General features: G+C 34.0%; 11 protein-coding genes, 1 long non-coding RNA gene and 2 pseudogenes across 19 annotated transcripts in view; 9 read left to right on the top strand and 5 right to left on the bottom strand.

Moving 5' to 3' along the window:
- Positions 1–1,191, top strand: part of LOC146909906 (rho GTPase-activating gacO-like protein) — a 2,207-nt gene extending 1,016 nt beyond the window's left edge. The window contains exon 2 of the mRNA XM_085723058.1: positions 414–1,191. Within this exon, the coding sequence (XP_085579184.1) occupies positions 464–874 (411 nt within the window). The 5' untranslated portion in view covers positions 414–463 and the 3' untranslated portion in view covers positions 875–1,191. The remainder of the gene's footprint in view (positions 1–413) is intronic.
- A 15,145-nt stretch (positions 1,192–16,336) lies between these two features.
- On the top strand, positions 16,337–20,176 carry SPL9 (squamosa promoter binding protein-like 9). The gene is made up of 3 exons (XM_085723056.1): positions 16,337–16,916; positions 19,116–19,255; positions 19,388–20,176. The coding sequence occupies exons 1-3, from the start codon at positions 16,579–16,581 to the stop codon at positions 19,927–19,929; spliced, it is 1,020 nt and encodes a 339-aa protein (XP_085579182.1). The 5' UTR covers positions 16,337–16,578; the 3' UTR covers positions 19,930–20,176.
- Positions 20,177–41,073: 20,897 nt separating this feature from the next.
- Positions 41,074–47,018, top strand: LOC146909904 (protein STRUBBELIG-RECEPTOR FAMILY 2-like). Its single transcript, XM_085723055.1, has 16 exons — positions 41,074–41,271; positions 41,358–41,502; positions 41,645–41,771; positions 42,271–42,339; positions 42,450–42,515; positions 43,155–43,226; positions 43,737–43,808; positions 43,943–44,008; positions 44,085–44,150; positions 44,245–44,585; positions 44,834–45,105; positions 45,196–45,461; positions 45,563–45,713; positions 46,163–46,284; positions 46,373–46,529; positions 46,609–47,018. The coding sequence occupies exons 2-16, from the start codon at positions 41,409–41,411 to the stop codon at positions 46,789–46,791; spliced, it is 2,124 nt and encodes a 707-aa protein (XP_085579181.1). The 5' UTR covers positions 41,074–41,271; positions 41,358–41,408; the 3' UTR covers positions 46,792–47,018.
- A 1,914-nt stretch (positions 47,019–48,932) lies between these two features.
- Positions 48,933–53,097, top strand: OEP16-3 (Mitochondrial import inner membrane translocase subunit Tim17/Tim22/Tim23 family protein). The gene is made up of 3 exons (XM_085723054.1): positions 48,933–49,037; positions 49,657–49,995; positions 52,584–53,097. The coding sequence occupies exons 2-3, from the start codon at positions 49,665–49,667 to the stop codon at positions 52,730–52,732; spliced, it is 480 nt and encodes a 159-aa protein (XP_085579180.1). The 5' UTR covers positions 48,933–49,037; positions 49,657–49,664; the 3' UTR covers positions 52,733–53,097.
- A 3,681-nt stretch (positions 53,098–56,778) lies between these two features.
- On the bottom strand, positions 56,779–59,081 carry LOC146909902 (uncharacterized). 2 transcript variants are annotated; one of them, XR_015019950.1, is made up of 3 exons: positions 58,019–58,578; positions 57,735–57,873; positions 56,779–57,347 (listed from the first exon to the last, which is right to left on the bottom strand). It is a non-coding gene; the product is annotated as an uncharacterized LOC146909902 (long non-coding RNA). The 2 variants fall into 2 exon arrangements; XR_015019949.1 differs by lacking the exon at positions 58,019–58,578 and adding an exon at positions 59,006–59,081 and having other exon boundaries at positions 56,780–57,347.
- Positions 59,082–59,094: 13 nt separating this feature from the next.
- On the top strand, positions 59,095–60,366 carry LOC146909901 (uncharacterized). The gene has a single exon (XM_085727936.1). It carries the CDS (start codon positions 59,472–59,474, stop codon positions 59,976–59,978), a length of 507 nt encoding a protein of 168 aa, XP_085584062.1. The 5' UTR covers positions 59,095–59,471; the 3' UTR covers positions 59,979–60,366.
- A 2,381-nt stretch (positions 60,367–62,747) lies between these two features.
- Positions 62,748–68,423, bottom strand: LOC146909900 (uncharacterized). Its single transcript, XM_085723053.1, has 9 exons — positions 67,746–68,423; positions 66,756–66,971; positions 66,345–66,527; positions 65,919–66,140; positions 65,595–65,711; positions 65,337–65,495; positions 64,551–64,652; positions 64,159–64,227; positions 62,748–63,350 (listed from the first exon to the last, which is right to left on the bottom strand). The coding sequence occupies exons 1-9, from the start codon at positions 68,034–68,036 to the stop codon at positions 63,117–63,119; spliced, it is 1,593 nt and encodes a 530-aa protein (XP_085579179.1). The 5' UTR covers positions 68,037–68,423; the 3' UTR covers positions 62,748–63,116.
- Positions 68,424–78,480: 10,057 nt separating this feature from the next.
- LOC146909899 (Rhodanese/Cell cycle control phosphatase superfamily protein) lies at positions 78,481–81,583 on the top strand. Its single transcript, XM_085723052.1, has 6 exons — positions 78,481–78,535; positions 78,684–78,946; positions 79,307–79,457; positions 80,866–80,951; positions 81,041–81,145; positions 81,222–81,583. Exons 1-6 carry the CDS (start codon positions 78,507–78,509, stop codon positions 81,290–81,292), a joined length of 705 nt encoding a protein of 234 aa, XP_085579178.1. The 5' UTR covers positions 78,481–78,506; the 3' UTR covers positions 81,293–81,583.
- An 837-nt stretch (positions 81,584–82,420) lies between these two features.
- On the bottom strand, positions 82,421–90,840 carry LOC146909898 (uncharacterized). Its single transcript, XM_085723049.1, has 9 exons — positions 90,343–90,840; positions 89,450–89,590; positions 88,344–88,724; positions 86,678–86,782; positions 84,915–85,055; positions 84,066–84,269; positions 83,851–83,943; positions 83,641–83,752; positions 82,421–82,828 (listed from the first exon to the last, which is right to left on the bottom strand). Exons 1-9 carry the CDS (start codon positions 90,796–90,798, stop codon positions 82,785–82,787), a joined length of 1,677 nt encoding a protein of 558 aa, XP_085579175.1. The 5' UTR covers positions 90,799–90,840; the 3' UTR covers positions 82,421–82,784.
- Positions 90,841–92,972: 2,132 nt separating this feature from the next.
- On the bottom strand, positions 92,973–94,941 carry LOC146909897 (Pectin lyase-like superfamily protein). Its single transcript, XM_085723051.1, has 5 exons — positions 94,531–94,941; positions 94,105–94,276; positions 93,769–93,975; positions 93,353–93,612; positions 92,973–93,257 (listed from the first exon to the last, which is right to left on the bottom strand). Exons 1-5 carry the CDS (start codon positions 94,908–94,910, stop codon positions 93,110–93,112), a joined length of 1,167 nt encoding a protein of 388 aa, XP_085579177.1. The 5' UTR covers positions 94,911–94,941; the 3' UTR covers positions 92,973–93,109.
- A 1,957-nt stretch (positions 94,942–96,898) lies between these two features.
- LOC146909896 (FT-interacting protein 3 pseudogene) lies at positions 96,899–100,535 on the top strand (annotated as a pseudogene). 3 transcript variants are annotated; one of them, XR_015017657.1, is made up of 4 exons: positions 96,899–97,097; positions 97,325–97,472; positions 97,577–97,610; positions 97,837–100,535. The product of XR_015017657.1 is annotated as an FT-interacting protein 3 pseudogene, transcript variant X2 (transcript). The 3 variants fall into 3 exon arrangements; XR_015017658.1 differs by lacking the exon at positions 97,325–97,472; XR_015017656.1 differs by lacking the exons at positions 97,325–97,472; positions 97,577–97,610.
- Positions 100,536–113,831: 13,296 nt separating this feature from the next.
- On the top strand, positions 113,832–120,556 carry LOC146909895 (bZIP transcription factor TGA10-like). 4 transcript variants are annotated; one of them, XM_085723048.1, is made up of 11 exons: positions 113,832–114,447; positions 114,577–114,677; positions 115,231–115,319; positions 115,420–115,491; positions 115,729–115,800; positions 115,974–116,033; positions 116,155–116,232; positions 116,317–116,389; positions 116,467–116,738; positions 117,587–117,826; positions 120,209–120,556. In XM_085723048.1, exons 1-11 carry the CDS (start codon positions 114,251–114,253, stop codon positions 120,356–120,358), a joined length of 1,404 nt encoding a protein of 467 aa, XP_085579174.1. In that variant the 5' UTR covers positions 113,832–114,250; the 3' UTR covers positions 120,359–120,556. The 4 variants fall into 4 exon arrangements, with proteins under 4 accessions (XP_085579174.1, XP_085579172.1, XP_085579173.1 ...); XM_085723046.1 differs by having other exon boundaries at positions 115,726–115,800; XM_085723047.1 differs by having other exon boundaries at positions 114,574–114,677.
- Positions 120,557–126,176: 5,620 nt separating this feature from the next.
- Positions 126,177–127,316, top strand: LOC146909894 (polygalacturonase inhibitor-like). The gene has a single exon (XM_085724342.1). It carries the CDS (start codon positions 126,229–126,231, stop codon positions 127,252–127,254), a length of 1,026 nt encoding a protein of 341 aa, XP_085580468.1. The 5' UTR covers positions 126,177–126,228; the 3' UTR covers positions 127,255–127,316.
- Positions 127,317–127,510: 194 nt separating this feature from the next.
- Positions 127,511–128,424, bottom strand: LOC146909893 (uncharacterized; annotated as a pseudogene).
- Positions 128,425–144,179: the final 15,755 nt, after the last annotated feature.

Below are 144,179 nucleotides of genomic sequence, written 5' to 3'. Positions count from 1 at the left end.
AAATCATGGTGGATCATGTGATTCTGCCAAACTCACCGTCAATCCAACATGCACTCTTTTTAAGTTGTGCATTTGAAAGCTTGAGCGTGTGTAACAATATCTAGAAGTTCTTGTTGTTGGCCCTAATCAGAATTTTAACTCATGTACTCTATTTGATTCTAACATAAGTAAAAAACTGAAGAGGAATTATCATGGTATACTTGATACTATCTGTTAATAATTGATTCAAGTAATAGTTAATGGATCTGAGAGAAAGTGTGGAAAAGTGGTTGGCATGTAGCATCTCACAAAAATCGATGTGCAGTTTTAACAACCATCTTTTAAACCTCATGGTTTAAGTTTGACATTTTACATTGTGATCAAGTTTTATATCTTTGTTTGGACTTTCAAGTATTGTTGTTTTCTCTGTGCAGATTTCTTGTAGGTATATTTAGTACCTTTCTGTCAACTAGGTTCTTTGACTATGGGTAGAGGTCGAGGAAAGGGGAAGAAGCAATCTGCAATTGTTGAGGATTTTGTAAGCGATGAAGATGATAAAGTACCAGCTCACAGAAAAAGAGGGAGACCATTAAAGCCGGTCACGGATGAAAACGAAGAAATTGAAGTGACTGAAAAGATCGAGAAAGATGAGGAGAACGTAAATGGTAATGTTTCTAATGGTGATCTGAAAACTCAGGTAATCACTGTGAATAAAAGGAAAAGGAAGAGGTCTTCACAGGTTAAAGAAAAGATAGAACCAATGAAAGAGGAAAATGGTGTCCGAGCTAAGTCTAGCCCTGGTGATTCAGTGAAGTCTACGGGATTCCGACAAAATGGCAGCAGGCGTAAAAGCAAGCCTCACCGTGCTGCTGAAGCTGGTGTAGATTGCAAGTGAACAAGGTTTTTTGGTAATAGTTTCATGACCTTGGAATTGCTGGAACTCTGCTATCACAAGTCAGGGTTTGTTTGATTATATGAGGCTTGTTATGGTTGCTTCTTATTATTATTGTAACTTTCATATGCTTGTTCCAAAAAAAAAGGGCTTATTTTAGCTTTTGAGGATTCATGGTAAGACTATGCTTCTATAGTCTTCTATAGAGAGATATTATCTTAAAAGGAACTATTGAAATTTTGTAGATATTCTTTTATCATGGGTTTGTATAAACTGATTTCCTCTTGCTTTCACAAAGTGTCTGATGGCACATTTGTTTACTTGACGTGTATGTATGTGATGCCAAATACTCTATAATTCATGCAAGACAAAGATTGTGCAAAATGAATGGTTCAATTTCAATTGAGGTTCATACTAATTGCATGTTGCTAAAACTAAGCCTTCACTTGAGGGGTTCATTTTCTTAGAGTTAAATTAGTTTTTTTTTTTTTTCTTCATATACAACTTAAATGATAGAAACCATGCATGAGATGCTTGAATGTCCATTCAGTTGGTCAAATTGGTCTGCACATTATCTGGCTAAAATATGAACTAACAAAGGCATGCTACGTTTGAAGCACATGTAAAGAGACAGCTTTTCAACTCCTCTCATAATTGCTACGACATCACTCCTTCTCATACTGTTGTCAATGAAAACATTCAAAGCAGAGGTCTCAAACTCACATTCAAGATTTCCAACATATAGAGCCTCAACCATTCATCTAGCTGTCACTCTAGAACTTCCAACTTAGTAATGGGTCTTGTGCCAGTTCGACCTTTAAAATTTTGATATGGGTATAGTGTTACTTTTATCATTCAGGTTATGTTTAGCGGTGGGATTTAGCTTGGGAAAGGCTACTTTTTTCCCACCATGGGAAAGTTGTTTTTAACCATTTGATTAAACGAAGAACACAATTTTATCATGCTCTTATAACACTGGATTTTTTCTCACTTTCTTCCCAAACCATTCTCTCTCCCACATGTCTCTTTTACCCGCTATTTTCATCTTCCCCTTTCCAGTTCTTCGTGTTTTGTCTCTGCAATATTTCCATATCAATTATGATTTATGACAATAAAATTGTACAAATTACATTTATTAAATGATACAAAATAGTTTGCTTTTGTTATCCAATTTGTGCATTCCATCATACTAATATCTTGCTGTCAAAATATAAATTGATGTTATCTTCAACTCTTGGTCTAAACATGTTAGCACTTAACACCCAAGTCATTAACAAGAGTTATGTAATGGCTTGCAAGAAACACAAAGGAAAGATAGTGTTTCAATTTTTGTAGGTTTTGTTTTGTCCCAAAACTAGAAAAAGGGTTTTCTTTTTTCTTATTTGATGGATGTAGTAACTCTGTTGAAATCAAGATAAAAAATTAGATCTGAAAAGAGGTTGATATACATCTTGAGCCTTGCCATTATTAACAAGACAATCATTATTAATGAGGCGTTTGAAAATTGTTGGGTTGATAAAATGTGCAGAACTGAAACGTGGGAGAGAGAATGGTTAGGGAAGAAAGTGAGAAAAAATCCAGTGTTATAAGAGCATGATAAGATTGTGTTCTTCATTTAATCAAATGGTTAAAAACAACTTTCCCATGGTGGGAAAAAAGTAGCCTTTCCCAGGCTAAATCCCACCATGTTTAGCAGCATGCATTCATATTAGAGACTATAGAGTAGACAGGGGAAGATGACAATGAAAGGGGAAAAAAAAGAAGGGCGTAGATGAATGTGTTCTAATTTGAGAATCAGATTAAGTAATTGACTAGAAGCATAATTTAAAACAAAACCTAACAAAATTGAGATCATTTTGATAAAGGGTGATGATGGGCAGCTATAAGCTAACAGTTTGATGACAAAAAGAAAGAAAGAAAGAAAAAAGAGACCCTTTTATGTCATAAGCTACTAGTTTTTTGCCGTTCGATCTTGCCCTTTATCTGGCTCTCAATTTCCTTTTGTTGATCCTTCTTATATTATAGTGAACAAATGTGTAAAATTGTCCCCTAAGCTTTGTTTGGAGGGGAGAGGAATGAAAGACTTTGGAGGGTTGGAAATATAGGAGAAAATGGTAAAATGTTTCACATTTTTTAAAGGGTCTTGTTAACGAGTGCCACCGGGGCGCTCTTTAAGCATACTAAAAGAAGAAATTATTCCATACGAAAGTCAAATATTCCAATTTCCAATGCATTAATTACATAAGTTTTCAAAAAAAGTTACCTTTTAAAGGTCTTAAAAGAGTGCCCCGGGGGCACTCGTTAACATTTCCCTTTTTTAAAATACTAATTTTTTAGAGAATGATAAATTAATGCTTATGATTACTATATTTTTAATTTTAAGAATATTATAACTACATTGATTAGATTTGAAAAATTCATGTAAACCCTTTAAAACCTCCAAAACTCTCCTCCAATACAATTTTAAAGTTCCCAAAATGAAAAGGATTTTGAATTATGAAGAAAAATGAGCCCCCAAAGTCTCCCCCTCTCAATATCATCTATATTCAAATGGGATTTTGAATATACGTTTTGTATTCCTGAAATTTGCAATTGCAGTTCATTTTATGCACAAAATGTCATGTGCTGCAGCGAGGTGCAAAACTTGTGTAGTGACTTGCTTCTATCAGGAAGAGTAGGTGACATTTAGCATTGGAGACATAAAGAGTTTCCCATCATGAAAAAATTAATCTTGACCGATTAATTGAGTAAAGAACACATTTTTATTATAGTCTCTCACATCATATCCAACAACACACATAGGGGGACCCACTCTAGGGCGTTGTGTGGCTAAAAGCCTAAAACCACGCATTCATTCCTTTTTTTATTTACGGTAAAACACGCACAACATCTCTTCTTCATTCCTCTCTCGTGTCTTAACTCTCGCCCGTGCTGTTCAATCTCTCTTGCTATTTGATTGCTAATCGACTCAACTCTCTCGGTTCTCACTTACTCTAAGGTAAGCCAATTGAGTCTTCAATTTCTTTTTCCTTCTTTGCTTTAAGGTTTTAGAATTGGGAATTGTTAATTGGAACATTGGATGTGTAATTCATAGGTATAATGAATTGTTTTTGTTTCTTTTGGCGTGACATATTGATGTTGTTGTTAGCACTAAAGAACCATCCGAGCTTAAGGAAAATGTTTAGCCATGTTATGGAATTGAATATTTTATGCGAGATATAATTATACTGATAATAAAACATGATAAAATTACCATTCTGTAAGACTTGTGATGTTTTATGGAATTGATTGTGAACACTAAAGAACCAAGAATAAAATAAGCTCATTACTATAGAGAATAAATCACAAGTTTGGAAAATTAAGGAATTGATTATGATATGGTTTATAAAGAACCAACACATTTGTTATAGTTTAAAAGCTTTTGAAACTGGCTTTGCTCTTGCAAAACGTAACTTATATAGAAGGAGATGTTCTTTTGACAATTAACAATAATGTTAATTTAGCTCACTTTCAACAATCAAATAGTTGATGATTTTCATTGTAATTGTATTGCATAATGTTATTTCGTATTTTAAGTATAAAAAATGCTATTTACACATGTATTGTTTTCATTGCATGATTGATAGTTGACCTCCATGTTTTCAGCCCACCACCCATGTATTCCGCTAAAACCTAAATTTTGATTGGCCAATTTTTTTATCGTGATGATTTATGGAAGAAAGTGTTCGCTGTAAAATAGCAACACTCTTTTAGTATAGTTTTCATCATTGTTGCTTTGAAATTTTAGCCACACGTGTATCAAATGTCTAGATCTGTCTTTAACAACACACCCGTTGCTACAGTTTAGATGCTGACTTGTAGTGTATTATGCCGTCAGGTTAAGAAAGGGGTGGATGATCAGCCAATACTAGAATTTGTGCATCTTCTATACCATGATTTTGGCGTGCAAGACCTCACGGTCCAGATTGATCATGCATGATGAGTTTGTCTCAACAGTTTCATCCTAATGATTATTACCAAATATACATGCTAATGTCATTTTTACTTCTGAAAGGATAGTGGCATAACTTCTTATTCAAGAAATGGTTTCATACAACATAGTATAATTTTTTTTTATGATAAATAGACCACATTTCAAATAATCTTTCAAAATCTAATCGGTTATCTTGACCTTGCTCCAAATGAATAATTCTGAGAAGCTTATGACCAGCTTCCTCAGAATCTAAACAAGACATAATGGCCAAAATCATTTTTCAGCCTTACAAAATGATAAATATACAAATTTAAACAACACTTTCAGCCTATTATCACAAGTTTAACATAATCAAATTTACATAATTTATTTTTTATTGTAAACAAGTTGAAGAGACTACAAATAGATATGTTCAAAATCATGGAATTCTAAAATACTACCTACTTGTAAGAGGAAATTAAGGAAATCTCACGTAACTTGAAGTAAATATTGGATCAAAACATGCATGGAGTGGTTAATAGAAGATGCATCCCACGTGTGGAAAATTAAAACGAGTGTAGTACAAATATCTCAAATTGAATAACAAAAAATATCGTATTAAATACAAAAACATATTATATTACCAAAATATATTTTTGATCATATGTAATAAATATATTTGACTGCATACCAAAATATTTCAAATTGTGTTCCAGAATATTTTAATATGACTTTGGGGCTAAGAAAACATTTTTTTAATAATGATTAAATTAACTACTTACTTTAACATTTCCAAATAATAAAATATATAAATATATCCGCTCACATATTATATACGGATAATGTTTCATGGACATCATTTTTTCCATACACACATTGTATCACCCCATGTGAGAGTGCGTGAGAGAAAATAAATGTGAGTTTTTTTATGTGTGTGGGGACCACATGTACACATGTCACAATTGTGTGTGGGTGTACAAGTGGTACATGCCACCTGGGTGGTCTATGTAGGATAATACTTGGGTGACATTTGTGGTTGGTGACATTGGCCAACCACAATATAATGTCATGCATATAATGTTTGCATAATTTGTTTTTTATTGTAACAAGTTAATGGGGAAAATAGACACATACAAAATCATTGAATTCTAAAATACTACGGATTGTGTAACTGAATACCGCGGATTGACTGTACGCTAGTTGTTAATAACTTATTGGATTTTCAGTTTTTAAATAAATCAACTTAATAAAAAAAATAAAAGATCTTCGTAAAAAATAAATATAAGATCACGATGCAATACTTCCCAAAAAAAGATAATATTGTTTTTTATTCTGAAGTTTTAACTCTGTAAATACGTATAAACCAACAAACAAAGTAAAACTCTCCAAAGCTAAACCTAATTTGTTTGTTTTTTCATATAGTAACTCTCTCCAAAGGGAAAAGAATAACCGATCACTCATCATGGATTGTGATGTTTCGTTCACAATAAGTCCAATCGAAGAACCAACCTTTACAATCCTAAAAGATGATCCTTTTATCAACTACTTTTACATTAATTTCCATTACATCCAAGTTAATTTTCCCTTGCATCTCAATGCCTCAAACTCATATTTTGCTTGCAGGACCACCATGAATCGAATTTTTTTTATTCCTTGTGACATCTTATGTAATTGTGATGATGCCAACACGTTCTTATATTACACTTTTTCCTCCATGCCTATTTCTTCTGACATATTAAAACAAATCCTGCCCGAGATTGGAAAATATGCTAAGGAGATGGTCGCAAATAACGATAATAGGTGGGAGATAAATACGAAGCTTTCTGTCTATACATGGTATATTGAAGATGAGGATGCTGTGAAAGCCGTACTTCTTTTGGATGATTTGAAAAAGGTTGGAATGGATAACTCATCTTGTTACTCTACAGATCGATGTTCAATTTGTTTGGAAGAGCTCTTCCATGGATCAAAGTCTGAATGTGTTATGACCAAATGTTTGCATGTTTTCCATAAAGAGTGTATGTTCCAATGGTTCAAAAGTTGCTTCAGGAATGAATCATCCCTCACGTGTCCATTGTGTCGCAGCGATGAGATATTTTAAAAAAAAATCAACCAACTCAAGGGTGCACCTATGCACGGAGTAGTATTTTTCTTATGTTTCTGTGACTGGATTGTGTATTTTCTTTTCCTCCGTTATATATAGTATTATGAGGTGGTTTTTAATGTTCTTAGTATAATGGTTGGCTTCAAAATTTATTAGAACAATCGCTTTAGTTTGCCTTATAAGGCCATTATATTTCAGATTTGTCACAAAATAAAAAGGCCATTATATTTCAGTATATGTTCTTGTTTTCTTTTTCTTTTACTAAATGAGTATACGATCTTCTATTATTTCCATTGCCTTGTTTGTTTTAATATATGATGTTTTATCGTTTGAAATTTTGTAGATATTCTTTTATCATGGGTTTGTATAAACTGATTTTATCTTGCTTTCACAAAGTGTCTGATGGCACATTTGTTTACTTGACGTGTATGTATGTGATGCCAAATACTCTATAACTCATGCAAGACAAAGATTGTGCAAAATGAATGGTTCAATTTCAATTGAGGTTCATACTAATTGCATGTTGCTAAAACTAAGCCTTCACTTGAGGGATTCATTTTCTTAGGAGTAAATAGTTAAATTAGTTTATGTTTTTCAAATACAACTTAAATTACAGAAACCATGCATGAGATGAGATGCTTGAATGTCCATTCAGTTGGTCAAATCGGTCTGTACATTATCTGGCTAAAATATGAACTAATTAATGAAGGCATGCTACCTTTGAAGCAGGGCCGGACCTTGGTGTAACGCCCGTTTCGATTATTTAATTATTTTAAATGAGTTTTAGAATATATTTATATTATTAGTGTGATTTATAAGATTTATGTGATTTATATGATTTTAGAGAAATTTATGAGACATTGTGATTTATTTTATTGTTTAATAAAATAAGATTCGAAAATAAAATAAATATTAAGTTGTGGGGTTATTTTGTGTAGAAATATATTTGTTATTTGATGTAGAGATATATTTGTTATTTTGTGTAGAAATATATTTGTTATTTGATGTAGAGATATATTTGTTATTTTGTGTAGAAATATATATGTTATTTGGTGTAGAAATATATTTGTTATTTTGTGTAGAAATATATATTTTAAGTTGTGGGGTTATTTTGTGTAGAAATATATTTGTTATTTGATGTAGAGATATATTTGTTATTTTGTGTAGAAATATATTTGTTATTTGATGTAGAGATATATTTGTTATTTTGTGTAGAAATATATATGTTATTTGGTGTAGAAATATATTTGTTATTTTGTGTAGAAATATATATTTTATTTAGTGTAGAAATATATTTTTTATTTTGTGTGGAAATATATATGTTATCTGGTGTAGAAATATATTTGTTATTCTGTGAAGATGTATATTTGTTATTTGGTGTATTAATATTATTAAGTGGGAGAGAGATATATTTAATTTAGAAATAAATAAGATTATGAGGAAAAGAGTAATTTTGAGGTGTAAGAGAAATTAGATGAGGGGTTATAAATAAGAGAAGTTAAGTTTAGAAAGACATAGAACGTACGATCAGTTTTTGGAGAAAACAAGGTTTAGAGAGAAGAGAAGAGAAGAGAAGAGAAGACAAAGAGAAGAGAGAAAGGCTGCCAATCGATAATTCTAAGGTAAGGATGAGACTAACTTTCAGTAATATTAAGTCTGTAATTCTGATAATTAGATTTAACATGTTGTAGGTTGAGTTTATGAGAATTTGATAATTAGGGTTTTGAGAGAGATTTGATGATTAGATGATGAAAACTTGTTGAATTGATGTAGAAATTGTGTACAGACCTTAGATAATCCATAAGATGATTATTGGAAGTAGGTTTTGAGGTTAGAACCATGAGATTAGGTGAAACTTGGAGAAAATCTGCATTCTGCCCGAATTTTGATATTAAAACTGGTATTGATCGGTGTCGAATTGATCTTAGGTGTAAACACGAAAGTCGTAGGTATGGATGTTAGATTTCTAATGTCGTTGGTCTCACGTCAAAACGATTTATAGAACTTGAGTTATGGTCAAATTACTGCACGTAGGTCACAGTGAATTTTTATGGACTTTCAGCTAGGGGTGAGCAGATATACCGGACCCGACCGTAACCCGATGAAACCATTACAAAATAAAAGGATCGGACGGGTACGGATCGGTCTACGGGTCAACAAAACTGAAAAGTTCAGTTTGGTGTGGTTTGGACGGTCGAGTGCGGGTTGTAAAACACAACTCTTGAAAGACCGAGCCCGACCGACTTATAATTGTTGCCAGTAGCTTATATGAAAAATTCATGACAGATATCAGTGATTTACGTGTTTGTATCTATCTAATGCCTAATGTATTTTTCACTTACTCCTCCTATCAAGTCACATCATCTATATGTTCATTGTTCAAAGCAGCAAAAAGATAGTGCATAACCTGGGCCTACGTATTTCTTACACCTAGACATGGCTTTTAATAATAATACTAGTAATAATTTTGAAACTTAAATAGTAGATACTAGATAATTACAAATATTCTTTTAGAAAAAATAAAATAAATAGCTATTAGTTTCTTTTTCAGTTTCACAATTTGTACTCTCATCTCTTCCCGTCTAAAGCCTTGCGCCTTTCTTCCTCACTAGCTAGCCTTCCTTCTCTGTTATGACTTTGCACTTCTACATCAATGAAAAACTTCATCCTCCATCAAAAGCAAAGAAAATAGTCTCAAACAGTGCAACTTCTCTTAAAAATTTCACCTTCATGTGAAAATGTTTTCTCTCACCCTTCATAATGTTTTCGTGAGCAACTTGCCATAGTTTTTCTGAGAAAATCCTCATATTCAACTCGTTAATGGAGATGATGCAAACCGAATTAACCGAACCGTCCAACCCGCAACCGATTCCAACTGCAAACCGACCAAACCGTTGCTTCGAATGTACGGAAGTGGGTCTGTTTCTTCTCTCTTCGGTTTCACTTGAGATAGGGTTTTGCGGACCAAACCTGTCCGAACCCGACCGATGCTCACCCCTACTTTCAGCACAACTTTTCCGAATTTAAAATGAAAACTGGTATTGATCGGTACAGAATTGGTCTTAGGCGCAAACATGAATGTTTTAGATAATTTTGTTAGCTTTCCAGTGGCTTTGGTTTGACGTGAATATGATTTTTAGTTTTTGAGTTATGATGAAAATACTCCAAGGAGGTCTTAGCGAAATTGAACGGTGACAGCAGTCTCTGTTTCATGTTTTTGCGTTTTGTTCATATGTTTCTGTTTTAAATTGATCTTTGTTGTAAACATGAAAGTTGTTGATAATTGTGATATCTTTCCAGTAGCCTTGGTTTGACATGAAAATATGTTGTGCATGATTATTTATGTTCTTACAAAGATGCATCATGAATTGTTGATACTTGAATACGATGATATATGATGAATTAATTGTGTGCTGTCATGTTGCTGTTAATATTATCAATGTGATATTGTTATATGAGTATTAATGTGAATTATATATGATGTTTTAAGATGCTAAGATGCTAAGATGTTAAGACGTTAAGACGTTAAGATGATATGAAGTTGTTAAGTCGTCGAGTCGTTATGAAGTCGTCAAGTTGTTAAGATGTCATAGATGTTCATGAAGTTTCTAAGACGTAAGATGTTGAGTCCATGCATACTCATTTAAATATGAGGGCTCATGCCCTGGAGCTTTTGCTCAACCACGACGATGGAGCTTTTGCTCAACCACGACGATGAGGGCTTATGCCCTAGGAGTATATTTATGCTCAACCACGACGATGAGGGCTTATGCCCTAGAATGGTACCACATGCATTCGCATTTGTCAAGATGGTTTGAGAAGTTGAATTTGCATAGTCGAGTCGAAGTTGTTAAGATGTTAAGATGTCAAGTTATCGAGTTGTTAAGATGTTAAGATGTCAAGTTGATGAGCTAATAATGAAGTGCTTTATGAATGATTATGATGCTTAAGATGATGAATGATTATGATGTTTATGATGATTGATTATGAAGTTGCTTATGAAGATTGATTATGAAGTTGTTTATGATAAGATGCTATGTGATTTATGATATGATGCTATGTAATTTATGATAAGATGCTACATGTTTACTAATGATGATATGTGATGATGTTTGTGATATTTATGATGATATATATGATGTTATGATTAAGGTGATATATGATGTTATGATTAAGATGATATATGATGTTTATGATTATTTATTATGATAATATAAGATGAAGTTTATGACTAATGTAGGAAGATTAATGATACTAGTTGATGAAGTTTAAGTTGTTAAATGTGATTGATGAATTATATGCTTAATATTGTTGTTGGTGAAATCTCACCCTTTTGCTTGAAAATGTTGCTCTTCGTATGAGTAACTTGCAGGTAACCAAGATTAGTTGCGGTCGTGAGTGGACTCCTCACAAGTGTGTCTTAGGTGATCTGATACGTAACGGGATGAGATTATGTCTTTACTTTCTGTTCCTTACGTATTACTTTATGAATCTTTCAAGAATTGATGTTGAACTAAGTTTTATGAGATTTTATATTGAGGCCCTTGTGCCAAAGATTATTTAAGTTGTTGAAATTATTCTGATGCGAAGTTTTAAATATTATGTTGTTGAACGTTTTGAAGGATAAATTATTATTTATTCCATTTATGATTTTTAAGAAATGTGACATTCCGTTTTATGATGAAAAACTCTGATTTTATTTATGAAATTTTTACGTTGGGAAAACGGGGTGTTACACTTGGGGTGCAAAGAGCTCAATTGAGCTGGGCCTCCCCAAGGCATGGGCCTCAAAGATAAATTATAGTCCAGTAGTACTACTAAGTACTACCCTACTAAAAAAAAAATCCGTATGAGAACTATGATGATACATACCACCTGTGTTTCTATCGTTATTCTCTTTCTCTCTTCTGATACTCATACGACGTGTTACATCACCACCACTCCTCCATCGCACTTCCCTTTTCTTCTTCCCCAATTCGATTTCCGATCAGGCTACCATAGATTCTCAACACAGATTCAATAGATAACACAGATTCTCTGGCTCTCTTCAATAGATAATACAGATTCTCTGGCTCTCCTCATGTATACCGTAGTGATTTTTACATTTGGGTGTACCGCATATATACGACATCTTGTGTTTATCTTTTAAAAATTTTTAATAGAACATTGTTCTTAAAAAGATTTCGTTTTTATTTTATTATGGGAAATGAAAACAAAAACTACTTTCTCTGCCCTATCCAATTACGCCAATTTAAATTATGACGTCTCGTAGCACAAAATTTATCTTTTTTAGTTTGTACAGGTCGTTGGTCTTGCTCCTCCTCTTTCTCGTGCTCTTCCTCTTCCACCTCCTCATCATGAATTTCAGCATCATTGGTTTCCATAGTCACCTCATTTTGCACTTGTGGAACAAAGTTCGTCCAAATTTCATTAACGAAATCATCTTCGTTAAACCATGCAGCCATACTTTCTATGATATAACTATAATCCAGGAGGCAAATCAGCGTGCATTAGATTGGGTGGACAATATACCGAAGGAAAAATGGACTCAAACATATGACGAGGGTCGAAGATGGGGTCAAATGACAAGCAACATTGTTGAGTTGTGGAACTCTGTGTTTAAGGGAACACGCAACCTACCTGTTACACATATAGTCCAATCAACATACTATAGGTTGTCGTGTCTTTTTTGCCGAAATGGCTCAAGGTGCGTTTGCAAGGGTAGGTTCTGGAGACGTGTTCAATGAATATTGTGTGAATGCACTTAAGGATAACATTGTTAATTCCAACACCTTTCATGTTGAACAGTTTGCCCGAAAGAGGTATACTTTCTCTGTCCATGAGACCTCAACTACAGGAAGGGAAGGTCAAATGGTCATATCCATTGATCAAATTTAACAGTGGTCAATCTTAAAAGAGGAGAAGGAGAGGAAATAGAATCGAAAGCAGAAGCAAGCATGATGCAAACGAAGTAGAAATGTATGAAAAAATGATTGTAAATTTGGATGAATGGTATGGTATATTTATAGTGTCAAAAAGTGAAAAAGGAAAAAATAAAAATTCAATATCGTTGCTTCAATTGGCGGTAATGAATAAAAAATAAAAATAAAAACAATCAAGCCTGCTACAGTTTGTCCGGCCCTGCCAAGTGTCAAAGTGGCAGTCATTACCGCCATTTCAATTGGCGGTAATGAGAAAAACAACAAACAAAAAAATTGAAAGGGGTTCATTTCACTATATAAATATGAAAGGGGTTCAGAAGTGAATTTTTTTTGGCAATAGGGTCAGAAAAAAATCGACTCAGGCTTACAATTTTGTTCGTAGGCCAGACTCAAACTTATGAAAGTCTGGCCTGACCTAGTCTAGCTTATTCCCACCTTACTAACGGATGGCTTAAAGGTATTCAATACTCTCTCCGTCTCATATTAGATGACATATTTGACAATGTGCACTATTGACCTAACAAACTTTTATGATATTTTTCTACTAATATGCAAAGATAAATAATATCATATAAAATGTTGTTGGATTTGACTTGATAAATATTTTCAAATATTAAATCTTCATATTTTTTTCTTCTTCTAATAGATAATTAAAAATAGGCTAAAGTGCACTTTTCCCCCTTAACTTTTAAAAACTTGCAATTTTGACCCCCTAAGTACAAAAACTACAATTTTGGCCCCCTAAGATTTAGCCCCTTTGCAACTTTGGTCATTTTTGCCAATTTTGACCGGTCAATGCCTACGTGGCATGCCACGTGTGTAATTAATGAATTAAAAAATAAAAAAATCATATAATTATTTTTTAAAATAAATAAATGAAAATGAAATTAAAAAAATTAAAAAAATCAGGAAAAAAAATTAAAAAACAAATTCAAATCCCTCAATTTTTTATTTCTTCTTTTTCTTCATCTCTTCCTCTCAAAACACCGACCGTCACACTTCGACCACCACCGCCGGTGACACCTCCTCCTTCTTATTCAACAATGCCTCCACCGCAGACGTCATCCTCCGTGTCTTCACCGACACCATCACCCCGCCGGAATCTCCCTCCTCCATCTCTGTTGACTCCGCGCCAATCTCTGATCTCCATGTCTACCTCCACTCTGACATGAAATTAACGTTCCTGTAATTAGACAAGTTATAAGGGTGATATTGTTAGAACCCAAACATGTCCAAACTGTAGACAGTAAACTCCTGCCACTGCAATAATCTGCCCATGGATCTTGAATTGTCGAGGCGTTATCATGATTTATTTTTATTAACAAGCACAGATTCTTTTCAACCATGGGCGGATTTATTTTTTAGAACAGCAACAACATGAACTCACATGAACTTAAACACCATTTTTTCTCACACCAATCAATTTCGAAAATCATCATATACAAAACTAAATCAGCTTTTTTCGAATTCATTCAAGGACAACCACAACACACAAATTAAGCCGGTTAAATCCAAACCACAAGCTGACGACGGATTCATAGAAGAAATCCGAACCAGCAGCAATCAAAGAAGAAAAACGAAGGTGTAGAATCAATCGTGAAAGAGTGGAACAAGCAGAATCTGTTTCGATCTAGAGAGAAGAAGATGTATAAAGAAAACAACCACTAGAAATGAGGGTCCAGTTTTTTTTTGTGCCTGAATTCATTCCACCAGACTTGGAATGTGACTGATCTCAACAACTCCGGCGAGGAAAGAAGCCCAAGAATTTTTAATGTATTTTTCCTGATTTTTTTAAATTTTTTAATTTCATTTTTCATTTATTTAATTAAAAAAATGATTATATTGTTTTTTAATTCATTAATTACACACGTGGTATGCCAGGTAGGCATTGACCGGTCAAAATTGGCAAAAAGGACCAAAGTTGCAAAGGGGCTAAATCTTAGGGGGCTAAAATTGTAGTTTTTGTACTTAAGGGGTCAAAATTGCAAGTTTTTGAAAGTTAAGGGGGGAAAAGTGCACTTTAGCCTTAAAAATATTAAAGATAAAAAAAATATGCATTAGTACATGTGACAGAGTTAATTGTGTCATTTAATATATGAGGTGTTAATTGTTTCTTCTAATAAACAATACACGTGATCAAACATAGACAATCTCAGACTGAGGTGTCTTAAATTTCTAGACCATCTCCAATGAGAGGGTCTTAACCATTTAAGACCCCGTACCTATGAGGTACCTCCATTGGGAAGAATTTTTTCAGGGTCTTATAAGACCTAAAGTCTTATTTAAGACCTCCACTTTTAAGCGGGACCCTTATTCTTTTAATATTAAAAAATTAAAATATAATAATATAAAGTTGTTGATAGTTGATTAGTGAGTCTTATTTAAGAAATTTTTGCGAGATGCTCGTTTGGAGGGATTGAGTTCTTATTCAGGACTACTATTAAAAATTTATACATAAGTGATGTGTACACGTGAGATCTATTTAAGTACAAAAAAATGAATGTCTCCATTGTGATGCATGGAGACACTAAAAAATTGAAATGTAATGATAGCAAATTATCTATAGTTGATTAATGGATGTTAGTTAAGATTTTTTTTTAAGATACCAAGTTGAAAGGATCGAATGTTTATTATGTACAGTTATTAAAAAAGGGTTATGTTACAAGCCACCCTTTGGTGGTGTCTTTTATCAAGTCACACCTTAAGGTGTGATTTTCACTTTTTAGTTATAACTTTGCTAAAAGACACCTTCATAAAAGTAAGTTGGTGTCTTTTCGCAAATGCTCATAGAGTAACTTGATAAAAGACACCTTCACAAAAGGTGTCTTTTATCATAACCCATTAAAAAATTACAAATAAATAGTCTACGGAGGAAATTCATTTAATACCAAAAAAAAAGTCTTGGTTGTGCACAAACCCAAATAAAAATATTTGGACACACACACTAAAGCAAGAAAAAATTAAAGGAAAAAAAATTATAATATATCAATTGATGTGACTAAATACTTTTTATTTAATTTTGTTAATTTTATGTGAATACGTGCCCGAAATTGAGATTTTAGGGATGTGTCCAACCAAGACTTTCTAAAAAAAATTATGCATCCGTTAACTGCGAAAGAGGAAACTATGACTTTGGGTTTTGTGATTGCACACTTTACACTTACACTGCACACAACACTAGACCGTAATTGACTGCAGTCGGCAATTTTCCGCATTCACGCGTCATGCATTCTCGGCTGTCCGATCGGATGGTCTTGGTTTGAGAACAGAACTATAAATGAAAATTGAATACTTTTTTCCTGAACTGTTTGATCAAGATCAAACGGTTATTAATGTAATAAATGCGTGACATATGTGAAAAAGTTAACTGCAGTGATCATAATTAACAACACTAGTCTCTCTGAGTGTACCATACGCTGCACTGCATCACTGCACTGAACTGGGTTCCTGCCAACAATACATATGGCCCAGCAGTGTCAACTCACTTCTTCCTTCCACCTCTTCCTCTTTTGTCTTCCACTTCACTTTTCCACTATCATTCACTCTCTTCTTTTTTTAATGTTTTCACTTTAACCAACAATAACAACCACCACTCCCCAGACCCCCCTCACCTATACTATTCTCTCACTCTTACACTCACACTTCACTTCACTTCACTTATCTCTCACCAATGAACACAATCTAGCAACCACCACCAAACCTCACACCAATGGATTCAGGAGGCAACTCTTCTTCGGAAGAGTCCTCTCTTAATGGCTTAAAATTTGGCCAACGAATCTATTTTGAAGATACAGCTCTTGCTACTGCTGCTGCTGCTACTTCTACCACCATTGCTGCTAGTTCTTCTTCTTCTTCTGGTTCAAAGAAAGGAAGAGGTGGGTCAGTTCAACATTCTCAACCACCTCGGTGTCAAGTTGAAGGATGTAAACTAGATCTGACTGATGCTAAAGCTTACTATTCTAGACACAAAGTTTGTAGCATGCACTCTAAGTGCCCAACTGTTACTGTTTCTGGTCTACAACAAAGGTTTTGTCAACAATGTAGCAGGTCTTTCCCTTTTTAACCCCTATTTCCTCTTTTTCTTCTTCAACTTTTTATTTCTGATAAAATGTGTATGGTAAGGACATTAGGGTCTTTTTCATTTTTTTTTGTATTATTTATTTATTTATTTATTATTTTGTCCTTTTTTTTTTTTGAGAGCAATATTATTTTATTCTGTTATTCTCCGGGTTTTATTGTATTATAGGTGTAGTATTGTAGGAGTGAATATATGTTCATACTATGTTATCCTGTTTGGTCGGTTCAATTATATCTTTTATTTAATTTTATTAATTTTTAACAGTAGTACTTAATAATATTCTTTTCTTGTTTTAGAATTTTTAGTCGTGCTTTTGCTTTTGATAAGTTTGATTTGGGTTGATTGTGTTCCGGTTGTACTTTGTTTTTTTCCTGTCTTAGCTTTAAAATGCTTATCTGAATAGTGAAAAGTGTTTTCCTTTTCAGAGAATTTGATTCTTTTTTTTATTTGGAATTGTGAATTGATTCTTGTACTTCAGTTGTGTTAGGTATATATTTAACTAATATTAGTTTTTTTAAGCTTATTGACTATGTCCAGAATATACAATGCGTCACTGAGCATATACTTTGGTGTTTTGAGTCTGGTCCCCGTTTAGGTATGTAGGAGTCTAGAAAAGGCATATATATATAATTTGATTTATCTGGTCTGCCATGGAGTTATAAAAAAAAGTTCTGGTTTAGGATGGTGATCAGAGACTACGCCCTTTATGAAAATGATATGTGTGTGAGATTTTGTTCCTTTTGGTCCTCTTTAGTGTTCCTGGTATCATGTGGCACTTGTAAAGGAAGTTCTTGAGCTAATGGGGAAATGAAAAAGGTATAGAAATGAAATTGAATTAAAGTATGGACTTAGAAATTAGGCACGTCAAACTGTAGAATAATTGCACAGATGTATGATAAAACCAAGTATTTGGTTTAGTTTTATAAATCTAGTTCCTTTATTGATCTAAATGAACCTAGGGTTCTTAAGGTCTGCATTATTATTACAATGATAAGTATCTGCTAATGAGAGTTTGAGAGTGGCTGCATCATGCTATCGTGTGGTCATTGGTAAAACATATCTTTTTTGATACTAATTAATAAGATAACTAATGGAAATATACTTTTTTGTGACATGCTCATACACAAGTTATGTAATACCAACCCATGTTAGTGTGCGTACCATATAACTGACTTGTTAACACCTTAGTGAGAATTAGTACTATTGGTGTAGCTGGATAGTGCAACCCAATCCAGGTCTTTTGCTTTCATTTTGTGATTATTCAATGGTAAAATATTACAGTTCTAGCTTCATCTTGCGTACTTACCTTTTCTTGACTCGGTAGGATAGTGTTCAATGGTAAAATATTATTACAAACAAGCATGTATTTTAGAGGTGGACGACTACGACTATCATAATTGGAAAGTTTTTGACCACAAGATTCGGAGAACATGGTCTATCGTTCTGTTTAGTGTATATGTGGTTTCTATATGTACTTTTTTGTGTAGCTGCAATAGCTTTCCGGTGCTTGTTCCAAGTGTAGTTTATGTCGTTTTAGGCTTATGGCTCATCCAAGGTTGAAAATTGTATCCTAAGTAAAATAGTACACCTCTGATATGTAGTAAGTTAAGGTGCATGTTATGTTCCATAATGTGAATAATTTGAAAATGGACTTGAAAAAGAATAAATATTACTCTTCTGAATGTGTCACTTTAAAGTAGTACATCTGATAGTCTCCGAAGATGTTTTAAGAATCTAATTCTCAGCGTTTATGGAAGATGTCAGACTTATTATATTATATTAATGTTAGGCTGCAGTTATGTTATTAGGCAACAAGCCAACAACCAACATTCTTATGTTTTAGGCAGCCCTTATGTTATTTTTTAGGCAGGCGGTTAAGTTATTAGATAGATTTTGAATAAATAAGAAAACTAAAGGAAAGATCAGTAGGCATTTTATTTTGAGACTAGACTGATTGGGACAGACCAAGCTCACAGATTCTTGGAAAGGCGAGACCGTGAATCTCAAATTTCTTCGATAGGATGTGTCTATCTTAATTTATCATGGGCATCCAACTCTTAGTTAAGATTATATGTGATGCTAGTAAACAATAGACTTGCCATGTTACCATTGCTCAAGAATTGTTCGTCTCTGGCAAAACTAATATCATTTTCCACAACCTTGCCCAGATTTCATCAGCTTGCTGAGTTTGATCAAGGAAAAAGAAGTTGCCGGAGACGACTAGCTGGTCATAACGAGCGTCGCAGAAAGCCCCCACCCAGCTCTCTCTTAACCTCACGTTTTGCCAGGCTTTCTTCATCTGTTTTTGGTTAGAAACTATCAGTAAAATTTAATTTCAAATCCCTCTACTTTCAGTTTTTGTTCAATTGGTTATTTTTCAACTTGTACTAAATTTCTGGCACATTAAACAATTTCAAATACTTGGCACTTTTATCGACAGGTAACAGTGACAGAGGTGGCAGCTTCTTGATGGAATTTGCTTCAAACCCAAAACTTAGTCTGAGAAATTCACTTCCACCACCCGGAAATCAGACCACAACAATCGGTTGGCCTTGGCCGGGGAACACGGAGTCGCCATCTGACAACCTTTTCTTGCAAGGTTCGGTAGGTGGGACAAGCTTCCCTGGTGCCAGACATCCTCCCGAGGAAACTTACACTGGAGTCACAGATTCAAACTGTGCTCTCTCTCTTCTGTCAAATCAAACATGGGGTTCTCGAAACGCAGAACCAAGTCCTGGATTGAATAACATGCTGAATTTCAATGGGACATCCATGACACAACTTCCTACATCTTCTCATGGTGTGGCCATGCATCAAGTTTCAAACAATTACGAGGTTTCCCCCGATCTTGGCCGGGGTCACATTTCACAGCCTCTCGGTAGCCAACTCTCTGGCGAGCTTGATCTGTCGCAGCAGGGAAGGAGGCATTATATGGATGTAGAACATTCCAGGGCCTATGAATCTTCTCAATGGTCACTGTAATGCACTTGTTTGCTTTCAGGTTTGTAATAACATGTTTCACAAATATTTGAACTCAGGAAAATGAGAAGTGAACTAGGGCATACTTGATGCTATTTCTTGTATTTGTTTGTTTAAACTGTTTGGCAAGGTGGGCCTTGCTTCATTTGTGGAACTTTCAGTAACTTTTTTAATGATCGCTAAGTGAGAGGGCATCCACTTCGTGGTTTGTTATCTCTTCCCAGTTATTTGAGATTATCATAGTTTCAAATTGCAGGAATTTGTTTGATATAGATTTGGTTGCACGCGTGTAGCATCGCGATTGTGAAAATTGCAAATGAATATTGCGGCTTGAATCTATTTTATGTTGGGGAATTAGTCACTTTAGTCCCTGAATCGGAAGGGATTCGTCACTTTAGTCCCTGAATGCAGATAAATTGCAAAATAGTCCTGAATGTAGACTTTGTTAGTCAATTTAGTCCCTGAATGCAAACTTCGTTAGTCAATTTAGTCCCTGACTGCAGACTCCGTTAGTCACTTTAGTCCCTGAAATTGACCATACAGGGATTGTTTTGCAATTTCTCTTCATTCAGGGACTAAAGTGACGAATCCTCTCCCATTCAGGGACTAAAGTGACTAATTCCCCATTTTATGTTTGCATTGAATGATTTTTTTTTTTTTAAGAATCTATTTTATGTTTGCATTGAATGATTTTTTATTTTTTTAAACTCGTAGTTTGCATTGAATGATTTTTTATTTTTTTTAAACTCGTAAATTGAGGGAATGATTTTTTATTTTTTTAAACTCGTAAATTGAGGTGTATCGGTACTCTTGTTTTTTGGTGGTGGCCGCGGTTTGAACCTTTGACCTTGCATATATTATACATTGTCCATACCAACTGAGCTATGCTCACAAGGACGTACCGGTACTCTTGTTTCTTAAATCTATAAAGTAACGATCAATTTTATGAAATAAATAGTTATTTATCGGCATTTATATTTTAGAAAATACAATTTCATAAGAAAAACGCATCATTCATTGTATATAAGAATCATAGTAAATTTTTTACATATTATCGTATAAAATAATCAAAGTTCTCTATTATGAGCGATAAAAATTCAAAAAAAAAATCAATTTTATTTTGTTGACGCTTTTGGTGAATAAGATTTAATCATTATAATTATAAATGATAAAAAATAATATTTTTCTTAAAAAAACAACTCATTTAACTATAAATTTAAGGGTTTGGTGTACCAGTACACTCAAATATGTTGGCTATACGGTAGAATTTGCCTTAAATATTAACTCTCAATGAGACAAGACTTTTTCAAGGACACGAGTTAAACATATGAGGTATGGGTACTTGTAAATTGGTGAAGTACTTGGATATGTATGATAGTTGTTTGGTACTCCGAATATATGGTGGACTATTACTTTTTCCATCCTATGATATTCTCGCGTGCCTTATTTTTTTTTCTTGCCAAAATACCCTTTGTTTGGATTATATAATCTGAGCTACGTTTGGATCATGTAATCCGAATTTTTACAAAACTTTTGTAACATAAAGCACCCTGAAGATACTTGAAGTTGAAATGCATAAGATAGGTTCGAACTATATATTCCGAATAGTTTTAAGCCAATTTGGATTATAAAATCCAAAACGTGTCAAACACCCCATGAAAAGTCAATAATTGGAGAGAAAATACGGTGTTTCGGATTATATAATCAAAAATGTCGTGGGAGGGAAAGGTTGGTGGTCATGGTAAAGGTTGGTGGTTGAAGGCAACTAGCAAGGAAACATCGTGGGAGGGAAAGGTTACGAGTGAACAATGAGCAATCGCACTAAAATCGCCTAAGCACATGTTGATTTTTTCCATCAAAACAACATTACGACCGACTACAAATTACAACTTAAAATACAATCTATGGGCTACAACTCAAGCAAAAAAAATAGGCGCAAAATCTTGACCAAACAAATATAGAACAACGATAGGGCACAACAATAAAATTACCTTCACACGACAATCAACAACAATAACATTCTCAAACAAACAAAAAGACGCAAAACAGATGCATACAACAACATAAATATAAATATAAATATAAGTAATATTGATAATAAATAAAGTGCCAAAAATAATAGAAACATCACGTATCCCGCGCGTATCAATTTTTTACTGCATACCCTCATGTATCCCCGATGTATTTGAAAAGTATCAGACAATTGTTTTTTTTTTTATAAATAAAATTTAATCTTCGGATACTCTTCCAATATGTATCAGGCTGGTATCAGTGTAGGACACATATCGAATACAGATACATAATTTATTTTGAAGTATTTGGACTTCGAAGCATATATATCATCGTGTGAATGCAATGCAAAAGTGTTTACCTATAAGTGAAAAGAGGTCCGTGATAAAATAAAAACGTATTTTTTTAAAAGAATAATGTTCTATTTATATTTTTTAAATGATGAATACAATGTGTCGTATATATGCGGTACATCCAAAGGTGAAAATCACTACCGTATACATGAGGAACCTCAAACCACCCTCCCAAAAGGGATAGTACTTAGCAGTAGTACTAGACCATAATTTTTTTTTTAGGCCCATACCTTGGAGAGGTCCGGTTCCATTGAGCGGTTTGCACATCCCAAGGTCCCGCCCTGGATCCACCCACCCTAAAAAACAAACTTATTACAAATACAAAACAAATTAATTTTCAAAAAGATGCATATCATACATTTAATTTTATAAATAACCGTTCTATATGAAATTTGTATTTCGTATGTTAAAGTAATAAGTCAAATTTAATATGAATTAATTTAATAAATATAATGTGAAATTCTAGCGCACTTGTTTTAATATGTTCTGTCAGATGTTTTAACGTTTGCAATGTTCCGTTTAATGTTCCAACATCGCGTAATAAACAGAAATAAAAACATGAAAATAAATGACAGGAAAGTAAAGAACACAATGAGTTTGTTGACCCAGTTCGGTGACAAACACACCTACTCTGGAGGATACCAAGCCAGGAAGGAAATCCACTAGTGTATTCCTTATTCAAAAGCTCTCAGCAAACTCCTCGTTTACACTTTATGACTTAGGACCTACCCGTATAGACTTCAACCTAGGAACTCCTAGATCTGAGATCCCATCTCTCTATCCTAATGGTCAGTCACAACCCCTGTGACCTATCAGACCTGAACACAAAACACAAAGTTGAAGTTACCTTCAAAAACAAACAACTAACACCTTGTTTCACAATTTCGGTGTAGTACACAAGAGTATCAAACTCACACAATCAGTCCTAAACAAGTATCACAGACGATACAAGAAAGGCACACAATAAAGATTCTAAACTTGCATCAACATGATACAAGAGCATAATACATGTAGACTCAAAACCCTAAAAATCTAAACTTTTTAGTATGACGGCTTGAATCATCAATTAGGTCTTGAAGTCTTGGTTTATATACTGAAGCAGTTTGGGCTAAATACTTAGTTGGGCTTCAGAACAAAGCAGATCGGTTCAGCTAATCTGTAAAACAGAAATCAGAAACAAATATGGAAAGTCCTAAAATGTCGGAACATTTCTAGGATCGTTCCAACCAATAACAAATATTTCCTAAAATATAAAATCTACTTTAGAAATATTCCACAACTGATTCTGTATAGAGATGTGTGTTGCTTGGACAATAAGTTAAGGAAATATTGTTTCCTTAAACAATAAAGGGCGCGCGTACAAATAGGCATGAACCCAAGCACACTGAACCGTGCCAGGATGTTGGAACATTGTATCCAACATCTTACATAGATGCCTAAACACATGTTGGAACATTGGTTCCAACTTACATATTCAAGGATATTTGTTTTAACAATAATGCAGCCAACACAAATACCCAACATAATGAATAGTACACTAGAAATAATTATATATTTTTTGAAATAAAAATAATTATATATTTTTTTTTTAAGAGGGTAAAATGAATTTATATTACCACATCAAAATGGCCTTCCTTGCACAAGTTGTGCTAAAGAAGAAACACCAAAATCCACACAGTGTCTGTACTATACTATAATTACAAGGCAAAGTCAAACCGCACAAGCGAAAAAGACAAAAGAAAGAACATAACAATTAACCAATGCCTAGAATGGTGAACGGACTAAGCCACCAACCATGGTAATTGAACGGAAGATTGACGTATTTCCCTTTCAACCACATGAAAGTTGTCGACTTAATCATGTCAACCACCTGTTGAATTGAACATTTTTTGTCATTGAAGACCCTGTTATTTCTCTCTTTCCAAATTTCCCACACTGTTGCAAACCAAATAGCCTGTAAAATATATTGTTTTGCCTTTGCTGCACTACCAATGAAGCTGAACTTATTAAAATGGCTAGATACATCACAAGACATAACAGAATAAATACCTAGCCACCTGAGAATAAAATTCCAAATAGAACCAAAAAAATCACAATGTAAAAACAGATGAGAAGATGTTTCCATCTCCCCACGATCTCCATCGCAAGGCTGAGCATCAATGTCAATGACATGTGATGAAGTAGTTTTGCATCAAAAACAAGATAAGTATTTGTATCGTCTCCACAGGGATTAGTGCGACATCACGGATATTTCAACATCAAATATCATTCTAAGTAAAAAGGGGGTGATTGTTTGTTTAATTTACAACTATGGTAACTAAATTGCAAAAGTAAAAAGATGAGATTAATAAGGATTGAAACTTGTTAGGAGTAGCGTTCCTTAACCAAGCGTCACATGTAACCTAATGATCCATACGAATTCTAGCTTTATAAACAACATTATCACAATCAATTCTAAACTATCCTTCGTGTCCAAAGTGATATAATTAACTCTAAGGTATCATTTAAACATTCGTGTCCAAATCCCTTAAACGATAACAAAGTCGATCGAATAACCTAATCGACTGTGTCCAGCCTGATTAAATATCCGAAAGCATTTAACTCTTGATTATGGTGATTATCACAAGATTAACAAAGATGTCAAGTAAGTTAACCTAAGATATATTGCTACTCTAGCTCTAGATTCAAGAGTTTGTGTCCAAAGCATCTTGAATCTCATTGAAAGCATTAACACAAGAATAACAACAATATTGAATATAAATTGCTAGAACCATATTTTGCAAAATCAAAAGGATTACATGTTTAGCAAGATCAAGTACCTCTCATCCCAACAAAGAGTATTTAGCTACACATCATCATGGAAGCCTTGCAAGGATGGCTTGAAAAGGAAGGATTCATTCTCCTAGTGATGTCTCAACAAAGGAATAAAATCCAACTTCCAAAATCACTCTCACTCTATATGCTCTTGCTCTATTTCTCTCTATGATATTATCTATGAAAGCTTAGAGAAAACTAAGAGAAAACTATGAAAAACTCACTAAGTTACTAAGACTAATATGAACTATATATCTCTCTAATGAAATTCTAATAATATATAATATATCAAGCCCAAAATATCTAAATAATATCTAACATAATATCTAAATAATATCTAACATAATATCTAACATAATATCTTCCAAGAATAGCAAGTGGGCCACTTGAATTGAGCAAATCGCCTAACTTACGCTAATAGCGCCAAAATCGCTAATAGCGAAATTTCTTTAAGCTCCAGATACGCCAATAGCGTATCTCTCTGGACTTTGACACTTCTTTGAACACGCTAATAGCGTAGAACACGCTATTAGCGCCATTTCTTCAAGCTTGCTGGACAGCTTTTACCATTTTGCACTTTTTCATGATGAATTGGACTTTGATCAGTGTCTTGAGGCTAATTACTGCACAAAAGGATAGAGTAATGATAAGTAAAGCGTAATAAGGCATTTAACGCTTATTTCTCGGCTTTTCCTTCAATAACTTGCAAAGCAAGCAACAAAAAGTGCTTAAAATATAACATGAATTTAACACTTTTATGACACTTATCACTCTCCCCAACTTAACTCTTTGTTTGTCCTCAAACAAAGGATTGAAAATCAAACAAGTTAATGACAAGACACAAGTACAAAAGGCTTTGAAAACTTTCTCAGATGAATGATTCAAAATGAATGCGCGTGCAAGGCTAAGTTTCCAACTAATTTAGAATTCTACTACTAATATGAGATGAGTCCTATGTACAAAGCTCATGCCAAATAGTTCAAAACAATAATACATATATTCACGAACCACACCTAACACACTTCTTTGAAAGTAGATAAACAATTGACAACAAATAAGTGAGGGTTATGAACACACATCCGGAAATCAAGTTAACATTCCAATTAAGTTATGTGTCCATCCAAATATCATTTCAAAAGGCATAAAAACATGGATCAAAAGGTCTTTGAGGGTTATAACTTGGCTTGGCTACAAAAGAAATGTCATATGTGGGGCAATTGAAATCAAAAAGCCTAACAACTAGGAACATTCCTTGTATCAACCATTAAAGTCCACAATCTTCCCTACCAATTATTACAAACCCTTGGTGTTCACATGAGATACACTTTGATCTTGACAACTTATTCTCTTTTTGGATTTTTCTTTCTTTTTCTCTATTTCTATTTTTTCTTTTCATGTACACATTGTTTTCTTTTCTTTTGTATTTACAACACCATGTTGTCTTGATCAAAGATAAAATTACACCATTGTACTTGACATAAGATTTACATCTACCTTCTCTCCCCAACTTGAATCAAAATACACCCTATTTGAATGTTCCTTTACTCTAAGGCAAAAGGGACAAATAACAATGAAAGTTTAGGGTTCAACAATTAAAAACAACTCAGAGTCCTAAAGTGCGTCAAAAATGAACTGGATATTGAAAAGTTTTAAAGGCAAATTCATCAAGCATTGTGCTTATGAATTGACAGTTCATAATTGAGGACTCTGATTCATTTGGCTCAAGTGGGTTAGCAAATACTCGCTCTTCTCACAAGGTAGGCTATTTGTGGTCAAGTACGTTTCTCTCATTAACAAAAATATGCCTTGATCACTTCCATGCCTTCACACAATTTTAAAACAAATATCGGATTTAAAATAACACAATTGAGTTAAACAATGAATCCGGTCTCCTTGCATATGTACAAACATTTGAGGTTTCCTCACTTTTAGGCTAGTACTACGTGGTTCACAAACAAATAAATTATTGTAAAGTACTAAATGAAATGAAATTTGCACAAAGTACTCGTTCCATATTCGAGTAAAAACCTAAAAAAACTGGAAACTTGTACCTTGGCTTTGTGCTTTAATCACAACTATGAATCATTATCAATCATCTGCGATTTGAAATTAAGCAAGAGTGATACAAATGAAGCTTCCATGATTCTCAAAACAAAATGAAGTACTTAATCAACAAAAAATGCTAACACATTATTCAACATAAAAACATAGTACTAATAAAACAAAATACGAGTTCATGTGCCAAAATGAAACAAACAACAGAAGCAAACTAGTGTTTAAAGGTATCAAGAAAGAAAACAAAAAAACCAAACTATGCTTGCTCGCAATTGCGAGCTGTTTTTACTCGCCATTGCGAGTTGTGTCAGTTCAGGATTCTGCTCTCTGTTTAACTTCTGTTTTTGCTGTTTTGATGCATGTACATGACTCCTAGACTTATTATGCATTAAAATAGTAAATGAATTGGGTTGCCTCCCAACAAGCGCTTGTTTAACGTCGTTAGCTCGACGCCTTTTTCGTTAGGGTGGCCAAAATGAGACGGACAACACATCATCCTTTGTGTTCCTTCTCTGTGGGAGGAATTCCATGAACTTTAAGTACAGATGATGTGGAGTCCATGTCCTCCTTAACTTTGATTTGAACAAGGCGAAAATTTCATCAATGACCCGGTCAATTTCAGCCTTGCTCATTTTCTTCCCCTTTTGTTCAAATGTTTCTTCCTTGCTAAGTAACTGTTCCTTTCTCTCTACCACCTCTATCACTTCTCCGCTATCAACAGTTTTGTCCTCTTCAGTAAATGACCTTTCTTGAGGAAGTTCGATTTCATGTGGTGGACCACATTCCTCTACTATTGCATCTTCCTCAAGTTCAACAACACCTTCTCCAACAATCTCTCCGTCATGAGTGGATTGAATGTTGACTTGATTATCCATGATTTTAGCTTGAATCATCTCCAACTGAATTGATAAATTCCTCAATCTTTGGTTGGTATTTTGCATGTTTATCATGGATTGTTGCATGAAGATATTCAAAGTATTTTCCACATTGGTCATTCGTTCATCTTCAAAAGGATATTGCTGATGCTGTTGATATGGTTCATACTCGGGTGGAGTGTAGAAGTTGTTATAACCATGATCAGCCATGATTTTGTCTAGGTGATGATCTGAAATGGAAACAACTAACAAGAAACTTTTCTTTGTTTATCAAAGAGGGGTTAGCGGTAACAACTATTAAGTAAAGAAAAATATTTACGGAATATGTACGAATACTTAAAACAATAAATCAATCGTTCTATCAATGATATCTAAACACCAATCCCCGGCAACGGCGCCATTTTGATGAAGTAGTTTTGCATCAAAAACAAGATAAGTATTTGTATCGTCTCCACAGGGATTAGTGCGACATCACGGATATTTCAACATCAAATATCATTCTAAGTAAAAAAGGGGTGATTGTTTGTTTAATTTACAACTATGGTAACTAAATTGCAAAAGTAAAAAGATGAGATTAATAAGGATTGAAACTTGTTAGGAGTAGCGTTCCTTAACCAAGCGTCACACGTAACCTAATGATCCATACGAATTCTAGCTTTATAAACAACATTATCACAATCAATTCTAAACTATCCTTCGTGTCCAAAGTGATATAATTAACTCTAAGGTATCGTTTAAACATTCGTGTCCAAATCCCTTAAACGATAACAAAGTCGATCGAATAACCTAATCGACCGTGTCCAGCCTGATTAAATATCCGAAAGCATTTAACTCTTGATTATGGTGATTATCACAAGATTAACAAAGATGTCAAGTAAGTTAACCTAAGATATATTGCTACTCTATCTCTAGATTCAAGAGTTTGTGTCCAAAGCATCTTGAATCTCATTGAAAGCATTAACACAAGAATAACAACAATATTGAATATAAATTGCTAGAACCATATTTTGCAAAATCAAAAGGATTACATGTTTAGCAAGATCAAGTACCTCTCATCCCAACAAAGAGTATTTAGCTACACATCATCATGGAAGCCTTGCAAGGATGGCTTGAAAAGGAAGGATTCATTCTCCTAGTGATGTCTCAACAAAGGAATAAAATCCAACTTCCAAAATCACTCTCACTCTATATGCTCTTGCCCTATTTCTCTCTATGATATTATCTATGAAAGCTTAGAGAAAGCTAAGAGAAAACTATGAAAAACTCACTAAGTTACTAAGACTAATATGAACTATATATCTCTCTAATGAAATTCTAATAATATATAATATATCAAGCCCAAAATATCTAAATAATATCTAACATAATATCTAAATAATATCTAACATAATATCTTCCAAGAATAGCAAGTGGGCCACTTGAATTGAGCAAACCGCCTAACTTACGCTAATAGCGCCAAAATCGCTAATAGCGAAATTTCTTTAAGCTCCAGATACGCCAATAGCGTATCTCTCTGGACTTTGACACTTCTTTGAACACACTAATAGCGTAGAACACGCTATTAGCGCCATTTCTTCAAGCTTGCTGGACAGCTTTTACCATTTTGCACTTTTTCATGATGAATTGGACTTTGATCAGTGTCTTGAGGCTAATTACTGCACAAAAGGATAGAGTAATGATAAGTAAAGCGTAATAAGGCATTTAACGCTTATTTCTCGGCTTTTCCTTCAATAACTTGCAAAGCAAGCAACAAAAAGTGCTTAAAATATAACATGAATTTAACACTTTTATGACACTTATCAACATGTCGACGTAAGAGGTTATCCTTGGTAGGTAGCCTATCATGAAACAGACGCCAAGCAAAAATCACCACCTTTAAAGGAACGTTCGTGTGCCACAAAGAAGGCACGGGCACCGCTTGATCAACAACAACATTAGCATTCAAAAATTTATAAGCACTTCGAACTGTATAAACGGAAGATGTTTCCAACCTCCACAGTCTCCTATCAACTCTATCAACCTGCAAAGTGACCTTTTGAAGTAACATCCTAAGTTCCCCCACTAACTCCTCCTCCCACGCAAATAACCTCCGCCTCCACCTCCAAGCCCCTCCTAATGCCAGTGAGTCATACACTACTTTTAGAGTCAATTTTAATTAAATTTTTAGCCTATTATTATTATTATTATTATTATTATTATTATTATTATTATTATTATTATTATTTTAGCATTTAATTTATAGCTATTTTGAATAAAGTGTCACTTTTGTTTTATTGTGTCAAGTAGAGAAAGCATTGAAAACAGGGGTTAATTATTACAAATTAGTAAAGAATTTGGAGGGCTGAATAGCATAGAATAATGAGAAAAGAATTTGGTTCAGCGTTGGCCCAATAGGAAAAGGTCTTTGGAGCATTTGATTTTGATAGAAGAAAAAAGAAGAAAACTTAGTCACGAGGAATGCAACATATATAAAAGGCCAGGGCATTGAGAAAAAAAAGGGGGATTTACGGAGAAAATCTTGTGTGGACCAGGACCAAGAATTTTGGTTTGGTCACACACACAAGAATTTGCCTTCTCTCTCTTCTCTTCTCTCTTCTCTCTTCTCCATTTTCTCTCTCTTCTCTCTTCTCTCTCTTCTCTCTTTGTGTGTGACCAAACCAAAATTTTTGGTCCTGGTCCACACAAGTGTTTCTTGGGATTTACGTGACGACAAAGAATATTCACGTTTTGGGAACAGAGGAGCACGAGAGAGAAGAGCTACGGCGTGCAAACAACAACAATGATTTGAAAGAAAATTGAGAAGGCAACATTAACTCTCGGTTTATTTTCTTTTCTTATGTTGTTTATTTTTATGAAAATGAGTAGCTAAATTTCTTTGTGGTTGAGACTTATACGAATATGATGTAATTTTATGAAACCCTAATTTGTTGAACTCCTTTGAATATCAATGAAAGTTTAGTTTTAATTCATATTACTTTATGTTTAATGCTTTTTGTATGTTTATCATCGACTACTAACCCAAGCTTTATGAATATGCAAATTGATCTTAGAGATTGAACGACCACTAACCCTGACTTTTGACTCTGATCTAGGTAGTAAGTTTAACTAAGTAATCAAGCTAGAGATAGATCATTATTAGGTTATGACATAGGGATTAACGTTCTGTTAAAACCTCCAACGGATTCGAATTCACTTAAGAGATTAAGGGGTTGTCACTTGCGGGGAGAATTCTAGGTCAAGAGATTGGGTAGAATTACTTTGTTAATCTACCGTTAAACTAGATAAACATTGCTTGAATTAGGAGTGCAGATTACCATAGGAGAATTTCGGAGGATTCGAAGGTCTTAACCACACTTCTCTCTAATTTTCTAAAACCAGTCTTTTATTGTTTTTAATTCGTTTATGTTACAAACATCAACTCAACTGCCTAGAGCACCATTGATTTTAATACATCCTTTATTTTAACGCTTTTGCCGAGTAGAAATTGAAACAGTCCATGTGGATACGAACTTATAAATTTTATTACTTCGATATATTTTTAGTACACTTGTTAAAAGTCTATCACCTCCCTCACTCCCCCACCCTAGCGAATGCATACCAAAGATTGACTCCTCCTTCAGTAATGACAACTCAAATAATCTATTAAATCTAACTCTTAATGTCATTCCTCCTACCCACACATCTGACCAAAAGAGAGTATTTTTACCATCTCCCACAAACATATTGACATTACCATGAAACCATTCCTCCTCCCGCAAAGTTGCGATATCTCTCCACCAACCAAAGGCCTCACAGCCACCATCTAACAATTGGCCCCCCTCCACACCGTAACGGGCCGACAACATCCTAAACCATAAACTATCCATCTCCATCAATAGCCTCCAACACCACTTCCCTAATAAAGCTGTATTAAAATCCCTAATTCTCCTTGCCCCCAAATCGCCAACCTCCTGACTTCGACAAATAGATTGCCAATCAATCCAAGATATTTTCTTGTGGTCTAAACTCCCCCCCACCCCACAAATTTTTTTTTAATTAAAAATAGATTCAATAGAGGAAACGATACTTGACAGGGCCTTGAAAAAGGAAAGAGCATAAACAGGCAGCGACAACAGGACAGATTTCAGCAAAACCAGACGACCAACGAAGGACAAGAATTTCGAACTCCACCATGACAGTCTATCATTTACGCGTTTTAAAGAAGGGTCTCAAAAAGCCAACCGCCGCGCGTTTCCACAAATAGGCAAACCAAGGTACATAAACGGTATAGTTCCAACCTTACAATTCAAAACCATAGCTGCTTCAGCTAACTAAGATCCAGAGACGTTCACCCCAACTAGAAGACTTTTTGCAAAATTCACCTTTAAGCCAGACAACTCTTGAAAAATAATAAGCACGGCTCGCATAGCTCGAATGTTAGCCCCATGATTTTTCCCCCAAAATTAAAGTAGGGTTAATACCCCTTTTAGTCCCTGTAATATGAGCGAATTCCGGTTTTAGTCCCTGTAAAAAAAAAGTTTAGATTCTGTCCCTGTCATTTCAGATTCTTCTACTTTTGGTCCTTTATTTAACCACGTCAGCAGAATCTGCACACGTGGCACGCTGACTGTGTAATTTTTTTCTTTTATATAATTAATTGGTTTCCATGTGGCTTTTAATTCTTTTTTATTTTATTTTATTGGGGCCTGCCTTTTTTTATTAATTAATAATTATTTTAAAAAATAAAAAATAAATTAAACTCAATTAGAAAACTCTGATTTCTCTCTTCTCACTCTCGATTCCCTTTCTTCTCTTCCTCCTTCTTCTCTTCTTTTCCTCCTTCTCTTCTCTTCTTTTTGATTTCTCTATTTCCTTCTCTTCCCCTCTCTTGTGCTCTCTCTAGTGACCATAATCCAAAAATCTGTTTATCTATTTTCTTAATTTGACCATTTTCTGATTTTTTTCCCCCCTTTCTCTCATCAATCTTCCTCCATCTCATTTTCTGTTTGATAGGTTGTTGTTGCTTTGTTGTTGTTGTTGTTGTTGTTGTTGTTGTTGCTGCTGTTGTTGTTAGTGTGTTGTTGTTGTTGTTGTTGTTGTGTTTCCCTTTTCCCTTTTCTTCGATTCCTTCTTCTTCTTCCTTCAATTTCTCCCAAATTTAACGAAATGTTGGTTGTGTGTGGTGTGTGTGTATTGTTGTTTCCCTTTTTCAGATCTGAATTTTTTTTTTGCTGGTTTTGGCTGTGTGGTGTGTTTTCTAGCTATGCAATCAATTCTTTGTGTGGTTGGGTTGGTTCAATTAATCTAAACAATATAATCGAGACCGAAAATCGAATTTGATTAAGTAAATGAAATCAAATCAAAGAAGTAGAAGAAGAATCAAAGAAGTAGAAGAAGAATCAAATTTAAATTAAATTCGGGTGGAAGAATTTTTGTTTAAGATAATGAAATGACAAAGGAGAAGATGAAGAAATACAATTTCTGGATTTTTAGGGATTATTTATGAAGATTTGGGGTTTTCTGGATTTCTAATTTAATGATGTTTTTTTTTTTACAAGTATAAATTAAAGAGAAGCCACATGGAAATAAATTTAATCATAAAAGAAAAAAATTACACAGTCAGCGTGCCACGTGTGCAGATTCTGCTGACGTGGTTAAATGAAGGACCAAAAGTGGAAGAATCTGAAATGACAGGGACAGAATCTAAACTTTTTTTTACAGGGAATAAAACCGGAATTCTCTCGTATTACAGGGACTAAAAGGGGTATTAACCCATTAAAGTATCATCCGCAAACTGAAGATGAGACACCACCACCGGATCGTTCCTCCCAACCGTGTAACCTTTATATAAATTGTTGTGAGACAAAGAATCCATTAAAACATGAAATCCCTCTGCTGCCAGAAGAAATAAGAAAGGCGACAAGGGGCCACCTTGCCTTAATCCCCTTCCCAAAGAGAACTCATCTATTGGAGAACCATTTACCAATACCGAGGTTGTCGTTGTCCCAATACACTCTTTAATCCATTTACGCCAAAGTGTCAGGAACCCCATTTTCACCATCACCTCATCCAAATATTTCCAATCAATGGAGTCGTACGCTTTCTCAAAATCAACCTTAAACATGATCAGCTCTTTATTGCATTTTCTAGCTTCATCTACTACCTCATTAGCCACCAAAATTCCATCAAGAATCTGTCTACCTTTAATAGAAGCAGACTGAGAATCAGAAATTACCGAACCAATCACCAAGCGGAGCCTATTCGCAAGAATCTTTGCTAATATTTTATACATGCCACCCACCAAGGAAATGGGACGAAAATCATTCAATCGCTGCGGATTATCAACCTTGGGAATAAGCGCTAAGAATGTGCTATTTATTCCTTTGGTCAATTTTCCGTTCCTATGGGATTCCACCAAAAAACGCATCACATCTTCCTTCAACATATCCCAAAAATTCTTAATAAAACCGAAAGTAATACCGTCAGCTCCCGAACATTTAAAATTAGCACAATCCCACACAGCATCCTTCACCTCGTCCATCGAAAAAGGCTTAACCAAACCAGCCCCTTGTCGACAAGATAGAGTCCGAAAATTAACAGCATCCATAATAGGTCTAACAACATAGCTAGGTTGAAAGTGAGCAGCAAAGTGAGATAACACAGTCGAACGAACATTGTCAACCCCCTCCACCAACCCACCATCCACCATATTAAACTGAATAGCGTTCCTGCGTCTTCTACTATACATGATACTGTGAAAAAAAATTGAGTTCGCATCCCCTTAACATAACCATTGCATCCGCGACTGTTGCCAACATATGCTATAATTTATCCGAGATAACGAAAACAACTCTTCAGAGTACCCATGAAGCTCCTCAACCTCCTCATCCTCCAGCACCTCTGTCTCACCCTTCAAATCGATGATAGAAATACAGTCCTTCAAAGCTGAGATCCTAGATGGTAAATTTTTTGAATGATGTTGGTGCCACTCTTTTAAGGCTAATTTAATTAACTTGAGTTTTTCTTTCAGCACATAGCCACCCCACCCTTCCAACTGATAACTACTCCACTTCTCACGGACAAACTCGTTATAACCAGCGAAATTCTCCCAACATTTTAACATACGCACTGGTCTAGGACCCCAATTCTCCTCAACAATACAAAGCTGAATAGGACAATGATCTGATAAACCTCGCGACGAAGCCAACTGAAAGCTATTTGGCCACGTCAAGCACCACCTTTCTGATAACAGGAAACGATCGAGACAACTCATAGACTTCCCATCTCCCCGAAACCAAGTAAATTATGACCCTGGAGAGGTAAGTCAACCAGTACATTATCACCAATAAAATGGTTGAAATATGCGCTACCTGCATGTGGAATGGCCCCTCCCACACTTTTGCGTTCCTCCATACTCCTAACAGTGTTAAAATCCCCACAAACACAGACAATATGATCAGGTAAAGTATTCAGCCGCATAGCAATATTATGCCAAAGAGCCTGTTGACGAGAACTATCACACGGAGCATAAACATTGAACAAAGTGAACTCTTCACCAGTCTTCACAAAACATCCTTGAATTCATAAAACATCCTCAAACCGCATTGATGTCCACACCTCAACCTCTGTACGATCCCAAAGCGTCACTAAACCTCCCGAAGCACCCGTCGAAGGTTGATAAGAAAAATCAACATTTGGATCACTTCAAAAAGACTTACACACCATCCCATCAAAAACTGACAACTTCGTCTCTTGAATGCAAAGAATGAACGGATTTTTATCCCTCACCAACTGACCCACCTCCCTTCTTTTTTCAAACCCACCTAACCCCCTGACATTCCAAGAAATAATCTTCATCACAACTACACACACCAACCCCCCCCCCCCCCCCCCCCCCCCCCACCACCTCACACCAGCCTCACGGCCTATCCCTCATTCCCATCTCCCTCCTTTTTTTTTTCCTGCCCTTGACAACACATCAAACTTATTATTTTTATCACCTTTAAAATTCACTCCCACCGTATTTCCCATCCCCCTAACATCATCTGACAACGTCTTATCATTTCCATGGAGAACAAACCAATTCGTCCAGTCATTATTCACTGACACCTGCGAACCACTATGCAAAGAACATTCATTACCATTAACCTTCTCTTTGGATACCCGAGAGTCCCCTTTACGTCGCCTATGAGTTTTCTGTAATGCACGAAGAACCTCTCTGCGGTCATTTTCAGAAAGTCTTGCAATTCGTTTCAAATTTTGTGCACAATGGCGAATTTAACCACTTCCTTTCTTCTTAAAGACTCTGGGCACACTAGATTGAGATACGTTATTGCTCTTAGATTGTATATGTCGAACTTCACCAATGGTATCTTGCTTGTGTCTAACAAGCCAATCCAAGCTCCAAGGGCCAGCCGAACCAGAATGAACTTTACCTGGGGGACAAGAGGTAGTTCACTTTGCTGGTTTCCTATCACCAAAAGAAGAAGTGCGTGCCTTCCTTACCTCACCCTCAGATTCAGTTGGAATAAAAACATGAGCAGTAGCATGTTGTGCACTTTCTAAATCAATCACTTGCTTTCCGCCTGGACCCTCACAATGTTTCTCAATGTTAACGGATGTAGAAATCTGCTCCACCAATGATGACGCATCATTGGGTGAGTCGCCAAAGTTGTTGCAGCCTTAGCTAAATCTTGCGCCATTTCATGAACATGTAAACCAACAGGAGGCCGATTGGTATTAGCTGAGTCCTCCTTCTGCCATTCCTCTGAAAGATGATTTAAAAGAACATCAACGTCCCCACTAGCCGTCATGTCATTATGGACATCATGTTCAAACTCATCATTAGTTTGAGACACTTCCTCCTCACCTAAACAAGCATCCTCCCCTAAAGCAAAAACCCACTCCTCAATAATGGAAAAATCAAGTAACTCACCATCCACCAACACCTTGGCATCTCTTTTAATAATATCCAAAGATGACGTAGAAATTAATACTCGTGCATAGTCAAAACGCTTTTTATTCAAAGTAAAATCATCCAATCTCAGCAGTCGACCGCAATCATAAACACATAATTTGAAAAAGTCTACATTCCACGCATGCATCAGTACCCCATAAATTCTCACCCAATCACCTCTTTCTCGAACAACCAAGTCCTTGTTCCAATTTACCAAATTAGAGAAAAAGTTATTAAAAAATTCAGCAGCATCTGAAAGAATACTATGAACATCTCTGTCATCTTCCATTCGCAAAAGTACCTTATCAGCTCCCATGGGAATTATATCTAATTTTTCACAACCGGCATCAAAAATCCGATGTTGTAACACATGTATTGCCTCACCATTTAAAACAGTAGCCACCACGCCTTTACCTGCCCATAAAACATCTTGTTCCGATGAAGTATACTTAGGAACATACATCTTTCCTTCTTTCACGACCTCCTTCACCGCCACCTTTCCGCTCTTAACCCTACTCCTCACCTTTTCACCACATATCTCCTCCCCACGTACAACCTGCGCATACCCTACATCATTTCTTTTTTCTCCCTCGTAACCATTCTTTCTTTTTTCTCCCTCGAAACCATTCTGACCTACGACCTTTCTTTTTTCTCCCTCAATATTTTTTCCTCCCTCTCCCTTCTCCTTTCCTACACCACGCTTATTACCAAACCTATCAAAACTAGCCACCTTAGCAACCACCCTCCAATCACCAAACCACACATTATTCACCGCCTTTAAGAGTTTATCAACATTTTTCACATTCCTATAACGGACAAAGCCAAAAACCCCACCATTTACATTGTGTTTCCGTGCCAAATAGACGTCTTCCATAACACCACAAACCTCAAAACCTTGTCTCAGAGAAATATATGATATATCATGCGGCACATTTGTAAAATAAAAGGAAACAAAATTCGTGTTCACCGTATCTGGCTGATCGCGTTGTGCATCTTTCCTGTTGCGCGAAGTAGACCTGCTTTGCTTATGTTTTTGTTGTACGTGACCAACAACAGCACTTCTGTTTACTTGCGCCTGCTGTCCGCGACCATCAGCCTCACGTTGAGCCACTTCCTTGTTGCGAGAAACTGATCGGCGTGACTTCTAATGTTGTTGAACGTGATCAACAACAGCTCTTCTGACTTGCACCTGTTTTACGTGACCATTAGACTCACAACTGATCACATCCTTCTCCTGGTATTTCTCTAATGATTGACGCGGCTGAAAAACATGAGCATCATCATATGTCAAGCCATCGCGATCTCTAACCCTACTAGGTCGAACGTACTGGATCACAACCTTCCCATCCTGCGTCAATTCCTGATTACCGAATTCAAATTCATCCTCTGAACCATACCGAGTTGCCGAGTCAAAACGAGCCCTAACCCTAGACTGTCCTTGTCGACGATCCCTTGACCCTCCATGTCGCTGCTCCTCCTGAAACCTGTCATGTTGCCTGTCCACCTGTTCCTGCGCTTTCCCCTTCGCGGTCGCACATCGGTCCATCTCCCCTATCCCCCCATATGGTGGCACCCCGCTTGGCCCCCGTCCCCCTATAGTACCTTACTTCCGGTGAAAGTGAATACCGACGCGGTTGTCCCCGATGGTGACGAGGATAACCGCCACGCTCTCTCTCCAGACCACACACTCTCTCTAGACATTTTATCCCTTGGGTTGTTATTAATAATTTTATATATATATATATATATATATATATATATATATATGTGTGTGTGTGTGTGTGTGTGTGTGTGTGTGTGTGTGTGTGTAAATCAACTTTCAATGATTTAACTCTTTCTTTCTTTAAGAAAATGATTTAAAAGTTGATAGGCCTACTTACAAATAACAAATTAGTTTAGGTAACTTATTAGATCTTGTGTCAACTTTGACTAACTGTTGTTTAACGGAAAAACTTAATTAAAGAAAATAAAATAGTTTAAGGACATAATTACAATTTTTTTATAGTTTCGGGACTTATTTAAAAATTTCCAAATAGTTTAGGGACCTAAGGAATAATTAAAACTAGAGTAAATTACACTCCCCTCCCCTCAAAGATGCTTGAATTACACTCTTCTCCCCTCTTATGTTAATATATATACTCCCCTCCCCTCTCATTCAAAATATATTAGAAAATATTTCATTCCCTTCCCCTAAGAGAAGCTTGAATTACATTCCACTCCCTTCTTATGTTAAAATCTACACTTTAATCCCTCAATATTTTTTTTATTTCTAATATTCTAACAAAAAAATAATAATCTAACATACTTTGGAAAAAAAGAGAGCATTGTGGGTCTATTTTAATATAATCAATATATTTTTTGCTATTTTTTATTGACAATTTCATTAACACATAGTTTTAAAACCTAATATAAAATATGAAACAGCACAAAATAAAATTAAAATATGTGAAAAATTACTAACGATAATAAATTATGGTTATTTAAAATTTAATTTTATACTCTAAAATATAAAATTAATAGCAACATATTTAAATTTAATTATCATTGACATTTAAATTATAAAGACATGAATTTATTTTTCTTAAATGGTGGTTCAAAATTAGTATATATCATAAACATATTTATTTAAGTTTAAATAGATTAAAGTGTAGTGCATATTTAATTATTAGTAAAGGGGGTTGTAATTCAAGCATTTTATAGGGGAATATAAATTTTTCTTTTCAAAGAGGGGAGTGGTGTAATTTAATCTTAAAACTAACTATTAGTTCCCTAATTATATTCAACTAACATTAAATTGCAATTGAAACAAACTAATTTTGTGACCGTTAAAAATTTATTTATAAATACTACTACTTTTCATTACTCTCTCTCCAAAATACACCCTCTCTCTCTCCAAAACTCTCTCTCTCTAAAGAAACTCTCTCTCTCTCTCTAAAGAAACTCTCTCTCTCTCTCTCTCAAACAATGGAGTACTCCAAGAAAGTGTTGGATGATGTTGCTTCACTTGCCAACTTGAAGAAGTTGAAAGTATAGTAAAAATCACATTTCTTTGTTAGTATGAATTGAATGTTTTTTTTTTTGTTACAGAATTGAATGCTTTTAACGTAACACTGCATGCCTTTAATTTTACACAGGACCGACAAGAATTGATAAAACCTACAGATTTAGTATCTATGATGAAGCGTAAGCGTGATGAAGAGGAGAACATGCTTGCTAAAGAAGATGAAAAAATAGCGAAAGAAGTTTTCTCCAAGGTAGCTATTTCTTGATGAATTATATATTTCTTTTGTTGTTAGAATTAATTAATTTCTTTTTCTTTTTAAATGAATAATTTTTGTTTTTGCGTTATTTTAAAAAGAAAAGGAAAGAAGTCCATAGGATAAGTGATAAAGAGGTGGAACATTCACGCAATCATAAGGTATTCTTGTTCTTGTTCTAGTTTTTTTTTTTTTTTTGAAGAGGATTCTTGTTTGTTTTGAATGTCACATTCTGACTAATAATGTTTCGCAGATGGAGAAGATGTATCTTGGGGTAAAAGAGCCAAAGCGTAATCCAAACATCAAAGTGATAAAGAAGCAGAACAATGCCCTAACAAACTTGCGTGAAACATACAAGGAGGAGGAATAGAGTTGTTAAATAATGATCAATATTGTCTTTCTTTTGGGATGTGTTTTCCTTATTTGAGATTATTCAAGTTTCATGTTTGATGTGGATTTCGTTGGAGAAATGATTGTGAAACGTACGCGTGTAACACTGATTGTGAAAACCACAGATGAATTTTTTATTTTTTTTTTATGATTTTTTAATATCTCATCTCTTGCTTTAGTTTATTATCATTATGTTAAACTATATCGTCGTTTAATTTATGTATGCCGGTAGTGTAATTATGTACATGCATGGTGACCTATAATTTTTCACTTTCACTTTATTTTATCACATTTCAAGGATTTATCAAACATTTTTCTAATCAATGCAATAGCTTTTAACGTAATAATTGGATAATTGTCTTAAAAAATCAATAATTAGGAGAATTATTTTTTGGAAAAGCCCAATAAAACTCTGATAACAGTAATAAATCCCACAATTTTATTTCGCGCCAAAAACCAACCAAAACTGTTGAATCGTCTTTCTCCCGCATAACAAACTCCGTTACCATTTTCACCGGAAACTAACTCTCGCCGCCGCAAAACACCATTTTCACCGTCACAGTTTCATTCCTCCGATTCTTGATTCCATTTTCTTCCTCTTTTCTTCAAAATCTTCAACTCCATTCAATTCCTCTCTTCGCAAGAAACTACACATGGTAATTCTACATTTGCTTCTCAACTTCGAAAACCAATGAAAACGCAATGAAAATTCACTTATGCTATTTCTCTGTGTATTTTTCAGGAAAAGAAGAACTAAGAGCATTGTTAATAGTTTCTTCCAATTCTCAGAAAAATGATTCGTAACTTCCTTTACCTGCTTCTCAATCTCGTTCTCTTCTCCTCAATTTTGATTTCTCAGAGCTTGGCGTTAACTCATTCACCCGAAGGTAACTTTGATAATTGTTCCAGAATCTGGATTTTCTAATTTTGTTGTTATCCTGAAATTATGATCCATTTAATTTGATTGTGGATATTTTGGATCTTTTAGTGAACCCTAATTTTCTTGTGATTTTTTTTTTTGATGAACAGTGTGGGCACTACAGGATCTACACAGGGCGTTGAATTACTCGGAGGCGCTTCGAGGATGGAACGGTAGTGATCCTTGTGAGGAGTCTTGGACGGGTGTTGCTTGTTCTGAGTCGTCGGTTATAAGCATGTAATGTACCAACCTCAATCATCATATTTCTTACTTAGACATTGTTTTGATAAACAGCTTAATTAAGGACTTATAGCATAAGTGGTTATCATATATAAGTGTTAATGTTTAAGTTATTTATATATAAAAGATAAAACAAAGTGAAACTGTTTTTATATGTTATCCTCAAGAGCTTATGGAAATAAGCTGAAAACAGCTTATGAACATGTCATGAGATGGTTTCATAAGCTCTCTCAAACAATTTTCTAAGTGCTTATTATGCCAGTAATTAAGCTTAAGTAAGTCAAATCAGTTAGACCCTAAGATCATTGTTTAAGGAACCCACAAAAAGAAACTATGTCTTGAAAATACAAGTCCAACACATGTTAAATTCATAACCGTACAATTTCCAATGCAAAAGTTGCTACTTTTAGATGCTTAAACAATGCCCTTAGGGCACTTGTTAGCATTTTCCTAATGATATTGATAATTGTTATCCGTGTTCTATGTCAAAATGCAGAAACATTCAAGGGTTAGACCTCACTGGGAGTCTATGCAGGCTTTATAATCTCCGGAATTTGCAACAGCTGTGAGTGTTTTTGATTTTGCAAGGCATTAGTATTAGATTCTTATATTAGGATATGTGAATTTCAAGTTATGCTATTAATTAACTTGTTTCCATATTTTTGGTTTTTGTAGGGATGTCAGTTCTAATAACATAGTGGGAGAAATACCGTTTGGTTTACCCCCCAATGTCACAAATATGTAAGACAACTGTTCTTCTCATTTTGTTCACTGCATAACTGAATTTTGTGCTTGGTGATAGGCATACTTCTCTCTTTAGCACTATGTTTTTCTTGTGATTATTTTAATGCAGACAGAATGCTTGTTTTCTTGTAACTATTTGAGCAAAATTATGCCGCACAATTTTTTTCTTTGGAGATGTGATGTAACATAGCTTGAAGTTCACTCCTTGATTTAAATTAGATACATGATTAGGTTTATAAATTATTTAAACTCATTCCATGTTATGCCGAACCAGAGATAGTTAAAGGAGTGAAATGAAATCATATTGAATATTTAAGGACTGAGTTATATACAACTTGCAAGTGTATTTCTAAGGATCAGAATACCAGTTGAATAGTTATGTTCATATTGATTTTAGACCAAGTTTAATAGAGATGATGATAATACAGGGAAACATTATAATACCAGCAACAGCTAAAGCCTTTTTTTCACTAGTAGGGTTGACTACTGTATCTCATGATGCCATAATGTCTTTATCAGTTGAAAATAAAATGTTTATATTTTTTCCTCTCTTTTGAGCATGTGATATATTATAATGATTGGCCGCTTTACTAGTAGCTGTGCAAGTACAATCATCTTTTTTATCTTGTGTTGCAGGAATTTAAGCCACAATTTCTTAATTGGACCCATTGGTGACGTATTTACTGGCTTAGATAATCTCAAAGAAATGTATGGCTTCTTCTTTTGGATTTTTTGATATCACAGTACGATTTAAATAAAATGAATAAGTGACTAAACCAGTACAAAACTTTTAGGTACTTGAATCCTTGAAATTTTTTGGATCTGTGAAAGCAAACCATGAATGCAATCTGAACTTTTCCAAATAAGGATCAAATAATATGTGTAACATTAAAACTATATAAAATTTAATATATTAAAGTAAATCATTCAAATAAAAAATAAATAAAACCAAAACATAGATAGGTACTCCTCTTTATTGCTATATTTTATTGAAGACACAAAAAAGTTGAAAAGCACCTGAGAAAGGCATCGATTATAAAAATATAATATTTTGTATGTTTCCCTGATTTAAAGGGATGTGATAAGATAAGACTGTGTAATGAAAATTTGAACTGACTAGGTTTTGAGAAAATGACATTAACAAAATGCAGATGCTTTGACTGTTTTGTTCAAATTTCATTAAATGGAACCTCACAAAGGGTGATTTCCTTTCTTCAGGGACCTTTCATACAATAACTTCTCAGGAGATCTACCAAGATCATTTGGTTCCTTGACAAATCTTGCTGGACTGTAAATTTCTTCCTTTCTACGCCTTATTTTTCGCTAAACTTGATTTACGTATCATCGTATACTCAATTTTGAAAGGAAGATCTTTTCTGTATAGGGGTCTGTTGGTTTGACCTGAAATTGGTGCTTATTTGCAGGTTCTTGCATAGCAACAAATTTACTGGATCAGTTGCCTACCTTGCCGAACTCCCACTTACAGATTTGTAGGATTATCTCTAACATTTTCCCAATATATGTTTACAGTTCTACTACTATTTGCTTATTTGTCTGTGTTGCCAGGAACATTCAAGATAATCTGTTTAGTGGCCTTCTTCCACGTCATTTTCAGCACATAAAAAATTTATGGTTAGTGAACAACTATTGAGTTTGATCACCATATTTTATTTCATCAAACAAAAGTGAACACATGAAAGTAATCATCCCCTCCACTCTAAAATAGGATTGCTGGGAATAAATTCCATGCAGCGGACAACTCTCCTCCATGGCCTGCTCCGTCGGAGACATTATCCGTTGAACATAATACTAGTCATCCACCCACAACTAATGCAAATGCCATCAAGAACTATGCTCCTCCAGTAGTAAGTGAGCACAAGCCTAAGAAGAAAAAATTAGGTCCTGGAGGAATTGTTCTTATGGTTGGTGGAGGAACATTAGTGGCTGCAGGTGTGGCACTCCTTGTTGCAATCCGTTTGAACAAACTGCATCCTCAAAGCCAGAACTTGAATCACTCAGAAAGCAAGGATATCTCTTTGCATTCTCATCCAACCAGTGCAAGCATAGGTAATTTATACAGAAAAGCATATGCATAGTGAGGCAGTCTATAATCTGTTTAGTCATTTTTGCTGAGAAGACCTTGATAAAATCTTGAAAAATAATATGAATTTGAGATTGTATTGGAAATTCACTTTTTGTGTGTAATAATCAACTAGCTACCTCACTGAGTTAGGATGCCATTAATATTTCTGTGAATTCATTTCTAATGCTAATCACGCTCTTTTTTTTTTTTTTTCTTTTCCATTTGGTGATAGAGGTCTCTTCTGCTGAACTAGACGACATGCCACTACTCCCACCTGTTAACGTTGCATCTCTTTTGGGTCCAATGAGATTTCCTTTCGTGCGCCATAGCAATGTGGAGGAAACATCAAGAAGAAGTTTTTCCAAAAGAGGCAGATCCACTGGAAGGACGAAAATTTATACCATAGCGGAGCTTCAGCTGGCTACTAACTTCTTTAATGAAGGCAACCTTCTGGGAGAGGGATCTCTTGGTCCTGTTTACAAAGCTGTATTTCCTGATGGCAAAGTATAATCTTAATCTATTTTTCAAACACTGATTCTTTGTATCTTGTTTTGGTTTCAAATTAATGCGACATTTTTTTTTGTTTTGTTGAAGAATTTCGCGGTGAAGATCATAAACATGGTGGGTCTGTCTTACAGAGAAGAGGAAAAGTTCTTGGATGTCGTTTGCACGGCTTCCAAACTGAAGCACCCCAATATCATAGCACTCAATGGTTACTGTTTTGAGCATGGAGAGCATCTTCTTGTTTACGATTACTTTGGACATTTAACTCTAAATGATGCCCTTCACAGTGGAGCATGTGAACCACTATCGTGGATTCAACGTCTTCGGATTGCTTTAGGTGTTGCTCAGGCTCTGGAGTAAGTTCCATGCTGCCACTAAAATTCTAGACTTGTTCATATGAAAGTAGAATTGTAGGTAATGCTGTTTTAATTCTAAAAAGTCATGGAAATGTTTTCAGCTATTTGCACTCGGCATGCTGCCCTCCTGTCGCCCATGGTAACTTGAAGGCTGACAATGTTCTACTGGATGAAAATTTGACGCCTCGTGTTGGTGACTGTAGTTTGGCTATTTTGAGACCACTCATGAAGAGCAATCAAGTTAAAGTTCCAGTAAGTCACTGCAAAGATTCTAGTGGCTTAAATTGTAACTGGCATTGAGCAATAGTTTAATTACCAGAAGTTCTATTATCTTTTGGGTGGTTTTAACTTTAAGTTCTGATTCTTTTCATAACTTACACCGATTGAAATGTTCTGGCATGAAGCCTGAAGGGGGTTGCACTTTATTAGGTACAATAGCTAAGGATGTAATCTGAGGGTATAAGTAAAAGGAAAGTGAGGTGATTTAAAAAATTATAGATCAGTATCAAATAAAAAATTATTAGAAATTAAAATGGTAGGTGGTAAAAATTATTTAAGACAACACAGTTAAACCTCAATGTAGCATAAACCAGCTGTTGTCGCAGACTGAATCAGAAGCTTGACAACAATCTTCTTAAATATGCCCGTTTAATAATTATTGGAGACAGACTACTGATCAATTTGGTGGCTGTTGGAAACAGGCTACTGAGACTACAACTGCAGACAGAGGCTATGTTCAACCTGACCTCAGCAGAAAGAGAGATGTATTTGCCTTTGGGGTATTGCTTCTGGAATTGTTAACAGGAAGGAAACCTTTCGATAGGTATGCTTCTCAGTGTCTCTTCTCTTACAAAGGATACAAGTGTAGTTTCATTTCAATGATGATATTGTTTTCTTTCAATTCATTACAGTGCCAGGCCAAGGGAAGAGCAAAATCTGGCGAAATGGGTTTCCCACAGGCTTCGTGATAATGTGGGCTTGGAAATGATAGTGGATCCCAGTATCAAAACAACTTTGTCATCCAAGGCTCTTTCTGGTTATACTGATATCGTCTCCTTCTGTATGCAGGTATTAGCACCTAATGTTATAATTCAAACTCAATAAGAAATTGAAAAACTTAATGATTGTTTGAGTCTTTTGTGTACAGCCTTCAAAACAACTCCGTCCCCCAATGTCTGAAGTTGTGAACTCTCTTATATCTTTTGCCCAAGAGTTCAACTTTGCAAAGAGTGGTGTAGCAGATGGTGCTGATCTATTTGAGAAGTCTTCTTTCTGTTCAGCCAACACAGGCTTTGTAAATTCGCCAACATCCAGCCACCTATCAGCCTGATGGACAACATCTGTGTGTAACGTAGAAGCCAACTGGGCAACATTAACTAGCTAGAAATTTGGAGCTAGAATTTTTTTTCCCTGTAAATAGCCATCTGTGCAGTCCTGCTACATGAGTTTTCTTTTTTGGTAGAAATACATGATATTTTTTTTAAATAGTCCTACTACACGAAATGGCTTGTGTCGCCTGTGGAAGGATAAGAAATACGAATATGAGCATTTTGCAAAGGTTTTTTTTTTTTTTTTTGTTGAATATGGAAGATATGATTTTATTTCCACTTAAAATAAATAAATAGGGATATGGCTTCCCAGAGTGAAACACGATAAGAAATGACCGATGGATGTGGTCATATTCATATACATCATTTGTTCAATAGATCTAAAAATTGAAAAATTGCTTATAATTAAGGCTAAACTATATGAAGTAATTTAGAAGTTTAAAATATCTAAACACTATATAATTTAATTTAAAGATTTGATTCAAGTGTTTTATGAATTTCGGTTAAAGAGAATTTAAATTTGAATAATATTTGAACTATCCTTAATTAGATTTTACTATCTTTGTATAATAGGAATATAGGATCACTTTCTCTAGTAAACAAAAGGTTGAGACAAAAAATAATCTATTCAAAAAATTAAGTGAGCTTTTTATGAAAATTGAGTGAGCCTAATCCTCCTTCAAAACAAAAGGTGATAGATTGTTTGAATTTTTATGTATGTCTTGGTGGAAAAAGAAACTATTCAATAATGATAGATTGGTTGAATCTATATAATATTCGTAAGTTGTTTTCAAATTGTTTTTATGAACTACTACTATTTATGATAGCCTATAAAAACAAAAAATAATTTGACTTTGAGTTTTTTTTTTAAATTTTTTTAATTTTTTATAGAATACTGTGTTATCTTTGTCTTAGAAATTGTTTACATCTATGATATTAGTGCTTAATTAAATTTTTAAATTAGAGATCTTTCATTCATTTTAAATAATATTTTGGTTAACACATTCAGTGTTATATTATATTTTATGTTAATTTATTTTAAAATAACTTTAAAGGCAAACAATTATTGGATTCCGATAGTGATACCAATCCAAACTGATGTACTTAAGAATTTACATAACATTTTTTAAAAACATTTTGATGAAATGACAAAATTATCACTCGGTATTATTTAATATATAAGAGATCAAATTATTATGGTTACATTACATCATGAGTCTTTTAAGCTTGAGGTTTGTAACAAATTGATCCTTTTTAAGTTATTTAGGTCACACATAAGTCTTTTAAGTTTGAGATTTGTAACATATTGGTCATTAAGTTATTTTGTTCACAAATAGTCCTTTAAGGTTATAAACGTTTTCGATCTAGTCCTTCTATTAACCAAAGGATGATGTGGTAGAAGGATTAAATCGAAAACGTTTACAAACTTAAAAGACTTATTTGTAATTAAAATAACTTAAATAACCAATCTGTTACAAAACTCAAATTTAAAGGATTTATGTGTGATCAAAATAACTTAACCAATATATTACAAACCTCAAACTTAAAGACCATGATTTAATTTAACCAATTATTAATTTATTTAGGTAAAGTTTATCCACCTTAATTCATCTCATTAAAAATGCTATTACAAAACAATTTGAAAGGAAAAAAAAAAGATTTAGATCATAAAATTTGGGAGTAAAAAACAAATACTCCCTCCGTCTCTAAATAATACTTCCTCCGGTATCAAATGTAAGAAACTTTTTACTTTTTAGATTCATTCAATAAATGATGTATGTGATTTTTTTTTTGGTACAGATGTATGTGGTCTTTATTATAGACCACATACAACATTTATTGAATGAACCAAAAAAATGAAAAATTTCTTACATTTGAGACCGGAGGAAGTAGTCGTTTAAGGTTTATGCACGATTATTAAGGAAATGATTAGTTGCGTTGATTTTGATGATAAAATTAGTATCATTTACTAAAACACTCTTATTAATCGTGGTTAGTGGAGTAGTTAAGTTGGATGAAATTCAATAAATAATGGTATAATAATGAAAAAAATAATAAATGCTGCATTAGTATTCTAAAGTGACAATTATTTTAAGAAAATGAAAAATGGGTAAAAAGAGTGTTATTGTGAGAAGGAGGGAGTATTGTTTTTGCAAGTAAGAGTAGTATCGGCAAAGCAGAAGAATTCTGCGAAGTGTGGAGGCCGCTCAGAGTTTGGAGTTGTAGCTTTTCGATTTCTCTCTTTAAGGTATCTTTCTCTTTCTTTTCCTCTTCATCGTCATAACATTGTTTCTCTATTCACCTTTTTAGGGTTTTCATTTTATTCCCCCTTTTAATTATACCACATTTTTCAACAATCTTCTTCGATCTGAATTTTTCTATCATTATTTCTATGCTCCGTTTTACAATTCGGCTTATGTTATTTTCTGGATCCACTATCAATTTCATTGTTCAATTCTTTCCAATACCACAGTTTTTCCACCTTTAAGATTTTTGGATTTCAATTTCGAATATTTTCATATCAAAATCTTCATATTTGGGATAAACACCTTAATTTGTTGCACCTTATTGCATAAGCACTTATGTATAAGCTATTTCTATAAGAAATGATAAAATAAATTTGAATTATTTTCTTATAAGCTATATGTTATTTTCATAAGCTAGCTTATGAACATCTATTTTCATAAGTTATCCTAAACAGACACAATAGTGCTTATGTTAATAGACAAGATCAAATAAGTCAATCCAAACATGTCCATTGTTTTGTAACATTATCGTTTGACATGAGGAATTAGTAAAAGTGGTTTGATTATTGACCGAGTGTTTAAGCCTTCTATTCCTTTTGGGAATTTTTCGTTGGTTTGCAGAGATTATAATGGACTCAGCAGAACGTAGGTACTTCGAGGATGAGGATTCATCACTCACAAAAACTTTTAAGGGTGCAACAACTGGTTTAGTTGCTGGCACTATCTGGGGTACTGTAGTTGCCACCTGGTATGATGTTCCTCGTGTTGAGAGAAGTGTTGCTCTTCCGGGGCTCATTAGAACTTTGAAGATGATGGGTGGCTATGGAGCGACCTTTGCCGCCATAGGAGGAGTCTACATAGGGGTGGAACAGGTGGTGCAGAACTACAGGATGAAGAGGGATCTTGTAAATGGTGCTGTTGGTGGATTTGTTGCTGGTGCAACTATTCTTGGTTACAGAGGTATCCCTTTCCTCATATAATTATCAGAGAATTTGCATGTTTTAATTATAGATTTTGAAAAATGCTACTGTTGTTGAGCAGAATGATATTTTTCGTAGATAACGATGAAAAAAAATTCAATCAGTGTTTTATATATTTTTTCCATAATATAATTCAGAAGTGGTAGTAGATAAGCATCATATGGGGAAGGAGTTGATCCATTGTTTTTTCTTCCTTTTGACATGATTAACTCATTGTGCTAAATTGCTACCGGTGCTATCAATGTTTATTAAAGTAACACTTGTATGACGGTTGCTGGAGTATGTCACCTGTTATTAGGTAGTTAACTAGTTAGATAATTAGGATTCCCAGCCAAAGTTGTCAAGATCCTACTTAGGACCGTGAGGAGGGTAGTATGATCGTAAAGCGTGCGTCCGTAGCAAATACTATGAAATTATAAATGACAACATTAAAGCAAACATAAACCTGACATTTCATAATCACAAGTTTCCCAACTCACAATTACTCAATTAGCACTGGCCCTATCACCCGTGACTAGGGCTGGAAATGAGTCGAGTCGAGTCGAGCCGATCTGAGCTCGACTCGACTCAATATGAATTGGTTCAGCTCGAAACTCGGCTCGAGTTAGATACAAACCTTTTTTTTTAACTCGAGTTCGACTCGTTTAATGTTCACGAACAACTCGGTTCGGCTCGTTAGGTTCAACTCATTTGCTTGAGTTACATAATTCAAAACTTTTTTTTTTTGTCCAAAATGAATATCTTGACAATTTGATTTATTTAATAAAACACAAAAATTAAATTAAAAAAAAAATTTATTTACCTTGTCGGTCTTAAGACCACTAAGGAAAAATAGTGGTAGCACTTAATCATTAGTACTACTGTTGCATAGTTAGTATACCACTTCTCTTTTATAACTACTGCTCCTCTCTAATAATGTTAAACTCCCCGATGTGGGACTAAACTTAGAACAAATAACTTTGGTTCAAAGCCCGTACAGTATGGTTCAAAGCATAGTTAGGATAGCCAATATACACTTTTCTTTTCGTTCTCTCTTTTATTATAATTGTTGTTAATTAAATTAGTATTGTTTCCTCTACAAACAAGTTGATAAATATTAGAGGAAGTTTGTACTCTATTAATATTTATTGAACTAATATATATATCGAGCTAGTTCATGAATCAACCGAGTCGAACTATATGCAACTCAAGTTCAGCTCATTTATTTAATGGACTTAATCTTCAGCTCAAGTTCAGCTCATTTGGTTCATGAACCAAGTTCAACGAGTTAATTGTCGAATCGAGTTCCGAACTATTGTCGAGTTGGTTCGGTTCATTGCCAGCCCTACCCATGACCCACTACACAAGCACAGCCCCGCTACCAGAAGCTTTGAGAATGCACAAGTAGAGAGGAACTTGGGAGGGATGAGGTTGAGAGGAAGAGAAGTAATTGCTGAGGGGGAGAGCAGCTCATTGATATCAAGAAAATTAGTGTCTTGCATGAGAATGAGTAATTCCTAAGGTAAAAAATGGGTTAAAAGACTGGTTTCAGAATCTGATTTTGCTTGCGAGTTAGTTTACCCAGTGGTCGTAAGATCATAAAATTGTCTGATCCTACATAGGAACTCAGTTAGTGGATAGTTGTGTTAGAGGGTTATTGATGCAGACTCTGGGATCATGCGCTGAAACATGATTATTAAGGGTAGATGATGTGTGGGGAGCCGCGGGGGGGGGGGGGGGGGGGGGGTGTCCATTGGGTGGAGGAGACTTTGCTTGTATGATATAGTATGTAGAGCAGATTTGTTTTCTATGCATATTTCTTATTTCTCTAGTTATTAGCCTATATTTCATTGCTGCAGTGTTCTGTAATTGGGAACTTGCTTCCGGAGTTATTTCCATAATGCTTTTGTGAAACACCGGATTCTATCATATACACTGCATTCAGTTAATGCAACACCAATGAACTTCTAACAGATTCTCTGAATAATTTCCTTCATTTCTTTCTCTTTATTGCAAACTGCTTAGTTCTATTGATATATTCCCGGGAAACCATTCTATAATTACCTTAGTAGTGCATCTTTGGCTAGCAAGAAATTATCACCTTGTGGTTGTGTCTGTGTTTCTATGTATTGGGAGGAGGTGATAAATTCTGCCATCCGTATTCATTTTGTGAAGTCTTATGTCGTTTAAGGAAGTCATAGAACCTCAACCTAGAAGGCTTGTAGATTTTATGGCAACCTGACTTTTTTATTTTGACAATTTGTGCTCTTTTATTATCAGTTAAGGATCCTTGTATTTGGAGGTATTTTGTCCCAGTGGAGAAGCTATGAGTTATGTGATTTCAGTGGTTAATTTCCTTTCTTGCTAGTTGCTACAAATAAGCACCATTGTACTTTAGTCCATCTATTCAAGGATGCCTAACCCCTAAATGTTTCTTGTGTGTTAATCTTTGTTTTTTTGTCTGTATACCCTCATGCTGCGAGTTTCTTCAGTTATTTGTTTAAGGAGCTCTATATGGTGCAAAGAGTTTATTGCATTAGATCTGACTTTTTTTTTAACAAGCTTTGCATAATGTCGGTTATACTGTAGGAAGGAGCATCTCAACTGCAATTTCTGCCGGATCAGCATTGGCTTTCACATCTGCAGTCATTGATTTTGCGGCCACGCCTTTTAAACATGATGAAGGGAAGGAGTATGCTGCATTAACTACAAAGAAAAGACCCAGTAACAATGCATAATTTTTAATCAATGCACCTTTATGACCAAAGACATTTCAAGTTGATTGGAGAGAGTGAATCCCTCTTTGTTGAGCCAGTTGTTTGTTGAGTTGGAATTACATGGCATTCCATATTTTCTTTTGTAAGTTGTTGTTGCTGAACTACTTGAATTCCAATAAATGTACGATGATGTGTTAATTTGGTTCTAATCTTCCATAACCTTACATAATAGTCCACATTCTTCCTTGGGATGAATTGATGAATACTATACATGAAGCTGGCGTAGTAGAGAACTAGGGCTTGTTTATAGCTTTTACGTTCTCAACACAGTTTCGAGTCATGTACGATATCTGAAGTCTTAATAAAGAAGGGATATTTATAATGCACTCCGTTTGCTGTCGCATAATTTTTCTCTTCTACCATACATGATGTGAAGAATGCAAGATTCACTTATAAAGAAGAAAGACGGTACATGTGACTGGAATTAAGATACACAAGTTGAACGATAATAATTTAGTTGAATGATCTTAATGTGTGTACAATCGAAGTTTATTATAAAGCAACGATAACATTTTAGTTGTAAAAAAAGTAAATTTTAACTAATCAATCACTAGACACCATTTATATAACCAAATGTAAAAATTAGATTGAATTGGCTGGTTCAAATGATTAAAATGATCAGTTCCTTGATTGATTAATCGTCTTTTTAGCATTTTTTTTCTGTTTAAAAATAATTGTCACTTTAGAATATCAATGTAACATTTTTTTTTATCGGGCGGATAAAAAAGACTTACACTTGGTTTTCATTGATTTGGAGAAGGCGTATGATAGAGTGCCTAGAGAGATTTTGTGGAAAGCCCCGGAGAAGAAAGGGGTTAGGATTGCCTATATTAGAGTCATCAAGGATATGTATGAGGGAGCTTCTACTAGTGTGAGGACGCAGGATGGGGATACCGCAGATTTTCCCATAACAATAGGATTGCACCAAGGGTCAACCTTAAGTCCTTATAATAAACTTCGATTGTACACACATTAAGATCATTCAACTAAATTATTATCGTTCAACTTGTGTATCTTAATTCCAGTCACATGTACCGTCTTTCTTCTTTATAAGTGAATCTTACATTTATAATGCACTCCGTTTGCTGTCGCATAATTTTTCTCTTCTACCATACATGATGTGAAGAATGCAAGATTCACTTATAAAGAAGAAAGACGGTACATGTGACTGGAATTAAGATACACAAGTTGAACGATAATAATTTAGTTGAATGATCTTAATGTGTGTACAATCGAAGTTTATTATAAAGCAACGATAACATTTTAGTTGTAAAAAAAGTAAATTTTAACTAATCAATCACTAGACACCATTTATATAACCAAATGTAAAAATTAGATTGAATTGGCTGGTTCAAATGATTAAAATGATCAGTTCCTTCATTGATTAATCGTCTTTTTAGCATTTTTTTTCTGTTTAAAAATAATTGTCACACTTTAGAATATCAATGTAACATTTTTTTTTATCGGGCGGATAAAAAAGACTTACACTTGGTTTTCATTGATTTGGAGAAGGCGTATGATAGAGTGCCTAGAGAGATTTTGTGGAAAGCCCCGGAGAAGAAAGGGGTTAGGATTGCCTATATTAGAGTCATCAAGGATATGTATGAGGGAGCTTCTACTAGTGTGAGGACGCAGGATGGGGATACCGCAGATTTTCCCATAACAATAGGATTGCACCAAGGGTCAACCTTAAGTCCTTATCTTTTTACTTTAGTTTTGGAGGGTTTATAGGTCTTTACCCCCCCCCCCCCCCCCCCCCCCCCCGCAATATAGGGCACTTTAGGTTTTCCCCCCTGTAAATTTTTTTTTTGGATTTGGTCCTTGTAAAAAAATTTTGTTTTAGAATACGCCCCTAGGCCAGCTGACTGTGCATTTTCGTTAATGCGGCACGCTGAGTCACCTTTTTCTGATGACGTGGCGCGCTGACTGTATAATTATTTTTATTTTTTATAGGGTACACATGGCATTTGTATTTTTTTAATTAAATTTTTTTTTTAACAAATAAAAAAATGAAAAAAATTCTGAAAAAATAAAAAAAATACCAAAAATTTTTTAAAAAATCTGGAAAATTTTAAAAATAAAATCGGGAAAAATTAAAAAAAATGAAAACATTCTGGAAAAAATTCATATATTTCGAAAAATTCATATTTCCAGATTTTTTCAATACCGGAGAAATGAAAAAAATTCATTTTTTTTTTCGGAAGTACGAAGTTTTATTTCATAAAAATATGAAAACTTCAGGAGCTTAAAATATTTCAAAATTTTTTAAAATAATAAGAAAATATATTTCGAATTTTTTTAAAAAAGTTCCGATTTTTCTTTCAAATTCTATTAAAAAATAACACTTCTTATAAAAATTATATTAAAAAATTCCACTTCTTTTAAAAATTTCAGGAACTTAAACTATTTCCAAATTTTTAAAATAATAAGAACATATATTTCAAAAATTTTAAAAAAAAGTTCAAATTTTTTTCAGGAACTTGATCTTTTTTAGAATTTTTCAGAAAGTTAATTAAGATTTTTTTTATAATTTTTTTGAAAATTTCGATACATATTAATTTTTCCAGATTTTTTTTCATTTTACCAGATTTTTTTATTTTTTCCGATTTTTTTTCATTATTTTTCATTTTTATAGATTTTTCTAGATTTTTTTTCGTTTTTTTATTTTTTAAGAATTTTTTTATTTCTTTAAAAAAAATCACAAATGCAACGTGTGCACACTAAAAAAAATAAAAATAATTATACAGTCAGCACGTCATCAGAAAAAAGTGACTCAGCGTGCCACATCAGCGAAAATACACAGTCAGCTAGCCTAGGGGGTATTCTAAAACAAAAAAAATTTACAAGGACCAAATCCAAAAAAAAAAAAATTTAGAGGGGGGAAAACCAAAAGTGACCTATATTGCAGGGGGTAAAGGCCTATTAACCCTAGTTTTGGATGTACTGACAGAACACATCCAAGAGTTAGCACCGAGATGTATGCTTTTTGCAGATGATGTAGTCTTGCGTGGTGAGTCGAGGGAGGAATTGAACGGGAGGCTAGAGACCTGGAGGCAAGCCATAGAAGCGTATGGTTTCCGCTTGAGTAGAAGCAAGACGGAGTATATGGAATGTAACTTCAGGAAAAGGAGAAGTAGGTCTACCCTGGAGGTGAAAGTTGGAGAGCATATCATACCCCAAATTACGCGGTTTAAATATCTTGGATCCATGGTACAAAATGACGGAGAAATAGAAGCAGATGTAAGCCATCGTATTCAAGTTGGGTGGTTTAAATGGAGAAGAGCCTCAGGGGTTTTGTGCGATAAGAAAGTACCACTTAAGTTGAAAGGAAAATTCTATCGGACAGCAGTCAGGCCGGCGATGTTGTATGGTACGAAATGTTGGGCGGTTAAGAGTCAACACGAGAATCAAGTAAGTGTAGCAGAGATGAGGATGCTGCGTTGGATGAGTGGTAAGACTAGACATGATAGGATTAGGAATGACACCATTAGAGAGAGAGAGTGGGGGTAGCACCTATAGTAGAAAAGTTGGTAGAAAATAGACTTAGATGGTTTGGGCATGTAGAGAGAAGACCCGTAGATGTCGTCGTAAGAAGAGTAGATCAAATAGAGGAGTATCAAGTTAGAAGAGGTAGAGGAAGACCTAGGAAAACTATTAAAGAAACCATTAGAAAGGATTTAGAGGTCAATGAGTTGGATCCAAATTTGGTTTATGATAGAACACTATGGCGTCATTTGATTCATGTAGCCGACCCCACTTAGTGGGATAAGGCTTGGTTGTTGTTGTTGTATTATACCCTTATTTATTAAATTTTTCATTTTACTCTAAACTTAAGTGATTCTTTATCAAGCACAAGCATTGTGACGATGTGCCATCACGTCCATAAAACCTTTCCACCTTCTAACCTTACCACCATCTCTTAATCTATCTCTTTAAAGTAATAAATAAATATATCAAATTTAATAGTTACAACTCACTAACAATTTTAATACAATTTTGACTTAATTACACTTTTGGCCCCTCTGTCACTCAAAATAGGTAAAAAGACTATTATTGCGAGACGGATGAACTATTATTTTGTACACAATACCATGTGCTCCTCTGCCAATAATATATTGATCATTTAGGTTCTCTGTAGCCTCCAACACTCGATCATGAAGGTCAGATAGCTTCCTTTCCGTATGGGACTGTTGCTTAGGATCAGATCCCTTTTTCAATTCATTTCTACGGAGGTATGTTAGAATTATTATCACCACCACACCAGAAACAAATATTGAGGGTCCAAGTTCTATCATCACAATTTGAACATTATCGATACCTTTGTGATCAGTTGGTTTGTAGATACATGGATTTATAAAACTAGTTTTAAAGCAAGAACTCCACCATTGCTATTTTGACATGATTGTAGCGTCAAGAACTCCACCATTGCTATTTTGACATGATTGTAGCGTCATTGCCATTGAAAATAGCAGAGTGACTAATAAAAGTCCAAGAGCAGCAAATCCAGCAATGAAGATTGTTGCAGAAAATGATGTGATGTAGAAACCTGATTCAAGCACAAAACTGCTCCCCATCTCTGAACAAGAAAAAAACAGGACCAAAAATACTAATCAAAATTAGACTTTAATAACAATTAGTTGAATATAAATCCAATGAACTTCTGTTTGCTCGAATAGTGTGATTAAGAACGAGTAAATCATTAATTTAGTCCTTAAAACTATAGGGCAGGTCTCCAAAATGACTTTTGAATATGAAAATTCTCGACCACGCTAGTCTTTTTTCTAGATCAGTTAGTCGGCTATATTGACTGATCCAAAATGACTAGTATGATCGAAAATTTTCAATTTCATTGATTTAGGCGACAGAGTTCCTCGTCCCCTACAATTTCAAGAACTAAAGCGATGAATTGTTAATGAGCAGAATCTACCATATAGGTGATAATAATTGTTGATCATATTCATACCAGAACCAGCTGAGAGACTCCTTGTAGAATACATATGCTCATGGCCATAAGCAGACATAATAACACTCCAAGCTTAATTTATTAGGATCCAATTCAAATAACAAGCTTAAAACTTACTTCAAGAAATCCAAGGTGTGTCCTGAAATTTTAGAGAAACTTGGTCATTATTCATAACCTCCAGTTTCATTGAAAAAGTATGAACAAAACTCATAAAAGTTTCTAGTCCTAAACAACATTAATTGCTCTAAACAAATTAAGGTGGAAGAAAAAGAGTGGACACTGACCCAAATAATGTTGTTTGTTACTCCCTCCGGTCACATTTATAAGCAAAAAAACACTTTTTAGATTCATTCAATACTTGATGTATTTGGTCGATATATAGACCAAATACATTATGTATTCAATGAACCTAAAAAGTATATCAAATGGGAGTATATTACACCATTAAGATTCTAACACAACATGAGCAAAACAACCATGTTGTGAACATGTGTGCAAGTTAAGCCTGTGATTTGGGAAGGTAGGGAAAGAAAAGAGCACCTAGGACAGACATTATTATTACTCCCTCCGTCCCATATTACTTGACCTAATTGACTCTGTCACGTATGTCAATGCACAATTTTAAACTTAAATTTCTTTAATAATCTAGTAGAAAAAATTACGAAAATTTGATATTTTGAAAATATTAATCGAGACGAATCTAACAACATCTTATATGCTATATTTTGTTTTTATATATTAGTAGAAAAATAGAGTCAAAGCATGTTACATGAATAGTGCAAATATTCTAAATAGGTCAAGTAATATGGGACGGAGGGAGTAATATGATATGATGTGGACAAAGTGAATTATGGATGAAAGATGATGTTCTAATTAGAATAATGTACAGCTAAGACTTTGAATTTAACGTGCCTTTCCATGATTGGTTAGTGACATATTTTTTATTCTAGCATACATAGGAAAAAAATTGGCCATCTTATCTACACCACCATAATTAAATTTTAAAATGTCTTTAAATTAAATTCTAAAATCATCTGTATTCTATAACCATTTCTCAATGGATTTGGAATCTTTATAACGGAAAAAACACACATTTACGCGCATATTTTGATATCGACGATTAATCTACTATAGGATAGTTCAGATTACACAGTTATAACAAAATCAATATAAAACAATCTTGACTGCTCATTTGCGATAAGACGGTTGAGATAAAAAAATCATGTGATATAATTACTTCATTAAACCCATGGTCCCTACTATGTCTTTACCTGAATTGTCAAAACTCCAAAAAAAAAATCCACTTCGATGGTATTTCTCTAAACAAAATTTTACTATTATCTTCCTAGATTATAGTAAGTAGTATTAATTTCTCTTGTGACGGTATAGTAATTATTAACTTTATACTCCCTCCGTCTCATAAAAATTGACGTTTAAAAAAAAAAAAAACTAGCATAATTATTGTCGCTTTGTAATTTCAATGTGGAATTAAGCAAGTTTTTCCAGTTTTGCCCCAGTTGCCTTTTACGCCTCCTGTGTCAGTAACTGCATGCACGCTTCTTTTTGAAAAAAGCCATCTTGAGCCATGTGTGAAATTAACTGCATGCTATCTTTAATGCTAAGCACCAAGTGAGTCTTTCAAGTATCTTTCCATATACTCCCTATAACTACATCATATAGAGAGAGTAAAAGGACACATTATGCATGGAGTAAAAAACCACTCTTACGATAAGAAGTATGAATAAAGATAGCAAGGTGCATGAATTTGAAAGAGTAGAAGATTCAATGGATTTTGAGAGAATTGCAGAGGAAGGAGATGAAGAACATGAATTGGAAAGAGTAGAAGATTCTGTAGAGTTTGTAGAAGATTCTCATGATGAAGGGATAGCTGAAGAGTTACAACCTGGTTTTGATGCAGTTGAAGATCATGAAGAAATTGGAGAAAATGAGTTGGAACCAAATTTTGAGGGAGTAGCAGAGGAAGAAGAAGACCTAAATTATGACTTGGAAAGAGTAGAAGATTCTCTTGATTTTGAGATAGTTGATGATGAAGAAGATGAAGACCATGCTTTGGAAGTAGTGGAACCAAATTTTGAGGCAGCTGAAGAAGTTGGAGCAAATGAGTTACATCCAGATTTTGTTGAAGTTGCAGAGGAAGAGGTTGGAGAAAATGAGTTGGAACCAAATGTTGAAGGAGTAGTAGAGGAAGAAGAAGAAGTAATTTGGAGTGTTAAAGGAGCTTGATTTTGATTATTGAGTTGGTGTATTGGTGTTGTAAAGTCCTTTGTTTTAGGCCTTGCTTGTACTATTTTTCCTCCTATTGCGGGTTTTGCGCGTCTTGTGCTTGCCTAGCTTAATAATATTATGTTGTTTCAAAAAAAAAAAAAACTGTAACTCTAATTGCCATAAAAAAATACCGTGTCGCTTGTAAAATAATTAAGGATACAATAAACTAAAAATAAACATAAAACAACAAAAAAAATTATACCCGTGTCACTTGTACCATCTTCCATGACCAACTCATCATTTAAGTCAAAAAGAAAAGAGCTTGATGAAGAAGAAATTGGAGGTAATGAAGCACCGGAACTTACAATGACATCACCATCTATATATGTATATAAATAAATAAATAAATAAATAAATAAACCAAAAATTAAATTAAAAATAGTCCACTGCTTCCCTAAAAAAAGAGAATAACGTAACATACCATACCAATTGTACCAAATTAAAAATAAAAGTAAAACACATACCAGTATTTAAATTTGGTTCCGGAAAAAATTCTCCCATTTATGTATCATTCTCCAATAATATATCATCATTTAAATCAAAAGGAAAATTATTTGATGAAGAATTTTGAAGTAATGGAAGGGAAGAATTTTGATTGATGTCAATCTCAAATTCGGTAGGAATAACATTTAGATCTATTTCTCTTAAAGCCATTATCTGTTTTTTCCTTGTAGAAATTGTAGACATCGTATTCTAATTTTTATAAGCCTAAATTCGGTAGGAATAACATTTAGATCTATTTCTCTTAAAGCCATTATCTGTTTTTTCCTTGTAGAAATTGTAGACATCGTATTCTAATTTTTATAAGCCTAAATTGGTGGGAAATTTAAAAAAAATGGCGCTTTTTTTAATTTGATGAAAAGTTGGCGGCTAATTTTTTGATTATGTAAACAAATATGGCAGATGAAATAATTGCCTCTTGGTAGATGAAAGAATTGGCGCCGGTAAGTATGAAAAGTTGGCGGCTAACGTGACTTTTGATCTTTCCAAGTAACTTACTTGTAAATGTGATTTTACAATAAAAAAAATAGTGAGGTTAGTTTTGTAAAAGTAGTATGTTTGTTGACTAATTTATTGCATTTTTTAATTTATGTGCAAAAATCTTAAACGATTAATATTGTGAGACAGAAGGAGTAATAAAAGAATGAATCCTATGTAATTTAGCTAGAATAGTCCATACTCCACAATCCACTTGGTGCAATCAAGCCAAATGCAATCACCATCATCATAAATCAGTTAATAAGGACAGAACAGCTGCAAAAATTCTGATTAGGATGTTTGCCAAATCCACATTTTCACTTGGACATTTTTGTGAATTTCTTGCATTCACCAATTATCTTTGTTTTTATTTTGGATTTGATTTATTAAAATAAGAAATATGGATAGTTCAAGTTCCAGTTTGTTGAAGGATTTAAATTGTGTGCTCTTCAATCCCCCATTGTGGGGATCTCAATTCATGTAATCAAAATAACATGCAGTTACATGTATTAATTGATCTTGATCATTAATTTAAGATTCGTTGAGATGAATAACTATGTTGCTCGGTTATTGCGTCAAATCTAAATTCAAAGCTTATGGTTAGAGAAATTATTCACTATATAGGGAAATGCTAAAGAGTGTCCTTGGGGCATTGGATAAAGGAACAAAAATAGAAATTTTGTATTGGAAAGTGATAAAAGGTGATCAAGTCAACTTGTAAAAAGTTTACAAATTGTTGTTTCCAATGTAAAGCTACTAACTTCGGTTACCTTAACCATTGCCCTGAGGGCATTGGTTAGCAAGACCCATAAACTTAAGAGACCTTGTCAAACAGATTTCAATAGTTAAGTGAAAACTGAAATTTGGTCAGAAAAACAAACTAATGGTTTCCTCCTAATCCATGTGAAATGTTGGGTACATATTTTGTGTTATTGGGAAAAATTACAACCTGCGGCTGCAAAATTGAAATAGAACTGTGCAAGTTACCTAAAATAAATAAAATAATAAAAATGGTGCTTATAAGATATATTTCTCTTTACTCAAAAAAAAAATATATATATATTTCTCTAAAAAAAAGAGATATTTACAAGATGCTCATATTTTGAAATCAAATAGATTTTTAAATTTGTTCTACATACTACAAGAGAAGAAAAAAAATTCAAATCCCTTTTACCCAAAGAAAAAAACTCAATTGTTAATTATGATAGAGTTCACTGGTCTGCATTAAACATTCTCACAAAGTGTCAGAACAACATAAATGAATCTAAACAAATTGATAATGATTCTTGTACTAGAGAAATTGCTGTCACAAAAAATGCTTGGAGGACAGTCATGGTGTTTCAAAATATGAACCACCAAGATTCCCAGTGCTGCAATTACAACCAGAGAATAACAATAAAAAGGTTCATTCATATCTTGATATCATAATATGCTTTAAGAATATTTGTCCTTTTATCTTTATTTCATCTCAAAACGCGGTGCCACTGCCAATCTAATGTAGTGCTCAATAATTGATTAAATTTTAAAAAAAAAGTTTTATTTAATTACCTTTGACAAAATTGATTCAACAGAAACTCAACTATTTGTTTTATAAAAATAACCCTTAGGCTATGTTTGATTAATCGTGTAAAAATACATTGAACCACAGAAACATGTAAAAATATAAGGAATTACAGTTCATTTCACATACAATTGAAATTGAAATCCCAAACACATTCATATGAAAAGAGAAATGAAATTTTCCCAATATTGGAAAATAGATTTCAGAAATTCTGTTATTTTGGAGTCAATCCATAGCTGGATTGTTTGAATTATCAGACCTATGCTCTTATTAAGGTCCAACACTTCCGAATTGCAACAAACTCGACAACAATACAATTTACCTATCAGTCAAAACTTAAATCCTGAATATCATTCTACATCACTATGGTTTTTCATAATCACCGAATCATGCCCTTTTTCATAAATGAAACAACTTATCTGAAGGTTCGTTTACCGACTGATGATCATCGATGGTGAGTATCAGGTCACAAAATTGTATTGTCATTTGTCAGCAAAGTAGTCTCTCACTAATTAATCAAAATCTCTATAGAACTGATTCAAGTTTCAACCACTTGTTTATGTGATTACTCCGTTCAAAATATTATTCACTTCATGTTCTACAGTTCTGGCCAACTCAACGGCTGATCCAACGTAAGTGTGCGGCGTTAACTTTAAGAGATGGGCCTTTGCATCTTGTGGAATATCTAAGCCTTCGATGAAGTCTCTTATGCTCTCTTTGGTAATTGCTTTTCCTCTTGTTAGCTCTTTTAACTTCTCATAAGGCTCGGGAACACCGTATCTCCGCATAACCTAAATAAAGAATTTGCATATTATATTATTATTGCAGGATTTTGAAAGGTTAATAGCAACAAGAAACAACAAAAGGTAGGGCTGTTAAAAAAACGTTTAGTTCGTGAACTATCCGTCACTGCCGGGTTCCCTTCAGTTCGGTTATTGTTTTTTTCAGAGTTATAATATTCAATATGGTTCAGTTTTTGGTTTTTCTTCAACAGTTTTAATTATCAGTTAAGAATAGCAATTTGGTACAGTTCGGTTCACAAAGAATCAGCTCGGTTCAAAAAAGTACAGTTTGGTTCTTTTGTAAAGGTAGTTCTGATTCAATTCAAAACCACGAAACAGGTGCACTTAACCTTTATACCATTTCGGTTCATGACAAACCATTAACGGTTTGGTTTAGTTTTACTTTTACCAAACTAATCAACGATCTGATTTCCTTTGTGAAGTGAACCATGAAAAGTCCTAAATGAAGTATGCATCAAAGAAAAGCACACTAATTTGAACACATTCCATCCTAAAACATCAGTATCATTGCAAATTTATATTGAAAACAATAATTGACTCGATTAGTATTTGTAGTTGTGGAAGTATTTAATAAAATTTTAAACTAGATTAACAGGCCCTTTCCCCCATAATGTGTCATCAGCTAGTAAACTTTTAAGGAAAAAACTCTCCTAATGTTGTTCTACCAAGTACACAACCACACATCGTGCACTGAAGCACATCAATGGACTCAAGTCACAAATATATTTAAGGCATTCAATATAATATAAAAAATATTAAACTAGATAAAAATGTAAAGACAGAAGAATATAAATACCGTCTGGATTGGTTCAGCAAGCACCTCCCAGCACTGGTCCAAGTCTTCGCTTAAGCGAGATTCGTTGACCTAAATTGTGAATTGTTAATTATAACATTTACAAGAAAGCTCAATGAGTAAGTGAAAGCAGACTGTTTTTTCTCAAGATTTAATAGGAAAACACAAGAAAATTGTACTGTAGTTGTGCAAATAATCAATGACTGCAACACTGTACATACATCCTCCTCATATAAACAGTATACTAACTACAATGAATCTAATAGTTGGGGCAACAAAATGTATAGCAATAATAATAATAAATATAAATATAATGTTTTATTATCATTAAAGATAATCATGCACAAACTAAAAAATAAATAAAAGTAGCACAAATCAAATGTTGGATTGCACACCTGAAGCTTCCCAATTCCTTGAAGTGTGCTTTTATATGCAAGAAGAGAGTGACCAAAATTTACACCCACGTTCCTTAAGACAGTTGAATCGGTCAAATCCCTCTGCAAAACAAAAAAGCACAAACTAAAAAGTATTACTTCTAAGATCTACTTGCTATTGAGAACTTAGAAGGGATCAATGAGATAAATAGGGGAAATCAGAATAGAGGGATTTAGTTTGTAATGGGATAGCTTTCGTGTGAAGGGAGTAGTTTAGAATAAAGAGAAAACACTTGGCAAGAATTATATTTTCCATTTTCTGTTCAATTTCAATAAAACAGTTAATTTTTTTTTATTCTTTTATGACAACTCGGTCTGAATTTTGTTTGTATCAGCAGTTGGCACACAATTAGACTATCACCTACACTAAATTATGATAAAAGGTCCATACACTAGGATAGCTTAGGTCACTCTTTCACGCAAGCACTCACACACACATTACTAAACAAAACTATACTAACCACTTTCAGAAGATGTAATTTTGTAAAAGGATTTCATTTACATACAATGTCAGAGTAAAGATTTTTTACACGAAAAATCAACCATGATAGTCGGATCAATAAAAATATTTGATTATAATCATAACTACTTCTAAAGTCACACATATGATTGGTTGTGATTTACTGACAATGTAAACTTTTTATACCGACAGTGTATCAAAATTAAACTCATTGTAAAATCTTCTCAGTGTCATATAATAATGCCAACACAGTGATTGGAATAAAACAAAGAACATTAAAATCAAACTAAAGTAAGTCTTGCCTGCCAACGTGAAATCGGCAACTTCATGCTTAGATGAGAAAAACCTCCATTAGCCACGCCTAAGTTGCCTTCGCTGTTCTCAAAATCAATGGGATTCACTTTGTGAGGCATAGTTGAAGACCCGATCTCCCCAGCCTTAGTGGTCTGCAAAAAAAAACAGTTATGAAAAATGAAAACGATTGTTGTTTTGCTAAAAAGTAGGGTGCCACACTCTGGTCATAGATAATGTATTAGAAAACTCACCTGCTTAAAGTAGCCCAAAGATATATAGCCCCATACGTCTCTGTCAAAGTCGATTAGTATATTGTTGAATTGAATGAATGAATGAAAAATCTTTGCCATGTAGTCATGGGTTTCAATCTGTTAACCAAGGGGAGTAATATAATCAGAAGGAATCATGAAATTACCATCTTGTGAACAAATCGGTATGTATGATTAAATGATTGTTATCTCCTAGTGCTAACTTCAATTTTATACGCACTCAAGATATAACTATATATGTGTAAAACTGTGTTAAACCAGAATAGAACAAAAGGAAATAAAAATAAGAAAAATTTGATAACACACCTGAGCAACATAAGGATTAAAACCTAATCCAAGAGACTGTACAAACTCTTGTGCAATGCAAGGCCAGTTAACATCAGGATATGCAGCAAGATGTGCATTGTAATTTCCAACTGCACCGGCAAACTTCCCCAAAATCTCAACCTGAGATAGTTCCTTCCTTTCTCTGGTTAGCCTCACAGCAAATATTGCTATTTCCTTCCCCAAAGTTGTTGGTGAAGCTGGCTGAAGAATATCACAGAAAAATCACCAAGTTCAACCAAGACGGTTTAACAATGAAAATCTGGCAACTAATAAAATTGAAGAATAATAATGTTAACGAACTGAAATAGTTGCTGAGTCAGCATTATTTTCAATATCTCAATATTACAATCTACAATAGTACATTGATTCTTAAATAATCAAGTAATAATGCACAAATCAGCTTACCTGGCCATGAGTGCGAGAAAGCATAGGAACATCAGCATTGTCTTTGGCCATTGTACACAAAGCTTTGATTATTTTATCCATGACAGGAAACATAACAGCATTCATTGCTTCTTTCAGCATCAAAGCATGAGCAAGGTTATTTATATCCTCGGATGTGCAAGCAAAGTGAAAAAACTCAAGCACCTGTTGAAAAATATTTGTTTAAAAATTACACAATGCCATCAAGGGTCTGTTTGGATTAGTTATTTGAGCTAATCTACTGATATAAGCACTTGTGATAGCTTATGGGAACATCTGATCACATGTACATAAGTGTTTCATTAAATTGTTTATCCAAACAGACCCAAAACTCAAACAGAAAGTAATGTACAATCACAAAGCACAAAAAAATAACATAAAGTTAATCGCAACCTTGGCAATTTCAGCATTTGATTGGCACTTCTGTTTCAAGAAATACTCCACAGCTTTAACATCATGATTCGTAATCCTCTCAAATTTTTTAATCTCCTTAACATCATCTTCACTAAAGTCATCAATCAAACCTTTTAAGAAAGACTTAGCATCTTCACTAAAGGCAGGAACCTCGGTGACTTCATTAATTTCAGAAAGCTTCAGCAACCATTCAATCTATAACAACATAAACACAAACATAACATTAGAAAAACAATAAAATAGAGTTCTTTAAACAAAAGGGTGTCCAAAATCTGTTGAATATGACTCATATATAGACACAGAAATGTGGCAAGGGGCAGGGGAGATGAGCTGGCAAAGGTTCCTTATCCCACGGTACGTTTCAGGGATATTGTTCTAGCCATGATATTGTTTATATGACTTGTAACATTGTAAACCCTAATTCACTCAAATAATATTCGGAACTATAGCTACTCTATAGTCGCATAGGCAGACACAATTGGCCGAATTGCGTAAACAAACGATTGTGTTCCATTGATTGCGAGCTACATTATATTTGATTTTCTATTACTAGTTTTTGTTCTAACAAAATTGAAGAAAAATAGATAACAGGTACCTCAACAAATACAATGACCCTATAGTACTTGAGTCCATATATAAACACAAACATAACATTTGAAGCATGATAAAAAGGAGTTGTTTAAGCAAAAGGGTATTGAAAAAATCGAAGAACAAATAATGGGGTACCTCACCAATGACCCTGTAGTAATTCACTCCATATAAACACAAACATAACATTAGACAAATAATAAAAAACAGTTCTTTAACAAAAGGGTATCAAAAAAATTAGGAAAAAACTATAGGGTAACTCAGCAATGATCCTGTAGTAATTGAGTTCATATAAACACAAACATAACAATAAAAAAGGGTACTTTAAGCAAAAGGGTCATCAAAAAATGAGAGAAAAAAAAAAGAAAAAAAAAGTTGTACCTCAACAATGATCCTAAAGTAATTAAGACCATATTCACTCATGAAAGGAGCTAATTCTTGAACTTTTTGACGATAACGGCCGTCTAATGGAGATAAAGCTGTTAAAGTAGAGAGTTCAAAGTCGCCGGAATGAGGTCGGAACAAGTTAGTGTTGCTGGTGGCAATGAGGGATTTGGAAGTGAAGTGAGAGGGAAAAGAGAAGGAAAGATGGGAAGAAGGAAAAGGGTGTGTTGGTTTTCGAGGGTTGAGGGGATTGAAGGTTCGAATTTGGGTGGTGTTAGAGAGTGCCATGAGTGAGGTTTTGAAGTTCGGAACAAAAGCTTCGAGCTATGGCTTCTTCTCTTGCTCTCACTGCATGGTTATCAAAACCGAACCGGACCGGCCGGTCCGACCGGTGGAACCGTGAACCGGATATGTGTCCGGTCCGGAAGAAGCTGAAAACCGGACTGTCACAGAACCGGTAAGAAAACCGGCGGTTCGATAGCTTATAGAGGTTGGACCGGCTTTGATTCAAAATGAATCTGTCGTCTTCCTTTTCATTCACAGATCCAGTTACACAGTTTCCCTCAAAAAAAAAAAAAATTTGAAAGGATAGAGAAGATAGAGAAAAAAGGGAGTAAGAGATTAGAAACGAAATACTCCTTCCGTTTTAAAATGAGTGTGTTTTAGATGTTTACACACATATTAAGAATTGCAATGATTAAGAGAAAGAAAATGGTTATTTTATCAAATTATCCTTATTAACTATTGGTTAGTTTTAAAAGTAATACTTTGGAAGTAGTGTGCAGAGTATTAATTGGAGGGTACAATTGAAAAGAAAAAGTTATTATTGTATTGAAAACTGAAAGCGACACTCATTTTGAAACAATTTTTTTTGGCTAAAGCGACACTCATTTTGAAACGGAGGGAGTAATTGAAAAGGGAAAAATGAAATTAGCATGCTCTTTAATGTCCGGTCCGATTTTGATGGCCCCGTTTGGATTGGCTTATTCGAAGTTTACGTGGATTTATCTACTAACATAAGCTTTTTTAAAGGTGTTTGGATAAATCAATAAAAACAGTTTATCACAATTTCATAAGCTGCTTATGCCATATTTTAATAAGCCCAAATTTACAAATGAGAGGACGTGCTTCGACTCTAGGTGCACTTATTCCAAAACCTGTATTTTATTTATTGTATGGGTCTTGTTAACGAGTGCTCCCGGGGGCACTCTTTAAGCTATCCAGAATAGACAATTATTCTTTAAAAAAGTCAAACATTTCGATTTCCAAGACATTAGTTACATACATTTTCATAATATACTTACTAAATATGGTCCTTAAAGAATGTCCGGGGACACTCGTTAACATTTTCCTTATTGTATATAATTAATCTTTTGTTGTGATTGATATAGTTATCTTTGTTTTATCTTTATGTAAGTAAAGTAATACACGAAACTATCAACAAGAAAATAAAGACTTTTTCAACAATGATATAGGACTATAAAACTTTTACCTATGTTTAATTATTTCATTGCATTGTTATATTTTTTTTAAAAGGGTAATTACATTATTACACTTATTAAGAATGGTGATGTTTACACTATTTATCTACACCTCTAATGTTAATTTTGTTCTATTTGAATATTGATGATTTTTTATAAGGTAAAATAAGTTTTTGCTCTCTATAAATATATCTAATTTCATTTAGTCCTAATATAAAAAGGGGCATATTTTGGTCCCCATAAAAAATTTCAGCACATAGTTTTTGTCCTTATTAAATTAAAATTTGTGAAGTTATGCTTAAACTTTTAAATTTTTGAAAGTTTTTTGACAGACTTGTTAAGAATATTATAAAAAAACTATTTTCCCAAAAATTATAACTTTTTATCATCTAAGGAATTAAATATGATATTTTTAAACATCAAAATTTCAAGATAAAAGTAGTAAACTTTTGGCTTAAAAATCAAATTTTGAGCACATTTTTTGTGGATGAACTTATTATAATGTTCTAAACAATTATGTAAAAAAAACCTTCAAAAGTTTCAGAGTTTAATCATAATTAAACAAATTTTAATTTAATAGAGACTAAAACTATTTGCTGAATTTTTTTATTGGGGCCAAAACATGTCATTTTTTTTATGAGGACTAAAAAATAAAATTGACTATATTTATAGGGACCGAAAGCTTATTTAACTCTTTTTTATATGCATGGTAAAATTATTACTATATTTTAATATTGTTCTTTTTACAACTTTATAATCGTGGTTTAATTCCTTAAAAAAAATTGTGGTTTGATTCTCTAATTTAAATCAAAAATATTTTATCATTTCATAATTGCTTATATAATGACACATCCAAACACTTCAATATATGTTAGTACTTTTGAGTGTACATGTCCAAACATAAATAGCTTATTGAGTATAAGAGCTTATGATGTAAGCTCTAGTGCTATAAGCTCTAATGCTATAAGCATCAATATAAGTTGTTTATCCAAACAGGGCCATAGTGTCAAACCTATTTCGTTTTTCCTCTTTGTTGTGTGATAGTTTTTTTTTTATGAGTAAATCTCCACTCATTACCAAAAAGCAAAAATTAATTTTACAAAGAGGGAATTAGATCAAATTTAGGGATTTAAGGATTTGGAAATTAAATTCGGACTTTAGGAATTTGATATTCATCTTAGGGGTATTAATTTTCGGTTCAAGGATTAAAGTGATTATTTTATACTTTCACTCTATCTGGCACCTCGTACACGTCACCTCATCAGTTGACATAAATTTGTAATGCTAAGGACTGAAGTGATAACAGAATTGCACATTCATGATAGGGACTACTTTATTTAATCTTGAGTCAAAGACCTTTGTAACAACGAGGTGTAGAGTTAGAGACCCAAATAATCATTTACTCTTTTTTTTTGAGCAAAATCATTTACTCTTTTTTTTAACTAAGAGTTTGTTTTATTTTATTTTTACCAAAAGTGGGTAAAGTGTTTAAAAAAAAGAGAGTAAAATTACTATGTCTCTTCTTTTTTAAACGTGGTTTGAGTATGAATATTGTGTTTCTATTTAACTGTCGTTTTAATAAATAAAGTTTATTTTTTGTTATGTGCAAATTCAAACTTCTATGAATCAAAATTTGGTTACTTATGCTTTGTTTGCGAGTTTAGAGGGAAATAGAGGGGACGATTTTGGAAAAAAAAGTAATGAACAAGTGAAAGAAATAGAAGAAAATGGGAGGAAAGAGTTCTGGGGGGTTAATTTTCTTCATAATATAAAAACTCATCCTTTGTCAAACTAAAAAATTGTAAATGAATGCTAGCAACACTCATTTTTCAACACTCTCTCTATCGATCAATCTTTTATTGAATGAAATCAATGTATTCCCACCACTTTGTGTGGGTTCAATTTTCAAAGTGTAGACCCACAATGATTTAAACCAATAAGAGAGTGAATATTCTAGAGAGTATTCAAAATAGAGTGTTGTTACTCCCTCCGGTCACTATTATAAGCAAAAAACAACTTTTTAAGTTCATTCATTAAATAATGTATTTGGTCTATATTATTGACCAAATACATCATTTAATGAATGAACCTAAAAAGTTGATTTTTGCTTATAATAGTGACCGGATGGAGTAATATTATTCAAAATTGTATTATATGAGGGTTTTGGAGGGTCTATATGAATTCTTCAAATTTAATCTATGTTGTTATAATATTTTTAAAATTAAAAATATAGTAATCATAAGCATTAATTTAACATTCTCTAAAAAGTTTCCGGAATGAGTTTGGAGCATGTTGATGTTGGTGGTGATGATGATGGATTTGGAGGTGAAGTGAGAGGGAAAAGAGAAAGAAAGATGGGAAGAAGGAAGAGGGTGTGCTGGTTTTTGAGGGTTGAAGGGATTGAAAGTTCGAATTTGGGTGGTGTTAGAGAGTGCCCATGAGTGAGGTTTTGAAGTTCGAAACAAAAGCTTCGAGCTATGGCTTCTTCTCTTGCTCTCACTCATTCATATAGTGTCAAACCTATTTCATTTTTCCTCTTTATTGCGTGAGTATAAATATGGGTTCACTTCAAGTTATTTTTGTGGTGGTAGGTGATGTGTAGTCAATCTCACGTTTCAATGATCTATGTGACTCAATGATTAAGAAATTTGTCTGCATATGAGATCGTTGGGTTTGTAAATCGTAATTTTTTTTATTGCTTCCATGATCTTACATAAAAACTTTTTCCATTTCTTTTACAGATTACTGAATCTATAATGCAAATACTATCACCTAAACTAATATGTTACTAGAAATTGCATACTAGTCCAGCGAGAGAAAAATAAAGTCAAGAAACAATGAAATTTTTTAACGAGAAATGAACTAATAATAATGGTTTGTTTAACAACTCCTTTCTTTCTTTAAATATTGTCTACCTCTCTTATTCATGAGTTAAATGTAAAACATGATACAACTTCTAAAATAAAAATGGTGTGTTAATTAAATATGTAAATATGAGATATAGCAAAGAATTGCAATCATTAATAGATGATTATGTTAGAGTATAAATTTAACTTATTATGATTAATCATTTTATAAGCTCTTTATCATAGAAAATTGTTGTGACATTTAGTTGCAATAAACTATAAATTGAGTTTAACAGATATGAATACTATTTTTAAGTAAGATGTTTTTCAAAATTTCATTTATAGTATTAATATTTTTTTATATTGCTATCGAACCGTTTTATAGATTAAAATACTTGAGTTTTAAATATGTATAAATTTAAACTATAATATCTGTAAATATATATTAAAAATTATTATTTTTTAGGTTTGGGTGGGTCATGACCCATCCAAACACATAAGAAGATCCGCCACTAGATATTAGGATGACCACTCACGTTATTATTTTTTACATGAAGTAAAACATTGTCACATTTGATTTCGGATAACAAAAATGTTCTTAAAACACATATCAACATCTACAATTGTGTAAGCAACTTTTTGCAACTAATAAAGTGCAACACATTTCTAATTAGCAAATATGTAAAACTTACAAATAATACTACATGAATAAAACCATATTCTATGATTAATGTTTCCATTTTAATGTAAACTTTTAGTTATGGAACAAGAACATCACTGAAGACAGACAACAAGAATATTGCAGACAAAAAACTAGTGACATCTCGTTTTAACGTAGCTAGTGCGATAAATGCAATTATAATTGCCACACCAAAAAAAAAAGAAAAATCTTCTTTCTAATTATTGAACGTTGTAGAAAACATATTGCTTATAATAAGGGTGTTAATAACTAAAATTGTAGTTATTGTCTTTTATGTCCAATCACTACTTTTTTTCCAAGTTCCTCATGGTTCTTGGAGAATACTAACCCTAAGAACTTCACACTCCTTGAGTTTTGAGCTTCCTTGAACATTGAATGCAATATATTCTCAATTTTCTTAAACCATTGAAATTTTCATCGTATTTTAACAACTCTATTTGATTTATGATCACGAGAAGAAGAATGACTTGACTCTACGATCAAGTGTCATATTTTATTTTCATACATATCAATTGAAGTAAAAAAAATCTACCATCAATCTCATATATGAGATCAAAGACTTCTCATATCAATTGTGCAGATATTTCTCTTTTGTTTATATTCATGACATAGCTTTTTCCACAAACTCTTTGAATTTTAATGCTCCATTTTGGAATGCTTTTAAGACAACATCTTGAGTTGTCAAATGAAGTTTTGATTTAGATGATATTTACTTAATTCTTTTGCATAATCAGTTAATAATTTGAATTGCAAGATGATGCTTCACCTTATTTTCATAAATTTTTCAAACACCGGGTAATTTGATTAAAATTTAGTAACTATAGCACCCACATGAGATTTTAACAACTCACATTTTACTAGCTACAACAATTGAATTTCTCTATTGATCATAAATTTGATGTTAATAAGTTTTCCATCAATGTCTATTTGCATTAGTACAACCAAAACTTTTTAAACAAGCAGTTTAAATATATTAAGTTGTATAACGGTGAGAAACACAATGAGCTTGCAAGTTAATTCATATATGAGTTTCTTATAAGAATCAAATCCACTTGTAAGAGGCAGCTGTGAATTGACTCTCTTGAAAGATAAAAGATTGTATTTAAGAGGCAACAACATCAATGATATTAATATTTAATGGTTCATTATTAATATATTTTGAAAAAAGTTTGAATTTATTTAAATGAATATATTAACATACTTGTATATTTTTATAGTAACATAAAAATGGAGTAGTTAAATTGTCAAATACTTACAAAAGTGACATGAAAAATAGAGAAGTATACATTTTTTTTGAAAGAAAGTATACATTACTTCTTGTGCACGAGAGAAATATGAGAGACAAAATTTTAAATTTTTGATTTCTTTTTTACACAATGTTTGTTACGAGTCTTAACGGAATTTGAATCGTCGAAAATAGCTACAGGATCATCGGAGGAGGTGGATGACGATAACTTTATTCTTTCACTAGATCTAGTTCCAGTGTTGCAGAAAGATGAACCGACAGTGACAGTAACGACGTCGCCGTAAACTGAATTGGTTGTCATGGTATTACCGGAGGTGGTGGTTTTTGACCTAGTTTTACGCTTGCGAGCCATGGTGAAAATGGAGTGAAAAGAAAATATGAATATGTGAGAGATTGAAGCATATTTTGATGGTATTGTTGTTTTGTGCAAGAAGTTATTAAATTATAATTGATTGTTTCATGCATTTTTTGCTTAGTTTGAATATATTTTAAATTGTTGTATGTTGGCAAATGTTCATGTACAAAAGTTATAAAAAATATTACTGATTTTGGTTTATTGTGTATTATTCTTTTTCTATTATTTGGATTAGTCGTATAACATTTTATATGTGAAACTTAAATTTAACATGTGAAATTTATGATACATATGTTAGTTATGTTATGAAAATGTTTATTTTAATAAAACATAAATAAATTTTAAAGTGTTTTATTTAAAGTTGGTTATGCAAGTATTCTATGATCATTTTTATTATTGTTATGTATATTTAATGTGTTTAGTGTAAAATGTTTTTGATATATAAGAGAGAAGTAGAACTTCAAATTGGAATGCATGAAATTTTCAATAGCAAGTATAATGTTAAAAAAAGTTTGTGTATCACTATAATATACTTGATTGACAAAACATCATAAATTTAAGTTATTTGGTGAATACTATAACATGTTTATAAGTTAATTCACAGACATAACTATGAGAATTCAAAAGTATATGTGATTCATAGAATATTCAAACTTTATAAAAGTTAAAATAAAGTTTTGCAATTACTTGATGAAATGATTTACAAGGATATGGTGTATGATGTTGAACACGTTTGAATTTTGATACATCAATAGGGATGCGATACAAGTTGATATTTATTTGATCATGAAGGATAGAAACTCAATTCACACTTGAGTAACATCAACTCTTGAGTTTTATGGTGAAAGTACACTATTATAATGATTGAAATGCTTGAAAATAGATACATCCTAATTGATAAAAATACTTAGATCATAGTAAAAAAAAGTGGTAGGATGAAGTTTTTCCTCTTAATGGACATATAACACATGTTTGCAAAAATGCTTGATTATGAGGCATTTATGATATAATCTATCTATAATAAGAATGAAGTGAATCGTTTCATAGAGTTAGAATGTTTGACTATTAAATTCTAACTTATAATAGTGTACATAAAACTTGTAAATTATTTCTATTTTTTAATCTTTAACAAGTGTCCTACTTGTGAGCAAAACCCTAAAACATATGCAACGTCTACAAATTTTTAAATGTGTTTTTACAACTAATAAAGCATCACACTTTTTCTAGGTAACAATTTTAAAATACCTACAAAAGGTTGTAACAAAAACATAAACATCATTAAATGAATAAAAGCACATCATTTCTAAATATATATTTATCTCTCTCCTTCTTATCTTCTTTCTAGACTTTAGAGAAAGATGGACACAAATTATGGAAGGTGAGAGATGCAAAGAATGAATGGAATGAGAGGATCTAAATCCTTTCATATTCATAAAAATGATTGTTGAACCATAATATTTTAAACTTTTAGCATTTTAAAAAAAAACCTTTAAGATTATTTTTCAGTTATTCACTTGGAGTTCATATAGTTAATAGGAAAGGGAAGATCACAAAAAGTTCTCTTTTTGAGAAGCTTTGTATAGATTGTGAATCTGTGATATAAATTTAAACAATGTATTTGGAAACATGTTGAAAATGATATGAAGGTTTTCTAAGATATGCAACCTTTAAATTAGCTATAAAATGACTATGTGTAAGTTTGAAAGCAATTCTAAAAAAAAAATGAAAGCAATATGAGCTCTTTTACAACAATTGTATATACATGAAAAAATGGACACACGTGTCAAGCATGGGCTAGAAATTAGACATACTTAAGAGAGAAAATGTTGTGATATATCAAATGTCAATTACAGTCCAACACAATATAGAAGAGTGAAGATTGAGCAACATATAAGTGAGAAGACTCATATACTTTAATGCCTTAAAATATTTGGGGGAAAATGTACTATCATTCTCACTCGGAGGATTGTTCTTTGCCCAACAATGGTAGCCTAGTTTGGTTCGACTTTGTTGGGGATGCACGAGTTGTTCCTGATTGTAAGTCACGAATGCAGAGAGTATCATACGGGGAGATGTTGATGTGTAAGTGTGACTTAAAGTTCCACATTGGATGCAAATTGAGCAATATATAAGTGATATGACACGTATATATAATGGCTTAAGGTTTAAGGTGAAGATGTGGTGTCAATATCACTTATGTGATTTCTCTAGTCTAATGTGGTGATCAACTTATATGTAGGATACCATGGTAGTAACAACATTATGACTTTTTTTTTTGAATGCCATTTGTTTAATTTTTTATTGAAAAATTTAGTTTTTGGATGTCATTTATTTTTCATACAATTTTTTTTTCATTCTACCTCTATTATTTTAAAGTCCTTCACTTTTGACTTTTTATGACAAGTGACAATGGAAAATTGCAAATGTGTCATGCTAAGTTAAAAAATACATGTTTATTGAACATTTTAAATCATGTAGCGTTTTTTAATTTAGTCAATTTTTTTGATAAAATTGATTACCCAAAAATCTCAAACTCCTTCAATAACTACATAAAATTACCAGCAACTTACATTATTCTCTATACTCTACGGACAAAACACACAATATTTATTGTTTCTTTTTGTCTTTTCCCATGTTCAAATTCCCTTTTCATATTCATTTTTTTCTTCTAATTTCCTTTCTATCTTATCATGAGAGAAAGAAACATAAACCTCTCCTTCCGTGAGACCATCACCAACCAACATTTTTGAACATGTTGTGCCTCTGTTTGACTTTATACGACTATGTCACATAATTACAGACGTAGAGAATCAAACACTTGATTAAGAGATGTTAATGTGTTAAGTGTGAGTTAAAGTTCTATATTGGATGTCATAATAGATTTTTAGTAAAGTATAAGTGAGATGACCCATATACCTAATGCTTTAAATATTTGGGTGAAGATTTTGTATCAATCTTACTTTTTTTTTGTTTCTCTTAGTCAAATGTGATGATCAAACTTAGTGTAGGATCTCTGGGAAGTCCCAAAATTATGATACTTGTTCATCTCACAATTATGAGTTATGTTATGTCCTTATTTTTTTGGGTGAAGAAATGATATGTACAACCATTTTATGAAGAAAAAAATTGATAGCTCTCTATCTCATACTCACATTATTTCTTATTTTATCTCTCTCTCTCTCTCTCTCTCTCTCTCTCTCTCTCTCTCTCTCTCTCTATCTATCTATCTATCTATCTATCTATATATATATATATATATATATATATATATATATATATATATATATATATATTGTTTTTGTTTTTGATCAATAAAAAGAGAGAAAAATAAAGTTGTAGCAAATGGTTGTACAAATATCACTATTTTTTTTAGTTTTTTTAACTGTTCTCCAAATAGTAGAAGTATTTCCTTAAGAGTCAAGAAATACCTCTAGCTTTCAAGTCAGCATCTCTTCTCCATGCCTTGTAGGCATTTTGGTTTGGTACACCATGCAAAAATAGGGTATCTGGGTATAATTTTTTTTTTAAGATTATTTTAAATAATCTACATCAGTTTATTTCGATTTTATACTAAAAGTATTTCATTAGTTTTTTTTTTTGAAGCAAAGTATTTCATTAGTTGTAACGTCTAACAATATTGTGGTGTGTCTAATTGTATGTTTGGTTATAATTGATGTTACCTTCGGAATGATTTAAATTTCAAGCTAAAATTATAGCTTTTGACTTCATATATAATTTTTACACTTAAATTTTTGTCCAACTCAAATATATGTTTGGATGTAAAATTATATGATTTTTGCTTTACATTCAACTAAATATTTTCATCATAAATCAGTTTAAGATCAATTTTTGTCATAGAACCAAACACAAATATTAATTGTTCAATGCATGACATCTTGTACTTGAACATAGAGTTGAACTAGATACCTGTCACTATTATGGTTAATGGTTTAACCCATAAAGCGGTTATGTTACCTAATATATCCCCTCGAATCATATTTGCCACGTGGCATAAATCCATTGCTGATCTCAAATTTCATGGCCCACTAAATGCAACATTTGGCTAAAGTGTGTTAAGCTTTTGAAAGCCAAATTCACAGAGATAAGAATGACAAACACACATTCTCACAATGGCAGGGACTGCTTTCTCAACCTCCTGGTAACTACTTATCTTAACTTTGAATTTTCTATAGTAACATGTTTATTGATTAGAGTGTTAGAATATTCATTAACAATGAAATTTAAGTAAAACAGTTATGTTGTTAATGTTTGAACATGATTATGAGTGATTAAGGTTGTGTTTTCAGCAACTTAGGGAGATGTTGGTTGGTAGTAAAAACTCACAATGCAAGGAGCATGCCAGGGAAGCTAGTATCTCAATGTAAAATGAGAAGGAAGTTTACAATAAAAGCAGAAATTAAGTTTGTAACAGCTGATGATGCTAAGGAACTTGTAAAAGTAGATGGATATAATGTTCTTGATGTGAGGGACAAATCTCAATATGAAAGAGCACACATTAAAACATGTTATCATGTTCCTCTTTTTGTTGAAAATACAGACAATGATCCTGGTATGGAATTTCTCCTTCCAAAATTATTTATACTATGCATATTTATTCATTTTTATATTCAGTGTATCATTATTTTAGTTTTAAAATTGTAGGATAAGACAAATTAGTTTTCTAAAATTAATAAACATTTTAACATTAATCTGGAACTTAAAATCCTTAAGTCACATTTATCCCTCCGGGACAATTTCAATGACCCGTCCAAATGGACAAATGTGATGAAGGGTTTTCATCTTAAAATTTTGTTGATTTTAGATACAAAATTATTTCATCCCTACAACTTCCAGGACCAGGACTAAAATATGGATTCATTTTTTTTTTTTTTTACTTTTTGTAATGCTTCATTGCATTGATTTTGTGTAGGTACATTCTTATTAAGGACTGTGCACAATAATTTTTCTGGGTTGTTCTTTGGGATACCATTCACTAGGCCAAACCCTGATTTCGTACAATCTGTGAAGAGTCAAATACAGCCTGAAACTAAACTCTTGATTGTTTGTCAGGAAGGATTGAGGTTAGTTTATGATTTCCTACCCTTTTTGATTGCTAATTATATATCCCAAACTTTCATGAAGATCCCGACTCTGCTTTTGGTTTGGTTAGTCTTTAATCTTTATATGATTAGCTTGCAAAATTACATTTTCTGAACATGACCATGTACTATACCATCATTATGTACAGTCTAAAAAGAGATACATAGATAAAGGTTTTGTGCTACCTAATATTGAGAAACATGGGAAAGTAAAAGAGAGTTACCATAAATGTGATCATATGCTCTAGTCTAGAACCAAGAATCTAATAGAGACGAGTAAAACGCATAGCAGTATTACCAGAATGTAGGCAATGGATGAGGATAAATATTGTGATACTTGATACCTTGGATAATCAGTGATTCAGTTCCGACTAGTGTGAGAGAATGCTACCACGGAGGGCTACTTTGGCTGCATGGACAAAGTCTCGTTATTGTGCTCAATGAACATAGGAAGATGGCTCTGTAATTTTGTATGTTCCCATCTGTGACATTAAGTACACTTCCGATGCAGTACCTGACTTCTTGGTGGTAGGATAAAAGATCCTGAAAGCCTTCGCGGTGGATGATGGAGATACTGTTTATCGAATGAAGAAAATAAGCCAATTGTTATAATATGAGGATATAGTAGCTTTTAGATAAAATAAGCCAACTGCAGAAATGATACCAGCACAAAAATCAACCAATTCAGATCATGTCAATTTCCACAATATTCAAAAATGAATTTCAACATAGTGAACTGTCATAAATGCATCTGCTCCTATTACATGAAACTCCTACGCCCAATATCCGAGAATGATACCGATAATCCAAATAGGACAGAACCTCCACAATGACGAGGACGTGGGAAGTTATCCGAGGTAACCTCCAATCACAACCAGAGGGATGAAACAACGTGCTCAATATAAAAAGACATTTATTAAAGCTCCCGCATACGTAGGGTCCGGAAAGGGGTCTCACCATTTGGTGTATTGTACGCAACCTTACCCTATTTTTTTACATGAGAGGCTGTTTCTAGCACTTGAACCTGTGACATTTCAATCACATGACAACAATTGTACCGTTGCGCCAAGGCTCCCCCTCACAAAAGGACACTTATTATTTACCCAAAAACTAAACACCTTGGGCCTTGATCTTGGCACGTCGCTGGCAAGGTCTATCATGTAATACATAGCAAGAACACATAGAAATTTAGGTATGGGTGGGAATTACTAATTTGAAGTTCGGAACCAAAACAGTGTTTTTTTATAAATTTGTAAGGATATTTGTGTCACATTAGCAAATAAGTTGAGTTTCCACAAGAAGCAAAAAATCCTATGAATTTTCATAACTTGAATTTTTGTTGTTGCCTTGAGATGTAATTTGAAGATTTAATTTTTCCTTCTTTGTCAAGGTCTGCTGCAGCAGCAAATAAGTTAGAGGATGCTGGTTTCCAAAATGTAGCATGCATAACATCTGGACTTCAAACTGTGAAACCAGGTTTAGTTAATCATTGATTTTATTTTATTAAATTTTTTAATTTTCGTTTATCTTTTAAGAATAATAATTAAAATATATCCATTCTGTAGGGACATTTGAATCTGTTGGCTCGACGGAGTTGCAGAATGCTGGCAAAGCTGGTTTGGTGCAAATCCAAGGAAAAATTTCAGCTGTGTTGGGAACTGTTCTTATTTGTAAGTTTTTCAATATCTTCTGTAACAATTTCATGATGCTTGCTTGTATTGAATTTCTGTTTTATGAAATTTTCAGGTGCATATTTATTCATTACCTTCTTTCCTGATCAAGCAGAGAAGCTGATCCAACTGGTCCCTTCAGGCTAAGACTAAAAGTTCCATTGATTAGTTGTTTTCCCCTCACATAATGCATGTTACATAGAAATATGAGACTAGAATTAAGGAACATAAAAACATGTGATGTGAATGAGGTTATGGAATGGAAAGAGATAATGTTAGTATGGCTATCATGGTCAAAACTAGATTGTCTATCCCACTGTGGTAGTGTTTAACTTTCCATTAAGCAAAACAATGTCTTTTCTTGTAAAAGATTAAGCAAAGCAATGTCTACACCCATTTAAATGTTTAAGAAGTCAATTATTTGTCGATTATTTCAAACATAGTAAGTTGCCAGGACAATTTGTTATGTTGTGTTCCATGTACCGTATTGAAGAACTAGTTACATAGTCTTCATCTTTGAAGAGACATTTTTCCAGTATCCTTCTGGTAGTACAGAAAAAGGAAGAGGTGCTCTATGATTCTCAGTTTCATCAGTGTTTCATGTGCATCGTGTCTTTTATTTTTTTAATAGCATATGTTAGATCAATATTTATTCTTTTTTCCAGATTAGAACACCTCCAACTCCTTAACCCTTAACTCAAATCAATTGAAGTACACAACCTCCCTCATGTGTATTACATCTATTTTGGTATCGAAGTAAAAAAAAAAAAAAAGGACAACTCGATGCACTAAATCTCCCGCATACGTAGAATCTGAGGAGTCTCATCATTTTGGTATATTGTACGCCATCTTGCTCAATTTTTTTACACAAGAGGTGGTTTTCAGGACTTCAATTCGTGACACTTCAGACAACTTTACCGATGTGTCAAAACTTCCCTTCTATTTTGCTATCCGAGTAAGTTGTAAAAATTAATCATCAAAGTATTTTTAATGTTTTAATAAAAGGAACTTTTTATTATAATACGCCATACATGGGGTTACTGAAATGACTTTTGCAATCAAATCTCAAAGTTAATATAGCAAATCAACATCAACACGGGGTTATGTTATGGTTTTCTCAGTCGATTACGTGAACAACTCATCAACACAAAGCTCAAACGAAAATGGTGCCAGTCCCATCTCACTTTTACACAATTCTCAGTGAAAGATTCAGAGAAAAGCAATTTATTGTCCTAAAGTTATCTATAACCCATACTTACCAAGTAAAAATCCATGTTAATGTGAAACAGTAAATTTGCATAGCTCGAAGTTGGAAGACATTCAATACACTGGATCTTGGCATGTGGAATTTTTCACAAAGGCCATTAATTTATGCTAACAAAATATTACAGTAATTATTTTCACAAAACAAAAACAAAATATTACAATCAGATTAGCAACTGTATTTTCCATTCCATTCTGTGCACCAGTGATCTCACGGCATAAATAGGTGGGCATTCTAATTCACGTCATCTGATCTCGGCTACCTAGGGAGCCAATAGAATTGGCAAGAGAAAATGAAGAGGAAATTCAAAAAGAAAATTAGAAACATTGGTCCTGTACCATCTTTAGCTGTGCCAAATGCATCGTTATTCAAAGATTAATCTCCTTGTAGATAGTAAAGCTGACGAATGTTCCCAGAGGCTGTCACAATAGAAAACAAATTTTTAGCATCATCTGTTAGCATTGAAAGAAAAAAAGATTGTGTAACCGTAAAATATCTGAAATTTATGTCATCCAATGATATAAACATGGAGAACATATGATTGATTAAGGGAACATAGCAATGCAACTCTCAATCAATCTGCAGAACCGAATGCAGGGAGGGGTTCCTTTACGAACAGAAAACTTAAATCCATCAAAAGCTATGGGTTACTGGATAATAATGAAACGATGGCCATTGACTCTTGTTCAAAAATATGACTAAGTAAACATATGATATCGAAAAAGATAAAATAAAAAGGGTCGCTCGATTAAGACTTTAAAGAGATCATTAGTCTTGAGTTATGTGAGATGTTAAAAACTTTCATCCAAAAGGTAATGCAATATCAATAAAAAAAGGATTAATCCATGGTACCCCTGTTCAATTGTAATAATATATTATTGACAGTTGTGATTGTTGAATGAAACTCAACATAGAATTCAATGGTTGATATGTAGGAGGTTCCACAACATTTGCTAGAGAAACAGGTACCACAATGATCAATATTGTGGGAGGTGCCATTGTAGGAGGTTCCGCATAACAGGTACCAAAGAAATTTCCACAACATTTGCAAGAGAAACAGAGAGGTTGGTACAGAATAAGTCCAAGTTTCAACTTTCAAGGACATGCAAAGCTAGAGAATTCTTTGTAGATGTGAAAGTCGAACATGTTTTTTTTTTTTTTTGAAAGTCGAAACATGTTAGAATCAAAGGAAATTAAGAAAGAAAGAAAGAAAGAAAGAAAGAAATGCTACCATATAACCAGTCTTTGAAATACACATGAAGCGCAGATGACAATTCTCGTTTACGACTTTCTTCTAAAGGTGCTTCACGTAACAGTTGCCTTATCTCCCCTAAATTTTTTTCCTGTGGAGAAGATAGAATTTCATTCAAAACAAAGTATAATTCCAAAAAGTTTAGAAATCCAAATGCCAATGTACTTATCAATTGAAACTGTAGCATACATTTCTTTGCTGAGATGCCATATAACCCTCTGGTAATGTGAATGGGTTGTCTTTAGTAGAACCGGTGGACTCTCCTTCAAGCCAGTTTGGAATCTGCACAACAATATGGACAGAAAATGAGCATGTAACTAGACACTTTAGAAAGAAATATGATTTTATATAAAAAGAAGTCTTAACTTGCCCCATAAATCAGTATAAAAGAATGACATTCATACCACAAAATTAGTGAACTGGTCAGGGTCCACCCTAGCAGCAGACTCAGCTTGAGCATCAGAGACACCCGCTGGATGAGATAGTGAATCATGGGGATCAACCATTCCCAATGCTATAGGTTCATCCCAACGATTCACTGAGGGCAGAACTCCAACTTCATTCATATGTTCCTCCAACTGGGAGTAAAAGGTATTATAGGGAGCCACCTGTAAATATTAAGAGGGAAAATTTTCCAAACAGTGAATCCATTTGAGAAGAGTGAGACTTTACAGAAAAATATACATACATTATAACAAGTCAGTACTATAAACGAAATGCTAGAAGCTCAAGCAACATGAATATGCCTACAAGTACAATCCACAAACAAGATCAGAGCACACCAACAGACCAACTTACAATTTGAATATTTTATTTCATGTGTTGCTACTATCACGTGATATGATTGTACTAATGATTTTATAAATACTTGTCCAATATTTGCGGAAACTAATAAATTAGTAATAACAGCAGCTGACATCCAAATGATCAAGATATCATGGCATTGAAATCATGACATCCGACACATACTCTAGACATTATGTAAGCAGCAACCCAGAAAAGGTTAAATTTCCGAAAACAGTTAAAACGGTATAAATTTATAATCTCTATGACCAAGAAAGTTGCAGTATTAAACACTTCTGCAGTGCTGAGTTATATCAGATAGGCCACATAGATACATCGCAAAATAATCATATCATATTTTCATTTGTGTCATCATATGAGCCCTAAACATAATCAGAGACTCCGTGGTTAGAATCTCATAACAACTGGCTAGCAACTTCATATATCAAAAAACGGTAAATTAAGCTCACCTGCAACTTATGGTTATCACCGACAATAAGGGGTTGCTGGTTCACCCCCAAAAAGAAAACACATTCCCGGCAGTTAGCAATACAAATACGTTTAGCTGCTACAATCACATGAACTCGTTCACAGTGTTCTACTCTCACAGCCTGTCAAAGAAAAAGTGGAGTCAAAGTCTCTCCTTCCAAAGAAGCACCAGCTAAAATGCATCCTAGTTACCAAATCTTGCTCAACATAGAGAATTTAACTCAGAGTAGTTAATATCATATCTTCTAAATTAGAACGTCAAGTAATTCCATATCATTTATAAACTGTATGCATACGAATTCTAGAACTGATATCAACCAGACATTGGTACAGTCAGTGACGTTGTACAGATTCACGAAAAGGGAAATACGCAAGGAATAAAATACCACTTCGAGAACTATGAGGTTCCTGCAACCTACTACCCCGAAACCAATCTTCTCTATTATCCATGCCCCACCCCCAACTCCCCTATGATAACATAATGTCTATTTCCATTATTAATTTAAACATACAGTCTTTCATATTGATAACCAACTATAACTTCTATTTCCATTATTAATTTAAGGAAAATGCTAACGAGTGCCCCCGGGGCAGGGCACTCTTAAAGAACCCAAAGTGGTAACTATTTATGAAAAGACATGTATTTAATGAATTGGAAATCAAAATATGACTTTTTTAAAGAATAATTGCTTATTTTGGAATGTTTAAAGAGTGCCCCGAGGGCACTCATTAGCGAGAACCTTAATTTAAACATGAACTAACTTACCTCTTTATCATAATTTAAGAGTTTTCATAGATAAAGAGATATGTACACTTTGAGAGAAGAGGAAAATACTGTATATAAGTAATATTTTTGCATGAGCGCGCATAAAAAAGGTACCTAACCTATTAAAAAGCCAAACACACAGAATACTAATGCCAACCTTGCGTGCATAAACACACATCAGAGGTTCTGTCCCTTCCTATGGGATTCACAATACATGACTAGACTAAGATTCTATCTTCAAGAAAAATAATAAGATGCACATATATGTGAAGAGGATTTAAAATAAAAATATATTTATATTGTTAAATGTCTTAATGTTTATTTCCTTACACTCGCGGGTATCTTCTTACTAACGTATCAGCAGTGCATGAATAAATGGAAAGAGAAAAAACAATCTGTCAAATCAAGCCATCATACAATGGAAGCTACGATTACCGTAATTATACTACAATTGCCATTGGCAAGGCAGTATCTTTTTTTTTTTTTTGGGGTTACCATGATATTGGTAGTGATAAGTAAGACAGTATTTAATAGAAAAGATGTAGGAATAAGAAATCTCTTTCGCTTAAAGCCCACTGAACATTATCATATCAAACCGGACCCATTGTTAAGAACCAAGAAATTGAATTAAAATAGGAAGAATCAAAATAACAATAGTGTATTACCAAAATTGAACAAGAAATGGGAATGGAATTCCCCCAAAAGTTTTCCCTTCACTCACAATACAAACTGTACATAATGCCTCTCTCTATTACTACTTATTCTGTATACAAATTATTCCCTCTAATTCCAAACTGTTCCTGTATTCTAACAGCATCATCTTCCTTGTATATCATCTTACCATTAAATAGGATAATTGCATATTATTTTACTCATTCTGGAAGGAAGACAAATTCCATTTTGTTGTTTGTGTATGTAATTATGTATAGACTCATTATGCTGCATTTAAATATAAGACAAAAAGTTACTAGCTGTTACCTTTCCAACTGCTCCAATGATTATTGTGGCATCTGAACATCCATAGATGGTGGCGTATCTCAAAGGTGCTAAGATGTAAATGGCAGATTCATGGCAATTTAGAACCTGCAATAACCAAATATTTTTATTAGCAAAGCTATATCAAGAATAATATCAAGAAAACACAAGATAAGATGCATAACGAGCAAATTGAGAGACGAACAAGAATATTGGTTCTGTGCTGAGGTACTCGAACAAAAGTTCAAATATTATCAAACTTGACATCTCTTTTCAAGGAACATAAATATTGATGGATTATCTTTGTCTATTTTGTGAATGCGTCCCCTAAATAGTTAGGGTTTGTGGTGCTCTTTTTTAACCTCCAATGTATCCAATTTTGAAAATTTAAAGGGATGTTTTGTCTTTTCCCAATTTAAGATTAAGTTTCCCTACATCTCTTCCCACTCAGTCATGGGAAAAAAAACAGAGACACAAGAGCCGCTTTGTTTTTGTTCTTCGTTTCTACAACTGTGAAGTGCAAAGCTAGCACCGTGACTCTTTGTTTCCGGCATTGTGACGGCGACTGTCACTTTTAGGCTCTACACCCTTTCTCGCCTTTGTTTCTAGGTTCTCAACCCTGTTTTTCGACATTGCAAATCTATGATGTGTGAAGACCAACCACCACCCTACACAATAGACTCTCATAGAGATTCTATTTTAAAAAAATCACTTGTTATTTTGAATAATTTTAGAACTTGAAGTGGTAATTAAGTTATATTGGATGCTTATTTTGAATGTTAGCAACAAATTATATAGGCTAGTTATAATTATTAGGTATGGTTAGTGGTTACCCTTTTAATTTTGTGTATTTTTCTATTATTGAGAAATATGTATAGTCTGTATACTATTTCTGATCTTCACAATAGCAGCCATCTTGCAATCGTCTATACCACTTTAGCGGTTTTGGGGTCAGGTGTCCACGCCGCTATGCAAGATTAACAATAAAGATATATGCATTCTCCCCTAATTCACCCATTAAGGCTTTAATTGAATAACATCTATCTTCAAAGCTTTAAAGAAGGGATATGTCTAATCTAAAATCTGTTTCAAATAACCAAGTTCAAAAGGATGTTGAAATTTTCCTAGGAGACTTGATGCTATAAAACATCTGTCATGCCCAAGGTCAAAGTCCGGGTCAAACACAATGTGGGTCTGCTGTAGGTTTCTTCTGCAAATCCAAAGGACCAACCAGAACACAATCTACAAGCCATTAATGCATAGTGACAACTAGATATGTGCAGGATACCGCAGAAATTATGTCCACTACTGACTGGTCATGCATTTAGTAGTTTGAATGATATTTGCACTATGAACCTAAATCAACATGCACATAACTTGTTCGGAAATAAAGCAGGCAAACTCTACCAGATCCAAATTTCAAAATTCTCAAAAGAAAAATGCACGTGAACAATATCCAAAAGCAAGTATCTGTATTTCATAGCTACCCATTTACAATTAAAATCAGATGCCTGCATGTAATACTAACAGCATCTATTAGCGGCCATAAAAGAAAAATAATATCAAGGGTAAATAGCCCACTTTGTATCAATTGCTTCGATGATATATTAAGATAATCTAAAAGTTAAGCAACAATATACCAGGAAAAAGACAAATATAAGGGACATACCTTAACAGAGGAACCTTTAATGTCAGATGCATGCTTTGCATATGACGATTTAGAAATCCCTTCAATGAGACTTGCACCCCTAGCACTTGTTGAGACCTTAACTGGGACAGTGGATGCATCAGTCATTGCAACATCCTGATCAGAGACACTAACTGGACCATTTTCTTTTGAAGAAGTCCGTTCAGCAATATATTCCAAAGCAGAAGCTATGTTCTGTAGAAGCCAGTCATGAACTTGGGAAGCGGGTACCGGAACGGCAGGCATGTCAGGATCTGAGTTTGCGAAAAAAGGAGAAGATTGACTCAAAGAATTTCCCTCTGATCCTTTATCACCATATTGAAATAGAAAACCAAGGTGCTCGAATCTATCCATGGTTAAAACCTATCAAATAAGCAAAATAATAGTAAGACTAAGAACAAAAATAAAAACAGATAAATATTTGAAGACTGAATAGAAAATAAATTGCTGAAACAGTATTCAAGAAAAAACAGCAAAAGATCTATCTAAAGGCTCCTTATAATTTCCTTCCTATGAAAAACCACATGATTTTAGGCTAGAAAATTGGATTCGCTGACTAAGAGGAGAAAATTCATAATTCCCGAATACAAAGATGCAATCATACATGAATGAGATACAAATTGATACCAATTAAGTCCATATTTATAGCAACTGATGCCTACAGAGTTCAATGTATGCATAAAGCATCATGTTCGGACATATAACTGGCAATGAGCACACAATAGGGTAAAAACTAAAATGCTTAATCTGATTCATATTAAACAACAAAATCTTAATGAGGTCATTGCACAAGAGCTAAAGCTTAAAAAGCAACAGTTGTATTTGTCCCCAAAAAGAAAGAAAAAAAAGCACATAACAATGATAAATAAACTAATTTGCATTACATTCAAATTTCAACATCTCTTCTTGGTTTGCATGGAATCTCACCAAAACAGCATACAAATTGCAAGAATTGACCCCAAAGATTACGAATATACTGAATTACAAGCAAATTTTATTTACATATTGATGGCATTGATATTACGAAAAACATAAAGTAATCGGCCAAAGTCAGAAACTCATGGAAGCCAAACAGTAAACAAACAAACCAGAGATTCTTCACTTTCCCCCTCCACAGGCTCTGCTAGAAGAGACACAATGTTAGCCAAGTGCTTTTGCAGATAAGACAACTGATGTGCTTCTTCATCAGCCTGCGACGGCGTAAACCGCTTACTGTTGCTCCTCACAAGCTGCAATTACAACAAACCATTCAAAACGAAAATCATCAATTTTACAACATCAAATAAAAACAAAATATCACTTGAAACAAAATTGTAAACATCTCCACACATAAATAAAATAGCATCGTTACGAACAAATCAAATTAGTAACTCAAATTCCTGCTAAAAAAACCTAATCCAATGATTCCTATTCGACTATCCTAACCACAAGAAAATCACTCAAAACAAAATCAACACTGAGATCATCAAATCAACAAAAATACTCAAAACAATATCGTCAGCATCACAATATAAAAACAAAATAGCATCGTTACAAGCAAATTAGTAACTCAAATTGAAGGCTAAAAAATCCTAATCCAATCCCATTCAATTGTCCTAACCACGAGAAATTAATCAATGATTACATGAATTAAGTAATGCATCTTTCCATAACAACAAACGAAAGTGCATTGAAACGGTAGATGAACAGAAACGGAGAATTCACCTATAGCAAAATCAACACTCTCGGAGCATCAAATCAACAAAACCACTCAAAAGTTGAAAAAAAGTCGTAAACATCTCAATACAGAAATTAAAATAGCATCGCTACAAACAAATTAGCAACTCAAATGCAGCTTAAGAAACCTAATCCAATACAATGATTCCTATTCAATTATCCTAGTCACACTAACTTAATCCATAATTACATGAATTAAGCAATGCATTATTCCATAACAATACGTGAAATTGCGTTAAACCTATCAAAGAGAATTCACATTCACCTGAAGCGGCGAGAGAGCGGACAAGTATCCATCAAAAGCGGAAGTAGAAGGCCAGACATCCGCTACAGCGGCGGAATCCTTATGCGTTCGTGGCAGAAGCCTCTTATAGGATTGAACATAAAGAAACAAAACGAGATCATTCACATCAACACTATCAGATTCGGAATCAGACTCCGAAGGAAGAACCGAAGCGAGAGTATTGAGAACGAGCTTCGCATGTTCAAGGGAGATCTGAAGCGACTCAGAAATCGCAACCGCGTCTACTCGGTTGTTCGAAGATGATTCTAGAAGCTTGTGTTTGAATGATATTAGGGTTTGTGCGGGATCGGAGAAGATAAGTTTTGGGATCGGTAATAGACCGTGTTCGAAAGGTTCGCGACGTGGATGGATCACGGTGGTTGATGTTGGAGGCGGTGGTGGAGTGGACGGTGCTGATTCGGGTGGTGGTTCCGTCATGGTGAGAATAGAGAAAGCATGTGAAAATGAGAGAATGTAAGTGAGTGTTGCAGATCTTTGGAATTGGAAATTGGAGAAAGGGAAGAGAGAGGGTGTGTTACGGTGAGGTGAAGCGTATGGGGAGTATGGTTGCGTGGCGCTTTGTTATTCGTTGGTTTGAACAGTTGATTTGTAGTACTAGAGAGATCATCAGATTTTAAATGCGGTCGTACTTGATTGAATGAATGTGTGTTTGCAGCTCTTTCATTGTGGCGCAGAATTTCCAAAATAGTAATGGTTTTAGTTGTGCATTTCGTTAGTCATAATAGATGTATTATAAGTCTTCACTCTTCATTAGTATTGACATATTAGTCCTTCAGTATATTTATTTATTACTATATTAGTTTTTATATGAAAAAAGTTTATGGGAGTATTGAGAGATTATTTTAGTGTCTGAAATTATTTTGACTAGCAGAGTGCAATATTAGGGACTATTTTGAAATTTTCATACATTGAGAGCCTATTGTGTCTACTTATTACACATTCATGAACCAAAATTACCATTATCCATTTCATTTTTGGTAAGGATTATCTACTCTCGACAAAGTATAAAGTGAAAAAAATCAAATGTTGTTGTTATAAAAAACTCATGATTAGTTGGATCGAAAAGAAAAAAAACTCATGATTAGTTATGATATACTTGTAATGTTTATATTTAATTTGTTAATCAACGGTTGACATTGTTTACATTACCTTCTAAAGTGAATTGTTTACTTTAGAGAAATCTGATCATTTCTTTTATGTAAAAAAAAAAAAAGATCATTTCTTTTATCCCATTCATCAGGTCATTTTACAAAGATAAAAATATATATTACCTCCATTCTTAATTAGAGTAAATTCTTTTGATCATTTTGCAGAATTCAAGAAATAGAGACATTGATATAATGAAATAGAATCTATATATAGTCGGTCAGAACAAAATTTAAATTAGATTCTTAGTCAATCCCTCTTAAACCCAACACACAGAGATTATTTGCACATGATGAATAACTTGCAAGACATATATGAAAGGACATCGAGATGTTGCTTCAACCGGCTTGATCTATAAGCCTTTGATGTTTTTGCCCTCTTTCTCTCTTCTAAACTATATCGCTAAAACTTGCTAAAAGATAGAATGAATCAAAATGAGGATGCAAGCCACTGTTTATAGTTTCTGGAAAATGTCCTTTGTCAAATGAGTATTTTGTTTGATGAACGAACAAATGTTTCTTCCATAAAATAGGTTTTGCCATTTTAGCCAAATGGGGGCTTTAGACTGCAATTGCTCATCGTGGGAGTTCTTTGCTTCACATGACAAGATGTCAGCTCAACCAAATGCCACTTCAGATCGACATATACCGCAAGGCGAACCATACCCCTCGCTTGCCGATTTTCCCTTGTTTCAGACCTTTGATCCCTAACTTGCTTTGTTAGGCGAGTAGCATGGCTCATTGGACGAAGAGACTGATGTACCTCTTTTATGCTCATTGCTTGCATCTCTCATTCATGTGCTTTAATTAAATTGCACATAATGTTAGAAATATAGTAAAAGTGCATGGAACTAATACAAACTTGGACCTCTCATATTAATCAATCATTGAATCAGATACCAATTTTTTCAACAAAAAAAAAAGTGTCATGATTTTTATAAGTAAATTAACGTTCATTTGACACTCATCACTTTTGAAATCCTATTTGAAATTGCATGATTAATTCAACGTTCTCTAAAGAATCACATTGTCTTCTTATATGTACAATGCAACTTCACTATTTTTCCTAATTATGTTTGTTAAAAATTGAAAAAGATGATGAGGTGCTTTCTTGGGGGATATGGACTCTCAAATTTATAATCATGTTAATTGGAATAAGGTTACCGCCCCTAAAACATTATGGTGGCCTAGGTATTAGTGAGGCCAAGCTTAGTAATGTAGGGGAAATACTTGGGTGCCATTAATGGCACCGTGCCATTACATCCTGGCCATTGATGGCACCCAAACATTGTGGATGTGTGTGTGTGATGTGTGTGTGTGGTGGAGATCTAATGACATGGTGCCATTAATGGCACCAAAGTGCCACCCGTAATGTAGCTATGCTAGGTAAGTTGCTTTTACAAAAATAATTAACTATAGATAGTTAGTCATTATATTATTACGAAATTAAAATTAATTAAGTGATTGCTCTCTTTCTCCTTCGATTAATAATTTGTACAACCTTTACAAAGTAGAAGAATGGAGATGGAAAAGGAGTTAGCAATAGTCAAGGAACAAATGATGGTTAGCTCAATAATTGATTCCTAAGTTTCCAACCATTGATCACCATCAATAAAACTTGTGTTGAGGAATGGAAAAGCTTGTGTATCATTCAATCTCTGAACATAAGGGACCCTCATATTCACATTAGCCCCTGGCCCAGAGCAATTGTACTCTCCATAAAATATAGTCCTGCATGCATTCACCAAATATATATGAATACCACAGCTAATTTCTAATGAATATAATGTCTTTGAATTTAGGAAAAGAAATTGTTGCATACTTACTGGTCTCTTGTAGGGTCGTTGAAATCATTCCAACCTTCAGGGGCAATGATATCTGACATAATTGAGAATGCAAAAATAACACGAGAATATGGTCTCCATGCCCTACCCAACCATATTCTTCCATTGCCTCCTATTGTGCTGTTCACAAATACATATCCTGTATTTTCATCCATTGAAACTCTACCATGAGCTGTAACTGCACCGTTTATGTTTTTTTGTCCTGGAGGTACTGGATTTGCTATAGAAACTAATTGACAATTCTGTGCATAGCATAAGTAGCATCATTTTAGCTATGTTGTATTCTTATCATGGAATAAACCAATATAGAAAAGTTATTTATTTTTTCCTCATGTGCATGACATTGTCACGTTGGTATGATTATGAATAATGACATAATATAGGAAGGACATATATACCTCATAGAGTGACCTTGCATTGCCAAATATAAAATCAATGGATCCTTGGATATAGCAATCTTTGAAGTAATGACGACCCTTATCATCATGAAGAGTGTCTTGGGCTCCAAAGAATCCACAACCTCTAAATTCAGCTTGATCTCCTGATATTCTCATGGCTACTGCTTGTGCTCCTTCTGCCCCAGGAGTTGGAATTGGTGCCAAATTCTTTTTCAATTATATAGTTAAACAGAATTAGTGTTAATTAGTGTTGTATTGTGAAATAATTTTATCTTCTTTCAATAGTGTAATTATATATTTTAGACATATATAAATAAATAAATAATTCTTGATCACCATGAAGCTTATGTTCTTAGCAATGAAGTTGGAGGCAAAAACTTGAACGGAGCCACTATAAAACGTGCCATTAGCAGACTTTGCAGTATCATTCCATGCAATTGCAGTTGAAGTATAGCTCTGTCCTTGAAATGTAATGTTTGGTTTGGTTTTGGGAACCGTAACTTTCTCACTGACAAATAAAAAAAACATTACATGACATTTTTTTTTGGGGGTGGAAATGTACATATTTTTTTGGTGAAAAAAATGACATGATGATTGATGAGTCAAGTAAATAAATATTCTTAACTACAATGAAACAAATCAAAGCAAAAAAAAGTTGAACTACTAACAATTTTTTTGTGTACCAGGACAAAATTAGATACAATGTTTCTTTAATTTTTGTTAGTATTTAAGTTTTTTAGTGAAGAGGACCAATTGACTTACTAGTAGATGCCACTATTAATCCATATTATGGTTCTTTTTAAGCTGAAATCTGGAACTGCATTAACGGCTTGTTGTACAGTTGTGAAATTACAACACCCTTTTCGATCAACACAAAGGTAAGAAGTGGTATTGGTGTTTGGAGGTGGAATTCCTGGTGGGAAATCATCACAAATATTAGAATCATCACTGTCAGGGTGTTTTTTGTGTGGTCTATGATGATGGTCCCTGCCCAAGTATAAAGATGATGGTGAAAGTGTTGTGAGATTCAAATAATTGAAGTTGGTGAGGAATTGTGGATTTGGATTGATGAGGTGCAAAGATGCAAAAATTGCAGCTATGGGAACCAAAAGAGATAGGAAGTTATTGCTTTTGAGATTCATTTGATGATTTCAGAATGTAAAAGCAAGAGGCGAAGTATTGGGAAATCAGAATATGAATATATATGTGTTGAAAACATGTCAAAGTTGGACTTGAAGGGAAAGATTTAATGACATGTCTTGCAAACTACCCTCTCTTTTCTTAGGAAATTTTTTGAACTTCACCAAACTTTAAAGTTTGCTAGTGAATATACTTTTGAGAAATGATATTTTGACAGCCACTTTTTAACAACTTTTGGACAACTTTCTCTCTCATACTCACATGATGTTGTTATCCTCTCTCTTCTTTTTTCTCTCTCCATTGTTTTTGACCAATAAGAAGTGAGAAAAACAAGGTTGTCAACAAAGTTGTCATCAAATGGATGTCAAAATATCATTACTCTATGTTTTTTCAAGCTAACTACCTTAATCCTTTCTTCATCAATCTCCACTAAGTTTAGAGATAACAGAGCTTATCCTAATCATACAATATATATATTTTTAATGATGTTATAGGTTTATATTTATAGTATACACTGTTATTCAACGATGACTAATATCTTTAAGATAATTTGTTGCACACACAAGGTATTTTTTTTTATCTTTTTAGTTGTATTTTTTTTTTTATCAAAAAGTTAAAGTTTTGAACTTCTAGCCATTTATTTTAGATGAGGAATCCTTTGCCACACGGATGAATCACATGTTGGTGGTGTATAATACAGGAGTATATACTAATATGGTACTAATGGTACTAATTAAAGTTGATTTCAATTTGACTACTTTGCTGAATGTCTTACCCTTTCTACTTTGCACCATTTTTTAAACAATTAAATCAATAACAAATCAAGAAACAATGCATTTATAATTTATAATTGGTGAACAAACTTCCTTTCTCATTTCCGTTTAGTTGCTATTGCTTCAATTATTAATTCAAAAGAAGTATCATTAGTGGGTCACAAGTTGCCATGTTAGCTTTCTATAGTCAATATAGAAGGATCATAGCATTTCCAAATTTGCCAGCTAGATCAAAAAGTAACAGTCCAAAAAAGTGTGAGGCTGAAATTCCATCAATGCCCTTCCCCAAACCACTTTGCAATTTCAGAATCCAACGTCACAGACTCAGCCAATTTCATCTTTATCCCTTTACTTTTTGTTTCAACAAATAATACAGGAGCATGAGCTTAACTCTTAAGTTTCGTTTAATTTAGTTTTAAAAGAGATTCACAATCTAATTTAACACTCAATCCGTCTCAAAATAATCGTCTCATTCTCATTTTATCCTTTTTAAAATAATTATCATTTTAAAATATTAATGTAATATTTATTAACTTTTTTATTATTATACCTTTATTTATTGAATTTCATCAAAGTTAACTAATCCACTAACTACTATTACTAAATGTATTTTAGTAAATGATACGATTTTACAATTGAAATCAACACAGTTAAACAAAACAAAATTTTAGACAGAAAATTTAAAAACATTAAATACAAGAAAATACAGTGACTAACTATGAAGCGAGCACACACGGACATCGAACATGACTTAGATATCGACACAAATAATAATTTGAAAAAACAATATAATTCAATATAATTATATATATGTTGGTTCTTAAAAATAATTATATATATGTTTTTTTTGAAAGAAAGGTGTTTATATCATTTCATTAATAATAATGTTTTCAAAGATAACACATTTATATATATGTTGGTGATGTATCGGTGTTAAATACCGACATATATCTAACATCATAACACATCTAATCCGAGAAATATTATTGCTTCAAAGATAACTTATCTTTACTAGATGAAAAAACAAATAGGAGTGCAATTACTTATATGTATTTACCTTCTACAAACAACCATAGGGTCAAGGCAGGACAAGTCATGTGCAAGGATAAAATCATGAGAAAGTCACACGTGTGAGTACCGACCGAAGGATTTCACACGTATGAAGTGGGGTCCAGAGCCATTCCTTCATCCACCACCCTGTACAGCAACAGAGGTCCAGTCCAACACTATTGCAAAAAGGCAAAGTAGGGAGCTTCTTTGTATATTTTCTACAGATTCATCAGATCCTATCAAAGGAAAAGTAAACTACAAACACTCTTCCTTCTACACCCCTTTTTCTTCTCAATCCTCTCCATTGCTACTTCTTCTTCTTCTCAAAAACCATTCCCATTTCAGAACAAACCCATTTTCTCCAAGGTACCTCTTCACATTTTAGTTTTATTAACATAAAAATCTCTCTTTTATTTATGTCTTCTTCTCGCTTTTCATTTTCATGATTTGGGCTGTGACTAGAATTTCCTAGTTTCTACTTTTATTTTTATTTAAGTACATTTTTTTTGGGTATTAATTCTAGAAAAAATATTTTTAAATGAGAAAAATTATATATTTGTTACTGATAAAAGTTTGTAAGTGTTTTGATTAAGCTTTGAAGAAAAAAATATTGGGGTGTGTTTGGTAGCTAGAAAAAGTTGAATCAAGTTCAAGTGAAGTACTAAAAAGTAAATCAAAGTTTAAGGTACTATTAGAATGCAGAAAGCATGAAACTTGGAAACGACATGCTGCATTCTGTCGGTAACAACCCTCAAACATTCTTTTTCTAGTTTCAGATTATTGTTCTGTCACTTTAATGAATGTTTTTATATTTTTTAATTTTTATTTTATTTTTTTGTTCTTAGAGAGTGAAAATCGGATCTGAAGGTTTCAAGTAAAGTAAGCTCTTGGATTAATTAATTAATTTATTAAGGTTAATTAATCTCCACATTCTCGATAATTTGAGAGATCTATGTGTACATCCACTAGATATGCATTAATTGCATCTTTTGAGTTACTGACTTATCTTCTTAGTTTGTGTATTTTAAAGTTTTTTTCCGAATATTAAGGTTACTCGATTTGCTACACTGTAACGGCTATTTGACTGTGTTTTCCTCTTTTTTAGGCTCCTTGGAACAGTTCATTTTTTAATTCAAAAACACATTTTCAAGCTCCTACCACTAGTGAAGAAAAAAAAAAAATCAATATTTGAAATTGTTGCTTCTGTGATTCTTTGAAACAACAAGATGCAGAGGCCTCCACCAGAAGATTTTCTGTTGAAAGAGACCAAACCCCACCTTGGTGGTAAGGTCTCTGGAGACAAGCTTACAAGTACCTATGACCTTGTTGAGCAAATGCAGTATCTTTATGTTAGGGTTGTGAAGGCCAAGGAGCTACCTGCGAAAGATGTTACTGGAAGTTGTGACCCTTATGTTGAAGTCAAGCTTGGTAATTACAAAGGTACCACGAGGCATTTCGAGAAGAAGACAAATCCTGAATGGAATCAGGTTTTTGCTTTTTCGAAGGATCGGATTCAGGCTTCGGTTCTTGAGGTTTTTGTGAAAGATAAGGATTTTGTGAAGGATGATTTTATCGGTCGTGTTTGGTTTGATCTCAATGAGATTCCGAAGAGGGTTCCTCCTGATAGTCCTCTGGCGCCGCAGTGGTATAGATTGGAGGATAGGAAGAGTGATAAGGTGAGAGGGGAGCTGATGCTGGCTGTTTGGATGGGTACTCAAGCTGATGAAGCGTTTCCTGAGGCGTGGCACTCGGATGCGGCGACGGTTAGTGGTACTGATGCTCTTGCAAATATTAGGTCGAAGGTGTATCTATCTCCTAAGCTTTGGTATTTGAGGGTTAATGTGATCGAGGCACAGGACTTGCAACCGTCTGATAAGGGAAGATTCCCGGAGGTTTATGTGAAGGCTATTTTGGGAAATCAGACCTTGAGGACTAGAATCTCTCAGAGCAGGAGTATCAATCCGATGTGGAATGAGGATTTGATGTTTGTGGCTGCAGAACCGTTTGAGGAGCCACTGATTTTGAGTGTGGAGGATAGGGTTGCGCCTAACAAAGAGGAACTGCTAGGGAAGTGTGTTATTCCCTTACAGATGATGGACCGGAGACTCGATCACAAACCTGTGAACACTAGATGGTTCAATATTGAAAAGCATGTTGTTATTATGGAAGGGGACAAGAAGAAGGAAATCAAGTTTGCAAGCAGGATTCATATGAGGGTCTGTCTAGAAGGTGGTTATCATGTTTTGGATGAATCAACTCACTACAGTAGTGATCTTCGCCCAACGGCGAAACAGCTGTGGAAGTCGAGTATTGGAGTTTTGGAAGTGGGGATATTGAATGCTTCGGGTTTGATGCCGATGAAATCAAATAATGGGAGGGGGACTACCGATGCTTACTGTGTAGCAAAGTATGGACAGAAATGGGTGCGTACAAGAACCATCATCGATAGCTTTGCACCGAGGTGGAATGAGCAGTATACTTGGGAGGTTTTTGATCCGTGCACTGTCATTACAATTGGCGTATTCGATAACTGTCACTTGCACCATGGTGGTGATAAGCCTGGAGGACAAAGAGATTCAAAAATCGGCAAAGTAAGAATCCGTCTTTCCACACTCGAGACTGATCGAGTCTACACACATTCCTATCCGCTTCTAGTTCTTCATCCAACTGGGGTGAAGAAAATGGGAGAAATTCAACTGGCTGTAAGGTTTACTTGCTCTTCTTTGCTTAACATGATGCACATGTATTCAAATCCATTGCTGCCCAAGATGCATTACATTCATCCATTAACAGTCAGCCAGCTCGACAGTCTGAGGCATCAAGCTACTCAGATTGTTTCCATGAGACTTAGCCGTGCTGAGCCACCACTGAGAAAGGAGGTAGTGGAATATATGCTGGATGTCGGTTCCCACATGTGGAGTATGCGAAGAAGCAAAGCCAATTTTTTCAGAATCATGGGGGTTTTGAGTGGATTAATTGCTGTTGGAAAGTGGTTTGACCAAATCTGCAATTGGAAAAACCCTATCACAACAGTTCTGATTCATATTTTATTTATAATACTTGTCATGTACCCTGAACTTATCTTACCAACAATTTTCCTTTACCTCTTTTTGATTGGAGTTTGGTACTATAGATGGAGGCCAAGGCACCCACCTCACATGGACACACGTCTCTCCCATGCTGATTCCGCACACCCTGACGAACTAGATGAAGAGTTCGACACGTTTCCAACCACAAGACCTTCTGACATCGTGAGGATGCGATACGATCGTCTGAGAAGTATCGCCGGTAGGATACAAACTGTTGTCGGGGATTTGGCGACTCAAGGCGAAAGACTGCAGTCTTTGCTGAGCTGGAGAGATCCAAGAGCCACTGCACTTTTTGTGCTATTCTGTTTGATTGCTGCTATTGTACTTTATGTGACTCCATTTCAAGTTGTGGCTCTTCTCACTGGAATTTATGTGTTGAGACATCCAAGGTTTCGTCACAAGCTTCCTTCTGTGCCACTCAATTTCTTCAGGAGGTTGCCTGCAAGAACTGATTGCATGCTTTGAGGAAAGTTGGACTTGCTTGGATTGGAATGTGCAGAAAAACACAAGTGGAGCTTTTGGTTGTTTTGTTTTCATTATTCACCCACCAGATTTTGTGGATTTTTAGTTTCAATTATGTCTTAGAATATTTATATTTTCGAACTTATGGTAGTCCTTGTTAAAATTTGTAATTTTGTAGGGTGACTCTAAATTATTTGTCTTTAATCAACTTCATGTTTAATTTAGATGCAGTTAAGAGCTTTCCCAATGGAAATCTGGGTCAAAGGTAATTTTCTTTAGAGAAATGATATTTTGACAACCACTTTTTGACAACTTTTGAACAACTTTCTCTCTCATACTCACATGATGTTGTTATCCTCTCTCTTCCTTTTTCTCTCTCCATTGTTTTTGACCAATAAGAAGTGAGAAAAACAAGGTTGTCAACAAGGTTGTCATCAAATGGATGTCAAAATATCATTACTCTTTTCTTTATTATATTACTATTATCATCATTATCATCATCATATCATTTGTTTTTATTATATTCTTGCATCCTTTTCTGTAAGCTTTTTATAGATACGATGCCTTTTGAAACCGGTGACAAGCATATTATTGTTTCTAGTTTCGTTTGTTTTTGGCTGTTACTTAGCTTTGATTTTGTTTTTCTTCTTCCTAATAAGCCTTTTCTGTAAGCTTTTTATAGATGCGGAATTGTAATATACACACTGGTTAAGAATCAAATTTTGGGCGAAATAACTATAGGGCCCAACCTATCTACCATTTGTACCACTTCATTTTAGGATTAAGTACGTAATTTATTAATGGGTTAATTATGTTTCTAGTCCCTATAAAATAGCGACCTTGTAAGTTTAGTCCTTACTTAATTTTAATAGCATTTTTAGTCTCTAATTTTGTTTTTCTGCACTGAGTATTAGTCCCTACTCAATTCAAATTTGTTTAATTTATGCTTAAACTCTTAAATTTTTGAACAATTTTTTGCAGACATGTTTAGAACATTACTAAAAGTTCCTCCGCAAAAAATTATCGCAAAATTTGATTTCTACATCCAGATTTTATTACTTTTTATCTTTAACTTTTGTCGTTTTAAAAAATTCATATTTAATTCATTTCATGTCAGAAAATTCTAAATTTTAGTAAACGAACCTTTCATAGTGTTCTAATCTTGTCTCAAAAAAATCGTTCAAAAATTTAAGAGTTTAAGGATAATTAATCAAACTTTGTTTTAGCAGGGACTAAAATTATAAGTAAATTTTTTTTATAGGGACTAAAAATGCTATTAAAATTAAGTAAGGACTAAACTTACAAGGTCGCTATTTTATAGGGACTAGAAACATAATTAACCCTTTATTAATTTGTGTACAAAAATCTTAAACTAGTTAAAACATGTACGGATGTTTTAGATTTTTTTTCAGACTCCCTGCACTTCATGTACCTTAGTTTGTTATGTTGTTAGAGTCGAACCATTTCTGCTACACTCAACTTCTCTTGATGGATGTTTTAGATTTTTTGCGCCGCTAACAAGTTAAGGATTGAACATCTTTTGTGATTAGACATCCTTATGTCTCAGAAAAAAAGGAGGAAGTTGATATTACAAGATGAGTCCTTATAAATTCAACTTCCTCCTGGAGGACTTTGAAATGGGATCATGACATTTGTATTGAAATAATCATCATTATTTCTGGCATGGAAAATTATGCATACCATGCCTCTTTGGTTGACATTGTACAAATGAACAACTTTTATTGTAATTATATGTAGTGGTTAATTGAATCTTATATATATAGGTATAGCCATTATTATTTTAGAATATGAAAAATAAAATAGTAAAGGTTTTGTACTACAAGAAAAATCGAAATCTTGCTCTAACCAAATTGAAAGGTCTCCACTCTCCACTACAATTTTCTTCTTTTTGATAATTTTTAAATTAAAACGTGTTAAAAATGTTGAAGTTAAAGAAAGTTTCACCACTTATTTTTATGGTGCAGCAACTCTTTGAATTGTAAGATTTAGAGAGTCTAAATCTAACGGATCCTACAACTTTTGAACCATAGTACAACAATTCTAGGGGATACAAATACATTAATTTTTGAGGTAGTCTTGCAATGAATTAATAATCCATATTGCAGCAAATGATAGGCATGTGATCAAATATAGTGGGTCAGTGTTTCATATTTTAATTAAGGTCAGCTTAAAAAGCTAATTAATATAAGTTTCCAAATAAATTTATGCTCATATATTTTTATCAACAATTGTATACATTGAACTTGATCATATAATGGTAACAAGTCCCAATCATATTAAGGGTATAAAATGGCGGTACCGTAGACCTGAGAGTAAGATAATATCATAATAATATTCAAAAACCAAGTAGACTTGCATGTTTAACACTGATTTATCTGAAGCATCCGAGCTTTCAACATTTAAAATGTGTTTGGACTTTGGACTAATGACGGAATTTATGTTCTTCATGGCATCTTTTTTTGTTGGAAGGTAGCTACACAAGCATTTTTTTGTCCAAAACAAAACGTTGAACACAAGCAATTTGAACGAACATTTCAACATAAAACAAATTTTAATGTAATAGCAAGTTGAACTACCCACCTTTAGTTGAACCATTGGCTTTAATACATTGTTTGATCATATGGGGAGCCTAAAACATCGGGGAATCATCATGATGGATTAACATAAACTGCACAAGTGAGTTGGACACTATATATTCACTCAACATCATGTCCAACATTGATTGTTACATCTAATGTGGAACTTCTAATCGGTTGGTCCAAATTACACAATCAATTTCATATAGTTAAATGACCTCGTTTGTTGATTTAAAAGCGAATCGAATTAATAGACTTAAATTCTCCACCACTTTTAAACACCTTAGTTACTTGCATTTTTGTTAGAGGGAGGAGTTGAACCCATTTGTTGCTCCTCCAACCTACCAAACCACTTATGACACCCTAATTGGTTTTGGTAATTAATACCTCCTCTGCTATTTAATGTAATGTTCTTCTCAAGCAATTCAGTTTTGAACTCGTATATGGCCATCAAATCAAACTCCTGATCATGACATTCAAACATGTGAAAAAACTGTTGGACTTGCATTATACTTAGTTATACCCATTCATATCGTATGATGTTTATAGTCTTTGACTGAAGCAATTAAGTCACAACTGTTTGTGGCTTATTGGTGAAAATGGAAAAAAAAGTGGCAGCGATATTCCTCTGCAGGTTGTTTAAATCGTGAAGGTGCTAATAATTATTGGATTATGCTAACAAGTGCTGCACTAGTTAAGAAAACCAAAATTAGTATGTTTGCATAAGTTTCAACAACATTTTGATTTTTAAAAAGTTAAATTCATCACTTTTCACCGTTTTCCAACACAATATTTCTATTTATATCCTCTTAACCAATGCCCTAAAGGCACTCTTTAACATTTCCCATAATTATTTTGTTGGGTCAGTATATATAAAGTTTTGCTTTGACTTCAATTAAACCTTCAGATTAATTGATTCTTAAATCGGATATTAAATTTCCAACAAAAAAGAGGTAGGAGAAGCATCGTTCAAGGTCATGTTTCAATGTATCAAAGCAAGAACTTGCAATTAGAGCCAATTTAAAAATAATATAAAATTGTAATAATGCACACTTGGACAATGTATCCTATTAGAAATTGTGAGACTTTAGTTTTACAATTAATTGCGAGGCTTTGTTTTACAAAAATGGATTGACGTTGTGATTCATTTTATGATGTGTATGCCCATTAAAAGTGATTAATAATAATAGGCTTTTGAACATTTAATATTGATTTGTGTAGAATATGGTGTAGGTTTAACCCTAGGGTCTATGATGAATGGTACCTTAGTTATAAGTAAGGATATATCTCATTTTCCATCACTCTCATAATTATATTCGTTTAAGGTTTTCAGTTCACCATTCAAAACCCATATTGGAGCATTCAGTTCGGCAAAGGAATACCCAGTCTCAAATCTTGATGATACAAGTAAATGTGATTAAAACTTCAACAAATAAATGTGTTATAATTTCATATAAGATCATGATGTTTTATCTTATACCTCAAACTACCAACAAGATTTTATAATGTTTGGAGTTAGGGGTGGGAATAGGCTAGGCCGAGCCAGGCTTTGCAAGGCCTAAGCCTGGCCTGTCAAATTTTTTTAAAGCCTAAGTCTGGCCTTCTGAAAGTCTGGTACGGTCTGCTAGCCTGTTTAAAAGCATATATCTTATGAACATCTTTAAATAAGCAATGTGATCTAAGTTTAAATAGACTAGCGAACATAGATCAATTAGATTAAACTCTCTTTTGATAATCAACATGAGATTTTAGGAAATTTGATTAAATATTGTATCATATTTCAATTCTAGTTTATAATAATACATTTATATATGCAAAAAATTAATGTATACTAATAAACTTAAATTACAGAAAAAGTTAACAAATTTATATTTTAATTCAAAGTACAAAATATCATATAATAATAAATAATATTATTCATGTTTGCTTAGACCGGCCTAATAGACTTAAGAGACTTTTTGAATGACATGTGGCTTGACCTCTTAAGCTAAATAGGCTTCTAAAAATGTCTAGACCTTCTCTATTTAAAAAAAAATCTGAACTATCGTAAGTAAGACGTAAACCTCTGTAAACCGACCTGACATATTCTCATCCCTTTTTGCAGCAAACAAAGTCCCGTGTGGCATCATAATTTCAAGAGCCATTGACTTTGGTGAGGTATGTATCGTTGATAAATGAAATAGTAGTATTTTTTAGGCAAGATAAAATTAGTATTTAAAACATATACAACAAATACATAAATGCCAAAAAGTAAACTTGATATATCTATCACAACAAATCATTGCCAAAGTCAATAATTTCTCTTAATTAATTAATTGGTCTCAATTTTATTAGGATTTCAATTAAAAAAAAAATTACTTGTCATTGTCCTATTCCTTTAATATAAATATTGACTTATACAACTTTCGAAAAAATATCGACTTATACAAATAATGAAGAGAAAGGATGATAATACTTAGAAAAGTATATCCTTCAACAAAATATTAGAAAAGTATACGTCGTTTATCAATTAGAAAAGTATGCTACAAGGATAAATTATCTAAATATCTTATAATTAGATAAACTGCTGTATAATTAGAAAAGTATATGTCATTTTTCTTCAATCAATCTAAATTACTTATTTTTGTTCTAATGGGTATATTGTCGATAACTGTTGTATAAATGAGTTTATTTAACTATAGACGCCATCTTTTGAGTTTTTTTTTTTTGAAAGAAAGAACGCCGTCTTTGAGTTTGAAGATATAGAAACTTGATTCCCTAAAAAAAATAGTGTGTGCCTCGAAAATTGTCTATGTATGTTTAAGGATATGGACTAACTCGAATACTACTAGATGAATATAAAGCAGTGATATTTGGATAACTAAAATTAAACAACTTCATTGATGATCTTTTTTTTCCTTCTTCGTATTGGACAATAACCATAGTGAGAGAAAAAGAAAAAGAGAATAAAACTACGATAAGAGTATGAGAGAAAAAGTTGGCGCAAAAGTTGTTCAAATATCATTTTTCATGAATATAACTTAGCTTGTAGTCATGTAGTCCCTCCATTTTAATATAATCAAAGTTTGGATGCTTATTTTTTACTACTTTTTTTTTCACATTTTTATTAACATATAGTTTTTAAACTCTATTATAAAATATGAAACAAAAACAAAATAAAATTAAATATATAAAAAATTATCAAAGTCGATAAAGTGTGGTTATTTAAAAGTGAATTTTATACTCTTAATTATAAAATTAAGGGTTAAATATGTTTTTAATCCTTACATTTTCCACCACTTTGAAGAATAGTCCTTACATTTCATTAAATGTTTTTAAAATCCTCACATTTTATCTCCGTTATCAAAAATAGTCCCTGCTGTTAATTCTCTAACGGAATGCTGATATGACAATTAGTGGGTTCCAATTATTTTAGGGTTAAATATGTTTTTGGTCCCTATATTTTGCATGATTCTGAAGAATAATCCTTATTATTTTAGGGATTTTACAGACATTTATTGAAATGTAAGGACTATTTTTCATAGTCACGCAAAATGTAGGGACCAAAAACATATTTAACCTTAAAATAATTGGAACCCACTAACTGCCACATCAACATTCCGATAGAGAATTAACAGCAGGGACTAATTTTGATAACGGAGATAAAATGTGAGGATTTTAAAAACATTTATTGAAATGTAGGAACTATTCTTCAAAGGGGCGCAAACTGTAACGACTAAAAATATATTTAACCCTAAAATTAATAACAAAATATTTAAATTTAATTATTATTGATATTTAAATTATAAAAAAAATTCTTAAATGGTGGTTCAAAATTATTATATATCATAAAAATATTTATCCTTTAAAAAAAATCATATTTTTATTTATTTATGTGAAAATAGGTTAAAGTGTAATGCATATTTTAATTATTAAGGGAGAGAGTTGTAACTCAAGCATCTCATAGATGAGAGAAGTATAAATTTTACTTTTTCAAGAAGTAGGCATGACATTTAAACCCGCCCCCGCCTAGACCTGACCGCCCCGCCCCGTATTTAACGAGAAAAGGCCGATTTAACTGGGTGTGGGTGCGGGAAAAACCCGTTTCTTTAGTACGGGGCGGGATCGAGGTCGGGGATGGTCAAACCCGCCCCGCACCTGCGCCGTTTATTTTAAATTACTTTTTTACCCTTATATTTGATAATCATATTACTCTTATACCCTTCTTAACATAGCAAGTACATATCTAAATAATGTTTTTATTTTAGATATGTGAAAAAGTTTTTTTTTTTTTTTACTACAACTTCGCGGGTGGGGGTTTGGGCGGGGCTAGAAAACCCGTTTCCGTTGGGGGTAGGTTTGGGTGTGAATTTTCTATCTCCGACGGGTTTGGGGGCGGGGATTGGTATAGTTAAGCAGGGATGGGGGCGGGTATGCTAAAATCTCTCCCCGACCCGCTCCGTTGCCATGTCTATCAAAGAGATGATGAGAGTGTAATTCAAACTTCTCTTAAAGGAGTGAAGTGCAATTTATTCATTATTAAATTCAATACTAATACAAATTTTATTATTTCTTATTAAATTCTATACTAATGTAAATTTTTTTAATTCTCGTGATTTAGTTAATAGGGTGCTATATTTAGAGACGAAAGTGATATAGAGGATGATTATTATATCAACAAGTTTACACAATTGGTTTCCGAACATAAATGCATTGTTTTATTAATTTGAAATTGGGCTTACATAAAAAAAAAAAAAAAGGTAGAGATACGACAATTATGTAAACTAGCGGAATCGTGCCCGTCTGTCCGCTCTTTCTATTGCGCTAACGCATGTGATTATTTTATTATGTTTGTTTGTATAATTTTGATTAAATTTTTTAAATTTTTAAATATTAATAGAAATTATTGATATATTGATTTATAAACAAAATATTGTCAAGTTATATCACAATTATTTATGAACTCAACATATTTTAGTTTGTCTGCATATAAAATAAAGAAAAAATAATGATCTTTTATTGTTTATTCTAATAGTAATTAGTAACATCATAACATAAATGTATAAATGACATCTTTAAAAACTACATTTTTCGTAAAGTCTACATCTTCTCCTTCTATTCCCCCTTCATTAATGAGAACTTTTGTTGAATTTTGAGAAACTCCTCTTGATAAAGCTACATATAATTGACCATGACTGAAAACATGTCGTGGAAGATAGATTCCGATATTGGGAATGGTCTGCCCTTTAACATTAATTTTTGCTCACATTTGTTACTAATATTTTTTTAGAAGATTTAAAGTTCAATCTTTAACATAATATTTTCCTCACGTTTGTTACTAATATTTTTTTCAGAGGATTTAAAGTTCAATCTTTAACATTAGTTTTTGCTCACGTTTGTTATTAATATTTTTTTTAGAGTATTTAAAGTTCAATCTTTAACATTATTTTTTTTCTCACGTTTGTTACTAATCTTTTTTTAGAGGATTTAAAGTCTAATCTTTAACATTATTTTTTTCTCACGTTTGTTACTAATCTTTTTTTAGAGGATTTAAAGTCCAATCTTCAACAATATTTTTTGCTCACGTCAATTACTAATCTTTTTTTAGAGGATTTAAAGTCCAATCTTTAACAATATTTTTTGCTCACGTTTGTTACTAATTTTTTTTAGAGGATTTAAATTTCAATGTTTAACATTACTTTTTGCTCACGTTTGTTACTAATATTTTTTTTTAGAGGATTTAAAGTCCAATCTTTTCCATTATTTTTTACTCACGTTTGTTACAATTGATCAAAGACTAAGGATGTGTAATTTATATCAATAAAATAATATGGATACTGTTTTTTGTGGAACAGATATGAAAATACTTGACAATCTTTGTCGATTGTATTGAGGAGAACAACACAGATGTACAACATAAAAGCGGCTGATAAAAAAGTAACATGAGTTGTTGTTTTGTGCTAGTTTTTTTGTGAGTTTGATCTTTGGTTAACAGAGGCAAAAGAGGGTTAACGGTGACGATTAGTGACATGGATTACTAATCCACGTATTATTTTATATTTGGCTATTTGTATTTAAAATTAAGGGTATTTTTGGAAAGAAAAGTCCAACCCAAAGGTGTGCTTATAGATATATAAAAAAAAAAAAAAGCACACTATCATAGTTTGTATAAGCAATTATAAACCAGCAAAGTCAAATAATTCTTAAAATTAATCATAAATAATTTGAATCATAATCACTTATAAATCAGCAAAGTCAAATAATCAATAAAATTAATCAACTTTGATTAGTTGTAACATGAAAGAAAAAAAAAACTTACAGGTTAATTCTGAATTCTGATGCAGAGGGCGGAGAGAGGGTGAGAAAAACTAAACAATGCGGGAACGAACTATGAACCGAGAACCCTACTTATTAATATTTTTAATATAGTGCTAACAAATCTTTTTCTAAAAGATTTTGAATCATAATATTTTGCTCACGTTTATTACTAATATTTTTATCAGAGGATTTAAAGTCCAATTTTTAACATTATTTTTTTCTGATCATGTTTGTTACTAATCTTTTTTTTTGCTCACGTTTGTTACTAATCTTTTATTAGAGGATTTAAAGTCTAATATTTAACATTATTTTTTACCCATGTTTGTTACTAATATTTTTTTAGAGGATTTAAAGTCCAATCTTTAACAATATTTTTTGCTCACGTTTGTTACTAATCTTTTTTTAGAGGATTTATAGTCCATTTAATATAGTGCTAACAATTTTTTTTTTAAAAGATTTTGAATCATAATATTTTGCTCACGTTTGTTACTAATATTTTTATCAAAGGATTTAAAGTCCAATTTTTAACATTATTTTTCGCTTAGTTTGTTACTAATCTTTTATTAGAGGATTTAAAGTCTAATCTTTAACATTATTTTTTGCTCATGTTTATTACTAATCTTTTTTTTAGAGGATTTAAAGTCCAATCTTTAACAATATTTTTTGCTCACGTTTGTTACTAATTTATTTTTAGATTTATAGTCCAATCCTCATCGACTATTATTTTTGTTTAAAAAAAATTAAAAAAAAACTCATAGACTCGTGAGAAATGAAGCAGGTAAAAACATAAACTTTGGATTATTTTTTTTCATAAGTGATTATTGTTCATCTTTGATTTTCTCAAATTCTGATTCATTCATTCTTGTAACAAAAAAAAGTAAAAACAAAGCTTGAATTATAATGTTGGCGGAAAGTAAATTGCTCTAAGGATAAAACAGAAAGATATTCAATTCATGAAGTGTACCTTAAAGATATTCCATTCAATGGTGCTTCAGAAGTATTAATCAAGTTCGTGAGTCTTGGAACTTTCTAATTTTTTAGAGGTGATGAGATGTGATCAAAGGGTACTATGATGAATTCTGGATCGATTTGAATTCATGAGAAGAGACATAAAGAATGCAAATATAATTTTTAAACTTTTTGTGAGTTTGATCTGTTGTTAACGGTGGTAAAAGAAAGTTAACGATGACGATTAGTGACATTGATTATTAATCCACATGTTATTTTATAATTGGCTATTTGTATTTAAAATTAAGGGTATTTTTAGAAAGAAAATTCCAACCCAAAAGTGTGCTGAAAGGGGTAGTTTTCTTTATATATAGTATAGATACAAACCTTTGTTCTCAATAGAAAAAAGATACTAATAGATAAAAAAAAAATTAATATCATTTTGTATATGCTAGCTATTTAGTTTTATATCAAAGAATGACATTTAAGTTTTCAATAAAAAAGAAAAAAATGTTGATAAGTTGTCCATAATAGTAAATTTTATCACTTTTATGTACGTAAATTAGTTTTTGTTGTACTTGGTTTTGTCAAATTTGGCCAGGAATGACTTCGTTTTTTACAATTTGTATAACTCTAAAATTAATTAAAAAAATATTTATTAAACATGTTTTATAATCGGAGGGGAAAAAAAGATAGAAAAAAGAAAAACTAAGCAACCTCTTGTCCAAAAACCCCAGAGTCGTCATGAAGCAAGATGAGATCCAACTCCATAGAAGGGAAATTCCACATTATTATGTTGATATTCTTTGCACTAAACTTGATCAATCAATGACTACACTCGATGCCTTCTCTTAAAGTATAATTTAAGAAAACAAACCAAAGGAAGTGAGATGAACTTCCTAATGAGGGAAACTAAAGTTGCATGAGGATGGAAATTTATGTCGGACATCAGTGATCAAGTCTAACATTGACTTGAAGTCAGATTATACAATAACATCTCTATAACTAAAGTTCTAAGCCAACATAAGTCCTCTCCAAATTGATGTGAGTTCACCAAGCAAATTAGATGTGATACCACAAAATTCAGAGTGAGGAATGCTGGCAACACTTTTCAACACTCTTTTTAACACTCACTCTTTTATTGGATGAAATCAATGTATGTCCCATCATTTTGTGTGAGTTCAATTTTCAAAGTATACACCCATAATGATATAAACCAATAAGAGAGTGAGTATGAGAGAGCGTGTTGAAAAGAGAGTGTTGCTAGCATTTCTCATTCAGAGTAGTAAATCCAAGTTCCAAAATGGCTCCAGAAGAACTATCAACATTAACCTTGATGTACCCTTCAGTAGGAGGGTGCCATCTCATTTAACAAGACACATAGTGATTCTTGTTTTGACCCAAAACACTAACCACAAAAGAATAATAAGAGAAAATACTATTAATTAAGACACATGCTTAATAATTAAAATAAGGGTCTTGTTAATCAGTGACCCGGGGTCACTGGTTAAGGAAGCAAATATAATACTATTTATCTTGAAAGCTGTGTAATCAATGCATTAAAAGATTAAAAATTGTCTTTTTTTACTTTCACTTTCTTCTTTTAGCTTCCTTAACCAGTACCCCGGGGGCACTCATTAACATTTTCCTTAAAATAAATACTTTCTAGGCTATCAACATGTTGCAAATAGCTTGTAGATGAACTCTCCAATACTCATACTATGGAGTTTATTGGGTACAAATCAATTATTTAATCATTCAAGCTTATGTCATTTTTTATTATTTAATTTTTTAAAGTAAATTTCAATTTAAAATTAATCTTATGGTGCGTATAGTCTAACTCAATTGACAATGTTGATCTTACTAACACAAACGCTTTCATCCGGGTTTGAACTTTTGACCTCTCAATTATGTTTTAATTTGAGATTGCAATTATGACTTCGTTTATTGATATATGTACGTGTAAGTTTGCATGAAATGCTAAATACAGAGTTGAACATAAATGATGGCATTTTGGTCATTCCACAACTTCATGATGTCGACATTCTTTACACCAAACTTTATCAACCAATGAGTACACTCGTTGCCTTATCTTAAAATATAATTTAAGAAAACCAACTAAGGAAGAGAGATGAACTTCCTAATGAGGGAAATTAAAGTTGCACGAAGGTAGAAATCCTTATGTATGACATGAATGATCAAGTTTAACGCTGACTTGAAGTTAGACTCTACAATAATATCTCTATGACTAAGGTTCTAAGCTAACCCAAGTTCCAAAATCATAACTCAAAATGCCTCCAAAGCCTGCAACACCTGGGATTCTGAAAGAAGAACTATCAACATTAACCTTGATATACCCTTCAGGAGGAGGGTATCATCTCATTTGATGAGAACGTGCTGATTCTTGTTTTGGCCTTAAACAGTAACCCTAAAATAATGATAAGAGAAAATACTGCTAACTGAGACACATGCTTAATATATTTCTAATTAGGGGAATTAGTCACTTTAGTCCCTGAATGGGGAACGATTCGTCAATTTAGTCCCTGAATGCAGATAATATGCAAAACAGTCCCTGCATGGTCAATTTCAGGGACTAAAGTGACTAACGAAGTTTACATTCAGGGACTAAATTGACTAACGGAGTCTGCATTCAGGGACTAAATTGACTAACAAAGTCTACATTCAGGGACTATTTTGCAATTTATCTGCATTCAGGGACTAAATTGACGAATCGTTCCCCATTCAGGGACTAAAGTGACTAATTCCCCTTCTAATTAATTGTTGAAAAGGTTTCTAAATAATGTATTATTATTAAAGAGTCTCACATCACATAAAATATGGCCTGAACATGTGTTTATAAATGGGGGTCATCCCCACCTCGCAAGCCGGTTTTGTGGGGTTGTGTTAGGCCCAACCACGATTTCTAAGTTGGTATCAGAGCCTCCTCCAAGATCCATTGGGCCACTTGCTATCGGGTTTATGCTATCGGGTCACCCGTCATTTATGTCCACGAACCAAACTCAATAGTGCTGGTCCCACAACAGACAAAATATGGCATGAACATGTGTTTATAAGTGGGGGAAATCCTCACCTCAAAAGCCACAAAATATGGCATGAACATGTGTTTATGAGTGGGGGCAATCCTCACCTCACAAACCGATTTTGTAAAGTTATATTAAGTCCAACCACAATTTCTAATAATTATGAATTAATTAAAATAAATACTTTCAAGGGTATACATATGTTGTAAATATATTGTAGATAAACTCTCAAGTACTCATTCTGTGGAGTTTCAGTGGGTACAGATGAATTATTTAATCATTCAAGCTTATGTTAAAGTAAATTTCAATTCTAGATGAATTTTGTGACTTGTACGTCTAACTCAACCGACAATGATGATCTTACTAACATTAACGCTTTTACCTGGGTTCGAACTTTTGACCTCTCATCAATTTTGTTTGAATTTGGGATTGTGCTTGTGACTTCTTTATTGATATATACGTGTAAGTTTGCATGAAATGCCAAATATAAGAGTTGAACATAAATGATGGCATTTTGGTCATTTCAGTGTAGAATAAGAGTCCTACACAAGGAACCTTTTCTTAGGTGATTTTTCAATCCTATACAAGTCAAACAACTCTTTTTTTTTTTTTTTTTTTCCTCCGTAAAAAAACATCAATAAAAACATGTTCTCTTGTTCTTCTTCCATGGTTTTTCGTGACAAAGAGATTTGAAGAGGACCGCTTTATCATCAGAAAATTAAGTTAGTAATTTGTTTGCAGAAAATCATCTAATTCTGAGTGCCATATATGAGAGAGAAAGTTTCATAAAAGGAGTAATAACAGGAAAAGAAACCTTGTCTTTTACTTGGTTGCATTGAATTCAATTCAATTCTCTCTCTATCTCTATCTCTTCTCTTTGTATCTATAGCTCTTAGATTATAAGTACACAACCGACTCTCTTACTCTCTCTTCTTTTTCTCCCGTGGAAAAAGGAAAATGATTTTAAGTAGAAGAAACAAAAGGCGGTTTCATCATTCATGAAGCTTACGAAAGAGTTTACTACTACTACTTAAAAAACAAGAGTAAGAGACAAAGTTTTTAGGTTCTTTTTTTGTTATATATATATGGCTTCCAGTGTTGAAAAACCAAACCAAACCACTACTCAACTAGAACCACTCCCACCACCTCAACACCGTCATCATCAAATTCATCATCAACAACATAAACCACAACAACATCATCATCATCCAATACATGATAATCAAATTTCTTTTGGAATGATGCAATCTTCTTCATCACCCTCTGTCCTTGGAAACTACATGTGAGTTCTCAATTATGTATATGTGTATATATATCGAGATGAAGTGATGAACAATTAACTGTGTCTTACGTTAAAAAAAATTGGTTTATTTTGTTATTATAATTTTTTTTGTTTTGTCTATGTCAGCAGAAATAAAGATTCGGGAGCTTATGATTTGGGTGAATTGGATCAAGCCCTTTTTCTCTATCTTAATGGACAAACTGACCCATCCAGTGTTCAAGACCAAAAACGTGAGTTTTTTTTTTTCCTTCCAAATCCCAATAACGTTTTGCTTGAAATTCAAAAAGAAGGACTCTTTTCCTTTCACTTTTGGTTTGTTATAGAGAATCTCTTTGTTTCACACCAATAGCATGTTCAGCAGAATCATATCTGCAGCAGGGTACTACCTTTGACCAGATCCTTTCTGCAGAAAAGCAAAACAAACCAAAAGTGTGGAAAAAATGGAATACACATTTTTATTTTTATTTTCAATTTCTTTCTTTTTTCTAAAAAAGGGAAATTTATTCATTTCTCTCTCTATATTTTTCTATTAATACTATTCTCAAAATATTTACAAGAGAAGAGAGGTAGAAATGCATCACACTCACTCTTCTTGTAATTCTCATTTGTGAATTCTCTCGTAATCATTTTGTCCTTTGAAAAATAGACCCTCTTTATTCATTCTATCATTTCTCTCTTGATTAGTATATTTATGTTATACTTCTACAAAAAAATGTATATTTATGTTATACACACATAACTATTTAATGTTGCTGAATTTGGTACATGTTTGCGTCTCCACAGAAAATTCAACATCAGGAATGAGGCCACCAACTCTCAACATTTTTCCTTCTCAGCCTATGCATGTAGAGCCATCATCGTCCAATTCTAAGGTGTAATTAATATAATTATTTCACGATGAATTGTGTTACACACTACTCTCTTATTTTGTTACACTTCATATTAATGGTTTTTTAATTAATTATTTTATAGGCTAGCATGGAGTTAGTTTCTCCGCAAACAAGTGGATCCAAGAGAGGATCAGAGCCACCCAAAGCTGTTAAGGCACGTACAAAAATCATTATATTAAACCAATATGTTAATTAATAGTTTATGATTAAAATGAAAAGAAACAATTATAAGAGTTTGGTTCATCAAAAAAATAATAAGAGTTTGGTAGCATCTTTGAAGCATATGAAGTTCTGAGCTAGTTAATTAAGCTACTCAATTATTGCTAGATATTATTATTATTTTCTTTATCCTAATTAATCACCTACCTATGCGTTTACTATACTATAGCAGCGAGAGAAAAATCATGGCAAGGGTCCAACTTCAAGTTCTGAACATGAAGGACCTAAAACACCAGATCCTAAGGTTAACTCTTTAATCTTTTTTTTTTTTTGTGTTAAAAAACTATAATCTTTTTATTTTCCCCATTTCATATCCACATTTTATCAATCTTGTTACTTTTTTTTATTCTTTTTGGTGACAATCAGTGCTAACAATATTTTTTTTAATTTTAAATTAAAATGTTTAACTACTTACAGATACTGAGAAGACTTGCTCAGAATAGAGAAGCAGCTAGAAAAAGCAGGCTTAGGAAAAAGGTAAATGGATTCAAATGAAGATCATTAATTAAATTCCATATTTGTGTTGTGTTTTTTACATTTTTTGTCAATGGTAACTTATGAGCTATATATGTATAATTTTATTTGTACTCTTTTTCAGGCATATATTCAGCAGCTTGAGTCAAGCAGAATTAAACTTAATCAGATGGAACAGGAGCTACATCATGCTAGAAATCAAGTAAGAAAACAAGAAAAATATCTTCATGGTAACCTAAAATGCAATAACTGGACATGTCATGATTTATTGTTATTTCCATTTTAGGGCATGTTCTTTGGTGGAGGTGCAATGTTGGGAGGAGAACAAGGCCTTCCTTCTATGAATACCATTAGCTCAGGTGTGATCTCTTTTCCCTTATAATGCATGTTTAATCAATTTAACCTCTTATATAAATATTTGAAATGAATATTTCAGAGGCTGCAATGTTCGACGTGGAATATGCGAGGTGGCTTGAGGAGCACCACCGTTTAGTATGTGAACTAAGAGCTGCAGTTCATGAGCACATTCCTGAGAATGAGCTTAGAATGTTTGTGGACAAATTCTTGGCTCAATATGATCAAGTAGCTCATCTAAAGAGCTTAGTTGCAAAAGCAGATATATTTCATCTTGTTTCTGGCATGTGGGTTACCCCAATTGAACGTTGCTTCATGTGGATTGGTGGATTTAAACCTTCTGAACTCATTAAGGTAGCATAACACTATTCTAAGTAACCAAAGGTTCATGTCATTCATGCCATGACTTAACATTATTTAACAACTACGTACATGACAAATAACTAGTTATTGAATTTCGCGTATGCTTTTTTTTGCAATATTAGTTGAACTTTGGTGAATTTTATGATAATTTTTATGCGAAGAATAGGGAGGGAAATGGTGTAACGTTATAGTCATTCAAAAGGAGAGTTGATGATGTTATAAATTCATAAACTTTGTATTGTCGGTGGGGCTATATACCAAAGAAATAAAAAAGAAGAGCTCACTATGAATTTAATGTCATCAATGAAATGACGAAAGAAAAACTAAAGTATGAAGATTTTCCATATTGTACGGTAGAGTTAGGCTTCATCTTCATGAAAGCCATACCTTATAACATTGATTAAGAAATTTAGTGAAGAAAAAGAAAGTAGCACAACACAAGTCTTTTTCTCTCATTTTTCTTCTTTTTAAGTTTCATGACCTTATTGTTAATGAAATTATGGGAATAGAGTCTTTGTTTACATACCCATCTCTCTTTTCTATTGTAGTTAATCAATAAACTTAAACAACCTCTCGTAAGTCACAAAGCATGGAATCGTATGATTTGACAACCATACTTTCCCGCTTATAGTATTAGTATTGAAATACAAATAACTTTTATGATATGCTCATTATGTAATTTGAAAAGTATTATAGTATTTAGCTTAATTGTTGAATTCAATGTTATAAGGAGAACTATAAGTGGTTTTATTCAATTTTTTATTCTAATTAATAAAGTTATAATTTGTAGTTTTATGTCCAAATGTGATTTTTATGTTTCTATTTTATGTGCATTTTAGATCATTGTGAGTCAAATTGAACCATTGACCGAGCAACAAATAATGGGCATATATGGATTGCAACAATCTACACAACAAGGAGAAGATGCTCTCTCTCAAGGACTTGAGGCTCTCAATCAAAATCTTTCTGAAACTATAACATCAGATTCATTGAGCTATCCTCCCAATATGACCAACTACATGGACCAAATGGCAAGGGCCATGAACAAACTCTCCACTCTTGAAAGTTTCGTGAGAGAGGTACATTACCTTACTTTGACTATTTGACATGCTTCAATTTTTTTAAATAATAGTATTTGCGAATAGGTGACTATTATTAAGTAAGATTAAAAAGAGTATTAAATAATAGTATTCCTTTTGTCATCTAAAAAAAAATAATATAATCTGAAAACGATGTTATATCTATTCATATAGATATTGTTAATCATGGACGTTGAATTTGGTTTATATGTGTATATATTAGTGATTTTTAGGATGGAATTTTGCGACATGCTATCTATATCATGGTTGATTAGTTTTGTGGTCCCTCTATAAGGGCCATGACTTGACAAAGTTTTCATAACTGATTTCGTGGGGGTACTACTGGGTAGGAAGAAGAATCTGTTGTCCTTGGGTAGGGAAACCTACCACACAACCCCATGAACTACTCCTTCCATCCATCTATCTCTTTAAGTTAGTTACATGGAATCTACAAACAAATACATTCAAAATATTTGAATCTCATATTTAGATGCTTATGTATTAATCAAAATCACAAATATGTATATATATTTTTTAAAGTGATTGGATAGAGAGTTAGTTAGTACACATAGGCGTAAAAAGCATAGCAAAGGTACCATAATAAGGTTTCCTAGCTATAAGGTTATGAGGATGTTGTTATTAGAATGAACATTTTATTCACATTGATGAATTTCTAAGGTTTGCTAGTGTGTATACTATTGATAGTATACACGTGAAAGTTAATATTAGTGGTCCCACTGATACAATCCTAATTAAAAGATACTATCCCTCTAGCCCCATATCTATGTGATGTCATGGTCATAACCGTTTGACTTGAAGACAGCACTTATAGACCCTTCCCCATAACATCCTTTTTGAATTTTGACTAAAAGTACAAACGGACGAATAATATTGCTCATGTCTAATATGATTTTTGGTTGAGTGAGTGAGATCATAATGCAAGATTTTTGAATCAAATTGGCCATATCATTTTGTTTTCTTCTAGGTATCAAAATATCGACTGATTTTGGAATTTAATTAGTTGAATTGAATTAAGTTGAAAGCAATGGTAAAACGATCTAATTTTCTTTGTGAAATTTATGGTAGTTAATATGCACCAGCTACCACAATATAGTGTGATTTTTTTTATATGTTGTTCTTTGAAAAATTATGAGCAACTCTTGACAAAAAAAAAAGAATTATGAGCAAATTATCTAACACATTTATAAACATTTAAGATATTTTTACCCACAAGCAAATATACAAAATTTTGTTTGTTAACTATGGGTAATTTTCATTAACAATTCTTGAAATGGTAACCTAGGCCTCACCAATATCATATGTGTTAATTTGTTGTTTTCATCTCACCAAAAGTTGTTCACCGACTTCTATCAATGTCTATATTAGTAGCGGTTTTATTATTACAAGTAATCCAATTATACATCTTTGAATCTATTGTAAGTAACCGATCGGAACAATGGGAAACAAAAGCTAGAGGAATATTAATTAGGTAGACCATATATACTAATGATAATGATTATGAATATGAACATTAGTATAAAGTTAATCTATAAGCTCAGCCAGTCATAGTTTGACCAATTTGTAGTATTTGTCCTTGTTGGACTTTTAGTCACACTATATATTGAACAATAATAGTCACACACACTCTTTGAAAATAATACATATATGTTGAACAATAATAGTCTGAATGTTCTTTCAAAAAAAAAAAAAATAGTCTGAATGTCATGTAGTCTATATCTATATATTAATTAAAAATAAGGTCTCTAATTTACCCCTTACGTACTTTGAAAAATCGTTTACATACTCTACTGCCTTATATGTTGAAGTGCTAGTGTTATAGATAACCAAAATTTCGGTTAACGTTCCAAATTTGACTAAGAAAACCTATATCATGTTCCTATAACTATTTATTATTCTTGTTTTCAAAGGTAGAAAGGGAAAAGAATGTCTTGTTACAGTTTCGTCTCCAACCTCTTTTTGTCTGTGTCTTTGCAATTTCATTATTTATATTCAGTTGAATCTACAAGCAAAAGGTGGAATTTTCAACACACCTCCACACACAAACATATACATTGTCAAATAACTAAATATTACTATATAAATTTATATTATGTGTACTTATCCTCTAGGGTTTCCATCCCTGATCAAGTCAAATTGTGGTTGGATTAATCTAACAATTGAGATTATCGATCACTGTAGTGATAGGAAGGAATTGTGCAGCACTAGAGAATCTAGCCGCAAAATATAGAGTTGACTCAAATTTTCACTAGCATTTATTTATTTTTTTAGACGATTCAACGGCCAGATAATACTGTTCATACTAATATTTGTCGTTTAAAAAAAGAAAATAACCGGTAATTGTGATTTGAATTGAACTTACAGGCAGATAATCTACGACACCAAACCATTCATCGTCTGAATCAGATCCTAACGACGCGTCAAGCAGCAAGGTGTTTTCTTGCCATGGCTGAGTACTTCCATCGTATGCGAGCATTGAGTTCTCTGTGGGTGGCACGACCGCGTCAAGAATAGCATTCAGTGGCTCATCACCTAAAGCTAACTATAGCTATATATATATGGTCCTTAATTTGTAGCTTCTTTAATTTTTCTTAACATTATAAATTTAATGTTCTTTTCTCTCCCTTTGTTACCACCCTCTGTCCCTTTTAATCTTAAGCTCTGTACAAATATATAGACAGATAACTATATAATAGAATTGAATTATAACAACTCTTTATCTTTTTACTTCTTAATAATTTCTGCAATAATTTCCTAAATTTTTTGGAAATCATTTTTCTTTATCGTGAACAATTAAGGGAAGCTTGTATTGAACTCAATAGTCCATTTGGCCTTGAAAGGTTGCATGCATAGGCTGTTGAGTTAATGCACTTGATGTAGACCAGATACACGTTGGTTTAGTCTTTAGTTTTGATTCTTATTTTCAAATGATATATATATCTCTTCCATTGCACACTATCCTTTATTTTAATTCCATCAATGTGAATGAGTAAATTAGGTGGTCCATTCTTACAAGGTTAGTTGTAACAGTCAATTTCACATATTGGAACGAGGTATTTTAATACGAACGGCTATTTAGTGTTCCTATCTTCCTATATATGCATTGACCAAGAATGTGATAATTATATGTATACCCTTCAATTAAAAAAAAAAATGTGTACCAAAAATTCAAAACAGACTTCTTTTACTTGAAATTCAGAACAGCCTTAATGAACATACCATGTATATATATATATACATGTCTTTTTTCTCAACCAAAATTTTTAAATCAGACAAGTCTTTATCAAAAGATATCAATTGATCTCCTATCCTAGTCAAATAGGCATTAGAAAAATTTTGAGATTTAATTATTGAGTTTAACTCATTCAACGTTATTTGATAATTAGCCTTTTGGCCTTGGATAAACCACGGTCTAGATTTTAATGTTAAAATCTCATTTTCAGTTTTATTTAAAAAATAGGTTATAAACCATTCAACAAATCGAACAAAATTTTGCGTTTTGTTTAGATGGTCATAATACTCATCTTTAAATTGATTAACTTCCCATTTGGAAAATTTTTTAAAAAACCAATTTCTGAAATTAGAATACTTGTCAAGCATAAATTCATCATTGATGAATTTTCTCCAAATACTGTTTGGTGTAAGGTCCATAAAAAATAACTATTAGAAATCTGATTCCGTAGGAGATGTCTTACGTTCATTTTGACTATTATTAGTCTGATAAACTCCATAAGGAATTTTATTTTCACTTATAAAAACGTGATCAACAGTTTCTAATTCATCTTTGTTCTTAGAGGATGAAGCCTCAGAAAAAGATTTTCTAGAGATATTTTCAGAAAAAGATTTTCTAGAAATATTACTAGGTGCCGAATAAAAATTATTTGAAGAATAACGCGAAGATATACTTCTAGGTATTTTACAAATTCTTTGAGGAGTAAATCTAATTTCGACGTCTCCATCAGTAGTTTGAACAATTTGTTCAACTTCTCTATTTAACGTAGGTTCAGGCTCAACAATTTGAGGAAGATTTCAATTTTCAGGAAAGTCTAATTCTTCCCATTTTATCAATCTATTAGTAGCAACCTTAGAGGTCAATAAATTAGTTTAAACCAAAGTAGTGGTTCCAGGAAAACTTATTTGTTTAGCCTTGGGATTTAGGGTATTCAAAACCTTGAAATAAATTCTATAACAAACAATCATAATTTGACTTCCAGCTTTAAAATCATATCCATTAGTATGAATGTTCATTTGTAAAGCTTCAAACAAATGTTTATCTGAGAGAGATAAACTTAAATTTGGTGCTATGTCAAAATATACTGGACCATGGCACAAGCTTGTCTCAATGACAGCGGCTAAAGATTGTTTAAAATTATTACATCTCCCATCTCTAACATAAGCCATGATACTGGTATTTAATCCAAGCAAAGTTAGAGGTTTAATAGCAATTTGTATTAACCCCACATGTATATATTTATAATCTTTAAAGGATTCTAAATCCTTTTTACATAACAAAAAGATATTCTGCGAATCTTTAGATATACGAACATTTTGTTCAATGGTCTTAACAGCCATTCTAGATTTAAATTCGAACATCCCAAAATTATAAATTTTGTTTAAGGGAACAGATGGGATAACCCATTTGTTTAGTTTTTCCAAATTATTTGGGAATTCGGCCAATTCTTGATTGGTTGTTAGATCATTCTGATCAGGTTCTTCCATAAAAAGAAAAAGGTAAACAGTGTTATGATTTGGCTAAATAACAAAGTAAATCATAGTATACGAGACATTCTCATGATCTTATTACCAGACAGTTTAAACATAAAAAACTTTCTAAAAGTCTTAAACCTATCAACCCGCAGGGATAGAAGAGCACCAGCTCTCAACAAGACTTCGAACGCAGTAATCTGGCCAAAATTCGAGTTAAAAAGTCCCATCTCTAATACTCCCTCCCGAGAAAAAAAAAACGAGATTTAGGAAAACAAGAATCACCAGATCCGTCCCAAAATTCTTGTGTTTGAAATAAAAAGTAATATGATCATGACAATTTTTCATATACTTAGTTTTACTAAGTATTTAACTAAATCATAACAGAAGTTTAGCCTCTAATTGTCATTAATTAGAGTTTGAATAAGATAGGTACCTGGAATACTTTATTTATAGGTTAAATGTATTTTTATATAGTAATTTAATCTCAAATGTACATTTACATTTAAATTTAGTTTGCATTTGAGTTTTATTCAGTAGCGGTGCCACCTATGAGTGTTTGTTGCAATTGAGAAAAGCGTTAGAGTTTGTTACTTCTGCAAATTTCTTGTGACATTTCTTCATTCTTCTCATTTGTATATATAATAAAAGATCCTAAATAGCAATACTTTTAATTACTTTTATTTTTTAGTATGTGGTCCGTTAGTAAGCTCTTGAGCTCTAGATTTTTCTCTGTTTAAATAGAATAACTGTTTTTTTTTGAAGGGAAATAGAATAACTATTGTATTGTAATTACAACATTGAAGAAATATATCATCATTTTTTTCATTTTCTGCATGGTATCACAAGCTTCCGGTTCAGAATCCGCAATATAATGGGATCACGTTTAAGCAGCGAATGGTAGTTAATTACTACTGGGAACATTTTTGTCAGTTTGAGATGTTGTGAGCAAATCATAGGTGCCTAAAGAGTAATTTTCTTGTTCAAAACGTTCAATTTCTACTGGGCCCAGATTTGTAAACAAGCCACATCAACTATCCCTCTTGTAGTTCCAAAAATAAATAAAATTGCTTTTTAGCCATCTTTACTTTACTCTCTAACACCCTAAACTAACCTAAATATCACCCAGGACAATTAGTTACCGTTTCAAAGAACTGTAATTAAATGCCGTTCAGAATTCTACCGAATTATACTCCATTTTCTCTTCCTACAACGTGAATACTTCTCTTTTTCAACAGCTATCAACGGATCGGGATTCTCTCCGGTGAATTTTTTAGTGGATACAGCCAATCTTCACCATTGAATGATTATTTAATAATTTTGACTAAGTCAATTTTAGAAAAATATGGAGTGGTTATTCCAGTGCACTCTCCTATCACTAGAGAGAATTAGTTTCAAGCATATCAACGATACGGACAAACAATTAGTTTCAAGCAGCTATTTCTAAATTAAAGTAACCAAAACCAGATTACCTAAAATTAAACTAAACTAAAATACGATTTAAGTTTCAAATATCAATTAAATTTACAAAGATTATTAATCGATGAACCAAAACACAAAAGCGAGACTTTTTAAAATTAAAAAAAAACACACACACACACAAAAGCGAGAAAAAGCAACAATTACAAACGATGCAAAGCTGAAAATATATCAATTGTTCGTTTCAGTCCGCTAAAATTTTTCTTTGACTATTAGTCTAGAGAAGGTTTCATAGTCCCTTAAAAAATTTCTTCGACTTTTAGGTCCTCAAAAGGTTTCAACTGCCACTTTTGTTCTCCACTATTAAATCAACTCATATGTAGTCTTCATATTTTTGAATGAATATTTTTTAAAAATGTATATAATATTATAAGAATCTCTCCCAAAATAGTCATAATTTTTTAAGAAAACAAGAACTAAATATGAATTTCTATGTATTTAGTGCTTAAAAATTTATATTTAATTCATGTATTGTTTAAAAAATCTAATTTTTTTGAGATTGTTATAATAATATTCCATACATTTATGCAAAATTTCATTCAAAATAATGAAGGCTACAAGTAAGTTGACTTAAAAGTTGGGACCATAAATGGCGATAGAAAACTCTTACAAGTAAGTTGACTTAAAAGAACTAAAATGAAAATTTTATACATTTAGAGAGACCAAAAACATATTTAACTTTACTTTCTTTCCCCTTGCTTGGGTTGTCATGTGCATATACTAGAAATAAATGAGATGTTCCATAGTATGTTTTGAAACAACAATGTTATATGTCGTGAGAAAGTTTCTCGCGAATGTAGCATAAACCAAAAATTGCAGTTGTAGCAACAAAAAAATACATAAATGATAGGGAGAAATGTTAAGAACATTCTCTTTTTCACACTATCTTTAACAATCAGTCTTTTGTTTAATGAAATTTAGGTGGATCTCATCACTTTATGTGCGATCAATTTTTAATGTGCGGTGCTAACATAAATTTTATCCAATAAAAAAATTAATGTTAAAGAAAGTGTTAGCAAAAATGTGTTTAAATAATTCCTCACAATATAAATATGGGATAATAGTCACTTTGGTCTTTGAATATGTCATGACTAGTATATCAAAATTTCAAAATAATTGTTGATTGTGCACTTAGTTTGTAAAATAGTCCTTGATGTTAAAATGTTTCATTAATATTAGAGGAGTGTTATTTGAACAACCAATTTAGTTGACAACTTATGTGACAACCATAATTTACGAAGAAAAAGTAAGTATTTGCACAGAAACCAAAGCAATAGAGAGAGAAAGTAAAAATGATGTGAGTATGAGAGAGAAATTTGTCACAAAAGTTGTCACCAAATGGATGTTCAAATATCATTTCTCTTAATATTATCATATTAGTCCTTCAATTTACTTAATTATTATCATATCAGTTCTTATAAATACTTACTTATTCTCATTTGAATCCTTGTATGAAAAGAATTATTGTGAACATTGAAAGATTATTTTAAGCACGTGAACTATTTTGATTAATAGAACGCACATCAAAAACTATTTTAAAATTTTGATATATTAAAAAACTATTGTGACTAGTCATTACACATACGGGTCTTGTTAACTAGTGCCTCCGGAGCACTAGTTATGGAAACAAAAAATGAAATATTTGCATTCAAAACATCATTCTTTACACTTTTTAAACTTTGACTACACAAATTTCAAGATACTTACACGGGCACTAGTTAACATTTTCCAACCTACATTCAAAATCAAAGTGTATATTGTAGGACAACTGCTCTGCGGCACAGCTAAGTGATTGGAATGGGGCACTGCCACACGCAATAATTCAAGTTGAAGTTGAACAATACAGCTCGTGATCACTTTATGAAAGGAATCATTTGCTTGCGCTTTTTCAAGGTTGAAGGACAACAGCCCATAATGACCATGTAGACAAATGAGTTTCAATTTAGAACAAAGAAAAATACGTAATTGACGTAAACATAACCATTCCCTTTTTATACTCCCTCCGGTCTCAAATATAAGAAAAGATTCCTTTTTTAGATTCATTGAATAATTAATGTATCTGCTTTACAATGTAGACTATATACATTAACTACTCAATGAACCTAAAAAGGGAATATTTTCTTATATTTGAGACCGGAGGGAGTATAAGTATCAATAATCAAAACACCTCCTTACCATTCAACGTTCAAATTCAACAAAATATGGGATCCATGTTGGGTGGAGCTGCAATAGCTCTATGCTTCGTCTCCTTCCTACTACTCTCCCCAGCTGCATTCTCTGAGAAATGCAACCCACAAGACAAGAAGGTGCTCCTCAGAATCAAGAAGGAACTCAACAACCCTTATCTTCTAGCCTCATGGGACCCACAGACAGATTGCTGTGACTGGTACTGCGTCAAATGCGACCTTGTAACACACCGTATCACTGCCCTCATTATGCAATCCTCCGTCCCAGACACGAATCTCTCAGGCCCTATACCCCCTTCAGTCGGTGACCTCCCTTATCTCGAAAATCTTGAATTCCACAAACTCCCGAGACTCACGGGCCCAATCCAGCCCACTATCGCCAAGCTCACAAAACTCAAGTATCTTTTCATCGAATACACCAATGTCTCAGGCCCGATACCACCTTTCTTGGCCCAGCTTAAAAACCTCCAGCTTCTTCACCTTTCCACCAACAACCTCTCAGGCTCGATCCCGAGCTCCCTTTCTCAGCTACCTAACCTTGAGTCTTTACACTTGGACAGAAACAAACTCACAGGCCCAATTCCAGAATCATTCGGTTCTTTCAAAAAGCCCGGGCCAGATATCATCTTATCTCACAACCAGCTCTCTGGGCCCATTCCAGCTTCATTAGGCCAAATAGATCCTGAAAGAATAGACTTGTCGAGGAACAAGCTTGAAGGCGATGCTTCCGTGCTTTTCGGGAACCAGAAAAGGACGCAAATACTTGATGTTTCTAGGAACTTGTTGTCTTTTGATTTTTCTAAGGTTGATTTTCCTAAAGAGAGTTTGATATGGTTGGATATTAATCATAACAAGATTTATGGGAAAATTCCAGTTACATTAACGAAAGTGGAGAATTTGCAGCAGTTTAATGTGAGTTATAATAAGTTATCTGGTGAGATACCTCAAGGTGGGACTGGAAGATTGCAGGATAGGTTTGATGTGTATGCTTATCTTCACAACAAGGGTTTGTGTGGACCACCTCTTCCTAAATGCAAGTGATGAAGAAGGCTAGCTAAGTTAAAAAAATATATCTGTTGTTTCAATAAAAACTTTTATTTGGATATCGTTTGCATTGCCATGCCCAATGTTCAATTGTGTTAAGTTGAGCTGTTGTTCTAATTTCGTTTAATCTAAGCTTGTTTTTTTATTATATTTTTTTCAAAAAACCTTAGCTTGATAAAATTGATTTTTTAGCTAAATTATTTTTTCAATTTCTTTTTTAGCAAATGTTTTCAAAAGTTTATGATGAAATTTTTCAGCTTATCGTTTCTAAGTTGGATAGACATCCGAACTTTTTTTTTTTTTTGAAGAATCAAAAATGGAATATATTAATAACAACGATGAATCCTCTTTAGCACAAGGTGTACTAAAGAAGTCACCGCAAAGAACAAGCAGTCACTGTATAATTACAAAAAACAAATCAGTCGATACCCAAACAAAGTAACGGGTCCGACCACCATCTATTTGTGCCATAAACAAAATTGGCCTTATGTGCTTTCAGCCACCACAAAGAATTATACTTCACCTTTTCTAACATATCTATCATATTAAGATGAGTATTCTTGAATATTCTATTATTTCTTTCGTTCCAAACTATCCACACACACAGAAGCCATAGCATCTGCATGAATGTACGTCGCTTTATCGACCCTCCTATATAATTAGTAAACTGATAAAAATGATCATGGATGGTAAGAGGATCGACACCTGAAATGCCAAGCCAATTCCTTATATGCTGCCAAAGACCACCAAAAAAATCACAATGAAGAAACAAATGATGTGCCGTTTCCTCAAGACCACACCCTCCGGCGCATCTGCTTTCCTCGGATTGAACAATGCCACGGCGCAAAAGATTGTTTTTCGTGGGCAGCCTGTCTCGAAGCAATCGCCATGCAAGAATGGATACCTTCAAAGGAACATACTTGTGCCAAACGAGCTCATCTGACACAGTAATAATAGGTGCAGCCTGAAACGTTAGAATCTGATATGCATTACTCACTGTGTAGCCTCCCCCAATATCCGGGAGCCACTGCCACCTGTCAGAAACATCAGTATGCACAATAAAAGTATTAAGTAAAAGACAACACTCGCCATCTCCTCCTCCCACACCCACAACGGTCTCCTCCATCTCCACGCATCTCCTCCTACCTCCCAACCACGAGTGAACATATCAGACACCGTATCAAGTTCGGATAGACATCCGAACTTGAATCGCATGGTCCGAAAAAAGTAGAGTAATTTTTATTGGAAAATGGTAACATATGTCACGAGTTTGGATCTTCTCCAGTCACATGAGAGTCTAGTGAAATTTTGTCCATTGGATTTTGACCGGAGGAAATCCATTCCCCATATGGCACCACAGTACTAGCTACGAAAATAAATAAAGTGAAAATATATTGGAATCATTTGATCAAATGGCTAATGATTATTGATTGCATGAATGCAAAAGAATATTAACTACACATGTTGATTTGAAAATGTTTCAAAATAACAAATGAATTTGATCGATGAATCTATGATTTGTGTTTGATCCTAAAGAAATTTTTTTTAGTTGACAAATTTAGGTGTAGTGAATGGAGTTTAATGTGAAAATGAAACTTTTCGATTAGCTAGCTAATATGAATATGAGAATATTATAGCACATCCATTCACTTTTACGAAGGTATGTATTATTAAAAAGTACCTTTTGAGTTTGACAAATATCATTATCTTTAAATTAAAATTATAAATCATTATTTACACTTGAATAGAAGGCAAGCGGACAACAAGCTGCGCCGCTAGAACTTTTTGGATGGCAAAACCAATCCTCGAGAACACAACATTCATTGACCTAGGAGACATGACATTGCTATGCATGACCTTTTGAACTCTAAGTAGAAGGTCAACAGCCTCTGGTGCTAGGAAACCAAAAATGTCAAAAGCAAATGGTATAAAAACATGTTGATTATCAGAACACGCTTTCTCATGTTTGACCATTTGCAAATTAAAGATAAGAATGTAGTAATTTTGTATTCTTCTTTCTCCCACATCTCCATCTTCCTCAATACGACACCCTAGGTCGGTGAAGACAAACAAAATAGTCTTTTGCCATGACTATTTTATGAAACATATTAGGTACATAATTTACAAAAAAAAAAAAATAATAATTCAAGATCGCCAATTCATGTAGATTTAATGCGAAAAACGAAAAATTAGATTTTCAAAAAAATTCAACTAATTAAAAATTCTGAAGACTTTTTTTTTATAATAAAAATCGTAGTCGGTTGTGTTTTATGACTTCTTCGATGCAATCGACTCTGCAAAGATCGAAGATTTGAAGAGAGGGAGGATTGCTCCAGTGAAGACGAAGAAAGGGAGAAGAAATGGAGGGAGATATGTTATGTTGTTTGAGTTGGTATGGTGTTTCTATAGGAAAGATGACGTCGGAGAAGGGAAGTGGCTTTGCGGCTGTAGAGTTTAATTCACTCATTTGATATGTGCATGAAGAGGAAGATGGAGATGTGAGATTGTTTTATCTTGGTTTTCGGGTGTCAAACATTGATTACGTTTGAACCTTTTAAACCGGTGATATCTTATTTTTTCTTGGGAAGGGAAAAAGTAAGCAAAACCCTTGAGAATCGAGGTCCGGGAGTTGTTTTCGCTACGGGAAGGTGTTAGGCACCCATAACGACTATAGTAACCTATAGGAACCGTCTTTAATTTCTACGCGTGCGCTTTATTTTTAAATGCTATTTTGAAATGTTATTTACACCTAAAAATTTTCTAAGTGAAGAATTGGAGGGAGAAGAATGTTTTTGGATTTTTATTTTAGTTGAATTGAAGGAATTTTGTTCCTTGCCTACGTACCCGTTTAAGGGATCAAATCCACCGTAGTTCTCTCTCAAAAATGTTTTTGTTTTTGTTGGTTGATTTTAAGTTTGAAAATGGAGTTTGAAGAATAGAAAGAGGCCTCAAGGGCATGAGATTAGGAAATAGTGAGGTTGAATTAGTGAATTGCAAAATATGGCCAAAGTAGGATTAGAGTTCATTGAGGTTTAGTTAAGAAAATGGAAAAGAAAATACAATGGGATATTGGATCCCAAGGTTTATTTGGAAAAGATTTGAGTGAAGTTGTTCATATTTGTTTGGAAAATTGGTTTTTTCTAAGTATAAGTCCTAGGCATTCATCTAAACATACAATCCTAAACATACATCTAAACATGCATATTCTAGCTATATGGTGATGTGTGTGCATGTGTCGGTGCTTGTGTCGGTGTACATCATTAGAGTCCATTGTCCATTACATCATACCCTAGATACATTCTATGGCCTCTTTGCCAAGAAATTAAAAGTGCATAAAGGAAAATATTACAAAAAACTCCTAAATGTTTACATTCTAACTTTGGTACAAATTAAGTTGCAAGAAAGAAATAGAGATGAATATGGGATGAAATGAAGATGCTTATGAAATGATGAAACATGAAATGAAAGGAGTTAGTAGCACAAGATATAATATGGTAAAGATAAAGCAAGTAAGATACCATAACAAGTGCAATAGAAATCAACACAAGACAAAACCAAAACAATGCAAAATATAGCCAAAGTTCAAACAAACAAAATACAAGAATCATATGGCTTATAATTCTCACAATTCAACATATTTTCCAAAGGCACAAATTCAGGTTTTAGAAGGAGAATCGAAGCAATATGATAAGCTTTGCATTTTGAGGTGAATTTAGGCATATTTACACTATTTATTTACAAACATGACTTGTAAACCAAGCAATTAAGAATAATTCCCACACATGCAGTCAAAACCAAATACAAACAGTAGCAATAAATGCATAAAAATTCAAGTGATATGTATCACCAACAATTATCAAGAACTTGAAGTAGAACTAAACAATTTTCCATGAATTTTGCATAAAAAACAAGAAATGAAACAAGAATATACACTAACATTTTTCATCAAGATTTTAAGTAAACAAAATGCATAAAAACATCACAAAAATTAACGAAAACATGTACAAAAATTTGTAGAACTTTTCAAGTAATTTGAGCATATACAGAGGTGCAGGGAGTGAAAAAAGGTATAGGAAATAGCAAAGATAAAAGAAAAAAACGAACTCTGCAAGGATACTAAGCCCAAGCCCAAACCCATGGATGTGTCTGGATCATCCAAGAGCCTCAGAGGCGTTGGATTGATCCAGGGTTTCCAAAACCTAGATCTAACGGTTAAAATGAAAAGGAACCAAACCAGAAACAAACCGGACCGGTTCAACGCCTTTATATAAGGTATGAGACCGGTCCAGTCTCATTTCCAACACGCCTCTCTCTCTCTAAACTAATCCTAGTGAGAGAAACTCTCACCTCTCTCTTCTCTCTTCTTCGTCTTCCTCCGCCGGTTTCTGGAATGAAACGGCTGGAGACGATGAAGATTCATCGGAATCTTCATAGTCACCGCCGTGAATTCCAGATTCCGGCAACACTCAAATCTCTCCGATCTATTTGAATCTAAACCCTAACTTATGTTATTTTACATGCTGATCACGAATCTGGACTTAATCTTTCGAAATAAACGGTGAATCATCCTAGATCTATGCGTTAGGATTTCGACTTTGAAAATTTTTCAAATCTTTTGGACTTTTTCGAACAAACAAGTCTTAAAACTTGTCGATCTGTTCAGATTCACCGTTTATTTTCTACTTTGAACCTTCGATGATGATTAAAACTTGAAAACGAGAGGGTTCTTGAGTATACCTGTTGAAAATTGGAGATACGAACCAAAAGAAAGAGGAGAAAAGGCACTGAAGCTTCTTCTTCGTCTCTGAGGTATGTTTTGAACGAAACTTCGAAAATAAATCGAAGCTTCTCTGTCTTCTCACCCTTCGTCTCTGTGATTTCACTGGTTTTTTGATTCCCTCTCTTCTCTTCTCAGACCTTCGTCTTGTGATCGCCTACGGGCTTGAATTGCAAGAGGAAGAAGAAAACGTTCGATGATGAGGTTTTTCGCAGAAAAACCACTGAGAACTAGATACGAAAAAAAACTTGAAAGAATCTTCGAATTGAATGGTTTTGATTATGTTCTTGTAATATTCATGCTGAATTTGTGTAATTGTTGATGAATCTGGCAAGAATCAGTGATGAATTTGTGGATTTGTGTGTGTTTTTGATGAATTGGAAACGGTTACGGTGGTTTTAGCGACGGAGAGAGTTTGTTAGGACTCTGGTATGGTGGCGCGTGAAAAGAGAATGGTGACTGTGTTTTTTGGATGAGTTGGCTTCGATTGTGTGGTGTGTGCTGACACATTGCAGTAAATGCTCCTTTTATAGGGAGCCATGTGGCTTCTGGTCCAATAGAAAACTGCCATCTGGACTTGGACTATGGTTCGAACAAAATGACTGCATTTGGACTTGGGACCCTTTCTGCAATTTTTGAAAGTTGGAGGACTATTCTGCAAATTAAAAAAAACTAAAGGGACAAAACTGCAAAATGGAAAAGAGGACTTAATTGCAATTTAAAAACTTAAAGAAAAAAATTGAGGTAAAAAGGATCATTTATGCAAAAATGCGAAATTAAGGCCTAAAAAGAAAACTAAAAGGGACTTGAATGCAATTTTGGACACTTTGGACTTTAGAAAAAAACTAAAAATAAAAATAAAAAATGATAATTTGACTAAACGTAAAGTGCAACGTCTAAAATTTGACAAAACGGACTAAAATGAACCAATGGCCTAAATGAGGTACTTTAAAGTACCTCTCTGCCGAAATTTCGTGTGAAATGACCAAAATGCCCCTGGGGCTAAAAATGACTCAGATGCGAATTTAAAATGAATTTTTAACAGGAAAATGAAGCAAGAGCCTATACAAACAAAGTTAAAAGACTCAGAGACAATCTTAGAATTAAAACAGTGATTTGACATTTGAAATGACTAAAATGCCCCTGGGGGCAAGACTGACTCAAAATGACTCCGAATGCAAATTTTGAACTGGACTTTGACATAGAATGAAACAGAGACTTATTCAAACTACTTGAAAAGACTTAAACAAATTTTTAAAAGATTGAAAGAAATTTTGACAAAGGAAATGACTAAAATGCCCTTCCATGTGAATTCTGCAACTAACATTGAAATAAAATGCAGAGAGAGATGTAATTGATCAGAGACAAATCAAATGACTTATAATGCAAGAAAAGAAAAATTGACTGGTATTTTTAGGTCCAAAATTAGGGTATAACAGCTGCCCCTATTTAAGTTTCTTTGTCCGGAGAGTCAAGAGACGAAGTCTTAGAGTTGACGGGACGAAGATACTTAAATATTAACATTTGCACTGCTTTTGGACATAAAAATACGCTTTCAGAGTTTCAAAGATATGAATGTTATGCAATACTTTGATTATGAATGCAAGACAAACAACTGGAGTCTATGGAACCTATCATGTCACTGGGGATTCAGGTGGACATTGACAGGGTAGACAAACCAGGGAGTATAAAATTGGGTACAAGTTGTTCTTTGGGTCGAACTAGCCACTTGACCAAGGAATATAAAACAAGAGATAGGTGCAAGCTGTTCTTGGGATTGAACTCGTCACTTGACCGGAAACATGGACACATAGGCAGATACGAGTTGTTCTTTGGATCACTTGGTTGAAGACACAAACAGATAGGCAGACACAAACTGTTCTTTTGGATTGAACTGGCTGTTTGGCTGGAGACATAGACAAGAGGGTTGATACAAGCTGTTTCTTTGGATCGAACTTGCTTGTTGGATTATCACCATATCATGTGGGAGAGTGCAGACTGTTCTCTTAGAACGAACTTGTCGTTTGACCGATAACGAAGCATAAGCTGGGTACAAACTGTTCTTCAGATTGAACTTGTCGTCTGACTGATAACAAAGCATGAGCTGGGTACAAACTGTTCTTCAAATCGAACTTGCCGTTTGACCGGTAACAAAGCATAAGCTGGGTACAAACTGTTCTTTTAGATCGAACTTGCCGTTTGTCCGGAGGTATAGGTATACAAGTAGGTACAAGTGGTTCTTTTTGGATCGAACCTGGCACTTGACCAGTAACAAGATACAAATTGAAAGTCTGGTTTAACAAGATACCAATTGAGGGTAAATTGTCATTGACTTAATTCAAAAATAGACATGACCATTTTTGTTGGCCCAAGGGTAAATTGAGAGTGAATTGACATTGGTTTGAATTGAAGATTGCCATTGGAAGAGGGATTGAAAGTTGAGGTTGAACGGAGACATAGACATAGACATTGGATTGGAAAGTTGCAATTGACATTGGAATTGAATTGAAAATTGACATTGACATTGACACTGACATTTGACATTGACATTGGAGATTGTCATTGGAGATTGTCATTGGAGATTGACCTTGAAATTGGAATTGAAATTGGAGATTGACATTGACATTGACATTGGAGATTGTCATTGAAATTGGAATTGAAATTGGAGATTGGAAATTTGGCATTGTCGTTGGATACTGACATTGGAATTGGAATTGGAATTGGAGATTGGAAATTTGGCATTGTCATTGGATACTGACATTGGAATTGGAAATGAGATTGCTTCGAATTTGACAGTTGAAATTGAAATTGAGATTGGAAATTGCTTCGAATTTGACAGTTTGACATTGAAATTGGATTTGACAGTTGGAATTGAAATTGGAATTGAGTTTGACATTTGGAATTGAAATTGGATTGAATTCGACAGTTGAAAGTTGGATATGCAACATGTATGTATGGTATAGCAAGATTATTGGATGTATGAGCATATAAAATGCATGATTATGCATGTGTGAATGCTCGAAATGCATGATTGGTTGGCAATTTGGCAGAAAAACTTCACAAAGGTAGACAAGACATTGGAAGATTGGGCACGTAGTGGCTCGTGCTGCAACATGTTCACAGGGGAAAAACCTCTCTGGAGAGACCGTCGTTGAGAGACGTATCGAAACCATGGCTGAGGGCAATAAAACTTGTAAAGGAGGGATCCTTGGAAAGTTCTTGGATACAGGTCGCCATTGCTAGGCGTGTCAGTGCTGGGTGAACATTGGATGTTCGCATCTGTGGTCAATGCTTTTCAATTTTTCATTCTTTCACTTTTCATTTTCAAACCCCATTTTTGCCTGAACCGCCCTTTCGGGTTTTCGATTCACCGGGGAGTAAAGATTCTTTTCATTGCCCCATTTTTGCCTGAATTGCCTTCATAGGTTGTCAATCAGCGGGGTGCTCATTTTTGCCTAAGCCGCCCTTTCGGGTTTTCAACTTAGCGAGCTTTTCATTTTCATTTTTTTATTTTTTTTATTTTTATTCTGTTTTTTCATTCTTGCCATTGACCACAGATCATCCCGGGGAGTAACCTGCTTGTAACACGTATTGAAATAGACATTGACACTCATTCACTCATGCATGTTTCATTGAAATGTACCCTATTGCTCAGGTTTGCTTTCAAAATAGACATAAAAAGATTTTTCAATTTTCAAAGATGTTTGTTTCAGCCATTGATATCATCAAATAGAAAGAAAATATTCTGTATAAAGCATTGAAAGTAGAAAGAAAATAGAATTTCAAACAATAGAAAGGCTCAAATTGATGTAGAAGAGTGAGGGTCAGCCAAAGGCATGACTTCACGGATTTACAAAGCTTGGAAATTGGTAATTTTATTGGTTGGTGATACATTGAACACGATGACCGCTACATTTCATAGAAATTTTGAATTCACAAGTATAGAAGCCTCTGATGAAGATGATCATTGACAGTTGCAGATGCCCCAAGGGGTGATGGTGATTTGCCAGATATAGTTATTTGTCTTTTATTGTCAACCTCATTTTTGCATGAACCGCCCTTTCGGGTTTTTGGCTCATCGAGGCGCTCATTCTTGCCTGAGTTGCGTACAATCTCAGCGAGCTTTTTCATATATTTGTTTTTTTTGTCCCTAACTTTTGCCTGGATCGCCCTTTCGGGTTTTCGATCCACCGGGAAGCGCATTTTTGCCTAGGCCGCCCTTTCGGGTTTTCGACCTACCACGCTGTTCTTTTCTTTTTAGACAAAGTATTTCTTGACTATATCGGCATTAACAGGATTTGGAAGCTCAACACCATCCATGTGTGTAAGAATCAAAGCACCACCAGAGAAAGCCTTCTTGACAACATAAGGACCTTCATAGTTAGGTGTCCACTTGCCCCTTGGGTCGGGTTGCTGACTTATCCTTCTTTTCAATACAAGTTCGCCTTCCTTGAATTCTCGAGGTCGGACTTTCTTGTCAAAAGCATTCTTCATTCGCACTTGATACAACTGTCCATGAGTCATAGCATCCATACGTTTCTCTTCGATCAAATTCAATTGATCGTACCGACTTTGACACCATTCAGCCTCAGTTAATTTCGCTTCCATGATCACTCGAAGAGATGGAATCTCCACTTCCAAAGGGAGAACTGCTTCCATACCATATACCAAAGAGAAAGGAGTTGCCCCGGTTGAACTGCGCACTGTAGTACGGTAACCATGCAAGGCAAAAGGTAGCATTTCATGCCAGTCTTTGTAGGTAGTGACCATCTTCTGAACAATTTTCTTGATGTTCTTGTTAGCGGCCTCAACTGCACCATTCATCTGAGGTCTATACGGAGAAGAGTTGTGATGTTCAATCTTGAATTCTTCACATAAAGCTTGCATCATGCTATTGTTCAGATTGGAACCATTGTCAGTGATGATCTTGTTGGGAACACCATATCGACAGATGATGTTATTCTTGATAAACTTGACAACCACTTGCTTGGTCACATTGGCATAGGAAGCAGCTTCAACCCACTTGGTGAAGTAGTCAATTGCCACTAGGATGAAACGGTGTCCATTGGACGCTTTTGGTTCAATTCTTCCGATCATGTCAATGCCCCACATAGAGAAAGGCCATGGGGAAGAGATAACATTGAGAGCATGTGGAGGCACATGAATCTTGTCAGCATAAACTTGACATTTGTGGCATCTTTTGGCATGTCTGTTGCAGTCACGTTCCATAGTTATCCAGTAATAGCCGGCTCTTAACAGTTTTCTTGACATGGTGTGGCCCGAAGCATGGGTCCCAAAAGTGCCATCATGCACATCATGCATCAACTTCTCAGCTTCTTGTTTGTCAACACATCTTAGCAAGACCATGTCATGGTTCCTCTTGTATAGGATTTCTCCGTCCAGAAAGAATTTGCTAGCCCATCTTCTCAAAGTCTTTTTATCCCTGTTGGAAGCACCAGGTGGATATTCACGATTCTGCAAGAATTGCTTGATGTTGTAATACCAAGGCTTTTTATCATTCACATCTCTATCAGCTTGACCTGGCATATTTTCAATAGTAAACACATGAGCGGGTCTATCAAGACGCTGCACCTTGATCACAGGCACATCATTCCAGTGATTCACACGAAACATGGAAGACAAAGTAGCGAGAGCATCAGCCATCTGGTTTTCATCCCGAGGGATGTGGTGCAGCTCAACCTTGGTAAAGTATGTCAATAGACGTCTTGCATAGTCACGGTAAGGGATCAGCTTCTCATGATGAGTCTCCCATTCACCCTTTATCTGATTAATGACAAGTGCAGAATCTCCATAGATGTCAAGGTGCTTGATTCTCAGGTCAAGGGCTTCTTCGATGCCCAAGATGCATGCTTCATATTCAGCTATGTTGTTTGTGCATTCAAAAGTTATTCGAGCAGTGAAAGGAATGTGGTGCCCCTGCGGAGTCACAATGATGGCTCCAATTCCTTTACCGTAAGCATTAACAGCACCATCAAACACCAATCCCCATTTGCTATTGGGATCCGGCCCTTCATTGATCAGTGGCTCTTCACAGTCTTTTGCTTTCAGATACATAATCTCTTCATCAGGGAAATCAAACTTAATTGGCTGGTAATCATCAAGAGGTTGGCAAGCAAGATGCTCAGCAAGGACACTTCCTTTGATTGCTTTCTGAGCTTTGTATACAATGTCATATTCAGACAACAACATCTGCCAACGTGCGATCTTTCCAGTAACAGCAGGCTTTTCAAAGATGTACTTGATTGGATCCATTCGGGATATCAACCAAGTTGTATGATTCACCATATAATGACGCAGGCGTTTGGCAGCCCAGGCTAAAGCACAACAAGTCTTTTCAAGCATCGTATACCGAGTCTCGCAGTCGGTGAACTTCTTGCTCAGATAGTAGATAGCATGCTCTTTCTTACCAGTCTCATCTTGTTGACCGAGAACACAGCCCACTGAATCGTCTAACACTGACAGATACATAATCAAAGGCCTCCCTTCCACTGGCGGGACAAGGATAGGTGGTTCCAACAGGTATTCTTTAATGCTATCAAAAGCTTCCTGACATTCATCATTCCATACAACAGGCTGATTCTTTCTGAGCAATTTGAAAATTGGACCGCAAGTAGTAGTCATGTGAGATATGAATCTTGAAATATAATTCAGACGTCCGAGGAAACCTCTGACTTGCTTTTCAGTTTGAGGGGCCGGCATTTCTCTGATGGCTCGGACTTTGTCAGGATCAACTTCAATGCCTCTCTGGCTGACAACGAAGCCTAGCAACTTTCCGGATCGTACACCGAATGTGCACTTGTTAGGATTCAACCGCAGCTTGTACTTTCTCAGTCTTTCAAACATCTTTTTCAAATACACAACATGCTGCTCTTCATCACTTGACTTCACAATCATATCATCAACATATACTTCAATCTCTTTGTGAATCATATCATGAAACAGAGTGGTCATACCCCTTTGATAGGTAGCACCAGCATTTATCAAGCCGAATGGCATCACTTTATAACAGAATGTTCCCCACGGAGTAATGAAGGACGTCTTTTCTCTATCTTCGGGTGACATTCGTATCTGGTTATAGCCAGAGAAACCATCCATGAAGGAGAATACTTTGGATTGAGCAGTACTGTCAACAAGCACATCAATATGAGGCAATGGGAAGTTATCTTTTGGACTGGCTTTATTCAGATCTCTGTAATCCACGCACATTCGAACTTTCCCATCTTTCTTTGGTACTGGTACGATGTTGGCAATCCACTCAGGATATTCAGCTGTCATGAGGAAGCCCGCATCAATTTGCTTCTGCACTTCAGCCTTGATCTTAAGAGCCATGTCTGGACGAGACCTTCTCAATTTCTGTTTGACAGGAGGACATTCAGGTCTTGTCGGTATCCGATGTTCCACAATCTGGGGATCTAGACCCGGCATATCTTCATAAGACCATGCAAAGACATCTGGATAGTCGTGGAGAAGCTGAGTGATCTTCTTTTTCACTTCTGGCTCCAGTGCGACACCAATCTTGATCTCTCGCTTATTCTCTTCAGTACCCAGGTTGATAAGCTCAATCTCTTCCTGGTGAGGCTGAATGGCTCTTCTTTCTTGCTCAAGCAGTCGAGTGATCTCATACGGTATCTCTTCATCATCATCCTCATCTTCAGCTTCATATACAGGGAATTCAAAATTTGGAGGAACCATAGGGTCACTGTGTTCAACGGGTTTATTGTGGTTCGATCTGCATAATATGATTGGGATGATTTTAGAAAAAGTTTTTCATGCAGATTTTTGAAATTAATAAGAAAAATACAGATGTTTTGGTTTTTTCTGGCATTACCATTATTTCCAAGAAAAAGGCACTAAAAGTAAAAAACAAAGAGTCGTGAGAAAGACGACCACTTTTTATTGATTAACGGCAATGCCGAAACAAACACGCCCTTACAAAGATATCACTTTCGCCTTGGGCAGAGCGAAAGGATTGTTATTTTGAAAACAAGAAACATAAGCAACAAAACACATTACATGGAAGCATGCATGACCAAAGGAACATCAATGGCTTCCCAATTTCTCACAGTGCCTCCTGGTATAACAAATGCAGACACGTGGCTTCCTTCAGCAACATCTTCAGTAATAGCGTTGATGAACCCAGCACTGTAAAAGGTTCCCTTTGAAACAGCAGATGTCGGGGAGAATCCAAGGCCCTCTTTACGCTTGTTTTCCAGAATCTGAATCACTTTGCCCCAGCCAGCAGCTTGCCCTGCTTGAACAGCCTTCTGGGCGTCCTTTAGTGAAGCCATGTTAGCACCAGCCCTCCGGGGCTCTGCACCCTCAACAGTCAATCCTTGAAACGACGTCCCTTCAGCGGACCCTGCTTCAACACAAGAGAACGATGATACCTGGCTAACTAGATATGCTTCCTCACCATGCACAGTGACAATCTTACCATTCCTCATGAACTTGAGCTTCTGATGCAAAGTGGAAGTTACCGCTCCAGCGTCGTGGATCCACGGTCTTCCGAGGAGACAGCTGTAAGAGGCATTGATATCCATGACTTGGAAAGTTATTTGAAATGTCTCGGGACCAACGGTGATTGGCAGGTCCACTTCCCCGAGAACATCCTTGCGGGATCCATCAAAAGCTTTAACCAGATAGCTGCTACCCCTCAGGGAAATTCCATGATGGCTCAATTGTCTTAGCGTGGATTCGGGCATTACATTCAGAGATGATCCAGTGTCTACCAATACGTTGGATATCAGGTCAGATCCACAATGTACTGAGATATGTAGAGCCAAGTTGTGGCGTTTCCCTGCTTCGGGGAGCTCATCGTCACCGAACCCCAAGTTGTTGCAGGCAGTAATATTACTCACTATCCCATCAAACTGATCCACAGAGACCTCGTGGTCAACATAAGCTTGCTCGAGTATCTTCATTAACACTTTCCTATGAGCCTCAGAGCTCATGAGCAGAGACAGGATGGATATCTTTGAAGGAGTCTGTAGCAGCTGGTCAACAATCTTATAGTCACTTTTCTTGATAAGTCTCAGGATTTCGTCCAGATTGGACTCTTCAATAGATTGGCCTGCTGGGCCGGTGTTCTTGTCAACAGGGGGAGCAACTGGTGGAGTTACCGTGGCAATAGGTGTCACCACCTTCTTTTGAAACAAGGGTGGACGGACTTTTCCACTTCTCAGAGTTGTAACTTCACTAGCAACATTATCAACTGTAGCTGGGGATACGAGAGGCACCTCCACTCCGTTCTCAATCATGGTTGCATTGTATTTGTAGGGAATTGCTTTGGTAGAGGTATAAGATACCGGACCGGGTAGCCTGATTACCAAAGGCTCAACATTCTTTACCTGAGATACACTTTCAACAGGAGAGTCATGGAACACTGGCACAATCACACATACATCACTGACGATCAAGTACTTGTCATCCATCAGGCTCTGGATATTATTTTGCACAACACAACAGCCCATAGGATTCTGCAGACATTCTGAACAAGAATCATGATCATGTTTGAACAGAGAAGCCTGGAAAAGCTTGACATGTAATGGCACCAAGGGAGTAACGACATTGCGGACATCCAACATGGGATCCTCTTGAGGAACGGGAACCCTTTCAAAGGCCTCAATCATATTGACGGCAGCATGGTTTGGAAGTGGGTTGTCAAGGACGTGAGGAACGCTATTCTCAAAAGTCAACCGTCCTTTTTCTATCAAATCTTTCACAATATATTTCAGAGCAAAACAACCTTCAACATCATGGCCTTGAGCACCCTGATGAAATTCGCATGTTAGGTCTTGACGGAACCTGGGAGGCAACGGATTAGGCGGAGGCTTGCCTGGTCTGGTGACGCAGTGTCCCTTAGCCAATAGAGTTGGGAGCAGCTCACCATACCGCATTGGTATTGTTGGAAAAGAAGGTTTGGGTCGGGGACCCTGTTGTTGCTGCCGTTGCTGTTGAGCGGGAGGCTGTTGTTGTGTTTGCTGAGGGATAGCATTGACGGGCATTGGTGGTTGACCCGGTGGCAGGGGATATTGTTGGTAGAATGGTGGGAAGAAAGGATGTTGAGAGTATTGCATGTATTGATAGGGCAAAGGTAGTTGCATGGCTGCTGCAGACGGGTTACCAGACACCATCCCTACATCAGATTCTTTCTTCTTATGATGACCATTACCATACTTCTTTGATGCACTGTTTGAAGATTCACCTTTTTCTAGGACAATAATACCATCTCGGACAGCCTCTTCTAGACGGGTTCCCATTGTAACCATATCAGAGAAGTTGTTCGGAGCAGAGACTATCATTCTCTCCTTATATTCCTTCTTCAGAGTCTTCAAGAATGTCTGCGTTAATTCCTCCTCATCAAGTCGAGGAGAAACACGAGCAGCTGCCCCTCTCCACCTTTGAGCATATTCACGGAAGGTTTCATCTGATTTCTGAGATAGGGCTTTAAGAGAGTCCCTATTTGGCCTCAGACGGGTATTGAACTCATATTGGCCTTCAAAAGCAGCAGCGAGTTCCTCAAAGGTGTGGATGTTGTCTTTGCTCAGACTAGTGTACCAATCTGCTGCATCATCTGTCAAGCTACTCTGGAAGCAGTGGATCATCAGTGCATCATTGTCGGCGTAGTTAGCCATCTTTCGGACATACCGGATAACATGGTTATGTGGGCAAGAAGTCCCATTGTACTTGTCAAATTCTGGCTCTTTGAATTTCTTAGGAACCTCGAATCGGGATACCAAGCATAGATCACGAGCTTTAGCAGGAGCACTATTGTTTCCCCGGCTAGCTTTGACCTCACGGAGTTCTCCAGCCAACTCCTTCAACTGTCTCTTCATAGCTTCTATTGCGGGATCTTGTCCACGCGGAGTGTCGATATCAATCACCTGTTGCACAGTGTGTACAATAGGGTCGGTAACAACAGTAGTAACTTGAGGCATAGCAGTAGACACAGGAATCTGTCCTTGACCAGCAAAACCAGAGACACCAGCAGCAGTATTAGGAGAGTAGTAAGCTGAGAGGCCATAAGGACGGCCGTTGGGCATAACAAAACGAGCATCAGTAGCCACAGTAGATAGTGGGATAGAGGGAATCACCTCAGCAGTGACTGGAATAGAAGTGGCTGGCTGTTCTTGTGAAGCCATCATAGCGGACATAGCGTCATGAGCCTTGGCCAAGTCTTCTTTCATAGCGGCCAATTCGGCACGGAGCTGAGCATTTTCTTCTTCAAAGTTAGCCATCATCCTTCTCTTGTGAAATCTTGTCTGATGAATTCTATCTGGTTGGTAGACTTTGTGAACACGAGCCACTTTTCAGACTGCGGCGGACAAAACCAGGAGGCAATGAGCACGAGAGAAGTTTTTTGTGACCAATGGATGCATATGATGCATGAAATGTGTAAATGCATATGCAAAAAGACTCTTTTTGTGTTATCGAAGGGTTTTAGACAAATTATAAACTCGTAAACATTATTAACATAAGCGGGAATTAAACAACTAACATATAGTTTTACAAGACAAATCCAACATGAACAAATGGAAATAACAACAGGAAATGGAGGTCCTCAAGCATAGGAAGTGGAAGCATCGTCCTCAGAGTCAGACTCATAGCTGCAGTATCGTGCGTAGAAGTCACGGGCACCCCTAGCCCTCTTAGAGTCTCTCATAAGCAACCTATCTTTCTCTTCAATCTCTCTCTTAGCCTTAGCTAACTCTTTCTTCAGTGTCAAGACCTCATGAGTCTTCTGCTCATCCTTTCCATCCAAAGTCATGATCAAGTTCTCAGCCTCATAGTATCTAGCCCTCCACTGATGCTTTTCCCGACTCTCCATAGCTAGATGCTCCTGATACATCTCCTGGGTAGGTGGGAGTAGAGGCAAAGGCATGGTAGGAACAGATGCGGACACATATCTCATAGGGGGGTAAGGCATACCAATCTCCTCAGCTTGGTTTATCACCCACTGTGTATAGGCCTCATGAGCAATACCGGACCTTACACCCATATGCTTCACCTCTTTCTTCCGAAGCTTAGTCCAAGCTTGCATGAAATCTTCTCTAATTCCGGTGGGAGCATTGGAGTAGTGAAAGAAGTAAGGAGCTGTAGCGAGATTGATGGGTTTATCTTTCAT

This window comes from Medicago sativa, chromosome 7, assembly GCF_051527215.1.
Source record: "Medicago sativa cultivar Bolivia chromosome 7, Bolivia_mono, whole genome shotgun sequence".
Lineage (NCBI taxonomy): Eukaryota > Viridiplantae > Streptophyta > Magnoliopsida > Fabales > Fabaceae > Medicago > Medicago sativa.
The sequence above is the reverse complement of the archived record's forward strand: the minus strand, read 5'-3'. Positions and strand labels throughout refer to the sequence as shown.

What these genes read in the sequence shown, in the direction of transcription:
- SPL9 (XM_085723056.1), top strand. Translation starts at nt 16,579, where the DNA reads ATGGATTCAGGAGGCAACTCTTCTTCGGAAGAGTCCTCTCTTAATGGC. An exon ending in TTTTGTCAACAATGTAGCAG is followed by an intron (nt 16,917 to 19,115) that starts GTCTTTCCCTTT and finishes AACCTTGCCCAG; the next exon opens with ATTTCATCAGCTTGCTGAGT. An exon ending in GCTTTCTTCATCTGTTTTTG is followed by an intron (nt 19,256 to 19,387) that starts GTTAGAAACTAT and finishes TTTTATCGACAG; the next exon opens with GTAACAGTGACAGAGGTGGC.
- LOC146909904 (XM_085723055.1), top strand. Translation starts at nt 41,409, where the DNA reads ATGATTCGTAACTTCCTTTACCTGCTTCTCAATCTCGTTCTCTTCTCC. An exon ending in TTAGATAATCTCAAAGAAAT is followed by an intron (nt 43,227 to 43,736) that starts GTATGGCTTCTT and finishes TCCTTTCTTCAG; the next exon opens with GGACCTTTCATACAATAACT. An exon ending in GCAATCAAGTTAAAGTTCCA is followed by an intron (nt 45,714 to 46,162) that starts GTAAGTCACTGC and finishes TGTTGGAAACAG; the next exon opens with GCTACTGAGACTACAACTGC.
- OEP16-3 (XM_085723054.1), top strand. Translation starts at nt 49,665, where the DNA reads ATGGACTCAGCAGAACGTAGGTACTTCGAGGATGAGGATTCATCACTC. An exon ending in AACTATTCTTGGTTACAGAG is followed by an intron (nt 49,996 to 52,583) that starts GTATCCCTTTCC and finishes GTTATACTGTAG; the next exon opens with GAAGGAGCATCTCAACTGCA.
- LOC146909901 (XM_085727936.1), top strand. Translation starts at nt 59,472, where the DNA reads ATGAATAAAGATAGCAAGGTGCATGAATTTGAAAGAGTAGAAGATTCA.
- LOC146909900 (XM_085723053.1), bottom strand. Translation starts at nt 68,036, where the DNA reads ATGGCACTCTCTAACACCACCCAAATTCGAACCTTCAATCCCCTCAAC. An exon ending in CAAATGCTGAAATTGCCAAG is followed by an intron (nt 66,528 to 66,755) that starts GTTGCGATTAAC and finishes ATTTTTCAACAG; the next exon opens with GTGCTTGAGTTTTTTCACTT. An exon ending in AAGGAATTGGGAAGCTTCAG is followed by an intron (nt 64,228 to 64,550) that starts GTGTGCAATCCA and finishes TTCACAATTTAG; the next exon opens with GTCAACGAATCTCGCTTAAG.
- LOC146909899 (XM_085723052.1), top strand. Translation starts at nt 78,507, where the DNA reads ATGGCAGGGACTGCTTTCTCAACCTCCTG. An exon ending in ACTGCTTTCTCAACCTCCTG is followed by an intron (nt 78,536 to 78,683) that starts GTAACTACTTAT and finishes TTGTGTTTTCAG; the next exon opens with CAACTTAGGGAGATGTTGGT. An exon ending in GTTTGTCAGGAAGGATTGAG is followed by an intron (nt 79,458 to 80,865) that starts GTTAGTTTATGA and finishes TTCTTTGTCAAG; the next exon opens with GTCTGCTGCAGCAGCAAATA.
- LOC146909898 (XM_085723049.1), bottom strand. Translation starts at nt 90,798, where the DNA reads ATGACGGAACCACCACCCGAATCAGCACCGTCCACTCCACCACCGCCT. An exon ending in CCGCTCTCTCGCCGCTTCAG is followed by an intron (nt 89,591 to 90,342) that starts GTGAATGTGAAT and finishes TTGTAATTGCAG; the next exon opens with CTTGTGAGGAGCAACAGTAA. An exon ending in GGGAAAGTGAAGAATCTCTG is followed by an intron (nt 88,725 to 89,449) that starts GTTTGTTTGTTT and finishes CTTATTTGATAG; the next exon opens with GTTTTAACCATGGATAGATT.
- LOC146909897 (XM_085723051.1), bottom strand. Translation starts at nt 94,910, where the DNA reads ATGAATCTCAAAAGCAATAACTTCCTATCTCTTTTGGTTCCCATAGCT. An exon ending in ATTAATAGTGGCATCTACTA is followed by an intron (nt 94,277 to 94,530) that starts GTAAGTCAATTG and finishes TTTATTTGTCAG; the next exon opens with TGAGAAAGTTACGGTTCCCA. An exon ending in AACGACCCTACAAGAGACCA is followed by an intron (nt 93,258 to 93,352) that starts GTAAGTATGCAA and finishes GAATGCATGCAG; the next exon opens with GACTATATTTTATGGAGAGT.
- LOC146909895 (XM_085723045.1), top strand. Translation starts at nt 114,251, where the DNA reads ATGGCTTCCAGTGTTGAAAAACCAAACCAAACCACTACTCAACTAGAA. An exon ending in TCTGTCCTTGGAAACTACAT is followed by an intron (nt 114,448 to 114,573) that starts GTGAGTTCTCAA and finishes TGTCTATGTCAG; the next exon opens with CAGAAATAAAGATTCGGGAG. An exon ending in CTAAAACACCAGATCCTAAG is followed by an intron (nt 115,801 to 115,973) that starts GTTAACTCTTTA and finishes AACTACTTACAG; the next exon opens with ATACTGAGAAGACTTGCTCA.
- LOC146909894 (XM_085724342.1), top strand. Translation starts at nt 126,229, where the DNA reads ATGGGATCCATGTTGGGTGGAGCTGCAATAGCTCTATGCTTCGTCTCC.